The following is a 144,179-nucleotide window of genomic DNA, read 5'->3' on the forward strand; positions in this document are numbered from 1 at the left end:
ATCCTCCTCCTATTTGAATCCTGGGAGGGTGGGCCAACCGGAGAGCCACACACAAAAGCCAGAAAACAACTAAAGACAAACACTCCCACCTTCGGGCTCCCATGTGGTGAGACTGCCCACATCAAAACCGAAATTCATTCAGATTGCCACTTAGATTCTTCCAGCTGCTGATAACACTGCTCTACAGCCAAAATGCTTCTGAAATAAATGTAGTCAAACTTTACTAATTCTGGGTCACAGAACGAAAATGATGCTTAAAAAATTGTTGATTGGCTCTAGTTTTCAAGATATGCTATTGGGTCAGTATATACGACCCTTGACTTGGGAATGGCGGAGGATAAGTGAGTTATAAAGGGAAGGGATCTCAATTTAAACCAGAAATGACTAAAATACATCTTTGACTGGATCTATGAATAAATCTATGACTGGGTTTGGACAGTACTTGCTTTTTAGGCAAAACAATGAATGATGCAATCTGAAGCTGGTATTGTGTCATACATGATATGAATTGCATCATGTTATTCCTAGAAGTCATGGATGAGCGAAGCTTACATCACTCTGCTGAACAAATTGCCCTATCTCAGCTCTAGAAATCATACAGTGTCGTGCTCTCTTATTTGTCAGTGTTTGATTTTGCAAAGGGACACATTTCTGTTTAGCCAAAGTGAGCAGAGATGCCTCGTACAGTGCAAATAACTTCTGCTATGTTTGTGGTGAAGTGACTTTTGCGTCACAAAAGCGCAGTATAACCACTATGGTTAAGAAAGCCTATCACCTTTATTTTGGCTGCAAAATTGGAGATCAGGACAAGAGGTGGGCCCCACACATATGCTGCAACACTTGTGCAACAAATCTTCGCCAGTGGTTGAACAGGAAAAGGAAATCTATGCCTTTTGCAGTGCCAATGATTTGGAGAGAGCCAACAGATCATACCAGCAATTGTTACTTCTGCATGGTGCCTCCAGTTGGGAAAGGTGTGTCAAAGAAGAAAAAGTGGACTGTGCATTATCCAAACATTCCATCAGCTATACGCCCAGTACCCCACGGAGAAGGACTGCCGGTTCCTGATGCACCAGAATTATTCTCACTTGAGTCAGACGAGGAAGAGGAAGAGGATGAAACTTCTGGTCCTGAACCATCAATGTCACAGGACCCACATTTTCTCCCATCCTCCTCCTCTGAACCACACCTCATAACACAAGGTGAACTGAATGACCTTGTCAGGGATTTGGAACTACCCAAGAGTAAGGCAGAGCTGTTGGGCTCCAGACTACAGCAGTGGAATCTCCTGGCAGGTGATGTTAGGGTTTCCATGTTCCGTGACCGTCAAAAGGATCTTGTCCCATTCTTCTTCATGGAAGGTGATCTTGTAGCCTGCAACAACATCGATGGTGTGATGGCAGCCCTCAACATCGTTCACGATCCAGATGAGTGGAGACTGTTCATTGATTCACCGAAGACGAGTCTTAAAGCTGTTTTACTGCATAATGGCAATGTTTTGCCATCAATTCCAGTTGGTCATGCAGTCCATATGAAGGAAACCTATGACAACATGAAACAGCTTTTGAGGTGCATAAACTATGACCAACATCAGTGGCAGCTTTGTGGCGATTTGAAGGTTGTTGCTCTCTTGCTTGGTCTGCAGACTGGATACACAAAGTACTGCTGTTTTCTCTGCGAATGGGATAGTCGTGCAAGAGATTCCCACTACATCAAGAAAGATTGGCCACTCTGACAGTCATTGGAGCCTGGGAGGAAAAGTGTTCAGCATCCACCACTTGTTGAATCAAGGAAGATTTTGTTACCACCCTTACACATCAAGCTGGGTCTGATGAAGAACTTTGTCAAGGCCATTGACAAAACACAAGCAGCTTTCAAGTACCTCCGTGGAAAATGTCCAAGGTTAAGTGAAGCTAAGATAAAGGAAGGTGTCTTTGTTGGTCCTCAGATTCGTGAACTTCTTCGAGATGATGCATTTGACCATGCACTGCGTGGCAAGGAAAAGACGGCATGGAAAGCCTTCCAGTTAGTGGCAATACATTTTCTCGGAAACCAACAAGGCAGACAACTACAGGTTGTTGGTGGAAAACCTCCTCAAGGCATACAAAAGCCTTGGTTGCAACATGTCACTAAAGATACATTTTTTGCACTCTCATCTAGATTTTTTTCCACCAAACTGCGGAGCAGTGAGCGACAAGCACGGCGAGCGATTTCACCAGGACATTGCAACAATGGAGAAACGCTATCAGGGCAAATGGAGCCCATCAATGCTTGCAGACTATTGCTAGACAGTGACAAGAGATGCTCCATTTAATGAATACAAGAGACAAGCCAAGAAGCGCCGAGTAGACACTGAATAGGACTAAACTATGTACATAATAGTTTTTTGCCTTTTGTTTCATAATAAATTTTATTTATATAACCCTTTTGCTGATTTTTAAAGTGTTACATAAATAGGACAGGTGAAATATTATCATGTAAAGCAACCATAAACACATGAAAAGACCTAGGTTTACAATTTATGATTAAAACTCTACTATCTACACAATATACATAGACATAAAATGTAAAAACTTAAATATCTTAGAAAAGTAGCCAATCAGTTGTTTTAATTGACATATTTGAATTCAGCACATCAAAATACATAATAAATAGCACATTTTATCTCTGAAGCAGACGACTTCTCAAAAATTGTAGACCAGTGTAATGGGCACTTCACTGTATTCACTGTACGCGTTCTCCAGAACTTCTCCCTCGGCCAGGTCTGACTCTCGCCTCACCCTGTGCATAGCCAGGCTCCCGGCAGGGTGACACTCTGCCCCAGGGTGCAGCTTTCAGACTCGCTCCTGCGCACCGCCAGCGCGTTTCTTGGGGCTGCGGGAAGGGCGAAGCAGTAACGCCTCCCGCCTTGTTCCCGCTCCTGCCCAGAGACTCGGGGTGTCTCCCGCTCGCAGCCCTCCCCAGAGCCAAACCGACCCAGCTCTGGCTAGTCCCAACAGCACCGCAGGGAGGGCGCATACAGCATACACCGGACTCTGCCGCAGGGGCCGGGTCCTAGGAAGAGGCAGCGGGGCCGCACCCGCCGCCCGCGTTCGGCATGGAGTACGGCGCCACTCCCTCCGCCTGAGGCCGCGGTTCGGTTCGCGCCACCCTCCAGGGCCGGCTCCTAATCAACCCCGCCCTCCCTCCAGCCCCGCCCCTGGCCTTAGACACGCCCCAACCCCACCTCTCGAGCAGCTTCCTTCCGGTTCCTCAGCCGTTGCTTCCGGTCGAAGTCGGGATCGGAATGCGACTGTCGCTGGCTGCCGCGATCTCCCATGGCCGCGTGCACCGGCGGTTCGGGCTCGGGCCGCGCTCGCGCCTCGACATGCTGCGGAACCTGGTGACGGCGCTGGTGCGGCACGAGCGCATCGAGACGCCCTGGTCGCGCGCGGACGAGATGCGGTTCTACGCGGAGCGGGTAAGCCGGCGCGAGGCGCGGGGCCGGCAGTAGGCCGGCGGATCTGTCTGGGGCCGAGGCTCTGCCGTGCGCCTCATGAGCCCTCGGGGCCGGGCGGGGCTGTTCCCGGCGGCGGCCTAGTCACAGGCTGACGATCCCCGTTTCTCCCCAGTTGATCGACTACGCCAAGCGGGGAGACACGGACGAGAAGGCCATGCGCATGGCTGACTTCTGGCTGACGGTGAGTAGTCCGGCGCCGCCGAGTAGCTCAGCCTGAACGGGAAACGGCGCGGACCCCCGGGGGAGGGAGGGAGGGGTGCAGACTTGGTGCCCTGGGGGGGAAGGCTGCTCTTGGGGGAGTCAGGACATGTCCTCAGGGACGGAGAGCAGCTGATTGGGTGCCTGCCCCTCAGCAGTCTAGGTGCCTAGGGAAGGGTTTGCAGACCTGTAGAGGATAGAGGGGCAGCAGGCCTGGCAGTTGTGTAAGGTGCCAGTTGAGACCTAGTACTTGGAGCTGGAAGAGAGTAAGTGCTGAGATGAGACTGTGGGAATGGCTCATGATAAAACATGTATGGTCTCCCAGGGGGGTTGGATACTGCATGCTGAGGCTCTAACGTGGGCATGTTCCCTCTGCATTCTGTCCTTTTCTAGGAGAAAGATCTCATCCATAAGCTGTTTAAACTGTTGGCTCCACGTTTCGAGTCTCATTCTGGGAACTATACACGACTGCTTCAGATCCCCAATCGAGAGAACCTGGATCGGGCCAAGATGGCTGTGATTGAATACAAGGGGAATCCTTTCCCACCACTCATAGTTCTACACAGGGCCAATGAAAAGACCTTACTCAATCAGCTTCTGAAAGGCTACCGTGAAGACATATTAAAGACCAGAGCTACCCAGGTCCCAGAGGGGGCTGCAGCCTCACTGCACTCAGGGACTGCAGTGTAGTGCAGCATTCTCTTCCCTCTTTAATCGTAGAGGGTGAATGGGGAATCTATACATTGGGACACAGAGGAGATTCCACTGAAGAAAGGAATCAGATCCTCAAACTTAAATACTTGCCTCACGTGAGAGCAATGGGTTCAGTTCCCAGACTTACTTTGCAGGTGTCCTGGTTTCTATTCACAGTTCCTGAGGCCTGGGTTTGATTCTTGGTCTTATTCTGTAGGATTATGCAGGAAGCATGCTGTGGTATAAGTAGAAGTCCAGTTGGAGGGGTAAATGATGCTGTGTAACCTAACCCTTGATAGTCTCTGTAAATAAATGCAGAAAAGGAAGTTTCTTTGTTTTCACTGTGTGACAGCAAGTATTGTACCAGACTGCTTGTTGCAGAGGTAAAGTTTCTTGACACCATAAATGACTGCTTCTTGGAGCAACTAGTCCTGGAACCCAGATGAGAGGCACTTCTTGATTTAGTCCTAAGTGGAGCACAGGATCTGGGCTAAGAGCTTGGTAATAGCGACCATAATATTATTAAGAAGCCCATCAAAGTAGCATTTAACTTCAGAATGGGGAACTTCACAAAAATGAAAAGCTAGTTAAGCAGAAATTAAAAGATACAGTCACAAAAATGAAATGCCCGCATGCTGCATGGAAACTTTTTAAAAACACCATAATAGAGGCTCAAATTAAATGTATACCTTAAATTAAAAAAACATAAGTCTAAAAAAGTGCCACCATGGCTAAACAAAATAAAAAGTGGTTAGAGGCAAAAAGTCATCCTTTAAAAATTGGAGGTCAAATCCTGTTGAGGATAATAGAAAGGAGTATAAACTCTGGCTAGTCAAGTGTAAAAGTATAATTGGGCAGGACAAAAAAGAATTCAAAGATCAACTAGCAAAAGACTCAAAAACTAACAAAAAAAAATTTGTAACTCCTCAGAAGCAGAAAACCTGCCAAACAATCAGTGGGGCCACTGGACACTGAAGGTGCTTAAAGGAGCACTCCAGAAAAGCTAAGGACATTGTGGAGAAGCTAAATGAATTCTTTGCATCAGTCTTCACTGTAGAGGATGTGAGGGACATTCCAACACCTGAACCATTCTTTTTAGGTGAGAAATCTGAGGAACTGTCCCAGATTGAGGTGTCAGTAGAGGTGGTTTTGGAACAAATTGATAAATTTAACAGTAAGATGTCACCAGGACCAGATGGAGTTCACCCAAGAGTTCTGAACTCAAATATGAAATTGCAAAACTAAAAACTGAGGTATGTAACTTATCATTTAAATCCATTTCTGTACCAGATGACTCTAGGTGGATCGCTCGATGATTGCCTGTTTTGTTCATTCTCTCTGAAGCATATGGTATTGGCCACTTTGGAAGACAGGATATTGGGCTAGATGGACCATTGGTCTGACCCAGTATGGCTGTTACATTGCAATTTGTTGTTGGGTGCTGTGTGGATTCCCCCCCGCCCCCCCAGTTCTCTGATGCATGTTTCTGTTCCCTGCTGTGACTGCTCAGTGCTCAATTCTGTAGTCTTTTAGGCAGCTGTGTAACAGGTGATTAGCTTTTCATACACAAGGTATTATTACACTTCGTTGGGAATTGCAGTACCCAGCCTCTTAGTTCTGTAAACTCCTGTGATCTTTTTAGTCTGTTACCCTTTAGGCTAGTTTCAGTTTTAGAAAATTTGACAAACCTAAGTGTCAAATAAATTTGCGTTTGCATTCATGTTCCAAACAAAAAGTCTAGACAAGTGCACTTTGAGCACACTGATTGCTTAGAGCAGTGATACTCAGATCTTGGTGGTTCAGAAGCCAAATTAACAATCAACATTACCCAAAAGAGCCACAGTAGTGTGAATTCATCATTTCATTTACTATAGTACTATTCATATTTAAACAGTATGACAGGAAATATTTAGTGATTATTATTCTCACAGCAAATAAGTTATTTAACTTAGTGCAAGTTGATAACTTAATTGGTTGATAACATAGTAAAAGCATTCTGATTTATTAATCATAGGATTAGAAGGCACCGCAAGGGTTATTTGGTCTGCTGAGATGCAGGATTTGTTGTATCTAAAGCAGGGGTCGGCAACCTTTCAGAAGTGGTGTGCTCATTTATTCACTCTAATTTAAAGGTTTCGCATGCCAGTAATACATTAACGTTTTTAGAAGGTCTCTTTCCATAAGTCTATAATATAGAACTAAACTATTGTTGTATGTAAAGTAAATAAGGTTTTTAAAATGTTTAAGAAGCTTCATTTAAAATTAAATTAAAATGCAGAGCCCCCCGGATCGGTGGCCAGGACCCAGGCAGTGTGAGTGCCACATGCATGACATAGGTTGCCTACCCCTGGTCTAAACCATCCAAGACAGATGGCTATCCAGCCTCCTTTTGAAAACCTCCAGTGAAGAAGCTTCCACAAGCTCCCAAGGCAGTTTATTCCATTGTCCTACTGTTAGGAAGTTTTTACAGTAACTCCTCGCTTAACATTGTAGTTATGTTCCTGAAAAATGCTACTTTAAGTGAAACTATATTAAGCGAATCCAATTTCCCCATAAGAATTAATGTAAAGGGGGGGTGGGGGTTAGGTTCCAGGGAAATTTTTTTTGCCAGACAAAAGACTATGCATACACACACGTCGTATAAGTTTTAAACAAACAATTTAATACTGTACACAGCAATGATGATTGTGAAGCTTGGCTGAGATGGTGGAGTCAGAGATAAGGCACAGGAGCGGGATGACACTCTGACATTAGCCCCCCCTTCCACCCAGCACAGCAAGCAGGAGGCTCCCAGGAGCAGCTCCAAGGCAGAGGGCAGGAGCAGCACACAGCAGTGGGGGGAGGGACAGCAATTGATAGCCCGCTGGGCAGCTGCCACTCAGGGGAGCGGGGAGCTGCCAGTCCATCCTGGTTCCAAGCCCCCACCAGCAAGCTCCAATGGGCTGCTTTCTGCAAGCAATGGACAAAGCAGGTGGCTGCCAAACAATGTTATAAGGGAGCATTGTGCAATTTTAAATGAGCATGTTCTCTAATTGATCAGCAACATAACAATTAAACGTTAACTGGGATGACTTTAAGTGAGGAGTTACTGTACTGAGATTTAATCTAAATTTGCTATCCTGTAGTTTGAACCCATTGCCTCTTGTCCTGCCCTCTGTGGCAAGAGAACAACTTTTCTCCATCTTTTTTTATGGCAGCCTTTCAAGTATTTGAAGACCGCTATCATATCCCCCCTTAATCTCCTTCTTTTCCAAACTAAACATACCCAGTTCCTTCACCTTTGCTCATATGGTTTCCATTCCATCCCTTTGATCATCTTCATGACTCGCCTCTGGATCCTTTCCAGTTTCTTTACATCTTTTCTATACATTGTTGACCAAAATTGGACATGGTACTCCAGCCTAACAACCGCCGAATAGAGCAGTACTATCACCTCTCATGAATGTCATGTTATGCCTCTATTAATGCAACCTAAAATTGCATTTGCTTTTTTTGCAACAGCATTGCATTGGTGACTCATGTGGAGGTTGTGATCCACCACAACTCCCAAAGCTTTCCCAGCAGTGCTGCTAGCAAACAAGTTATCTCCATTCTGTATTTATGCATTTGATTTTTCTTCCCTTAGTGTAGCACCTTACATTTATCTTTGTTGAATTTCATTTTGTTGTCTATAGCCCACTTCTCCAATTTATCAAGATCCCTCTGAATTTTAGCTCTATCTTCCAAAGTGTTAGCTCCCCCCCGCCAGCTTTGTGGTATCTGCAGATTTGATCAGTATGCTCTCTATTACTACATCCAAGTAATTAACAAAGATGTTAAACACCGGACCCAGAACAGATCCCTGTGGAACTCCACTTGGGATCTCCTTCCAATCTGACACCATTCCATTAATAGTGACTCTTTAAGAATAATAAACTAACAACTTTAATATCCCATGTGCTGCAAAGAGCTGCTGGAGACATATTAAAGAGCCACTTGCAGCTCATGAGCCTCAGTCTGAGGATCACTGGTTTACAGGAATAGATCAGTTGGTAGGTATCTAGGATAGCCACAGCCTTACTAATAGCAGATGTGGGAGCAGCCTCCATGAACCCTCCAGTGACTGTTAACTTCAATTAACATGAAACGGACCTAACTAGTGCCTTCAGAACTACCAAAAGTGTTATTTACTCCTCATAACACTAGAACTAAGGGTCACCAAATGAAATGAATAGGCAGCAGGTTTAAAACAAACAAAGGAAGTATTTTGTCACACAATGCACAGTCAACTTATGGAACTCTTTGCCAGAGGATGTTGTGAAGGCCAATACTATAAAGGGTTCAAAAAAGAACTAGATAAGTTCATGGAGCATAGGTCCAACAATGGCTATTAGCCAGGAAGGGCAGGGATGCAAAACCATGCTCTGAAGTGTCCCTAGCCTCCTTTTGCCAGAATCTGGAAATGGGCGACGGGATGGATCACTTGATGATTACCTGTTCTGTTCATTCTCTCTGAAGCACCTGGCATTGGCAATGGGGGCTAGATAGACCATTTGTCTGACCCAGTATGGCTATTCTTACATTCTTAATAGACTGTATGATCATCCCTGGCCACTTGGATCACTCTTGCCTTCTTCATTATTAATCATAAGTGTTCCTTTCCTAGATAAATATAGTGAAGAGGAACATCTTATAACCTAATTCTGACTTTGACTGTAAACAGATGAGTTTTTTTAATGTACAGTTTATGCTAATGAAGCATTTCTTCCAGCAGCACACGTGCTGTTATTTATGTTGTATATTTATGCTGATCTAAGGCTACAGTTTAAAAATGAGTTCTGGGCAAGGACACACTCTCTTTACTGAATACTGCACCATCAAGTCCATTTCTCACTGGTGCCTGTAGATGCTACTGCAGTACAAATCACATGCACTAACCTAATAAAGAGAACTTGACATGCTGGTGTATGAAGGGGGGCGGGGGGGGGGAATTTAAGCATTTGTCTACATGGAAAATGCTAGTGCTTGTTCAACATAAGGGTGTCTGTAAAACTGTCCTTGTGGCTACAGTGCTGTGCTTGTTTTTAACTTAGTGACACAAACACTTTAATAGAATCATAGAATATCAGGGTTGGAAGGGACCTCAGGAGGTCATCTAGTCCAACCCCCTGCTCAAAGCAGGACCAATCCCCAACTAAATCATCCCAGCCAGGGCTTTGTCAAGCCTGACCTTAAAAACCTCTAAGGAAGGAGATTCCACCGCTTCACCACCCTCCTAGTGAAAAAGTTTTTCCTAATATCCAACCTAAACCTCCCCCACTGCCTCCATGAACCCTTTCACAAGAACCTTCTGAGATTTAGATTAAATCTCAGGAAGGTTTTCAAAAGGAGGTTGGAGAGCCATCTGTCTTAGACACAACAAATCCTGCATCTTGGCAGGGGTTAGACTAGATGACCAGTGTGGTCCCTTCTAACCCATCCTTATCACTAAGGTCACACTTTGAGAGAACAGCAACTATTAGACAAGCCAAGATGCTGCTATTACAGAACATGGGAATTGACAGATCAGTTCAGACTTCTGGTCCACCTGAATTACTACCAAATGCTTCAGAAAAAGGAGTTGGCTGAAGTAGTGAACTATGACATAACTTTTGTATAAGGGAAGTATCCTTAACCCATGTCTGAGATTAGCTTGTGATCTGAATGCTAATGTAACTCTGACTGTTCTTTTTATCCTTCTAAGTATACATTTTCCTTTTAAATTCCAACTAAGCTCTTGGCTACTATGGTAGTGAGTTTGAAAGGTTATGCATGCATTCTATAAGAACATAAGAGTGGCCATACTGGGTCAGACCGAAGGCCCATCTAGGCCTAGTATCTTGTCTTCCAACAGTGGCCAATGCCAGGTGGTCCAGAGGGAATGACCAGTACAGGTAATCATCCCATGAGCCATCCAATCGCCCATTCCCAGCTTCTGGCAAAGAGAGGCTAGGGACACCATCCCTGCCCATCCTGGTGAATAGCCATTGACAGACCTATCCTCCATGAACTTATCTGGTTCTGTTTTTAACCCTGTTACATTCTTGGCCTTCACAACATCCTCTGGCAAAGAGTTCCACAAGTTGACTGTGCGTTGTGATGAAATACTTCCTTTTGTTTGTTTTAAACCTGCTGCCTCTGTTCCCCTTACGTCTTGGTGAGAGGGCCAAAAGCTCCGTTAACATTGTAAATAGACTACAGTAACTCCTCGCTTAACGTTGTAGTTATGTTTCTGAAAAATGCGACTTTAAGCGAAACTGTGTTAAGTGAACCAATTTCCCCATAAGAATTAATGTAAATGGGGGGGTTGGGTTCCAGGGATTTTTTTTTCCCCAGACAAAAGACTATATAAAAAAAATATAGACAATATAACAATTTAATACTGTACACAGCAATGATGATTGTGAAGCTTGGTTGAGGTGGTGGAGTTAGAGGGTGGGATATTTCCCAGGGAATGCCTTACTGCTAAATGATGAACTAGCACTCGGCTGAGCCCTCAAGGGGTAACACGTCGTTAATGTAGCCTCACACTCTACAAGGCAGAATGGAGGGAGGGGAGACAGCATGACAGAGGGAGACACGCATTGCCCCTTTAAATATGCTGACACCACTCTAAGTACATTGCCTTTTTAACAGGTTTCAGAGTAGCAGCAGTGTTAGTCTGTATCCGCAAAAAGAACAGGAGTACTTGTGGCACCTGTTGCCAGCAAGCTCCCTCAGTCCTGAGCCCTGTCGTGTGCCCCCCCCCCCCACCTCTGTGGAGAGGAACACCCTGACATTAGCACCTCTCTTACCCCTCACACAGCAAGCAGGAGGCTCCCGGGAGCAGCTCCAAGGCAGAGGGCAGGAGCAGCACAGGGCAGTGAGGGGAGGGAGGGACAGCTGAACTGCCCAGCAATTGATAGGCGGCTGCCTCACAGGGAACTTAGGGGAGCTGATGGGGGGCTGCCTCTCCATGCTGGTTCTAAGCCCCCACCAGCTGGCTCCAATGGGCTGCTCTTTCTGCAAGCAGTGGACAAAGCAGGTGGCTGCCAAACAACGTTATAAGGGAGCACTGCGCAACTTTAAATGAGCATGTTCTCTAATTGATCAGCAACGAAACAACGTTAACCAGGATGACGTTAAGTGAGGAGTTACTGTATTTCACAGGGACTGTGGTGGGAACTAGAAATAAAAGGTCACTGAGTGCACAGCTGGTGGAGCTTGTGTAGTTTCTGCAGGGAAGACGACAGGGGTACAGTGGGCCTGTTACAGTCTTATACTGCCCAGTATATTCCTTTCAGGGAATAATGTCAGTTTATTATTTTAAATAGTTATCCAAGCATTTCAACAAACCACAGTGGATTAGATAAAACAATAAAACAAGTTTATTAACTACAAAGATGGATTTTGAGTATGAGTAATGAGCCATAAAAGTCAGAAATGGTTACAAGAAAAATAAAACAATCACTGGTGCCTAACAATAGATTATATTCAAAACAAAGATTTCTCACCACATGCTTTCAGCAGTCTTGCTGACCAAACTCTACATAAGGACCCCTTCCCCAGAGTCCAACGGCTGCTTCCTTTGTTTTGTCAGATGCAGAAAATGTGATGGGAAGGGAGAGAGAGTCTTCTGCCCCCTTTGGGAGCATTTCCAGCTGGGAGCAAGGTGACAGGCCATTTGTGTGGAAGGAACTCCATGCTATTTTTTTGCTAAGATACAGATTTTTGCCCGTCCCCTTTCCTGCCAAAGAATGACCATTTAGCAGGTAATGTCCATCAGCCTTGTTTACACCTGGCTGAGGTATCAGCTTGCCCTCTGTCTCTGACGAACTGCTTTGGCCACTCCCCAGACTTATCTGGAAAATATACTTTTATAGTCACAATCTCAGCTTATGCTTGTAACGTCACATATAATGCTGCTACGTGCATTTTGCCATGATACTACTGATAAATTACAAGTTTTTAAATATCTTAAAAGGCATACTTGTACAAACATTATTACAGTAGGATGTAGGGTGTGAACACAAGGGTATCATCTGTCACATAGGTCCACTCTTTGTGTATCCCCACAATACACACACCTAAGTTCCCTCTAAGCTGCGTGACTGTGCAGCAGAAGCGCCCTGCCGGAGCCACCACGACTGGGGAGAGGCACCTCTCCCCAGCCCCGAGCTGCTGTGCTGAGAGAGGGCTGGGGGGAGTCCTCTCTCCCTGCTGCAGTCCCAGGGCAGCGTACACCCCAAACCCCCCCACCCCAGAGCCCGCAACCCCAGCCGGAGCCCGCACCCCAACTCTCTGCCCCAGCCCTGAGCCCCATCCCGCACCCCAAACCCCTCATCCCTGGCCACGCTCCAGAGCCCTCACCCACCCACACTCTAACCCTCTTCCCCAGCCCTGAGCCCCATCCCACACTCCAAACCCCTCAGCCCCACCCCTGCCACACATCACCTCCATTTTGGTGCACTTAAAATTAATTCCGTACATGGACGTAAAAAATTAAAGGGAACATTGACACACACCTTTGCTCTCAAAAATCCTGGCATGTTTCCTGGACTGTGTGGGCCTCTCTTGAGCTGACAGGTTGTTCTGTCAGGTATTCCTTCTGGTGTACAAAGGTGGGCCTGGCTTTCAGCTGCCTAGGGAAAAGAACAAACGAGGAAAAACCCACTCTAACGTTTTGTTCACCCACACCATGAGATTATTCCTTCTAAGGCTTGCCTTCGGAGTCAAAGCCTGGTACTATAGCCACTCATCTTGTGGATACACTTCCAGAAGCCCACATGATCACTTTGGTGCACTGTCCCACCTCCTACACCACAAGTACACATTAAGAGAAAAAAATGTCACCTATTGAACAACAGAAAGCAGAGGAGACCTACCTGATAGCAGTTGTCAGATTCAGATACCAGTTGTTAATATCCTCCTGGTTGCTCGACATCAGCAGCAGTGTCTTGTGGGGAAAGGAGAGCTGAAAGAAGAGAACATAAGAATAGCTACACTTGGTCAGACCAATGATCCCTCTAGCCTAGTATATCTTCCAGCAGCAGCCAGGGCCAGATGTTTCAGAGGGAAGGAACAGAACAGAAGGAGAAAGGCGTTGAGTCCAACACCCATCTTTAACGTTTCCTTTGCCCCAGACAGCAGCCCTGCCACAGAAACAACCAGCACCTCATTCCATCCTACACATTTCTGTAATCTTCCTTTTGCAATAGAAAAGCAACAGGGCTGTCCAGCTCCAGGCTACACTGGCACAGGAACAGACCTGCCCTTCTCTGTTCCGTTCCAGCCAGGGCCGGCTCCAGGCACCAGCTTAACAAGCAGGTGCTTGGGGCAGCCAAGGGAGAGGGGCGGCACCTGCGGCAATTCGGGGGTGGCAGGTCCCTCACTCCGTCTAGGAGCGAATGACCTGCCGCTGAACTGCTGCCGCCGATGGCGGCTTTTTTTTTTTTTTTTTTTTTTTTGTTTGGGGCGGCAGAAATGCTGGAGCCGGCCCTGGTTCCAGCTGCAGATCTCAAAATACTTCACACAATTAAATATTCCTCCCAGCACCCTATGGAGGTAGTAAGTCAATGCCACCCTTGATACTCTCTCTGTTCATACTCCAGTATCTGTCCCTTAGTCCACGCTGCCCCACTGAATAGAACATCCTTGTTATCCAATCTATCACCTGCCCCAAGTTCAAGTTGCAGTCAGACTCTACTTCCCCCATACAGCTCATAAGGAGTGATCCAAAAGAAACCCTCTCTAAAGGTAGTCCCTCTTCTGGCCTTCCCACCATGTCCCATCTTGCCTGCCTTTGCCACAGAGCTCTCCATAGAGCAGGGATTTTCACAATGGTGTCTTATAAACAGAGTGCAGTCACTGCTTAAATATAATCCCTTGTAATGGGGCTGGCTGCATGCCATGTGCCCCGTCATGGCCTTAGGGCTACACTACGGGCAGCCTCTCTCAGAGTCCCCCTCAAATGGTTTCTTGAACTCCACATAGGCTTTTCTTGTCCATTCACCACCCCTTCTGGGGACACGTGTCTATTATGCGAACAAACTTGAAGTTCAAAAAAGCCCCTGCAAGTTCCAAAACAGTCCATTGGTTTTACCTTCTTGTTGGGTCCCCAGGCTTTTCCTGGCTATAGTCTCAGCAGGGAAACCCCACATATCCCAGATCTTTTGGCTAGAGCCTACTCACTCTCAGCAGTCTCCAATTTACCCTGTGCCCAGGCCTGCATGCCTGGGGCCTTTCCTAAATTGGCAGGCCACATGCAGGCCCTATGTGGCTGGAGCCTCAGGTTTCTAGCTTTGGCTTCCAAACCCCCTGGTGTCAAGGTCTTCTCTGTAGGAGCCTCTTTCTTCTTTCAGTTTATTGAGCTTCACCCTTCACTGCAGCCACTTGTACTTTATATAAGGGATTACCTGATCTAATCCAGGTGTGCCGCTGTACTAATAAGGGCTGGCTAGCCCCAGGCCCTCCAGCTCTTACGGAGCAATCCCTGCTGTTACAGCGCTATGTCAACAGGAGAGCTTCTCCGGCTGACATAATTCACCTCCCCAAGAAGCGGTAGCTAACTGTTGTGGAAGCAGAGAAAGAACTGACAGGAAGGAGATGCTGACAGGAAAAGCTCTCCTCTCGGCATAGGGGCATCTTCATTTACAGATTTACTTTATACGTTGAGAAACTAGCCCAGAAAGGAAGCCTCTTGCTCAATGTCACAGAGCAAGTCTGTGGTGAATCCAGTAGAGCCCAGAAGACCTCACTCCCTGTACTTCATTTTAATAGCAACAGAGGGTCCAAGACTAGCCCAGGCACTGCTTCCTCTGTGCACTCCTAAGGGGGCAAGGGGCCATGCCCCTACCCTGAGCAAACCAAGTACAGCAGTGGGAGCAGGCTGCACACCAGGGAGGTCAGAGAGGAACTGTGCCTCCCACAGAGGTGATGTGGGCTCTTCACTCCCTCACTCTTCCATCTGCAGTGAAGCCTACCTAGCACAATCTAGCTCTTTATATTTATCATTGCCACTATTTTACCTTCTCTAGTCTGCTGCTCCTGCAGCAATTAAGACACTCACCTTGGCTCTCCCCATCACTGCCTCAGCCACAGGGGTCAGTTACACCCACTATCCTCTCTCACATTAATTCTATTTTAGATCAGGATGTGTTTGTGGGCAGGGGCAGAAATGAGGGCTGTAGGAGGTGCAGCCAGAAACGGAGAGAAACTTACACTGAGCAGCCCTCCTTGGCTCTGGGTATGGCCAAACACTTTATCCACTGTGCACTGGCTAAGTGGATAGACTGCCTGGCAAGAAAACTTGTCCGAGTTCAGGGGATGCAGTGGGTGGCAGGGCTTTGTCGCAACCAAGATATCGGAGAAGAGGAAGAACATCTTACGCTTCGCTTCTTCACCCTTTGTGGGCACCACCATGAGCCAGCCTTCTTGGATATACCAGCGCCCTGGTTGTGTGGGGGGAAAAGCACAACTGTGAGATGGGACTCAATCGTGACACAGGCAATATCAATTGAAGGAATAAAGTAAACTACTCATACAGATTACTGGGTTTTAAATAAACTATTAATCACTCAGGAAACAGCCCTCGATGTGACTTAGGGCAGTGTGATGAAACCTCTGCTCAATGTGCAGAAAGTGCTCAGAAAAAGCATGCAGGCATGAATAAAAAATGTTCTATGCATGTGGAATGATACTGAATTATAATGTCATTATAAAAGTAATGGGACACCCCACCTGGCGTATTGTGTTCAGATCTGCTCACCCTACTTCAAAATGAATGTAACAGAAATAGAAGGGTTGAGAGATTGACTGTTTACCTTAAAGAAAAGAGGACTAAGGGGTTCTTCTTCAAGTGCTTGTTCATGTCGATTCCAATCAGGTGTGTGCGCGCGCACATGCACGTTGGCTGGAAGATTTTTCCCTTAGCAGCATCCATCGGGTCGGCCTGGGCACCCTCTGGAGTCGCGCCCTCATGGCGCCTAATATATAGCCCTGCCGACCCGCCACCCCTTCAGTTCCTTCTTACCGCCAGTGACGGTGGCTGGAACTTCCCTTGGCTCTTGCTCAGCAAGTTCTCTTCGTTATTCTGTGTGTATAGTTAGATAATACCAGTTAAAAGTTTAGTATAGTGTAGTAGTTGAGGAGTTCCTCCCCCACCCTGGCCCCAGCGCCGTGGCATGCCGCGGTCCCTGGGATTTAAGAACTGTGTGGCTTGCGCCAAGCGCATGCCTAAGAGTGATCCACACTCATCGTGTCTTAGGTGCCTGGGGGAGACCCATCAGAAAGATTGTTGCAAGATCTGCCGCGAGTTCCGCCTGAGAATACTTAAAGAATGGGAACAGCGGCTGAAGGTGATCCTCATTGAGGCAGCTTTGTGCCCCCACTCCGACCTGGGCTCAAGAGACCCGACCCTGACAACGTTGTCCTTGACACGGAGTGCCCCCGGCACCGTTGGCGACTTCGGTGCCGAGGAAGGACTCCTCCAGGGATGTTCGGCACCGCCACGGCTCCTCACAGGGCCCATCTGATAGTAGGCACCGCTCCCACTCGCCAGTGCTGCAAAAGAAGAAAAAGCCGGACGACCGTTCTCCTCCGGCTAAGCCTCGAGAAGTGCGACCCCAGGCGGGCCACTCCTCGGCGTCTCCTTCCAGGGCCATGTCGACTCCTGCCCAGGTGAGGCAGTCGAGTCCGGCCCCACCTCGATCTCCAGCGCCTACGCAGTAGCTTCAGCTCCCTCCATGCCAGAAGCATACCAGGCCACCAGAGATCTCCTCCACCTGACGGCACCGTTCTCACCTGCCAGGGAGGAACCCTCAGCGCCGATGGAGCCCCATCCTCTGGTGCATTCCAAGGGAAAGCCAGCTATGATGTCGAGGCACTCCCCTTCGCCTTGTCTGTCGGCACCTACATGCTCCGACAGAGAGCCTTCCTGCTCCCCGAGCTCTCGACTTTCGAGGCACCAAGGATCAGCTCCTCCGTGGTCTTCAGTGTCTAAGACCTTGGAGTTGGAGCCCGACTCCTACCGCTCAAGTATGAGCAGAAGCCGTAGAGCGAGGTCGGGCAGAGACGGAAGGGAGCAGCAGGAGTGGCCTCCGCAGTGGCAGAATCCGCCTCAGTGGCCCTTCTGGATTCCCTGGGCTTATCACCAGGGTCAGGGAGGAACCCAGGGCCCACGCTCAGCAACGTCTTCAGTCGCCTCTACTACTATCGTGCTGCCTTCTGCCGCGCATCCACACCCGGCGCCTACGGTCCTGACGCCTTTCCCTCGGACGCCATCGTTGACTCCGGCACCGTGCTCAGCTCCGACTTCGGCACCAGCCTTTACGACATCGACACACCCGTCTCCCACGCCTGCACCCTTGTCGACGTTGACCTCAATGCAGGCACCTCCGGCCCTGGCGCTGATGTCGGCACCGGGCCCCCCGACCCCGGCGGCTCCTGTGAGCGTGCCGATGCAGATCCCTCCTGTGAGGCTGATGCCGACACTGTCTGTGATGCCTTCAGCCCCATCACTGTCATTGGCACCACCTCCTCCAACGGTGCCCTGGGAGTCACATGACCCATCCAGGGCAGGGAGCTTCCACCACCGGCACACGCTTCCTCCTCGTCGTCGCTGGACGAGGCTCTGGCTGGGTCGTCCATAGCTCCTGCGTTAGAGGACAACAGAGTTCTACAGCAGTTGCTCTGCAGGGCTGCCCAAGGCTTGGGCATCAAGGCTAAGGAGGTGGTTGAGGACACGTATCCTATGGTGGACATCCTAGCACCCTCGGGGCCCTCACGGATAGCGTTACCCCTCATAAAGATGGTGGTGGACACCACCAAAACTCTATGGCAGACACCGGCATCTCTGCTACCCACTGCCAAACGCAATGAGCGCCGCTATTTCGTCCCTTCCAGAGGCTTTGAGCATCTCTACTCCCATCCGCCTCTGGACTCATTGGTCGTTGACGCGGCTAACCAGCGGGAGAGACAAGGTTTCCAAGGTTCTTCCCCAAAGAACAGGGACAGTAAACGCTTGGACCTCGTGGGTAGGAAAATGTACTCCACCGGTGGTTTACAACTCTGTATTGCTAACCCGCAAGCCATCGTGAGTAGGTACTGTTATAACACTTGTGCTTCCATGGCTAAGTTCATGGAGCTCGTCCCTTCGGACTCTCGGTCTGAGTTCACCACCTTGGTGGAAGAAGGGAAATTAGTCTCCCACGCTTCACTGCTGGCAGCCTTAGACGCTGCAGACGCTGCCACAAGAGTCATGGCGACAGGGGTGGCTATGTGACGGGGGGCCTGGTTGCAAGTCTCAGGGCTACCCTACGAAGTCCAAACAAACGATTCAGGACCTCCCGTTTGAGGGCGACACTGTTTTCCCTGTTTTCAGAGGAGATGGACAAACGGCTCCACAGCCTAAAAGATTCCCGAGCCTCCCTCAGATCCCTGGGCTTGCATACCCCTGCCACTCAGCGGAGACACTTCTGTCCAAAACCTCCTCAAAGGTTCCAGCAGCAGAACAGCCAGGACAACTCTAGGAGGAGGAACCGGAGCGGTAGGAGAAGACAACATCCCTCCGCTAATCAGGGTCAGCCCAAACCGCCCTCTGGCCCTAAACCGGCATTTTGAAGATGCGGTCAAGGACGGTGCACCAGTCCAGAGACTGAATTCACCCCACCTTACCTTTTCCTCCTGACTATCCCCTTTCTACCGTGCATGGTCCCATACAACTTCGGACCGCTGGGTGCTTCGCACGGTGGAGGAGATACTCCATCCAATTCTGTGCCCTCCCGCCCTTCCACCCCCCTTCCCCGTCCCTCTTCAGGGACCCTTCTCATGAGCAACTTCTCAATCAGGAGGTGCAGTCGCTTCTAGCACTAGGGGCGGTGGAGGAGGTTCCACTGGAGCACAGGGACGAAGGTTTCTATTCTCGCTATTTCCTAATACCGAAGGCCAAAGACGGCCTAAGGCCTATCCTGGACCTCCGCGACCTCAACAAGTTTGTGAGGAAACTCAGATTCCGCATGGTCTCCTTGACCTCCGTTATCCCTTCACTCCCAGCAGACTAGTATGCCACCCTCGACTTGAAGGACGCGTATTTTCACATAGCAATAGCGCAAAACAACAGAAAGTACTTCAGGTTTGTGATCAACGGTTCCCATTACCAATTTGCTGTCCTCCCTTTCGGCCTGTCAGCAGCACCTCAAGTCTTTGCCAAGTGCATGGCAGTCGTCGCCGCCTTTCTGCGGAAACATCAGGTACAGGTGTTCCCATACCTCGACGACTGGCTGATCAAAGGCCGATCCAGGGCTCAGGTGGAATTCATCAGAGCCACCTTCGAGAATCTGGGCCTCCAGCTCAACGAGGTGAAATCGACTCTGTCCCCGGTCCAGAGCATAGAGTTCATAGGGGCAGTTCTAGACTCAACCCAAGCCAGAGCATTCCTCCCACAGGCAAGATTCCAGGCTCTCGACGCCATGATCCAGGGACTCAGGCAGTTCCCCACCACCACCACCGCGAGAAATTGTCTCAAACTGCTCGGCCATATGGCGGCCGATAGGTACGTGGTTCGGAACGCCAGACTCAGGCTTCGGCCGCTTCAGTCGTGGCTTGCGTCAGTGTACAGACCTGCCAGGGACAGCTTGGACAGGATTATGACCCTGCCTCACCCCATCCTCGACTGACTCCTGTGGTGGACGGATGCTCACCAGGTGTGCTTGGGAGTCCCCTTCACTGCCCCACAGCCATCCCTGACGCTAGTGACAGACCTGTCGGATTTGGGGTGGGGAGCTCATCTGGAGGACCACAGGACTCAGGGCCTCTGGTCACAGACAGATCTCTGTCTTCATATCAATGTCAGGGAGCTCAGGGCGGTACGCCTAGCGGGTCAGTCATTCCGCTCATATCTAGCAGGTCGATGTCTATCGGTCATGATGGACAGTATGACTGCAATGTTCTATATCAACAAACGGGGGTGCACGCTCCTCTCCCCTGTGCCAGGAAGCCTTCAGGTTATGGGACTTTTGTATAGAGCACTCAGTCAACAGGCGTCGTACCTTCCAGGGATCCAAAATGAGCTGGCAGACAGCCTAAGCAAGTCTTTTCACAGCCACGAGTGGTCCCTTCACCCGGACGTTGCATCTTCGCTCTTCCAGATGTGGGGCTGTCCCCTGATCAACCTCTTCACCACACGACACAACAGGAAGCGTCAGCAGTTCTGCTCCTTCCAGAATTACAGTCCAGGCTCCACAGCGGACGTGTTTCTCCTCCATTGGGGCGGGGGGACGCTTCTATACGCCTTCCCACCCATACCGCTCATCCACAAGGTCCTGCTCAAGATTCGCAGAGACTGGGCTCAGGTAATTCTCATAGCACCAGCTTGGCCCCACCAGCATTGGTACACGTCTCTCCTAGACTTGTCAGTGGGAGCCCCGATTACCCTGCCGCTTTTCCCGGACCTTCTCACACAGGATCACGGGCGGCTCCAGCACCCGAACCTGCAGTCACTGCACCTCACAGCCTGGAAGCTCCATGGCTGAATACATTTGAGCTCTCCTGTTCAGAACAAGTCAGACACCTGATTGGAATGGACATGAACAACACATCTCGAAGAACAACAGTTACGAGAAGGTGAGTAACCATTTTAAAATTAGAGGGATAGAAAACAATAAAGGGGATAGAAAAAGTAAATCAATCAAGTACTTCTATTCATCCTCTCTCATATAATACAAGGGAAAAGGCAGCAAATTAACATCTATTTCATGCACTGCATCATTAGCCTGGCACTCACTGCCACAAGGCGAAGAGTTTACCAGGGTATTTTAAAAAAAAGATTGGGTCTCTGTAAGTACAGTGAGAACATGCACAGCTTTCTTATATTTAACATAAGATAAAAAGGGACATGTTCCCTCCTGGTTCAGGACAAACTAACCTTAAATTGATGGGAATTAGGAAGAAACTTGCCCATGGGTAGGTTATTCATAGATTTTTAAGGCCAAAAGATCCACTGTGATTATCTAGTCTGACCTGCATAACACAGGCCAGAGAATTTCAGCAGCATTTTGTACATCAAGCCTGTAACTTCTGGGTTGAACTAGAACATGGCATCCAGTCTTGATGTAAAAACTTCAAATTATGAAGAATCCACCAATGTCCCTTGGCATAGTGTTTTAATTGCTAATTACCCTCACTTAAAAGTTTTCCTTATTTCCACTTGGAATTCGTTTTGTTTCACATTCCAGCCATCAGATCTCACTGTGCCTCTGTTTGCTAGATTCAAGAGCTCCCTGTGACAAAGTGGGAATTTTCTATATTTTTATATTAAAAAACAAAAAACAAAAAAAACAACAACAACGAGTACTTGTGGCACCTTAGAGACTAACAAATTTATTTGGGCATAAGCTTTCGTGGGCTAGAACACACTTCATCAGATGCATGGAGTGGAAAATACAGTAGGAAGATAGATAGATAGATAGATACACACACACAGTACATGAAAAGATGGGGGTTGCCTTACCAATTCTAACGAGACAATTCAATTAAAGTGGGCTATTCTCAACAGGAGGAAGAATCACTTTTGTAGTGGTAATCAGGGTGGCCCATTTCAAACAGTTGACAAGAAGGTGTGAGTAACAGTAGGGGAAAATTAGCATGGGGAAATTAGGTTTTTTGATATATGTGATATATGCCATCATATGCCAGCAATGCCCCTCTGCCATGTACATTGGCCAAACCGGACAGTCTCTACGCAAAAGAATAAATGGACACAAATCAGACGTCAAGAATTATAACATTCAAAAACCAGTCGGAGAACACTTCAACCTCCCTGGACACTCAATAACAGACCTAAAAGTAGCAATTCTTCAACAAAAAAACTTCAAAAACAGACTCCAACGAGAAACTGCAGAACTGGAATTAATTTGCAAACTGGACACCATCAAATTAGGCCTGAATGAAGACTGGGAGTGGATGGGTCATTACAAGAACTAAAAACTAATTTCCCCATGCTATTTTTCCCCTACTGTTACTCACACCTTCTTGTAACTGTTTGAAATGGGCCACCCTGATTACCACTACAAAAGTGATTCTTCCTCCTGTTGATAATAGCCCACTTTAATTGAATTGTCTCGTTAGGATTGGTAAGGCAATCCCCATCTTTTCATGTACTATCTATATAGATATCTATCTTCCTACTATATTTTCCACTCCATGCATCTGATGAAGTGGGTTCTAGCCCACGAAAGCTTATGCCCAAATAAATTTGTTAGTCGCTAAGGTGCCACAAGGACTCCTTGTTGTTTTTGCTGACACAGACTAACACGGCTACCACTCTGAAACCTATATTTTTATGAATCCCATGTGTGCCTTAGTTTCTCCTATATAGTACATTGTTACCCAGGGGGCAGAAAAGGACTGTTTGCTCTCAGGGCAGGCTAGGAGACATGGGTATGGATGTTGCCTATGAATGGAGCATCTGAAAAGACAATGGAAAATCCAAATCACTAGCATATTGACACCTAGCAACCAAATGACCCAGCAGGAGATGCATTTCCTCGCCTCTTTGCAGGGAAGCTGCAGCTCAAGAACAAAGGTGTGAAGTGGGGAGATTGGATGGCTGCTGGAAAGAGTCTGGACTCTCCTCTGGAGGCTGAGCAAGGAGGTGAGACTGAGGCCAGGTCTATAATACAGACCTAGATCAGTATAACTACATTGCTCAAGGGTGTGAAAAATCCACCTAACCTAATCCCTCCAACCTAACCCCACCAGTTTCTCGTTTCATCTGACATCAGGAATAACATTCAAAAACCAGTAGGAGAACACTTTAACCTGTCTGGTCATTCAATGACAGACCCACGGGTGGCAATTTTGCAACAGAAAAGCTTCAAAAACAAACAGACTCCAACGAGAAACTGCTGAGCTTGAATTGATATGCAAACTAGATACAATCAATTTAGGCTTGAATAGAGACTGGGAATGGCTGAGCCATTACAAACATTGAATCTATCTTCCCATGTAAGTATTCTCACACTTCTTATCAAACTGTCTGTACTGGGCTATCTTGATCATCACTTCAAAAGTTTTTTTTCCTCTTACTTAATTGGTCTCTCAGAGTTGGTAAGACAACTCCCATCTTTTCATGCTCTCTGTATGTGTATATATATCTCCTCAATAGATGTTCCATTCTGTGCATCCGAAGAAGTGGGCTGTAGCTTATGCTCAAATAAATTTGTTAGTCTCTAAGGTGCCACAAGTACTCCTGTTCTTTTTGCGGATACAGACTAACACGGCTGCTACTCTGAAACCTGTCATCACGGTCTGTTATTGTCCAGTTTATAAGTTCTCAGCCATTTTGACTTTATGAATTACACCAATGCAGTATACAGCTATGCTAAGGCTGTAGCTATGCCAAAAGTCCTAGACCACTGTGATATCAAATGTAACTCAACCAATCACCACCCTTAGTCTACAGCTAATTTGCATGCAACAGTTTTATTGGTTATATGAGGGAGACTGCACAGATGGTGGATTACTTAGCCCAGCTGCCACATCCAAGTGCTCAACCACCATCTACACAAATCCACAAAATCTCCCAATACAACACCCACCAGACAAATCAATACAACCATCCATACATTGACGCAACCAGCACACACAATAACCCCCATGTAGGATTTATTTTAAATTGACTGGATCGTCTTGTGTTAAACTATAGTGTCTCTAGAGAGTAAGCTCAGCCCCTGTTTTACTAGTTTTCAGATCAATAGGGAGAAAGTTACCCTTTAGGATTCTTTTAGATTGGGAGAGTGAGGAGCACATGAAGAATGAATACAGTGACCACAAACACATATACAAGCAAAAAGATTTTGTTCGTATTATAAATTACACTCACATGCACATCTACACAACGTGAGAGAGCCCAAGCAATAGCCAATGCCATATTCATACTCACATGCCGGATCTCTCATTGACAGGTGGTCATTGATAGAGGGTAGTTCCTGCTGGGGTCATCCCAATGACGTCCACCCTTTGAGTCTTCCCACATTAGCCCATCCAGGGCACCTCTGTCTTGTTCTGATGACACCTAACACCTTATGCATATGCATAAAGGTTCCAACCCTCCTTTTCCTTATCTATTCTTCCCTACCCCATAAATTTTGAAGTGTCCCACTTTTCATAGGGTATTCTCTTAGTTCCCTTTATTATTATTAGCATCTTATTAACATTTATGTACATATGTTCCTGTGTTCTGTTCTGTGGTCAGAACAGAACTTCCCATGATCTCCCAATCAGGTACCTTGCAGTCTAGATGGATACATTGTTTTCTATTTTTTCATAACATCACCTATTGGCACATCCTTTATAGTAATCTTGTAGTTTTATTGGCATAGGATCAATCTTAAGTCACCCACTCAAGACAAGTATCCTTAAGCCTGAAGCCTAGAGTGGCAAAGCTGAAATCATGCAGGCCTTACCTAGTAGGCCTTGCATTACAGCCTTGTTTTACTTGTACCTAATACACATCCATCACTCCTAAATACTTTTCAATCTTATACTCCCATAGTCCTATCCTACTTATAACTATTCGTCACACATTGATTACATAGGAGTTAACCATGACAATAATACAATCAAATGATAAAAAGCAACTGATTGGCTACACCAAATATCACTCCAAAGCCTCAAATGTCTGTTGAGTCACTGTGAAGCGATGGATACAGCTACAAACAATGGGGGAGAACTCTCTGTTCAAAATAGCAGCAGATTGAATCACGACTGGCATTCATGATCTGTTACCCTCCAATTTTTAAATTCTCAGTCATTTTTGGTGGGTTTATTTAAACCACATGACTTTAGGAATTACACCCATGTGACAGCATAGGCTTGCAGTTACTAGTAATGAAATATGCATTGGAGAAGGGGACTGAACCTGGATCTGCCTGCTGCATGGGGACTGCCCTGACCACTGGACTACAGAGACAGCCATTCTAATTCTCTGGCCCAATGTGTAGTTGATTATTTTACACACAGTGGAACAGGTTCAACAGGAGAGCCAGAGAGCCCTGCCCCAGAATACCCCATAACTGAGTGGTTAGGGTACTCTCCTGGGAGGTGGGAAGCCACAGTTAAAATCTCTTCTCCACAGCTGGCAGCGGTGGGAATTGAACCTCTCTCTCCCCCACATCCTGAGTGAGTGCCTTAACCACTAGGTTAAGTTATAGCTGTTCCCCCGACTTGTGCCATTTTGTGTAGGTTTAGGGGTACTCCAAGCATGGCTAGTGAATCAGACCCCAAAAGCAAGATAGGAAGGAGAACACCAGTCTGGAGAACACCACTGTGGTTTAGGTGCAAGTTATGGACCAAACTGGTCATCAGTGTCAGGACTGAGGTAGCTTTGTGCACACACAGCCACTTTAATGGCAGAAATTCAGGTGCCTAGGGACTTTAGGCACCTTCAGGGTTAGGAGACAGCCAAGCAAGGGTTTTGCATACACTAGTGGTGCCTAACTGCCACTTTAGGCACCAAGTCCCCCTTCTGAATCCAACTCTAAGTGCTTTCCAGAGTCTCTGGTTTTCAGATTATTAACCTCCGTTTCTAATGTACGAGTTTGTACTTGGCTATACACCTCTACCCCGATATAACGCTGTCCTCGGTAGCCAAAAAATCTTACCGCGTTATAGGTGAAACCGTATTATATCGAACTTGCTTTGATCCGCCGGAGTGCGCAGCCCCCCCCCCCCCCCCGAGCGCTGCTTTACTGCGTTATATCCGAATTCATGTTATATCGGGCCGCGTTATATCAGGGTAGAGGTGTACTGAAAAGCCTGTATTTTTGTTTGATTTTGCCTAGCTTATCTAGCTACACTGATCACTCATTATTTTCCACCCCACCAGTGTAATTTAGAAACTTATCAGCTGCTGTGGCATAGCTAGGAGTGGAAATTTGGGTGGGCCCCGACTTTCGGGTGGACGAACAATGACAGACTGTGCTAGCTCAGCTTCTCCCCTGATGCCACACCCTCTTCCTAGGGCTTTCCCTGCTGAGCTGGGCATGTGTATGGGGTAGCTCAAAAAATGGCAGAGCTGTTGGAGCGTAGCTTTCTGAAGGGCAGACACATAGCGCCGTCCTGGATTTCAGGTGCCCAGGGTGTGCGCAGGGATTTAAATTACTTACTTTTGGGGGGCACTTTAAACGCCAGCCCCTCACCCAATGCCCCTGGGCCCTGCTGCTTCCCCCACCCCCCTGGCTCCCACCCCGTTCCCTCCCCCTCCTCCCCATTGTCCTGGGCTCCAAACACTTACTGGAGGTTGCGGGTGAGAAAGGGACAGAACTCAGCAGGCTTCCCAGGCCCCATCTCGCAGAACTCTTCTGCCAGCCCAGTTTCCCTGCTCTTGGCGCCATCTAGCAGGGCTCAGTGGGAGCGCTAGCTGCGGTGCCTTTCCTAGGCACGTCTCCAGCCACGCTCAGCCTGACTTCCACCATGGCAGAAAGGGGGGAGGAGGGGCTGGGGAAGGGAATCCCAGGGCAGGGGCCGAGGCAGAAACTGCAGGCGGTGGCAGAGATGATTAATGGGGTGGGGGGGAGGGAACATGCCCCTGCTCCCCCCCCACCGGCCCACGTTGCTGTGCCCGAGTGATGCTCCGGCCTGCTGTGGCAGCGCAACACCCCTGCTCAGATTTGGGTGGGCCTGGATGCTAAATGAGTGGGCCAGCACACCCGTGGCTATGGCCCTGATCAGTAGTTATGTTCTCTTACAAATCATTAACAACATTAGTCTGCACAGGCACAGAACCCATGCCTTCCTCTAAAGACATTATACTGGCCACGCTTAGAAACAGAAGACTTGACTAGATGGACCATTAGGTTGATCTGGTGTGGCAATTATTGTCAACCAACATTCCTCGATTTTGCCAGTGCACTGCAGAGGCAAAACACCAGTTCCCATGCCACCAGAACATATTCGAGTCTTGCCTTTTTTGGGGGGGGGGGGGGGGGAAGAGAAGAGGTGAGCACGCATGAGGGATGAAAACACGACTGTCAGCTTTCTCTACTTATTAAAAGATGAGGTGGAGACAGTAGCTACATTTTCCCAAACTAATGTCCATGAGCTACTTTGGATCATTTTCCTGTCCTCACTGCAAGTCATGAATTCCTCCCAATTGAGTGACACCTGCAAGTGCCATTAACCTGCTACTTACCTCCACTTCCAGGTCATTAAATGAAGATTGTGAATCCAGCCAGGCAGTCCCATTCCCTGGGGGCCCACTAGTCACCTCTCCCCATAATTTGCCATTTATCATACCACAGTACAAATAAGTGATGGTCACGTTAACACCACCCTGTACCGAAAACCCACCGACCGCTATGCTTACCTTCATGCCTCCAGCTTCCAACCCAGACACACCACACAATCTATCGTCTACAGCCAAGCGCTGAAGTACAACCGCATCTGCTCCAACCCCTCAGACAGAGACCAACACCTACAAGATCTTCACCAAGCATTCTCAAAACTACGATATCCGCACAAGAAAATAAGGAAACAAATCAACAGAGCCAGACGTGTACCCAGAAGCCTCCTGCTACAAGACAAACCCAAGAAAGAAACCAACAGAACTCCACTGGCCATCACCTACAGTCCTCAGCTTAAACCTCTCCAACGCATCATCAGTGATCTACAACCCATCCTGGACAATGATCCCTCGCTTTCACAGACCTTGGGAGGCAGGCCAGTCCTCGCCCACAGACAACCTGCCAACCTTAAGCATATTCTCACCAGCAACCGCACACTGCACCATAACAACTCTAACTCAGGAACCAATCCATGCAACAAACCTCGATGCCAACTCTGCCCACATATCTACACCAGCATCATCATCACAGGTCCTAACCAGATCAGCTACAACATCACCGGTTCATTCACCTGCACGTCCACCAATGTTATATATGCCATCATGTGCCAGCAATGCCCCTCTGCTATGTACATTGGCCAAACTGGACAGTCACTACGTAAAAGGATAAATGGACACAAGTCAGATAGCCTGCACAACATGCGGCCCGCGTGGGCTCACTGTGCGGCCCGCGGGGGTTGAGTAAGTGGGCTCACTGTGCTGCCTGCAGGGGGGGAGGGGTGAGTAGGCAAGCGGCGGGTGAAGGAGGGGGGCTGAGTAGGCGAGCGAGCGGGCGGGCAGTGGCGGGGAGTGAGTAGGCGAGCCGGGGGAGGGTGGCTGAGGAGGCGAGCCGGCTGAAGAGGTGAGCGGCGAATCGGTGGCTGACCTGTTCTACTGATCTGGTCTGGTTCCCATCCCCTCTCCCAGGGCCAGCTCCAGGCACCAGCAAAACAAGCAGGTGCTTGGGGCGGCACATTTCTAGGGGCAGCATTCTGGCGCCGGCCATCATAGGTGCCGACTCCGGGCATGGGGGAAAAAGTGCCCCTGTCGCCCCAGCTCGCCTCCGCCTGCTCCCCTGAGCACGCCGCTACCACTCTGCTTCTCCCCCCTCCCTCCCAGGCTTGCCGCGCGCGAAACAGCTGTTTCACGCAGCAAGGCTGGGAGGGAGGAGAAGCCAAGCGGCGGGCACTCAGGGGAGGCGGCGGTGGTGGAGCGGAGGTGAGCTGGAGCGGGGAGTGGTTCCTCTACCCCCCCGTTACTTCCTGCGCCCCCCCACCCTAGCTCACCTCTGCTCCGCCTGCATGCGCCGCCGCTCCGCTTCTCCCCCCTCCCTCCCAGGCTTGCCGCGCGCAAAACCGCTATTTCGCGCAGCAAGGCTGAGAGGGAGGAGAAGTCAAGCGGCGGGCACTCGGGGGAGGCGGCGGTGGTGGAGCAGAGGTGAGCTGGAGCGGGGAGTGGTTCCTCTACCCCCCCGTTACTTCCTGCACCCCCCGACCCTAGCTCACCTCCGCTCTGCCTACTCCCCTGAACGCGCTGCTGCTCCGCTTCTCCCCCCTCCCTCGCCTGAGAGGGAGGGGGGAGAAGCGGAGCAGCAGCGCGTTCAGGGGGAGCAGGCGGAGCGGAGGTGAGCTAGGGTGGGAGGTCACGGGGGGCCCGCAGGAAGCAATGGTGGGGGGGGAAATGCGGCACGCCGGGGGAGGAGGCGGGGCTGGGGATTTGGGGAAGCGGTTCAGAAGGGGTGGAGTTGGGGCGGGGCCGGGGGCAGAGGGGCATGAAAAAAAAAGGGGGGGGCGGCCAAAATTTTTTTTGCTTGGGGCGGCAAAAATCCTAGAGCCGGCCCTGCCCTCTCCAAGGGTTGCAGCTGTCTGGAGGTGCCTGCCTTCCACGCCTTCCTCATTCACACCTCATTCATTCAACATGGCAATTGATTACAAAGTGGGGGGGGAAGATCTTATTCTACTTCTAGCAAAAAGACATTTTTCTTTTACCTTAATTATACTACCTTAGGGGCCTGCTATAACAAATTACCGAGGTTCAATACTGCTGTTTCGGAGGGGTGGCGCTGGGGAAGGAGGGTTTGTTTCCACGGGGCAGGTGGCGCTGGCGGGGGGGTGTTTCGGCAGCGCTGGGGGGGTTGTTTCCGTGGGGCGGGTGGCGCGGGGGGGGGGGGGCTCGGTGGCGCTGGGGGGGGGTTGGTGGCGCTCGGGGGGTTTCAGCCCTCAGCTGTTTTCTTTGGAGTAATATGGCCCTCGCCACTTTATGAGTTGTGCAGGCCTGTAGGAGAACACGTCAGCCTCCCTGGCCACACAATAGCAGATGTAAAGGTAGTCATCTTACAGCAAAAAATCTTCAGGACCAGACTCCAAAGAAAAACTGCCGAGCTTCAGTTCATTTGCAAATTTGACACCATCAGATCAGAATTAAACAAAGACTGAATGGCTAGCCAACTACAAAAGCAGTTTCTCCTCCCTTGGTGTTCACACCTCAACTTCTAGCAGAGGACCTCACCCTCCCTGATTGAACTAACCTCGTTATCTCCAGACTGATCCTTGCCTGCATATTTATACCTGCCTCTGGAAATTTCCATTACATGCGTCTGACGAAGTGGGTATTCACCCACGAAAGCTTATGCTCCAATACATCTGTTCGTCTTAAAGGTGCCACAGGACTCTCTGTTGCTTTTTACAGATTCAGACTAACACGGCTACCCCTCTGATACTTCATACCCTGTTTGTGAGACATTAGCCAATTTTCCTCTCCAAGTCTATTTGAATTGAATCAGAAGTGATCACAAAGCTGTCTCCAATTCACTTTGTCTGGCTGATGAGTAGGACCCACCTGGAGTCAGCACCTTGGTCTTCTGTCCTTTGAGCAGTTTCTGGACCCGAAGCAGTTGCATTGAGTTCTCATGGCTGCGAATTGTGCTATGGACCCACTGAGACACCTCAGAAACAGATTTCACAGCTTCTGAAATTAGCATAGCACATCAATAAAAAACAAAACAAAACACTTCACTGCAAGTGACCTACATCAGGTTGGGAAATAGACAAAATTGCCAGAACTGGAGAAGAGCATGTAGATGGCTCTACCCAATCCTATCGCTGAAATCTGGGAGTTGAGCAGGTTACTTACCTGTAACTGGAGGTTCTTCGAGATCACAGAATCATAGAATCTCAGGGTTGGAAGGGACCTCAGGAGGTCATCTAGTCCAACCCCCTCCTCAAAGCAGGACCAATATCCAACTAAATCATCCCAGCCAGAGATGTGCGGTCCCTCTCTGTATTCCAAAACTGGGCGTGCTTGCCCGCCACAGCTGAAAGTTTTTAGTAGCAGGGTCAGTTGACCTGCACCTGAGTCATACATTGCCTCATGCTACAAACAAGGTTATAGGAGGCCATGCGGGGCAATGCCCCTTCAGTCACTCTCTCACCACTAAATAGCGCAGTCTGCAGTAGAGGGGATGGTGGGTGGGTGTGACCAGGTGTCTGGATGTGCCACACTGACAATGCCACACTCAGGGCAGACTGCAAGAAATAGGGCCCATAATCCCCAAAACTGGTGGTTTATTCTGTAATTAGATTCACCAATCCAGAATCGAGAGCTATCTGTAGTGCCACACTGGTTAATAAGAAACCAAACCCAATCCCCTTTAGGTATTCCAGCTCTTGGCTCCCATCTAGACAACCAAGTCTAATATATTGAGGGGTTACTGAAAACCCTATTCACCATACTTAAAGTTCTACCAATCCCAAAGATATTGGACACTTACCCGTAGGTCCATATGAATCTCAGATCTTACCCAAATACATGCTTACAGCCAATCCTTAATAACTAAGTCTAAGATTTACTATTAAAAGGAAAAAGAAAGAAGAGAGTTATAAATGGCTAAGGAATCATATACATACAATTGATTGCAAAGTCCTTATATCAGGTTTGTAGCAGTGATGGAATAAACTGCTAGCTTGCAAAAGTCTCTCTGGAAATTACCCAGACAGATTAAGGGTTATCAGTCCTTGTTTAGAGCTTCCTTGTTAGTAATCCAGTCCAGAAACATGAAGCAGGAAATGAAGACAAAATGGAGATGTCTCAGGTGCCTTTTTAGATCCTGTCCCAAACAAAGCCCACAGCTCCTCTTTGTGGAAAGTTACTAGCCCAAGATGGAGCCACGGTCATATGAGCATATCACGTCCTTACATGGTTTGCTGACTCACAGGGGTTGGCTATTGGCCCCTTGGTGTCTAAGGCGTCCTTTGGGAGAGTTATCTGGGAAGGATGAGTTTCTTCTATGGCCCACTGATAGAGTGAAGTGTCCTTAATGGGCCATCTACACATAGATGTCTAGTCTTGATGTTAATTTATTTGAGAGGTGTCACCCAGAAACAAACATTTATCTTCTTCAAGTGATAGTCCCTATATGTATTCCAAATGTGGGTGAGTACCAAGTAGTGATCAGCTTGGAGACAGGGGTGAGGACACAAGAAGTATCGTCATCTGCAGGATGGCATGGCTGATGGCTGTATCTTCTACTGCTCCCCTGTGTGATGGCATAGTGGGTGGGGAAGGTATGCACGGAGCGCCAGGTCGCTGCCAGGTCACGTGTCCATGTGGAGTGGGCTGTAATCCTGCCAGGCAGCGGGGTATTAGCCTGCCTGCAGCATTCTGTGATGCATGTAGAGACCCACTTTGATATGTGCTGTGAAGAGGGGGCTTGTCCTCACGACCTCACCGCAATGCCTACAAAAAGGTACGAAAGGCATGGGTCCTGTCAAGGTAGAACGCAAGTGCATGGCAGACGTCCAATGAGTGTAGGGTCCTGTCCCCTGTAGAGACATGCGGCTTAGGATGGAAGAAGGTGAATGGACTGATTGAGATGGAACTCTGAGACCACTTTCAGAAGAAACTTATGGTGAAGGCGTAATGAAACGCTGTATTTATGGAATACTGTATATGGTAGGTTGGCCATTGTGGCCGCCAATTTGCTGACCCACTTAGTGGAAATGATGGCAATGAGAAAGATGACCTTCATGGATTTGTATGAGAGGGAGCACGTGGCCAGGGACTCAAAGGGAGGTCTGAGGAGGGCAGAAAGTACGAGATTGAGGTCCCAGGGTGGGGATAGTAGGTTTAAGGACCGATGGGAAGTTATTTGTCAGCCCTTTCAGAAAGGGGGGGTAAACATTGAGTGGCTGTCAACCAGTGGGAGGAAGGCATTAAGTGTTGCCAAGTGGACTCAGATGGAGCTAATGGCGAGGCCTGAGGTCGTAAGTTCCAGGAGGTAGTCCAGGACGGTAGGAATGAAAGACATCACTGAGGGGGAAGACAGTAGTGTTGCACTCAGAAGGTGAAATGCATCCATTTCACTGCGTAGAATGCCCATGTGGAAGCTCATCTGCTGTGCTTAAGTATGTGCTACACTGGTGTCAAGCAGACAATGTCTACATGCAAGCACCATCCAAAAGCCAGGCGAGGAGGCAATGCAGGCCTGGGCAGGGATGTCTGACTCTGCCTCAGTCCTGGGTGAAGAGATCCAGCAGTGTGGGGAGGTGGATTAGGGGATGGGTGGAGAGTCTGAGCAGGTCTGGAAACCAGAATTGTTGGGACCAAAATGGGGCTATTAACAGGACCATGGCCCAATCGTGTTGGATCTTGCGCAGTACCCGGGGAATTGGGGTGGGGGGGAGAAGGTGTAGTGGAGGCCACCTTGCCACAGAAAGAGGAGAGCATTGACCTAGGAATCATGCCCGTTGCCCCCCCGGGAGCAGTAGAGGGGGAACTTGTAGTTTTGCAAGTGGCAAAAAGGTCCCAGTGACGGGTGTCCTAGGCATGGCAGCGGCAGCAGAGAGTGGGGTTGTGTAGCTTCCACTTGTGATTGAGGTACCAGATCCGGCTGAATGTGTCCACCATAGAGTTCTGCATTCCCAGGAGGTATGTCACATGGAGTGTGACATTGTGGCAGATATACCAGTTCCAGAGGCAGATGGTCTCCACACCGGGTGACCAGGACTTGGTGCCCTCCGCCTGTTTATGTATGCTGCTGCGGTGGTATTGTCGAAGAGGAGATGAACCTGGCATGCTCAGATAAGAGGCAGGAACACAAGGCAGGTTGCCCACACCTTCAAGATATTGATGCGCATGTGGACCTTGTGCTGAATCCCAGGCCCTGGGACGGCATGGCCATCCAGGGTGAGCACCCCAACCAGATAGGGAGGTGTCCGAGGTGAGGGTGGTGGTTGGGATGGGAGTGGGGCAGGGGGTGCCTATCATCTCTTTCGAAGGGTTGGTCCACCAGATGAGAGGCCTGGACTAGACTTGGGACAATCAGTGTGGCATCCAGGTGGTCGATGTGGAGCCTGCAGACCAATAGGAGCCACAACTGTAGACAGCGCATATACAAGCGGGCATGCAGTGTCACATGGATTCAGGCTGCCATGTGGCCAATGAGGCAGAGACAGCGACACACCGTGGTGTGTGGGTTGTGACATAGGACTGCTCTCTGGGTGGCGGAATGGCCTGCCGGGAGAAAGGCCTGAGCCACTATGGAATCCAGGCATGCCCCGATGAAGTGGATTGTCTGTGCTGGGACGAGCATGGATTTTTCCTTGTGGATTCAGATACCAAGAGTGGCGAGGAGAGAACAAAGAGCGCAGATGGCTGACGTTGTCTCAGTGAGTACCTCAGCCACCTTAGTTGAGCTGCGAAGACTTTGGTGAAGACCCTTGGGGCCATTGCAATGCCGAAGGGGAGGACTCTGAACTGGTAGTCGTTGCCGCCCATGCAGAAGCAAAGAAACTTGCAGTGGGCTGGGCAGATGTCAGTGTGGAAATATGCATCCTTCAAGTTGAGAGCTGTGAACCATGACCCCTGGGGAAGGTAGGGGATGATGGAAGTGAGCGTCACCATATAGAACTCGGTTTTCATGATGAATGTGTTGAGTAGTCAGATCAAGAAGGGGATGAAAAAGTATGGGGAGTAGAAGCTTTTGCTGACTAAGGGATTAGACACCAGTTCTATTGTGCCTTTCTCAAGGAGGGTGTCTGCCTCATGTTGTAGGAGGTTGCAATAAGAGACTCCCAATAGGCATCTGGGAGGGGCAGGAGGCACGCAGCGGGAGGGGAAAGCAATTTGATTGAATAACCGTGCTGCATGATCTCTAATACCCAACAATCCGTGATGATCTTGTCTCAATCATGGACAAATAGGGCAAATGGCCCCCAAAGGTTGGAGGGCTGGGGATGGTGATGTGGGGGGCTCGCAGGTCTCAACATGTACATCAAAACTGTCACTTCGGTGGATGCCGTGGTGCTGCAGAGGTGGCGGCGGTGGCTGAGTATCACGGACACCGTGACTGAGAGCACCGTTGTGCGGGCTCCTGATACTGGGGGTAGGTGGCCTGGTATGGTGCATAGGAGCATAACTGGATTGCTTTTGATGGGGTGCCAGGATGCATTTCCCAAGAGATCAGAGTGTTGCTCTAAAGTCCTTCAGAGAGTGGAAGGACTTGTCTGTCTTCACTGAGAACAAACTGTCCTCGTCAAAGTGTGAGGTCCTGGATGATGGTCTGGATCTCCCTGGGGAAGCCAGAGGACTGCAGCTAGGACTCATTGTATGATGATGGCTGTGGCAAGGGAGTAGATGGATGTATTTGCTGCATCCACCGCAGCTTGAGGCTGACCTTGGCCATCAGGCGACCTTCCTCCACCAGGGCCTGGAAGTGCTGCTGTTTGTCCAATGGTAGATCTATAGCTTGCATAGTTATGAAAGTAATACTTCGCTAGCGGAGTACAGTAATTAAGAGATGTGGAACTGCAGGGCTGTGGAGGAGTATACCTTACGGCCCAGGAAGTCGAGCATTTCGCCACCCTAGGGGTTAGAAGCTCCTCACTCGTTCAGTCACTGTGTGCACCACTAGCAAAGTGTGGGGGCGGGGATGAGAAAAAAGAAAGTTACCCCCTTAGATGGGACAAAGTATCAGTGTTCCGCCCTCTTAGGCATGGGGGTACATGAAGCTGGTGTGTGCCGAACTGCTCACGCAGGCTTGAAAATAGTGTGACGTGAGATGGAACTCTGGGCTGGAGGATGTCCAACAGCTGATGGTGTTAGTCCTGGACTTCCTCCAGAGATATGCCCAAGTCTAGATCCACCTGCTGCAGCACCTCTTGGTACCGGCAATTATCATCAGTACGGCTCCATGTTTGTAACGGAAGTCACGGAGTCCATGACTTTCTGTGACCTCCATAACTTCTGCGGTGGCCAATGTGGCTGACCCCAGGCCTGCCCAAGCAGCTGATACAGGAGTGGCTCTGCAGCCAGCTTGGATGGCCCCGCAGCCAGCTGCACCGGCCACTGCTAGAGCAGCCCCAGGCAGCAGGCCCCGGGGACCACCCAAGCAGCAGCTGGTGCGACTGGCCCTGGGGACTGCCTGAGAAGTGATCCCGGGGGTGGCTGGAGCAGCTACTGTCGGCAGACCCTGGCAGCGGTCCCTGGGAGCGGTCCCTGGGAGCAGCCACTATTGGCGGACCCCGGCAATGGTTCCTGGGCGGCCGGAGCAGCCGCTGATGAGCAGCCTCTGGCAGCTGGAGTCGCTGTCCCTGTCCACCCCAGCGGTGGCCCCCACTTTACACCAGCAGCAGGCCCCTCTCAGCAGCGGGCCCCAGCTCCCCCTGGAGCACCCCCCTCCAGCATGCCGCCCCCCAAGATTTAGTCAGGAATATTTATAGTATCAGTCATGGACAGGTCACAGGCCGTGAATTTTTAATTGCCCGTGACCTGTCCATGACTTTTACTAAAAATACCCGTGACAAACCATAGCCTTAATCATCAGGAGGCAAGAGGGCTGGGGAAATCAGGGCTTCATCGGGAGAGGATGAGACAACCGTTGATATTGGCTCCCACTCAGTCTCTGTTTCTGGTCGGAACTGGGCAGTTCCAGCACAGGAGCCCAGACAAAAGCATGCGAGACCTGGGAAGGCGGATACGGGCAGTGTTATGGGTCCCAGGGGTACAGAGGCCCCAAAGGTAGCTATACCAGGGCGGTGGTGCCCAAGCTTACCCTGCCTGGTGCAGCGGTGACGCCTGGGAGTCTGAACTGTGCCGGGACACAGGGGAAAATGATGGTTCCTCTGCAGAACAGCCATCTGAGTCCAAAGAGACCTCAGGTAGTGGTGGAGCCCTCAGTGCAGGTGGCCCAAGTGCAACTGACAGGTGTGGTCTCTGGCCCAAGCGAAGCCAGAGAAGCAGTGTGTCCACTGGAGTAGGAGGCTGCGGTACCAAGAGCAGCAGAGATAGCAGGTCTGGGTGCACCATTGGGAACAGAGGCTTTATGCGCCCAGGTGTCTAGGAGACATTTCTCCGACTGCTGGAGTGTGGAGGCATGTGCAGTGTGGGAACTCTGGTTGCGATGAAGGTGCATGCCATGGAGGGCTGTCTCTTCACACAGCTGGCGTGGCAGTCAGGGGTACCGGTACCTTTTGCCTCTTAGCTTTACCCCTGGAATGGGGGAGCTTAGGTGGGGTCCACATGCAACATCTCACCCGACATGCCATGACTCGGGGACCAAATGCTGTGCTCAGCGGCAGTCTGCAACAGGGACTTCCCGCGATGCCCATGAGAGAGCTTATGACCCTCATGCTTGGACTTGTCCTGTGCCAGTGATCCCATCGGATCCTGACAGGAAGTAGTGGGTGGGGCACTCACCACCGGTGAAGGACAGTGCACCGTTGGTTCCACTGGACCCGGATCGGATTCCGTATGTGGAGAGCCTCCTCTTCCATAAGGAATTTCCGGAATCACAAAAGGTGGGTCCACAAGGGAAAAGACTTGCAGATCTCACAGTGTGCAGCAAGATGTGCATCCCCCAAGCAGTACAAGCTGCAGCAGTGCTCCTCACTCATTAAGAACGAGCGAGGGCACAACATACAGTTTTTGAACCCAGAACATGAGGCACGGTCCCTCAACAAAGTTGGGACGGGCCCCGAGCGGGGCAAAATCAACTACACTAATTAACTATGAACTATCTACACAAGAAGACTAAACTATCTAACAGTATACACGGACAAAGCATTCTCATAGCAGACTACAAGCATGGAGGAAAGAAGATTCCGACTCCAACCATGCGGCGGTGAGAGGAAACGGAAGGAGCATTGTCCCACATAGCCTCTTATAACCTCACCTGGAGCACGAGGCAACGTACGACACACGTGCGGGTCAACAGACACTGCTACTGAAAACTTCTGGCTCCGGAGCATGGCATGCATGCGCACCTGCGTTTCAAATACCTATAGGACTATCACTTGAAGAAAAAATCAGATTCTCAGACCAGAAGGGACCACTGTGATCAGATCACCGTAGTCTGACTTCCTGTGTAGCACAGGCCATAAAACTTCCCCAAAATAATTCCTAGAGCTGATCTTTTATAAAAACATCTGATCTTGAGTTTAAAATGGTTAATGACGGAGAATCCACTATGACCCTTGGTAAATTGTTTCTATGATTAATTACTCACTTTTAAAAACGTACGCCTCATTTCCAGTCTGAATTCATCTAGCTTCAACTTCCAGCCACTGGATCATTTTGTCAATGAGGCTGAAAAGCCCATTATTAAATATTTGTTCCCCATGTAGGTACTTAGACTGATCAAGTCACCCCTCAATCGACTCTTTGTTAAGCTAAACAAATTGAGTTCCTTGTGTCTGTCTCCATAAGGCAAGTTTTCTAATCCTTCAATCATTTCTTGTGGCACTTCTCTGAACCCTCTCCAATTTATCAACATCCTTCTTGAATTGGACACAGTATTCCAGCAGCGGTCACACCATTGCCAAATATAAAGGTAAAATAGCCTCTCTACTCCTCCTCAAGATCCCAGTTTATGGATCCCAGGGTTGCATTAGCTCTTTTGGCCACTGTGTCACACTGGGAACTCATGTTCAGCTGATTATCCACCAAGACCTGCAAATCTTTTTTAGAGTCACTGCTTCCCAGGATAGAGTCCCCCATCCTGTAAGTATACACTATATTCTTTGTTCCTACATGTATACATTTACATGTAGCCATATTGTTTGCTTGCGGACAGTTTACCAAGTGTAGATCACTCTGTCCTCTTGATTATTTACCACTCCCCAAATTTGTGTGCCATCTGCAAACTTTCTCAGGGTTGATTTTGTTTTCTTACACGTCATTGATAATTATGTTAAATAGCATAGGGTCAAGAACTGAGGCCTGCAGGACCCCACTGGAAACAATAATGATTACCCATTTACAGTTACATTTTAAGACCTATCAGTCAGTTTTTAATTAATTTAATGTGTGCAATGTTAATTTTTTACCATTCTGGTTTTTTAATCAAAATGTCATATGGTACCAACTCAAACACCTTACAGATATCTAAGTAGATTATGTCAACACTATTCTCTTTATCAACCAAACTTGTAATCTGATAAAAAAGACATCAAGTTAGTTTGACAGGATCTATTTTCTATAAACCCATGTTGATTTACATTTATTATATTACCTTCCTTTAGTTCTTTATTTTTTGAGTCCCATATCAGCCGTTCCATTATCTTGCCAGGGATCAATGTCCGGCTGGCCATCCCGTTTTTTACCCTTTTTAAAACCTGGCACGACATTCACTTTCTTCCAGTCTTCTGGAACTTCTCCGGTGTTCCAAGATTTATTGAAAACCAACATTAATGGTCCAGCAAGCTCCTCAGCCAACTCTTTTACAACTCTTGGACATAAATTATCTGGACCTACTAATTTAAAAATAATATCTAACTTTAGTAGCTTCAGTTTAACATCCTCCAGATATACTAGTGAAATGGAAAGAGTTTTATCACCATACGGTGAAACTAGATCATCTGTTTTTCCCCAAATACAGAACAGAAATATGTATTGATCCCTCTACCTTTTCTGTGTTATTATTGATAATTCTACCATTTCCATCTGATAATGGACCAATACCATTGTCAGGATTCTTTTTGTCCCCAATATATTTTAAAACTCCTTATTGTCCTTCACTTTGCTAGCCATAGATTTCTCCTTGTGTCCTTTGGTGCCATTATCAATTTTTTACTAACTTCTGATTTATATTTCTTACTATCAACTTCTCTGTTCTTCCATTTGTTATATATAACTTTTTTGTAGCTGCCTTCAATGCCTCTCTAAACTATGTTTGTTTTTTAACCAGCATAGCTTTCTTCCTCAATTGTGTTTTTTTGGGCATCTAATAAGATGTTATTAAATGATTCCCAATGAGCATTCACATTTTTCTGATTAAATTCTTCATCACAGATAATTTGGCTCATGACTGTTTTCAGTTTTTTTAAATTGGTCCTATTAAAGAACTGAGAGAGAGAGAGGGAGTGTGTGTATATGTATAGAAACTGGTCTGGACTTTATTCAGCTTGCATATTATAAACACCATTAAATCATGATCTCTTGCATCTAAGATACATTAATTTTTAGTTCTGTGATCGGTTCTTTATCTGAAGGACAAGACCTAATATAGAATTCGCTTGTGTTGGTTGCAACACTTTTTGAATTAGGAAATCATCATCTATAATGTTTAGAAATCCCAAGGGTGTTTTAAGACTAGCAGCATGAGACCCCCAGCATGTTACTCAAATTGAAGTCCCCCATTATATCAGGTTTTTTCCTCTACATATTGTAAATTGGTGCATAAGGAGGTGGTCATACTGTTCCCTCATGTGACTGGTGGTCTGTAGCAGATATCAGCTAATACCCTAGTCTTGTGCTTTATCTGTTAGGACATTGATCCATAAGCATTCAAGATTATTTTCTTCTTAGTTATCAGTGACTTGGAAACAGGTAATGCCATTTTTGACAGAGTGCCACTCACCTTCCCCTTTTGCCCACTCAATCCTTCCTAAATAGGTTATAACCACTGATTTTAACATTCCAATTGTGCTAATAATCCCATCAGGTTTCAGGAAGTTGGGGTGTTTGGTCGGGGGGGGGGGGGGAAAGAGAGAGAAGAAGGAAAGAAATAGTAATCTACTAGAGCTCATCACCGAAAAGGGTTTGAGGTCAGAGAGATTATTAAATTGTTAGCAAAGGAAATAATCCTGAACAAGGTTTGGGATCTACATCATACTTGCAAGGTACTGGAACTCCACACTATCCGGGCTGGTGTTCTCCATCAGGTCTCTGAACAAGTGCTTGTATCTAAGACAGATGGGGTAAAGTCACATTTCACGTACAATCACCATCAGCAGAATCTCCTACTGTGGATAGTACAAGGGATGAGAAAGATCCAGCCTTTGGAAAAGGGAGGACTAATCAGTCAGAGTGTTGAAGCACTTCCCCTCTCTCAAAACAGTCAGTTCCCCCTTCTTCTCCCCACATATACCATTGTTCTCCTGACCCATGTAGACCAGGAACTTGGGAATATTCAAAAAGGGATTTGACACATATGCATAACAAAAATATCAATTATCCTAATAATAATTACAGTAACTCCTCACCTAAAGTCGTCCCGGTTAATGTTGTTACGTCGCTGATCAGTTAGGGAACATGCTCATTGAAAGTTGCGCAATGCTCCCTTATAATGTCATTTGGCAGCTGCCTGCTTTGACCACTGCTTGCAGGATTCTCTGGAAGAGCAGCCCCTCCTTGTGGGGCTTAGAACCGGAGGGGCCAGCAGCCCCCCCCATCACCTCCCCTAAATTCCCTGTAAGGTATGTGGTTCAGCAGCTGCCCAGCAGAAGTTCAGCTGTCCCTCTGCCTTGGAGCTGCTCCCAGGAGCTTCCTGCTTGCTGGGAGAAAGGTAAGAGGGGTGCTGATATCAGGATGTTCCCCTACTCCTGCCCCCTCACTCTGTACCCCCTCTCCACAAAGCAGAGGAGGGGGACAGGGCTCAGGGACAGAAAGGAGGGAGCTTGCTGGAAGCTGTTGCTTCCTGTCTGAACTGGCTGATCTGCTTAAAAGTGCAACGTACTTGAAGTGGGCTCAGTGTACTTAAAGGGGCAATGCACATCTCTCTCTCTCTCTCTCTCTCTCTCTCTCTCTCTCTCTCTCACTCATGCACGCACCCCCCCAGCACTTTGGAAAGTCAGCACCTGTACAGCCGTGCATGTGCTGTCAGAAGGAGGGAGTGGTGCGCTCCAGCTGGATAGCGTGGGCTCATCATCTTGTTCAATTTTTGCAGGGAAGTGTTTGCAGCTACTGCCCTGCATCTATTGTGTTTCCTCCCTCCTGCCTCAATCCATGCTGCTTTGTAGAGCGTGAAGCTACATTAACAACAGTGTATTAACCCTTGAGGGCTCAGCCGAGTACTAATTCATCATTTAGCAGCAAGGCATTCCCTGGGAAATATTCCACCCTCTTACTCCACCATCTCAACCAAGCTTCACAATCATTCATTGCTGTGTACAATATTAAACCGTTTGTTTAAAATTGTTTAAAACTTACACTGTATATGTATATAATGTCTTTGTCTGGGAAAAAAAATTCCCTGGAACCTAACCCCCCCACCATTTACATTCATTCTTATGGGGAAACTGGATTCGCTTAGCATCGTTTCGCATAAAGTCGCATTTTTCAGGAACATAACTACAACATTAAGTGAGGAGTTACTGTACTGATAAACATTTAAAAAGGAATAATAATCATCACACTTCAGGTCTTAAACCAATCTCCAACTAGTAGAGGACAAGACCCAATGTGGTGGGCAAATTATCCAGCCTCTGCATACTACAGATGAAGTATCTGACTGTGGCCTCTGTCGAAAACAAGTTACTGGACTAGATGGACCTCAGATCTGACCCAGACTGTCAATTCCTATGTTCCTACATCTCATGTCTACAGCCACCACCATGGTCCAGGAGACTAAAGTGTTATGGAGTCCCTCTCCCTGACTGAGGGATGCCCTGGACAAGTGAAATGCCCTCCCCATCAGATGTTTTGTTTACCTATCAGCATCAAAGGAACTATAAATGTACTTCTCAAACTGGAGTCTCAGCAAAGACCCTACATCTGGACCTCCCCATGGCTCCCCCAAGCTAAATTAGCCTCCAAACCGCCACATGCAGACAACCTTCTTCCTACCCATCAGGATGGCTGCTCTTAAAGGAAAGCCCTAAGCAGAATAGACCTGGATTACTGTGGCAGATATCAAAAAAGAGGAAAGGGTACAGCCTCTGATCAACCACAGAAGGTTCTATGGCTCTCTGGTGCCTCCATCTCCTCCTAAAACCATGCAGGTGCAAAAAGGGAGATACAGAATGTCCGAGAGACAGCAACCCATATAAAGAGTGGGCAGACACAGAACCTATCAAACGGCACCACTTCTGCCAGTGTGAACCAACTTGGTGTGAACCAACTTCAGCCAATTTTTTCTTGTCCAGTTGTCAAGTCTCAGTCAGATGCTGGAAAGACAGAGACCCTACCCACTCAAATCTGGATTTAATGAGATTAGAGCCAGCACTCACAGCAACCAATAATGCCCCATTATCTCCCCTAGCAATTTGGCATACTCAGTGAAGGAGTCCTGCAGCATCCACATGGGAGACCCTGTGGCAAGGCACCACCACAATCTGGGAATTGCTCAGGGGGCAAGAGCTTATGCCACTGAATGTCTTTCCACAATCTGGAGAGACCTCAGACAGCTGCCTACCTCCCTGTATCCCCACCACACACACACACCTTGGAATCTGTGTGGACTGCAATGGAATGTTCTGACCTGGGGTCACTACTGCCACTCTACCTCTGTCCACCAGCAACAGACTACAGTTCCATGGGGTCCCCTCTCTTCACCTCTGATTCCTAGCACCTAGTGCTAATCTTGGTGCTAAAATGACATCTGAAGGCTCAAGGCTGCTTCCTTACTGATGGAGCCTCTGCAGTGGCAGAGGGAGCAGATCCTCCAGCTGCCATCCCAGGAACTCAGGTCGAGACTCTTGAAGCTTCTTAAACCGGCAAAATGCCTTATTCTTCTTCACCTGCTCCTGTGTGTGACCAAGCAAAGATGAAACATAGGTTTGGGGGTTACTTGCTGTGTGCTGAGCTTGTGTTTGTCAGTCTGTTTGTTTGTTTGGTTGTTTGAAGGACCGTGTGCTGTGGCTGGCAGTTGGAAGCTGTGAGCTTCAAAGGAAGGTCTGAAGGCTAGAAGCCTCTGGTAATTGGCTGAGCCTTAATCAGTAACGCCAATATTTAAAAAGGGCTCTAGGGGTGATCCCGGCAATTACAGACCGGTAAGTCTAACGTCGGTACCGGGCAAATTAGTTGAAACAATAGTAAAGAACAAAATTGTCAGACACATAGAAAAACATAAACTCTTGAGCAATAGTCAACATGGTTTCTGTAAAGGGAAATCGTGTCTTACTAATCTATTAGAGTTCTTTGAAGGGGTCAACAAACATGTGGACAAGGGGGATCCGGTGGACATAGTGTACTTAGATTTCCAGAAAGCCTTTGACAAGGTCCCTCACCAAAGGCTCTTACGTAAATTAAGCTGTCATGGGATAAAAGGGAAGGTCCTTTCATGGATTGAGAACTGGTTAAAGGACAGGGAACAAAGGGTAGGAATTAATGGTAAATTCTCAGAATGGAGAGGGGTAACTAGTGGTGTTCCCCAAGGGTCAGTCCTAGGACCAATCCTATTCAATTTATTCATAAATGATCTGGAGAAAGGGGTAAACAGTGAGGTGGCAAAGTTTGCAGAGGATACTAAACTGCTAAAGATAGTTAAGTCCAAAGCAGACTGTGAAGAACTTCAAAAAGATCTCACAAAACTAAGTGATTGGGCAACAAAATGGCAAATGAAATTTAATGTGGATAAATGTAAAGTAATGCACATTGGAAAAAATAACCCCAACTATACATACAATATGATGGGGGCTAATTTAGCTACAACAAGTCAGGAAAAAGATCTTGGAGTCATCGTGGATAGTTCTCTGAAAATGTCCACGCAGTGTGCAGAGGCGGTCAAAAAAGCAAACAGGATGTTAGGAATCATTAAAAAGGGGATAGAGAATAAGACGGAGAATATATTATTGCCCTTATATAAATCGATGGTACGCCCTCATCTCGAATACTGCGTACAGATGTGGTCTCCTCATCTCAAAAAAGATATACTGGCACTAGAAAAGGTTCAGAAAAGGGCAACTAAAATGATTAAGGGTTTGGAATGGGTCCCATATGAGGAGAGATTAAAGAGGCTAGGACTCTTCAGCTTGGAAAAGAGGAGACTAAGGGGGGATATGATAGAGGTATATAAAATCATGAGTGATGTGGAGAAAGTGGATAAGGAAAAGTTATTTACTTATTCCCATAATACAAGAACTAGGGGTCATCAAATGAAATTAATAGGCAGCAGGTTTAAAACAAATAAAAGGAAGTTCTTCTTCACGCAGCGCACAGTCAACTTGTGGAACTCCTTACCTGAGGAGGTTGTGAAGGCTAGGACTATAACAGAGTTTAAAAGAGAACTGGATAAATTCATGGTGGTTAAGTCCATTAATGGCTATTAGCCAGGACGGGTAAGGAATGGTGTCCCTAGCCTCTGTCTGTCAGAGGGTGGAGATGGATGGCAGGAGAGAGATCACTTGATCATTGCCTGTTAGGTTCACTCCCTCTGGGGCACCTGGCATTGGCCACTGTCGGTAGACAGGATACTGGGCTAGATGGACCTTAGCCCATCTACGGCCTTTCTTATGTCCTTATGTTTGAAGTACCAGAAAGAAGCAGTATATTTTAGTAGTTTGAGCAGGGGGCCTAGAAAAGAACATTTACTTACCCTACAGTAACTGGGTTCTTCAAGCTGTTGGGAGCCACAGACTACATTACAGGTGTGCATGGACCTTACGCATGTGAGACAATTTGTTGCAGCTAGCAGTGTCCATCGGGATGGCACATGCCCCCTTATGCCCCCTCCCATATGAAGGCGGAAAGAGTAGGGTTCCCATGACCCTCCCTTGCAATCCAACGCCTTGATTTCTGAGTGATCTATCCTGAGTTTGGGTCTATTCAATATCATCATAAATGAGTTAGCCAATGGGATACAGAGTATACTTGTAAAGCTTGTGGATGATACTAAGCTTGTGGAGGAGGTTTGCAAACACTTTGGAGGACAGGATTAAAATTCAAAATGCTCTAGACAAACTGGAGAAATGATCTGAAATAAACAGGATAAAATTCAATACGGATTAAGTATGATAGAGGCCTATAAAATCATGACTGGTGTAGAGAAAGTAGATAAGGAAGTGTTATTTACTCCTTCTCATAACACAAAAACCAAGGGTCACCAAATGAAATTAATAGGCAGCAGGTTTAAACAAATAAAAGGAAGTATTTCTTCACACAACTCAGAGTCAACCTGTGGAACTCTTTGCCAGAGGATGTTGTGAAGGCCAAGACTATCACAGAGTTCAAAAAAGAACTAAATAAATTCATGGACGATAGGTCCATCAGTGGCTATTAGCCAGGAGGGCGGGATGGTGTCCCTAGCCTCTGTTTGCCAGAAGCTGGGAATGGGCGACGGGATGGATCACTTGATTACCTGTTCTGTTCATTCCCTCTGGGGCACTTGGCATTGGCCACTGTCGGAAGACAGGATACTGGACTAGATGGACCTTTGGTCTGACCCAATATGGCCATTCATATGTTCTAAGGAAAAGTGCACAGTACTACATTTAGGAAGGAATAATCAACTGCACAAATACAAAATGGGAACTACCTACCTAGGAAGGAGTACTGCAGATAAAGATCTGGGATTATAGTGGATCACAAACTAAATATGAGTCAACAATGTAAAAATATTGCCCCCCCCCCTCAAAAAAAAGTATATATCATTGTGGGACATATTAGCAGGAGCGTTGTAAGCAAGACACAAAGTTATTCTTCCACTCTACTTAGCACTGATAAGGTCTCAATCGGGAGTACTGTGTCCAGTTCTGGGCACTACACTTCAGAAAAGATGTGGATAAATTGGAGAAAGTCTAGAGAGCAACAAAGGTCTAGAAAATATGACTGATGAGGAAAGATTGAAAAAAAAATGGGTTTATTTAGTTTGGAGAAGAGAAGACTCAGGAGGGAAATGATTATAGTAGTCAAGTACATGAAAGTCTGTTGTTAGGAAGAGCATGATAAAATTGTTCTCTTTAACCACTGAGGACTGGACGAGAAGTAATGGATTTAAATTGGAGCAAGGGAGATTTAGGTTAGAAATTAGGAAAAACTTCCTAAAGGTAAGGATAGTTAAGCACTAGAACAAATTACCTAGGAAGGTTGTGGAATCTCTGTCATTGTCTAATCTGTTCTTAAAAACCTCCAAACAACTGTCAGGTATGGTGTAGATAATATTTTGTCCTGCCTCAGTGCAGGGGACTGGATAGATGATCTGTCGCAGTCTCTTCCAGTCCTACAGTTCTATGTTATCACCACGCTGATACCCTGCAGCGCAGCTGATTTCAGGATCAAGTGGAAAGTCTAGAGTGAGAGATAGGAGGCAGAAAGGATCACACAAGGGAGGGGAAGACAGAGCAGGATCTCAAACATATTAGGTTGGGACCTCACTGGCGCAGCGATGATATTTCAGTGGTGATACTTGACCATTAAGGTCTGGTGTCATGGCAACAATCCTTCTGCCGCAGACATGATGATGGTAAAAAGTTCTTTTCTCTCCTCTCCCCGAAGTCTTTTTAAGGACCCCCAAAAGGCAATGAGTAGAATATGTCATCCTCATTATTCTTACAACTAATTAGGCCATATTTCCAACACACCAATTTTAGTTAATTGATTCCTGCTCTTCTTTTACACCAGTCATAATCTTAACACAGTACTTGAGCATTATCAGTAGACTCTTCGTTTAAATTAATTCAGTCTGTCTCCTTCTCATATCTTTTCTTAAAGAGTTTTATACAACAGATCATTATGACAATTCATAAACCTTTACCCACTTTTCATTGGTTAGGCTAACAATTAATGTAGGCCTGCTAGGCCTCAATTATAACAAATGGGACACCTTTCACTAGAATGGAGGGGTGAGGATTCCCAAGGAGTGCAAAATTGCTTTAGGCAATTTCAAGTGAATGTAGGTAGATCAGTCAGTCCTCTTGTGCAATAATTCCAAGCTCTCAAAGGGCACGTTCTCATTTGTGGCTTGTACCTCTTGGGGGATACCCAAATCCTGAAGCCACAATTCTCTCTGCATGGTCACTGCAGTGGTTGTGGACCCAGCCATGATATCCGAGGCATCCACTGTTGTCTGCAAGACCATTTTGGGCAGCAGTTGCCCTTCCTGTGTTATGTGTTTTAGTTCCTCTCTGCTCTCATGAGCAAGCTTAGCCACAAAGGGTGTCATGCTGTCCCTAGTCAAATCATATTTGCCCAGTAAGGCCTGGTAGTTGGCCACCCTCAACTGAAGTAAAGCCAATGAGTACAGTTCTCTTGCAAACAGATCTAAATGTTTGGGATATTTGTGTTTTGGTATGCTCTTGATAGAACTTGACTTCTCTTGAATAGTCAAGACAACTAGGCGCCAGGGTTGGCATGGGTATAAAAGTACTCAAACCTCAAGGGGGTAACTGGTAGGTACCATTTCTCAATTAGTTTCGATGTTGGTATTATAATGACTGTGTCTACCACAGAGTTCTCACTGGATCTAGGAGTCCTTCATTTACGGGAAGGGCAGGCAGGGCCAACAGAAAATGTCAAATAACTTGTGGGATTTTTCAGAGATGACTGCAGTCTCTATCGCCAAGGTGTCAAAAATCTGCACAAGGAACTCCTGAAAAGCCTTGAAATCATCCAGTGCCAGGTCTACCGTGTCATTCAGCAAAGATGAAGATAGATCCTTAGGAAGTGACAAAGGATATTGGCACACTTCTGAATCTTGCTCCTTTTGGTGCTCCAGTGACAGATCTTGCTAGGAAAGCCTCTTGAGTAAGTGGATTTTCTCCTCCTCCATAATGGCAGGCACCAGCTCCTTCACGCTTGTGAAGGTGGGCCCCAATAGGGCCATGGTGGCATCCTGTATGTGTATCAGTGGCCAATGGGTTGTTGGCTGGATCAGTGGTTGAGCTCTGCAGAAGCTTCTCAGTGGCAGCCCTCATGGAACTTAGAGGGGAGCTAAGTTCCCTCTAAGCCCCATGCATCACACATCACCTCCATATTGGTGCACACAACAAAATTAATTCTGCACATGGATGTAAAAAATTAAAGGGAACACTGGAGGAGAAACGAGAAAAAAAGTGTGCTCTGGGGATGGAGAGGAATGGTACACCTCCTCCATAGGCGATGCTGTTGGTAGAGTGCTGTCAGTACCAAGATCTGTGTCAGTATTTGTGCATTCGGAGTCTGTTCTGCCAGAGTCGACATTGGCAGGGACACTGCTGGTAGTGGACCCAGCGGAGCCTGCTGCATCACAGTCTGCTTCTTCTTGCCAGTCCTCAACATCATGCAGGACCTGGCCAGCTTGTTTCCCTAACATTTTCTTGTGCCTCTGAGAGGACACCAACCTCCTTCTCAAGCTCCCACTCCAGTGCTCAGAGAAGCTGATTGTTGCACTCTGCTTCGACTTCTGAGGTATCAGCTTTAGTGTCGAGACTGTTAGTCGTTTCAGTACTAGAGGGAATGCCAGTACCAATGTCAATGCCGGCACCAGGTATTGTCTCAGCATCATTTTTCTCTGAGGAGGTCTTCAGAGTTCCCTGCCTCCTTGATTGATTGCTGGACAACGTGGGCTTGAGCATTAGAAGGGTCTTTGCTCCAGAAAAAAACAGGCTCTATCTGATCCAGGAGGTGTATCTTAGGACTTGACAGTCCTTGCGGAGAAAGATAGGCAGACCAAGCACCTGCTTAGGATATCAATTCTCCTAAGCAGAACACACACCTGCTGTGCCTATTGTTTAGAGGAATTAGTCCAGAGGATGGGCAAGGCTAAAAACATCTGCGTTTAGAGTCCCACATTTTTAGTTCCTGTGTGTGTGTGTGTGTTGGCGGGGGGGGGGGGGGGGGGAGGGAGAACAGGGAATGTACAGGGTGGTCTGAGCAGCAACATTTGATTCAAACAAGTAATAGAACAGATTACGGTGATAGGTTGTTCTGAGGATACTCAGAAGATTTCGAGGTGTTCAAGCCCGAGCTAAGGTGTAGTGGGTGAGACACCAGCTGGATTCCATCTCGCTGCCACGGTGTAAAGAAGGAACTGAGAGAGGATCATAGAATCAAAGAAGATTGGGGTTGGAAGAGACCTCAGGAGGTCATCCAGTGCAACCCCCTGCTCAAAGCAGGACCAACACCAACTAAATCATCCCATCCAGGGCTTTGTCAAGCCGGGCCTTAAAAACCTCTAAGGATGGAGATTCCACCACCTCCCTAGGTAACCCATTCCAGTGCTTCACCACCCTCCTAGTGAAATTGTGTTTCCTAATATCCAACCTAGACCTCTCTCACTGCAACTTGAGACCACTGCTTCTTGTTGTCATCTGCCACCACTGAGAACAGCCTAGTTCCATCCTCTTTGGAACCCCCCTTCAGGTAGTTGAAGGCTGCTATCAAATCCCCCCTCACTCTTCTCTTCTGCAGACTAAATAACCCCAGTTCCCTTAGCCTCTCCTCGTAAGTCATGTGCCCCAGCCCCCTAATCATTTTTGTTACCCTCTGTTGGACTCTCTCCAATTTATCCACATCCTTTCTATAGTGGGGGGCCCAAAACTGGACGCAATACTCCAGATGTGGCCTCACCAGTGCCAAATAGAGGGGAATAATCACTTCACTCGAACTGCTGGCAATGTTCCTACTAATGCAGCCCAAATATGCCATTAGCCTTCTTCGCAACAAGGGCACACTGCTGACTCATATCCAGCTTCTCATCCACTGTAATCCCCAGGTCTTTTTCTGCAGAATTGCTGCTTAGCTAGTCGGTCCCCAGCCTGCAGCAGTGCATGGGATTCTTTCATCCTAAGTGCAGGACTCTTCACTTGTCCCTGTTGAACCTCATCAGATTTCTTTTGGCCTAATCCTCCAATTTGTCTAGGTCACTCTAGACCCTATCCCTACCCTCCAGCTCATCTACCTCTCCCACAGCTTAGTGTCATTTGCGAACTTGCTGAGGGTGCAATCCATCCCATCATCCAGATCATTAATGAAGATGTTGAACAAAACTGGCCCCAGGACAGACCCCTGGGGCACTCCATTTGATTCCAGCTGCCAACTAGACATTGAGTCATTGATCACTACCCATTGAGCCGGACGATGTAGCCAGCTTTCGATCCACCTTATAGTCCATTCATCCAATCCATACTTTTTTAACTTGCCGGCAAGAATACCGTGGGAGACCATATCGAAAGCTTTGCTAAAGTCAAGGTACATCATGTCCATGCTTTCCCCATATGCACAGAGCCAGTTATCTCATCATAGAAGGCAATCAGGTTGGTTAGGCATGACTTGCCCTTGGTGAATCCATGTTGACTGTTCCTGATCACCTTCCTCGCCTCCAAGTGCTTCAAAATGGATTCTTTGAGGACCTGCTCCATGATTTTTTCCAGGGACTGAGGTGAGGCTGATCGGTCTGTAGTTCCCCAGATTCTCCTCCTTTCCTTTTTAAAAGATGGGCACTATATTTGCCTTTTTCCAATCGTCCGGGACCTCCCTCCGATCGCCACGAGTTTTCAAAGATAATGGCCAATGGCTCTGCAATCACATCAGCCAACTCCCTCAGCACCCTTGGATGCATTAGATCCAGCCCCATGGACTTGTGCATGTCCAGCTTTTCTAAAGAGTCCTTAACCTGTTCTTTCACGACTGAGGGCTGGTCACCTCCTCCCCATACTGTGCTGCCCAGTGCAGCAGTCTGGGAGCTGACCTTGCCTGTGATGACCAAGGCAAAAAAAGCATTTAGTACTTCAGCTTTTTCCAAATTATGTGTCACTAGGTTGCCTCCCCTATTCAGTAAGAGTCCAGCACCCCCTTTTATGCCCTGTAAAAGAGCACGAAGAGTCACTGGGAACATCCACCACCCTGATGGACACTGCTAGTCAAAAAATATCCGGTCCTGTGCATGAGACACATGTACACCTAGAGTGGGATCCAGACTGACACATACCTGAAGAAGAACCAGAACTCCCAAGTCCTATCTAAACCCATCTGACACCAACTGATTTTATGACATTCGGCGAGCCACTTCTCCCTCTCCAAGCCACTATTTCCCAGTTTCAGAGAGGATAACTGTACTGACTCACCTCATAAATGTATGTGTGTGCATAAGAAAGATAAACTAGTTCTTATAAACACTTATAAAACAGTGTCTAAAGTAGATATAGGAGTGAAGGAGCTCACTAATTTTGGTGGCACTTATCACCAGCTTAATATGATGTGGACATGCAGCCTTGCATCATCTTATGGTGACAAGACTAAAGACAAGTGTATCTGAGAGATATTCCTATCCTCCAAGGAGGCCAACAGAGTGCATGTATGCATGCACCCAGAGGTGGGCAAAAGCACATCCTTAGTGCTTCCCACCTCAATGTCTCCAGGAGTTGGGAAATCTGCATTGATTTTAAAACTTTAAAAAGTCAGAGGGAAAAGGGGGTCCTTCTGAGGAAGACTTTTATCCTTCATGCAATTTACCTAACTTTAGAATACAAGTAATTTAAAAGAGGATTTTATGTAAGACATACTACGTGTTTTGAGAGGGACCTGGCAAGAATGGAAGGGAGGTCTCTTTCCCCTCTCCTATAGGAGAAGGTAGATTTGAGGAGGTGGCAAAGGAAAGATATTCTAGCTGGGAGTCCCCCTGTCAGGGTTCTCTTGGTGCTTTACCCAGTAATGGGAAAGGCTAGGAGCTCTGGTAATTCTCCAGCCAAACACCAGCTCCTCCTTCCTAATGATCCCTTTTCAAATTCCCTTGCCTAGTGAGTTCGCACTGAGCCTACGCTCCTCCTTCCTAATGATCCCTTTTCAAATTCCCTTGCCTGGTGAGTTCGCACTGAGCCTACCAGAGGAGGAGCAGGAGCCAAATTCCCCCAAACCAGAAGGGAAACTCTTGATTTTAGAAGAGGAAAAGCTGTACTCCCTCATGATCCCCCTTTATTTAAATCTCTAGTTTTGGAAGCGTGAAGTGCTAAATAAGTATTGAATATTTCATCATGGGCTGGGGGTGTGTGTAGGGGGGCAACAATTTGGAACAGGAAACAATTGGTCCCTCACTGCTATCTCTGGAATGAAAGAGGGGATATAGCTATGCCAGAAGAGTGGCATGACACAAGAAGAAGAGCAGAGGGGGCACTCACCTGCAGGGTTTTCTTAGCTTGCTCCAAGTTTTCAGCATAGTGGCCATAGAGCTCCAGCTTCTGACAGAAACCCTCCAATCCTAGCTCCAAGTGCCCTCTCTCCAAGTGAAGCAGCAGAATCCTGTGTGCAAGGACAGCAGCTCACTGAGAGGGCTACATGATAACCAAAATTGCCTTGGCTCCCTCTAGTTCAAGCCCTGTTCTAGCCATCATTTTGGGGTCTGTCACCCCCCTCACACCCAGAAATTAAATCCAGGATACATACTCAAGGGATCCAGTGGGAACTAAACAGAATATTCTCTAAAACATTGGAAAGCTCACTTTCTAGGGTTAAAAAAAACTCTACCCAGCAAGTGATCAGCATGTGGGTAGGCATATTAATAGTTTAGTTTAATAATATAGTACCTTATATGTGCAATAGCTTATGGCTAATATTAAAAAAAAAAAAATTTAGAATCAACAACTCCAAAAACAGAAACAAATTTTAAACACACAAATTAAAATACAAAATTAGCCCTTCTCTAGAATTAGTTACACCTGTAAAATCACCACCCGTAAAATGATATACGAAAATAAGAAAAAAAAAGTATGAGGAGTACATGATTTCACTGAGGTCAAAAGTAGCCTCTCTTTCACATACTTTTTTTCTTATTTTTATGGCAGATCAGGTAAATAGGGGAACAGCCCAAATAAACGTTTTCAGGACATAGCAAATGTTCTAATTTCTGAGCTGACGTGGTAAAAAAGCATCTGGGCCAGGAATGGAGACAAACTATATATTTCTCAGGTGGCAGTACAGGTTACAAGACAATAAACAGCATGATTAGTTTTCAACCTGTCTAGACTGAGATGGATAAAGAATTATGTCTCTCAATACCAGCTTACCTCCCTTCCAAATAGGCCATCTGTGTAGTATGGAAATGGAGGCCTATAAAGGCCCTCCCCTTAACAGACTGTTGTTTAAAATCCGCGACCAGTCCCCAGTGAAGTGATCAGCTCCCTGGGCACTTCTCCAAGCCCCACCAAGATTAGTTATCTCCCACCCACCCACTCTCCCACCCATGTGTGGTACTCCCTCAAGTTGGTCACTTACTGGCTGGTGCAATGTATGGATTCCAGGAGCCCAAAGATGGCTTCCCGCACAGCTGGCTGCAGTGTCCCTTTGGCCTTCAGAATTGTCACAAAATACTAACCAGGAAAGAGAAGTACACAGAAGGGTTATACCCCACAGTCTACACAGGGAAGCAGCTACACTCAGCCTGCAGCAACACCAAGAAACCGCAGACACCTCCCTCCCCCGCCCTCAACAGCAGTGAGAGCAAGCATAAGACAGCTCCTACCCTACTGGCATCAAGAAGGTAAGGCTATTCCTCAGTGACTGTCTTTCCCCATCACCGTACACAGGTGATAAGCACCCAAGGCAGCCCCACCACTACCCCCAGGAAAAGGTCAGCAACCCTTAGGGCTTTATAGTCTCTTATTTTGTTTCACAGCAACAAATGAGATTATTATCACCTTCCTTATAAACTTAGTTTATTCCTCACCGGACCATCAAACTTTCTGGGCCAACCCCCTCATACCAGCAACCGTGCCACTGCACTGGAGGACCCTGGCCAGCACAAATTTATTTGAAAAGTCACAGGTCTCAGAGCCATGGACAGAGGTAGACTGCACACAGCTGGAGGGGTTTTTTTTTTTTGGTTTAAGTATGTTAGGATTCTTTTTGTTCCTAAGTGGTAGAATTTTCAATAATAATGCAGAAAAGGAAGTGTTCAATAAGTACTCCTGTTTATTTGGAAAAAAGCCAGATGATATAGTCTCATCATTATCTTTCTAGTCCAACAGTAAGTCAAGAGGATGTTAAACAGTAACAGCTACTAAAGTCAGATATTTTTAAAATCAGCAGGTCCAGATAATTTACATCAAAGAGTCCCAAAAGAACTGGTGGAGGAGCTATGTGGACCATTAATGTCAATTTTCTATAAGTCTTAGAATACTGGGGAAGTTACAGAGGGCTGGCAGAAAGCTAATGTTGAACCAATTTAAAAAAGGGTAAAGGGATGACCTGGGCAATTATAGGCGTGTCAGCCCAACATAGATTCCAGGAAAAGAAAAGCAATGGGTGATACAGGATTCGATTGATAAAGAATTAAAGGAATATAATTAATACTGGATTTAGGGACACTGGTTTAAGTTTGGCTGATAAAGGTAAGGCAATCATAAAATCATAGACACATAGGACTAGAAGGGATCTCGATGGGTCATTTACTCCAGTCCCCTGCACTGAAGCCGGATTATCTAGACTGTCCAGATGGTGTTTGTTTAATTTGTTCTTAAAAACCTTTAATGACAACTCTAGTTAATTTGTTCCACTAATTAACTACCCTTACAGTTAGGAAGTTTTTCCTAATATCTAATCTAAACTCCCTTATTGCAATTTAAGCCCATTATTTTATGTCCTGTCCTCAATGGATAAGGAGAAAAATTTTATCACGCTCCACTTTATAACAGCCTTTCATGTACTTAAAGACTGTTATGTTCCCCTTTAGTCTTCTCTTCTCCAGACTAAACAAATTTTTCCCCCCCCCCCCCCAATCTTTCCTCATCAGTCATATTTTCTAGACCTTTGTTCCTCTCCTCTGGACTTTCTCCAATCTGTACACATCTTTCCTGAAGTATGCTGTCCAGAACTGGACACAGTACTCCCAGTTAAGATCTTATCAGTGCTGAGTTGAGTGGGAGAATTACTTCTCATGTCTTGCTCGCAACATTCCTGCTAATACATCTCAGGATGATATTCCCCCCCCGCAACAGTATTACATTGTTGACTCATATTTAATTTGTGATTCACTATGACCCCAGATCCTTTTTGTACTACTCCTTCCTATATAGTGATTTCCCATTTTGTATTTGTGCAATTGATTATTTCTTCCTAAATGTAGTACTGTGCACATAAGAATGGCCATATTAGGTCAGACCAAAGGTCCATCCAGCCCAATATCCTGTCTACCGACAGTGAACAATGCCTGGTGTCCCAGAGGGAGTGAACCTAACAGTTCAAGTGATCTCTCTCCTGCCACCCATCTCCACCCTCTGACAGAGGCTGGGGACACCACTCCTTACCCATCCTGGCTAATAGCTGTTCATGGACTTAACCTCCATAAATTTATCTAGCTCTCTTTTAAACCCTGTTATAGTCCTAGTCTTCACAACCTCATCAGGCAAGGAGTTCCACAGGTTGACTGTGCAATGGGTGAAGAAGAACTTCCTTTTATTTGTTTTAAACCTGCTGCCCATTAATTTCATTTGGTGGCCCCTAGTTCTTATATTATAGGAACAAGTAAATAACTTTTCCTTATTCACTTTCTCCACACTACTCATGATTTTATATACTTCTATCATATCCCTCCTTAGTCTCCTCTTTTCCAAGCTGAAAAGTCCTAGCTTCTTTAATCTCTCCTCATATGGGATCCGTTCCAAACCCCTAATCATTTTAGTTGCCCTTCTCTGAACCTTTTCTAATGCCAGTATATCTTTTTTGAGATGAGGAGACCACATCTGTACGCAGTATTCAAGATGTGGGTGTACCATGGATTTATATAAGGGCAATAAGCTATTCTCCGTCTTATTCTCTATCCCCTTTTTAATGATTCCTAACATCATGTTTGCTTTTCTGCCTGCTGCTGCACACTGCGTGGACGTCTTCAGAGAACTATCCACGATGACTCCAAGATCTCTTTCCTGATTAGTTGTAGCTACATTAGCCCCCATCCTATTGTATGTATAGTTGGGGTTATTTTTTCCAACATGCATTACTTTACATTTATCCACATTAAATTTCATTTGCCATTTTGTTGCCCAATCACTGAGTTTTGTGAGATCTTTTTGAAGTTCTTCACGGTCTGCTTTGGTCTTAACTATCTTGAGCAGTTTAGTATCATCTGCAAAACTTTGCCACCTCACTGTTTACCCCTTTCTCCAGATCATTTATGAATAAGTTGAATAGGATTGGTCCGAGGACACCACCACCAGTTACCCCTCTCCATTCTGAAAATTTACCATTTATTCCTACCCTTTGTTCCCTGTCTTTTAACCAGTTCTCAATCCATGAAAGGATCTTTCCTCTTATCCTTTGACAACTTAATTTACGTAAGAGCCTTTGGTGAAGGACCTTGTCAAAGGCTTTCTGGAAGTCTAAGTACACTATGTCCACTGGATCCCCCTTGTCCATATGGTTGTTGACTCCTTCAAAAGAACTCTAATAGATTAGTAAGACATGATTTCCCTTTACAGAAACCATGTTGACTTTTGCCCAACAATCTATGTTCTTCTATGTGTCTGACAATTTTATTCTTTACTATTGTTTCAACTAATTTGCCCAGTACTGACGTTAGTCTTACCGGTCTGTAATTACCGAGATCACCTTAGAGCCCTTTTTAAATATTGGCATTACATTAGCTATCTTCCAGTCATTGGGTATAGAAGCTGATTTAAAGGACAGGGTACAAACCATAGTTAATAGTTCTGCAATTTCACATTTGAGTTCTTTGAGAACTCTTGGGTGAATGCCAGCTGGTCCCGGTGACTTGTTACTGTTAAGTTTACCAATTAATTCCAAAACCTCCTCTAGTGACACTTCAATCTGTAACAATTCCTCAGATTTGTCACGTACAAAGGACAGCTCAGGTTTAGGAATCTCCCTAACATCTTCAGCCGTGAAGACTGAAGCAAAGAATTCATTTAGTTTCTCCGCAATGACTTTATTGTCTTTAAGTGCTCCTTTTGTATCTCGATCGTCCAGGGGCCCCACTGGTTGTTTAGCAGGCTTCCTGCTTCTGATGTACTTAAAAAATGTTTGTTATTATTATTACCTTTTGAGTTTTGGGCACTTTTCCTCACTGAATTTCATCCTATTTATTTCAGATCATTTCCCCAGTTTGTCAAGGTCATTATTCTATTCCTGTCCTCCAAAATTATTGTAACCCTCCCCTCTGCCGCCCTCAGCTTGGTATTGTCTGTAAGTATTATAAGTGTAATCTTTATGCCATTATCCAACTTATTTATGAAAATATTGAATAGAAGCAAACCCAGGACAGACCCCTGCGGGACCCCACTTGATATGCCCTTTCAGTTTGACTGCGAATCATTGATAACTTCTGCGTACGGTTTTCCAACCAGTTGTGCACCCAGCTTATAGAAGGATTGTCTAGACCAGTGGCTTTCAGCCTTTCCAGACTACTGTACCCCTTTCAGGAGTCTGATTTGTCTTGCATACCCCAAGTTTCAACTCACTTAAAAACTACTTGTTTAAAAAATCAGGCATAAAAATACAAAAGTGTCATAGCACACTATTACTGAAAAATTGCTTACTGTCTCATTTTTACCATATAATTATAAAATAAATCAATTGGAATATAAATATTGTATTTATATTTCAGTGTATAGTATATAGAGCCGTATAAACAGGTCATTGTCTGTGTGAAATTTTAGTTTGTACTGACTTTGCTAGCGCTTTTTATGTAGCCTGTTGTAAAACTAAGCAAATATCTAGATGAGTTGATGTACCTCCTGGAAGACCTCTGCGTACCCCCAGGGGTATGCATATTCCCAGTTGAGAACCACTGGTCTAGGCTATATGTCCCTAGTTTGCTTATGATAAGGTCATGTGAAACAATATCAAAAGCCTTACTGAAGTCGAGATATTTCATATCTACTGCTTCCCCCTATCTTCAAGGCTTGTTACTCTGTCAAAGGAGGACATTAGGTTGATTTTACATGGTTTGTTCTTGACAATGTAATGTAATAGACCTAGATTTCTGTAGGGCATTTGACTTGATACCACACAATATTCTGATTAAGAAGCTAGAATGATATACAAATATACATGGCACATGTTAAATAGATTAAAAAAAACTAACTAAATGACAACAAAGAGTCCTGTGGCACCTTATAGACTAACAGACGTCAGATGCAGGGCCCCCTGTCACCCACGAAAGCTTATGCTCCAATACGTCTGTTAGTCTATAAGGTGCCACAGGACTCTTTGTTGCTTTTTACAGATCCAGACTAACACGGCTACCCCTCTGATAGCTAAATGACAAGTCTCAAAATGCAATCGTAAATGGGGAATCATCATTGAGTAGCTATGTTTCCAGTTAGGTCATGCAGGTATTAGTTCTTGGCCCTTAACTATTTAACATTTTTAATAATGAACTAGAAGAAAACAAAATCATCACTGATAAAGTTCGCAAATAGCACAAAGATTGGAGGCGTGGTAAATAATGAGGAGGGCAGGTCACTGATACAGAGCTATCTGGATCACTTGGCAGACTGGTTGCAAGCAAACAATGTGTTTCAATGTGGCTAAATGTAAAGTTATCCATTTAGGAACAAAGAGTCCAGGCCATGGTTACAGGATAGGGGATTTCATCCTTGGAAGCAGTGACTCTGAAGAGGATTTGGGGGCCATGGTGGATAATCAGCTGAGCACGAGCTCCCATTGCAATGCTGAGGCCGAAAGAGCAAATATGATCCTTGTATTATATAAACAAGAGGAATCTCAAGTTGGTATAAGAAGCATTTTTAATCTTTGTATTTGGCACTGGTGTGGCCACTGCTGGAATATCATGTCCAGTTCTGGTGCCCACAATTGAAAGAGGATGTTGATAGACTGCAGAAGGTCCAGAGTAGAGTCACAAGAATGTTTAAAGGATTAGAAGACATGCCTTACAGCAAAAGACTCAAGGAGCTCAACCTTTTTAACTTCAAGAGAAGATTAAATGGCAACTTTTTAACAGTTTGAAGTCTCCTGATACCCCTAGTGGCAGGTATGCATCTCTGCAACTTTCACAAATCACTACAGAAAGCACTCTAGGTCCTTTATTGGTTTACAGCAGTGTTTCTGCTGTAAACACTGGGTTTACAGTGGGTTTGGGGGAGGGGGGGTCACAAGTGTAGGGCCGGCGTTAGGGGGTGACAAGCAGAGCAATTGCCCAGGGCCCCATGTGACAGGGGGCCCTGCAAAGCTAAGTTACATGCTTCAGCCCCCTGTTGCCCAGGGCTTAAGCATGTAACTTAGCTTTGCGGGGCCCCCTTGGCGTAGAGCCCCAGGCAATTGCCCTGCTTGCCACCCCCTAACGCCAGCCCAAGTATTATTAATAATTTACTTACTGATATTTAAAGTTGGGGGAGGGTTGCAATTTTTTCAAGTGTTAATGGGGGTGGTGGTCACAATTCATTTATTTTTAAGTCCAAAGGGGGTTGCCAGCACAAAAAGGTTGAGAAACACTGGTTTACAGAGTTCTAGTCCCACCCCAAGCCATAATCTTAACAAAAAACTCAAAAAGGTACAACTTCAAATGATCTCAGGTGACTTCTCATCACTGGTCGTTCATCCAGACCCTTCTTAAGCCTTTTGGCACTCTGGCTGCCAATGGAGGAATGCCAGATTCTCCCCTTCATGGTGTCCCCTGACAAATGCAGTACTTAAACAGTCATTGTTATCCTGCGTTTAAACCATTGTCCCAAACCGCTACAACCCACCCTGTGTGGGCTTCTGTCTCCTCTGGGAGATTCTGGGAACCCTTTCCAGCTGCCCCTGCCTGAGCTTTTGCTCCAAACAGTTCTGCCTCTCTAACCCCAGAGAGGGGTCTTCTCCAGCCTTCTCTTCCTATTTCCTCTTTATAGAACGTGCTCCTGGCCCTCCCCAGCTGGAACTGATAACTTCAATTTAATTAGCCCAAGGTGTACTCAAATAGCTAAACTGGACCCACAGAAGTATCTACTTAGCCACAGGGGACGGATCCCATTTCCTCCTAAATGAATCAGGCACACTATGACAGGCTTGATCATAGTCTATAAGTACCTACATGGGGAACAGAAATTTGGTAATAGAAGACTCTTCAATGTAGTAGACAAAAGGTAAAACAACGGCTGGAAGTTGAAGCTAGACAAATTCAGACTGGGAGTAAGGGGCACATTTTTAGCAGTGGATGTAACCAACTATTGGAACAAATTACCAAGGATTGTGGTGGATTCTCTACCGTTGGCATTTAAAACAAACAAACAAAAAATCAAGATTTGATTTTCTAGATTTATTTTTTAAAAGAACTGCTCTAGTTTAAACAGAACTTAGTTCAGGGAAGTCCTATGGCCTGTGTTACAGAGGAAATCAGAGATCATCAGGGTCCCTTCTGGCTTTATAATCTATCACTCTAGCCACACAGAAATCATACAAACCTCAGGAAATTAAGCAAACACTTCTCAATCCCAAAGAAAGCGTACAGCAAGAGTTTGCCTCCTACTCTATGAAAAAGGCAGTCAGAATGCTGCTGTGTGATCTCCAGTATGACCCTACCAAGACAGAAGAATGGGGGTATGACTCTACACCCCATATTCAACATAATATTATTACGATATGATTATGGCATAATTATGATGCATTTTGTACAAGATGAGTTATGTAAGGGGTCATTGAAAAAGTTATGATTTGCTGAATATGATTATTCTATCTGTATGAATGTATCATTTTTCTATCTGAAGTTATGAATATTGACAATGTGTCTGTATTTCACATGCAGTCACACCTGGGTGACACTCACTAGGCAAAATGCTTCCAGTCTACATAGCTGGTTGTGAAGGGCCTATTCTAGGTAATGGGCCATTAAGAAGAACAATAGGCCTTAGGAGAAGCTTATCTCCACCAGGTGAGCCTTCCTGAGAATGCTCCAGACAGCCTGTAAATAATGGCTGCTATGATTCAACAAGGTATGCAAGGGCATGTGACCAGGCCACATGACATGGAACTCCATCACGTATACCAATGTTTTTTCCCCAAAAGGTTCTGGCCATATGCTAAAGCTATATAAGGTAGGGAGTGACATCATCGGTTGTTCTTCACTCCCACACAACTGAACACCTAAGAGAAGCCTCCAAAAGAAAAGGACTTGGAACCAGGGGTGGGGATCCCAAGCTGCAAAACAAGTGCAGCTTGTGCCTTGAGAATCTGCAAGCCTGCTTGTATCATCAGTCAGGGTAAGAGATTGTTAATTCAAATCCTAGCCTTCTAGTATGTTAAACAAAAATGCAAACTAAGCTTATTTACCAGGTAATCTACTTTGATCTGTTTGCTATCACTTATAATCACTTAAAATCTATCTTTTTGTAGTTAATAAACTTATTTTATGTTTTAATCTAAACCAGTAAGTTTGGAGTGAAGTGCTTGGGAATCTTAGCTCAAGAGGCAGGAGGTGGTGTATTTCCTCTCCACATTGAGGGAGGGGCGAACTGTAGGAGGTTACGCTGTACAGTTCCATGTGCAGCGCAAGACGGTATAATTTATACTCCAGAAGGGGGTGCATGCCTGGGGAGCTGGAGGTTATCTTGGCTGTAGCCTCTCTATTGTTGATTCATGCAGTGGCTGGTCAGAAAGCCTGCATGGAACTGCAGCTGGGTCTGTCTCTACCTGTGTTAATGCTGGTGATAGGAACGGGAGTGGGTCTGCAGCTTGTCACAGCAGCAGTGTGAGAGGGAGCCCAGGCTGGAGAGTCAGAGGGCTCAGTGATACCCCAGTACCAGGTGGCACCCAGGGGGGAACCCCTCACAAGAGGGATGGCAAAAAGGGACCTACTAGCCCTTGGACACCCACACATCAGGGTGTCACTACATCATGAGGAAACCCTGATACTCACTGTGGTCACCAAGTCCAGCTGCTCCAGGTATTTCTGCTCCGTTTCCACCAGTTCCTTGGCTGTCCGGCTACGTTTCCTCTCCCAGCGGGCCCTCTGCTCTTCAACAGTGTTTACTGCAGCCACAGCCTGCAGTAGCATGATGCTTATGATTGATTCAAGGGTGGGGATGACAGCTGATATCTTTCCCTGAAGTAATAAAAACCGCAAATACCTGTGATAAAAGTGCACCCTAGATAGTGGGATTTTGTGCACTGCTACTGTTTACCCTTTATTATGTAGGGCAGGGGTCAGCAACCTTTCAGAAGTGATGTGCCGAGTCTTCATTTATTCACTCTAATTTAAGATTTCACGTGCCAGTAATACATTTTAATGTTTTTAGAAGGTCTCTTTCTATAAGTCTATAATACATAACTAAACTATTGTTGTATGTAAAGTAAGTAAGGTTTTTAAAATGTTTAAGAAGCTTCATTTAAAATTAAATTAAAATGCAGAGCCCCCCGGACCGGTGGCCAGGACCCGGGCAGTGTGAGTGCCACTGAAAATCAGCTCGTGTGCCGCCTTCGGCACGCGTGCCATAGGTTGCCTACCCCTGATGTAGGGAAAGGAAACAGAAAGGTTACTAACCAGTAACTGTTATTCTTTGAGAAATGCCTGTGTGAATTTATACTTGTGGGCTGTGACACCCCCCATGTCAAATTGTAGAACTGTGTTGAAAATGTGATATAAGCAGGAAAAAAAAGAGGTTACAAAAGGCAAAAAAATGCAATAATGGGGAATTTCAACTATCCTCATACTGACTGGGTACGTCACCTCATGAAGGGATGCAGAGATAAAATTTCTAAACTCAGCTTGTTGGGGCAGTTTGTCCTGGAACCCACAAGGGGACACAGGATCTGGTCCACAAGGCGACTATAGCTAAATTGCTCCATAGCAACCATAAGGTAATTACATTTAACATCCTTGTAGAGGGGAGAAATGCCAAAGAAACCCACCACAGTAGCATTTAACTTCTAAATGGGAAACTACACTAAAATGAGGATGCTAGTTAAATGGAAATGAAAAGGAACAGTCACAAGAGTGAAATGCCTGCAAACTGCATGGAAACTATTTTAAAACACCATAATAGGGAGGCAACCTAGTGACTGAGGATGTGGAAAAAGCTAATGTACTCAATGATTTTTTTGCCTCTGTCTTCACAAACAAGGTCAGCTCCCAGACTGCTACACTGGGCAGCACAATATGGGGAGAAGGTGACCAGCCCTCTGTGGAGAAAGAAGTGGTTCAGGACTATTTAGAAAAACTGGACGTGCACAAGTCCATGGGGCCGGATGCGCTGCATCCGAGGGTGCTAAAGGAGTTGGCGGATGAGATTGCAGAGCCATTAGCCATTATTTTTGAAAACTCATGGCGATCGGGGGAGGTCCCGGGTGACTGGAAAAAGGCTAATGTAGTGCCCATCTTTAAAAAAGGGAAGAAGGAGGATCCGGGGAACTACAGGCCAGTCAGCCTCACCTCAGTCCCTGGAAAAATCATGGAGCAGGTCCTCAAGGAATCAATTATGAAACACTTAGAGGAGAGGAAAGTGATCAGGAACAGTCAGCATGGATTCACCAAGGGGAAGTCGTGCCTGACTAACCTAATTGCCTTCTATGATGAGATAACTGGCTCTGTGGATGAGGGAAAAGCAGTGGATGTGTTATTCCTTGACTTTAGCAAAGCTTTTGATACGGTCTCCCACAGTATTCTTGCTGCCAAGTTAAAGAAGTATGGGCTGGATGAATGGACTGTAAGGTGGATAGAAAGCTGGCTAGATCGTCGGGCTCAACGGGTAGTGATCAATGGCTCCATGTCTAGTTGGCAGCCGGTTTCAAGCGGAGTGCCCCAAGGGTCGGTCCTGGGGCCGGTTTTGTTTAATATTTTTATTAATGATCTGGAGGATGGAGTGGACTGCACTCTCAGCAAGTTTGCCGATGACACTAAACTAGGAGGCGTGGTAGATACACTGGAGGGTAGGGATCGGATACAGAGGGACCTAGACAAATTAGAGGATTGGGCCAAAAGAAACCTGATGAGGTTCAACAAGGACAAGTGCAGAGTCCTGCACTTAGGACGGAAGAATCCCATGCACAGCTACAGACTAGGGACCGAACGGCTAGGCAGCAGTTCCGCAGAAAAGGACCTAGGGGTTACAGTGGACGAGAAGCTGGATATGAGTCAACAGTGTGCTCTTGTTGCCAAGAAGGCTAACGGCATTTTGGGCTGTATAAGTAGGGGCATTGCCAGCAGATCGAGGGACGTGATCGTTCCCCTTTATTCGACGTTGGTGAGGCCTCATCTGGAGTACTGTGTCCAGTTTTGGGCCCCACACTACAAGAAGGATGTGGAAAAATTGGAAAGAGTCCAGCGGAGGGCAACAAAAATTATTAGGGGTCTGGAGCGCATGACTTATGAGGAGAGGCTGAGGGAACTGGGATTGTTTAGTCTCCAGAAGAGAAGAATGAGGGGGGATTTGATAGCAGCCTACAACTACCTAAAGGGGGTTCCAAAGAGGATGGAACTCGGCTGTTCTCAATGGTGGCAGATGACAGAACAAGGAGCAATGGTCTCAAGTTGCAGTGGGGGAGGTCTAGGTTGGATATTAGGAAACACTATTTCACTAGGAGGGTGGTGAAGCACTGGAACGCGTTACCTAGGGAGGTGGTGGAGTCTCCTTCCTTGGAGGTTTTTAAGGCCCGGCTTGACAAAGCCCTGGCTGGGATGATTTAGTTGGGAATTGGTCCTGCTTTGAGCAGGGGGTTGGACTAGATGACCTCCTGAGGTCCCTTCCAACCCTGATATTCTATGATTCTATGATTCTATAATAGAGGCTCAAACTAAATGTATACCCCAAAAAAAAAAAAAAAAAAAAATAGTAAGAGGACCAAAAAAATCCCACCATAGTTAAACAGCAGAGTAAAAGAGGTGGTTAGAGGCAAAAAGGTATCCTTTTAAAAGTAGAAATTAAATCCTAGTGAGAAAAATACATTCTAGCAAATCAAGTGTAAAAGTATAAGGTGGCAGACCAAGTAAGAATCAGAAAAGCAACTAGATAAGGGGACACAAACTAACAGCAAAAATTTTTAAGTCCATCAGAAGTAGGAAGCCTTCCAAACAATCACTAGGGCCCCTAGATGATCAAGGTGCTAAAGGAGCACTCAAGAAAGCCAAGGCATTGCAGAGAAGATGAATGAATTCTTTACATCAGTCTTCACTGGAGAGCACGTAGGGGAGATTCCCACACTGAGCCATTCTTTTTAGGTGACAAATATAAGCAACTGTCCCAGACTGAAGTGTCAATAGAGGTGGTTTTGCAACTAAATGATAAATTTAACAGTAATAAGTTACCAGGACCAGATAGTGTTCACCAAAGAGTTCTGAAGGAACTCAAATATGAAACTGCAGAACTACTAACTGTGGTACGTAACCTATTGCTTAAATCAACCTCTGTACCAGATGACTGGAGAATAACTAATGCAATCCCAATTTTTTAAAAAAGCTCCAGAGGTGATCCTGGCAGTTACAGGCCTGTAAATTTAACTTCAGTACCAGCAAATTGGTTGAAACTAGAGTAAAGAACAGAATTTTCAGACATATAGATGAACATAATTTATTGGGAACAGTCAACATGGCTTTTGTAAAGGAAAATTATGTCTCACCAATCTATCAGAATTCTATGAGGGTGTCAATAAGCATGTGGACAAGGGTGATCCAGTTGATGTAGCATACTCAGACTTTCAAAAAGCCTTTAACAAAGTCCCACACCAAAGGCTCTTAAGGAAAGTAAGCATTTATGGGATAAGAGGGAAGGTCCTCATGGATCAGTCACCAGATAAAATATAGTAAACAAAGGGTAGGAATAAATGGTCAGTTTTCACAATGGAGAGAGGTAAGTAACATGGTCCCCCAAGGATCTGGACTGTGCTGTTCAATATATTCATAAATGATCTGGAAAAAGGGGTAAATAGTGAGATGGCAAAATTTGCAGACCATTCTAAATTACTCAGGATAGTTAAGTCCCAAGCTGACTGTGAAAGTTATAAAGGGACCTCACAAAAATGGGTGTCTGAGTAGCAAAATGGAAGAATAAATTTGGTGTTGATAAGTGCAAAGTAATGAACATTGCACAAAATAATTCCAACTATCCATACAAAATGATGGAGTCTAAATTACCAGTTATCACTCAAGAAAGAGATCTTGGAGTCTTTGTGGATAGTTCTCTGAAAACATCCACTCAATATGCAGCGGCAGTCAAAAAATGGTTGGGGAGGGATAGCTCAGTGGTTTGAGCATTGGTCTGCTAAACCCAGGGTTGTGAGTTCAATTCTTGAAGGGGCCACTTGGGGATCTGGGGCAAAATCAGTACTTGGTCCTGCTAGTGAAGGCAGGGGGCTGGACTCGATGACCTTTCAAGGTCCCTTCCAGTTCTAGGAGATGGGATATCTCCATTAATTATTTATTATTATAAAAAAGCTAACAGAATGTTAGGAACCATTAGAAAACAGATAGATAATAGGACAGAAAATAGCATATGAACGGCTTTCATACAATGATAGGTTAAAAAGACTGGGACTGTTCAGTTTATAAAAGACACGACACAATATAGGTCTATAAAAATCACGGATAATGTGGAGAAAGTGTTATTTACCTCTTCACATAACACAAGAGCCAGAAGGGTCATCCAGTGAAATTAATATAAGAACATAAGAACATAAGAAAGGCCGTACTGGGTCAGACCAAAGGTCCATCTAGCCCAGTATCTGTCTACCGACAGTGGCCAATGCCAGGTGCCCCAGAGGGAGTGAACCTAACAGGCAATGATCAAGTGATCTCTCTCCTGCCATCCATCTCCATCCTCTGACGAACAGAGGCTAGGGACACCATTCTTACCCATCCTGGCTAATAGCCATTTATGGACTTAGCCACCATGAATTTATCCAGTCCCCTTTTAAACATTGTTATAGTCCTAGCCTTCACAACCTCCTCAGGTAAGGAGTTCCACAAGTTGACTGTGCGCTGCGTGAAGAAGAACTTCCTTTTATTTGTTTTAAACCTGCTGCCTATTAATTTCTTTTGGTGACCCCTAGTTCTTGTATTATGGGAATAAGTAAATAACTTTTCCTTATCCACTTTCTCAACATCACTCATGATTTTATACACCTCTATCATGTCCCCCCTTAGTCTTCTCTTTTCCAAACTGAAGAGTCCTAGCCTCTTTAATCTTTCCTCATATGGGACCCTCTCTAAACCCTTAATCATTTTAGTTGCTCTTTTCTGAACCTTTTCTAGTGCTAGAATATCTTTTTTGAGGTGAGGAGACCACATCTGTACACAGTATTCGAGATGTGGGCGAACCATGGATTTATATAAGGGCAATAATATATTCTCAGTCTTATTCCCTATCCCCTTTTTAATGATTCCTAACATCCTGTTTGCTTTTTTGACCGCCTCTGCACACTGCGTGGACATCTTTAGAGAACTATCCACGATGACGCCAAGATCTTTTTCCTGACTCGTTGTAGCTAAATTAGCCCCCATCATGTTGTATGTATAGTTGGGGTTATTTTTTCCAATGTGCATTACTTTACATTTATCCACATTAAATTTCATTTGCCATTTTGTTGCCCAATCACTTAGTTTTGTGAGATCTTTTTGAAGTTCTTCACAATCTGCTTTGGTCTTAACTATCTTGAGTAGTTTAGTATCATCTGCAAACTTTGCCACCTCACTGTTTACCCCTTTCTCCAGATCATTTATGAATAAATTGAATAGGATAGGTCCTAGGACTGACCCTTGGGGAACACCACTAGTTACCCCTCTCCATTCTGAGAATTTACCATTAATTCCTACCCTTTGTTCCCTGTCCTTTAACCAGTTCTCAATCCATGAAAGGACCTTCCCTTTTATCCCATGACAGCTTAATTTACGTAAGAGCCTTTGGTGAGGGACCTTGTCAAAGGCTTTCTGGAAATCTAAGTACACTATGTCCACCGGATCCCCCTTGTCCACATGTTTGTTGACCCCTTCAAAGAACTCTAATAGATTAGTAAGACACGATTTCCCTTTACAGAAACCATGTTGACTATTGCTCAAGAGTTTATGTTTTTCTATGTGTCTGACAATTTTGTTCTTTACTATTGTTTCAACTAATTTGCCCGGTACCGACGTTAGACTTACCGGTCTGTAATTGCCGGGATCACCCCTAGAGCCCTTTTTAAATATTGGCGTTACATTAGCTAACTTCCAGTCATTGGGTACCGAAGCCGATTTAAAGGACAGGTTACAAACCTTAGTTAATAGTTCCGCAACTTCACATTTGAGTTCTTTCAGAACTCTTGGGTGAATGCCATCTGGTCCCGGTGACTTGTTAATGTTGAGTTTATCAATTAATTCCAAAACCTCCTCTAGTGATACTTCAATCTGTGACAGTTCCTCAGATTTGTCACCTACAAAAGCCAGCTCAGGTTTGGGAATCTCCCTAACATCCTCAGCCGTGAAGACTGAAGCAAAGAATCCATTTAGTTTCTCCGCAATGACTTTATCATCTTTAAGCGCTCCTTTTGTATTTTCATCGTCAAGGGGCCCCACTGGTTGTTTAGCAGGCTTCCTGCTTCTGATGTACTTAAAAAACATTTTGTTATTACCTTTGGAGTTTTTGGCTAGCCGTTCTTCAAACTCCTCTTTGGCTTTTCTTATTACACTCTTGCACTTAAGTTGGCAGTGTTTGTGCTCCTTTCTATTTGCCTCACTAGGATTTGACTTCCACTTTTTAAAGGAAGTCTTTTTATCTCTCACTGCTTCTTTTACATGGTTGTTAAGCCACGGTGGCTCTTTTTTAGTTCTTTTACTGTTTTTCTTAATTTGGGGTATACATTGAAGTTGAGCCTCTATTATGGTGTCTTTAAAAAGGGCCCACGCAACTTGCAGGGATTTCACTTTAGTCACTGAACCTTTTAACTTTTGTCTAACTAACCCCCTCATTTTTGTATAGTTCCCCCTTTTGAAATTAAAGGCCACAGTGTTGGGCAGTTGAGGTGTTCTTCCCACCACAGGCATGTTGAATGCTATTGTATTATGGTCACTATTTCCAAGCGGTCCCGCTATAGTTACCTCTTGGACCAGCTCCTGCGCTCCACTCAGGATTAAATCTAGAGTCACCTCTCCCCTTGTGGGTTCCCGTACCAGCTGCTCCATGAAGCAGTCATTTAAAGTATCGAGAAATTTTATCTCTGCATTTCGTCCTGAAGTGAAATGTTCCCAGTCAATATGGGGATAATTGAAATCCCCCACTATTATTGGGTTCTTAATTTTGATAGCCTCTCTAATTTCCCTTAGCATTTCATCATCACTATTACTGTCCTGGTCAGGTGGTCGATAATAGATCCCTAATGTTATATTTTTACTAGAGCATGAAATTTCTATCCATAGAGACTCTATGGAACCTGTGGATTCGCTTAAGATTTTTACTTCATTTGAATCTACACTTTCTTTAACATATAGTGCCACTCCTCCCCCTGCACGGCCTGTTCTGTCCTTCCGATATATTTTGTACCCCGGAATGATTGTGTCCCATTGATTGCTCTCAGTCCACCAGGTTTCTGTGATGCCTATTATATCTATATCCTCCTTTATCACAAGGCACTCTAGTTCACCCATCTTATTATTTAGACTTCTGGCATTTGTGTACAAGCACTTTAAAAACTTGTCCCTGTTTATTAGCCTGCCTTTTTCTGATGTGCCAGATTCTTTTTTATGTGGCTGTTTATCATCTGATCCGGCCCTTACATTATACTTTTCAGTCCTCTGCTCCTGACTATAACCTGGAGATTCTCTATCATCAGACTCTCCCCTAAGAGAAGTCTGTGTCCGATCCACACGCTCCTCTGCAGCAGTCGGCTTTCCCCCATCTCCTAGTTTAAAAACTGCTCTACAACCTTTTTAATGTTTAGTGCCAGCAGTCTGGTTCCACTTTGGTTTAGGTGGAGCCCATCTCTCCTGTATAGGCTCCCCCCATCCCAGAAGTTTCCCCAGTTCCTAATGAACGTGAACCCCTCCTCTCTACACCATCGTCTCATCCACGCATTGAGACTCTGAAGCTCTGCCTGCCTACTTGGCCCTGCGCGTGGAACTGGGAGCATTTCTGAAAATGCCACCATAGAGGTCCTGGATTTCAGTCTCTTCCCTAGCAGCCTAAATTTGGCTTCCAGGACATCTCTCCCACCCTTCCCTACGTCATTGGTACCTACATGTACCACGACCACCGGCTCCTCCCCAGCACTACACATAAGTCTATCTAGATGCCTCGAGAGATCCGCAACCTTCGCACCAGGCAGGCAAGTCACCATACGGTTCTCCCGGTCATCACAGACCCAGCTATCTACATTTCTAATAATCGAATCTCCCATTACTAACACCTGCCTTTTCCTAGAAACTGGAGTTCCCTCCCCCGGAGAGGCAACCTCAGTGCGAGAGGCAACCCCAGAACCATCTGGAAGGAGGGTCCCAACTACGGGAAAGTTTCCCTCTGCTCCCATTGACTGCTCTACTTCCCTGGGCCCTTCTTCCTCCTTAACAGCACAGGTGCTGTCTAAGCGGAGGTGGGACAATTCTACAGTGTCCCGGAAAGCCTCATCAACATACCTCTCTGCCTCTCTCAGCTCCTCCAGTTCCGCCACCCTGGCCTCCAAAGTCCGTACATGGTCTCTGAGGGCCAGGAGCTCCTTGCACCGACTGCACACATACGCCACCCGCCCACAGGGCAGGTAATCATACATGCAACAGTCGGTGCAATAAACTGGATAGCCCCCACTCTGCTGCTGGGCTTCTGCCTGCATTGTATCCTAGTTAGTGAAAGGGTGGTTTACAGAAGGGAGTTTTGGAATGTGGTTTGGTTTATAGGTTTTAGGGGGGGGCCACGGGGATGGGGTTACGGCTGGCGAGGGACTCCCACTCCCTTCCCACTCCCCTTCTAAACTCCCTTGCGAAACTCCCTGTTAGCAGCCCCTGGTCGCTTGTGCGCGGCTTTATAAAGCCCTGGCCTGAGTGAATGCCCCGCCCACTGATTAAGGCTCAGCCAATTACCAGAGGCTTCGAGCTTTCAAACCTGCCTCCAACTGCCAGCCAGAGCACACGGTCCCTCAAACAACCAAACAAACAAACACAAGCTCAGCACACAGCAAGTAACCCCCAAACACAAACAAACACACACTACAGACAGTCACTTACCCCACAGATGCTGTATTAGCTCCTCCTTCACCTGGAGAACTCCCTTGCGAAACTCCCTGTTAGCAGCCCCTGTTCGCAAAAGCGAACATATTTTAGTCACAAATTTCCAGCACATCTGTGTAATTCTTTGCAGGTTAACCATCCATCCATCATACAAGAATATTAATGATCTTTGAGTTACTAGTTCTCCAATGATGTATTACAACACACTGTTGCCATGTTATTTATTTAGAAGGTGCCTAGGAAGCAGTGAGCTGGTCAGGCCTGCTGAGACTGCTACATACCAGGTGGTACCTTGCCCTCTGGCATTGGAGTGCTCTTAGGGTCACAGATGACTTGATGACCGTGTACAAGTACCTTCAATGGAAGAAAATACTGGATATAAAAGTTTTTCAGCCTGGTGGAGAAAGGCATAATAAGAACCACTAGCTGAAAGCTGAAGCCAGATGGATTCAGATCAGAAATAAGGCAAAAAAATTTAAGTGAACTACTAGAACAAACAGCTACCACAGGAAGTGCTGGATTTTCCATCTCTTGAAGTCTTCAGATCAAGAATTGGATGTCTTTCAGGAAAATATGCTTTAGTCAAACACAAATTATTGGGTTCAGTACAGGGGTAGCTGGGTAAAATTCCATGGTCTGTGTTAAACAGAAGGTCAAACTAGGTGATCTAATGGTCCCTCTGGCCTCAAAATCTGTGATTCCCAGCTTACAACTACTTCCTGAGATCTGTCAGTGAACCAGTTCTTAATACAATTAATATGGGCTAAATTGACTTTTTGTATAATGTTAATTAACTTTTTTTATCAGAATGTCATGCAGGACTAAATCAAATGCCTCATAGAATTCTAAGTATATTATGTCAGCACAGTTATCCTTTATCAGCCAAATTTGTGATCTCAGAAAAAATATCAGGTTTCTTTGACAAGTCCCCTTTTCCATAACACCTTGATTAGGTATGAATTATGCTACTGAGCACTCAGAGGTTTAGGGACACTGGAAGCATGGGGTTTTGACTATCATGGCTAATAGCTGTTGATGGACCTATCCTCCATGAACTTACCTAATTCTTTTTTGAACCAGTTATACTTTTGGCCTTGACAACATCCCCTGGCAATGAGTTCCACAAGTTGACTGTATGCGTTCTTTGAAGAAGTACTTCCTTATGTTTGTTTTAAAGAAAGTGTAGATTCAAATGAAGTAAAAATCTTAAGCGAATCCACAGGTTCCATAGAGTCTCTATGGATAGAAATTTCATGCTCTAGTAAAAATATAACATTAGGGATCTATTATCGACCACCTGACCAGGACAGTAATAGTGATGATGAAATGCTAAGGGAAATTAGAGAGGCTATCAAAATTAAGAACCCAATAATAGTGGGGGATTTCAATTATCCCCATATTGACTGGGAACATTTCACTTCAGGACGAAATGCAGAGATAAAATTTCTCGATACTTTAAATGACTGCTTCATGGAGCAGCTGGTACGGGAACCCACAAGGGGAGAGGTGACTCTAGATTTAATCCTGAGTGGAGCGCAGGAGCTGGTCCAAGAGGTAACTATAGCGGGACCGCTTGGAAATAGTGACCATAATACAATAGCATTCAACATGCCTGTGGTGGGAAGAACACCTCAACTGCCCAACACTGTGGCCTTTAATTTCAAAAGGGGGAACTATACAAAAATGAGGGGGTTAGTTAGACAAAAGTTAAAAGGTTCAGTGACTAAAGTGAAATCCCTGCAAGTTGCGTGGGCCCTTTTTAAAGACACCATAATAGAGGCTCAACTTCAATGTATACCCCAAATTAAGAAAAACAGTAAAAGAACTAAAAAAGAGCCACCGTGGCTTAACAACCATGTAAAAGAAGCAGTGAGAGATAAAAAGACTTCCTTTAAAAAGTGGAAGTCAAATCCTAGTGAGGCAAATAGAAAGGAGCACAAACACTGCCAACTTAAGTGCAAGAGTGTAATAAGAAAAGCCAAAGAGGAGTTTGAAGAACGGCTAGCCAAAAACTCCAAAGGTAATAACAAAATGTTTTTTAAGTACATCAGAAGCAGGAAGCCTGCTAAACAACCAGTGGGGCCCCTTGACGATGAAAATACAAAAGGAGCGCTTAAAGATGATAAAGTCATTGCGGAGAAACTAAATGGATTCTTTGCTTCAGTCTTCACGGCTGAGGATGTTAGGGAGATTCCCAAACCTGAGCTGGCTTTTGTAGGTGACAAATCTGAGGAACTGTCACAGATTGAAGTATCACTAGAGGAGGTTTTGGAATTAATTGATAAACTCAACATTAACAAGTCACCGGGACCAGATGGCATTCACCCAAGAGTTCTGAAAGAACTCAAATGTGAAGTTGCGGAACTATTAACTAAGGTTTGTAACCTGTCCTTTAAATCGGCTTCGGTACCCAATGACTGGAAGTTAGCTAATGTAACGCCAATATTTAAAAAGGGCTCTAGGGGTGATCCCGGCAATTACAGACCGGTAAGTCTAACGTCGGTACCGGGCAAATTAGTTGAAACAATAGTAAAGAACAAAATTGTCAGACACATAGAAAAACATAAACTCTTGAGCAATAGTCAACATGGTTTCTGTAAAGGGAAATCGTGTCTTACTAATCTATTAGAGTTCTTTGAAGGGGTCAACAAACATGTGGACAAGGGGGATCCGGTGGACATAGTGTACTTAGATTTCCAGAAAGCCTTTGACAAGGTCCCTCACCAAAGGCTCTTACGTAAATTAAGCTGTCATGGGATAAAAGGGAAGGTCCTTTCATGGATTGAGAACTGGTTAAAGGACAGGGAACAAAGGGTAGGAATTAATGGTAAATTCTCAGAATGGAGAGGGGTAACTAGTGGTGTTCCCCAAGGGTCAGTCCTAGGACCTATCCTATTCAATTTATTCATAAATGATCTGGAGAAAGGGGTAAACAGTGAGGTGGCAAAGTTTGCAGATGATACTAAACTACTCAAGATAGTTAAGACCAAAGCAGATTGTGAAGAACTTCAAAAAGATCTCACAAAACTAAGTGATTGGGCAACAAAATGGCAAATGAAATTTAATGTGGATAAATGTAAAGTAATGCACATTGGAAAAAATAACCCCAACTATACATACAACATGATGGGGGCTAATTTAGCTACAACGAGTCAGGAAAAAGATCTTGGCGTCATCGTGGATAGTTCTCTAAAGATGTCCACGCAGTGTGCAGAGGCGGTCAAAAAAGCAAACAGGATGTTAGGAATCATTAAAAAGGGGATAGAGAATAAGACTGAGAATATATTATTGCCCTTATATAAATCCATGGTTCGCCCACATCTCGAATACTGTGTACAGATGTGGTCTCCTCATCTCAAAAAAGATATTCTAGCACTAGAAAAGGTTCAGAAAAGAGCAACTAAAATGATTAAGGGTTTAGAGAGGGTCCCATATGAGGAAAGATTAAAGAGGCTAGGACTCTTCAGTTTGGAAAAGAGAAGACTAAGGGGGGACATGATAGAGGTGTATAAAATCATGAGTGATGTTGAGAAAGTGGATAAGGAAAAGTTATTTACTTATTCCCATAATACAAGAACTAGGGGTCACCAAAAGAAATTAATAGGCAGCAGGTTTAAAACAAATAAAAGGAAGTTCTTCTTCACGCAGCGCACAGTCAACTTGTGGAACTCCTTACCTGAGGAGGTTGTGAAGGCTAGGACTATAACAATGTTTAAAAGGGGACTGGATAAATTCATGGTGGCTAAGTCCATAAATGGCTATTAGCCAGGATGGGTAAGAATGGTGTCCCTAGCCTCTGTTAGTCAGAGGATGGAGATGGATGGCAGGAGAGAGATCACTTGATCATTGCCTGTTAGGTTCACTCCCTCTGGGGCACCTGGCATTGGCCACTGTCGGTAGACAGATACTGGGCTAGATGGACCTTTGGTCTGACCCAGTACGGCCTTTCTTATGTTCTTATGTTCTTATGTCTAAATCAGGCATATCAGGAAAAGCTGATCACAACCTTTTGTCTAAGAAAAAAAATGTGTAATTCCCCATCTGCTGAGCAAGCCCTGGACAATTGAGATACATCAGCATGTAAACAAAGCAGTCAGTTCACAGGTAGGGGGAAAGATTTCACTTGCACTGTAAAATTGCAACAAGGAACATCACATGGGAACTCATGGGGGCGGGGGGGAGAGCAGAAACCTTGATCAAGATGGCATTGCCCCCCTGGAGGACAGAAGAGACAAACCTCAGGGGACCTTCCAGGCTCTTGACATCAGGACACTGAAATTTGGGGACTATATGTAACTGGGAAAGAGGCTTTGGGTTATCCTTCACCTGAGGCAAAGAAATGAAGTGCTTTGAGCTCTCTGTTCAGGGATCCTGGCTAAAGCCTGGCCAGTCTGCTGGAAGAATGACTGTGGTGAGAAAATGACTTTCAACAAAAGACTTTAGTTTATTAAGTCTATTTTTTCTTTTGTTTGTAACCATTTCTATACTTATTCCCCTTCTACATGGTATCAGGTAAATCTGTGTTCTGTTAAACTCATTTTACTTTTACTATAAACCAACTCAGAGCCGTGTACTGAAGTGGACGGTGTGTCAATTGGAGTTAAGCTAACCAGCTGCAAATTTGATAAGGTTTTGAGAGTGTTACAGTGTTAAGTAAAGCGTTTGATACTGTGCCGCACGAGGAATTACTGGTTAAATTAGAAAAGATGGGGATCGATATGAAAATCCAGAGGTGGATAAAGAACTGGTTAAAGGGGAGACTGCAGCGGGTAGTACTGAAAGGGGAACTGTCGGGTTGGAGGGAGGTCACCAGTGGGGTTCCTCAAGGTTCGGTTTTGGGTCCGATTTTATTTAATCTATTCGTTACTGACCTCGGAACCGAATGTAGGAGTGGGCTGATAAAGTTTGCGGATGACACAAAGTTGGGAGGTATTGCCAATTCGGAGAAGGATCGGGATATTTTGCAGGGAGACTTGGATGACCTTGTAAATTGGAGTAACAATAATAGGATGAGATTTAATAGTGGGAAGTGTAAGGTGATGCATTTAGGGATGACTAACAAGAATTTTAGTTATAAGTTAGGGACGCATAGGTTGGAAGTGACGGAGGAGGAGAAGGACCTCGGAGTCCTGGTTGATCGCAGGATGACTATGAGTCGGCAATGTGACGTGGCTGTGAAAAAAGCTAATGCGATCTTGGGATGCGTTAGGAGAGGTATTTCTAGTAGGGACAGGGAGGTGCTGCTTCCGTTATACAAGGCGCTGGTGAGACCTCATTTGGAGTACTGTGTGCAGTTCTGGTCTCCTATGTTTAAAAAGGATGAACTCAAACTGGAACGGGTACAGAGAAGGGCCACTAGGATGATCCGAGGAATGGAAAACCTTTCCTATGAAAGGAGACTCGAGGAGCTCGGTTTGTTTAGCCTAACCAAAAGAAGGCTGAGGGGGGATATGATTGCTCTCTTTAAATATATCAGAGGGATTAATACCAAGGAGGGAGAGGAATTATTTCAGCTTAGTAGTAATGTGGATACGAGAACGAATGGATATAAACTGGCCGTGGGGAAGTTTAGGCTTGAAATTAGACGAAGGTTTCTGACCGTCAGAGGGGTAAAATTTTGGAACAGCCTTCCGAGGGAAACGGTGGGGGCGAAGGACCTCTCTGGCTTCAAGATTAGGCTTGATAAGTTTATGGAGGGAATGGTTTGATGGGATAATGTGATTTTAGTCAATTAGGCATTAACGGGCCATCGCGGGTAAAATGAGGGTCCGGCTGTAGAATCTTGCCTGTATGCTCGGGGTTCTGCTGATCGCCATATTTGGGGTCGGGAAGGAATTTTCCTCCAGGGTAGATTGGCAGAGGCCCTGGAGGTTTTTCGCCTTCCTCCGCAGCATAGGGCAGGGGTCGCAGGCTGGAAGATTCTGTTGTGGGTGGGTCAGCTTTTGTGGCCTGCATCATGCGGGAGGTCAGACTAGATGACCATATTGGTCCCTTCTGACCTTAAAGTCTATGAGTCTATGAGTCTATGAGTTTTGAGAGGTTGAACACTGCAGAAAAATGTTTTTGGGAAGAACATGGAGTTAGAAGGGTTATTGAGGGCCCCCGGCAGTGCAAGCCAGAGTGAGACCTTCATCCTTGTATGCTAGCTGTTGGTGTCACAGTTGTGAGCCACAGCAGCATAGCATACAAGGCACCTGAAGTTGCTAGGCAGGTGTTGAATGAACCCCTTTCTGGCATGGATTGCTCCCAAAAGCATCACATCGTCTCTCAGTTTTCTTTTGGGTAAGTTAAACAGATAGAGCTTGTTAAGTCTTGCACTGTAAGGCATTTTTTCCAGCCCTCAAGTCATTTTTGTGGCTCTTCTCTACATTCTCTTCTGGTGGCAACTCTCTAAAAAGTATGCTGGAAAAAGTTAACTGTATGCAGTATTCTCGTATCAGTCTCGCCAATACCATACACAGAGATGATTTTTATCTCTCTATTCACTGTTTATATATCAATGATTGCATTAAGCCACTTTGCCACTGCATTGCACTGGGAGCTCATGTTGAGTTGTTTTTCCACTATGACCCCTAAAATCCTTTTCAGTCACTGCTTTCCAGGATACAGTCCCACATTCTGTAGGTATGGTGTGCATTCATCGTTACTAGGTGGAGGACCTTGCATTTGGCTGTATTAAAATTCATTTTGTTTGAATGGACCCAGATTGATAAGCAATCCAGATGACTCCTATATGACTGTCTTGTCCTCATTTGTCACTGTCAATCTTTGTGTCAATTTTTCTTTAAATCACTAATGAGTTTTTATTTACTTCTAGACTCTTTATAAAAATACTGAATAGCATGAAGCCTTGAACTCCCTGTGGAATCCCACTAGAAACACAGACATTCAGTGATGATTCAACTTTCACAACTACTTTGAGATTTGTCAGTTCTTAATCCATTTAACATGTGCTTTATTGATATTGGATAGTGCTAATTTGGGGAATAGACTATGGCAGGGGTGGCTAAATGCGGCTCTTTTACAGTTAGAGTGTGGCTTGCGGAGCCCCCCACGGTGCACGGGGAAGGGGGGGGGAGAAGAGACTCGGTACTTCTGCCCCACAGTAGGATGGTGGCACTAGGGGCCTCTGCCCAGCCGGGAGAGGGGTCTAGGGGCTTCAACCCCACAGGAGGCTCCTGCTGGGGCTCAGGGCTTCAGCCCTGCTCTTGCTGAAGCCCCAAGCCCCAGCAGATGCCTCCTGTGGGGCTGAAGCCCCTAGCGCCCCCACCGTGCTGCAGGCAGAAGCTCCAAGCCCTGGCAGGTGCGCCTGGCTCTCGAACTTCTGAAGATTATCGTATGCGGCTCGGAGGGTCAGTAAGTTTGACCACCCCTGGACTATGGGGTCCCACAGGGATGTGTTTTTGGCCCAATACTATTCAATGTCTATCTGTGATTTTGTATTTTCTCCAAGAACATTACTGGTAAAGTTTGCAGAGGACACAAAAAAATTGATGGAATGGAAAAATAATGATGGGGACACATCAGTTATGTAGGCCGAACTGGATCACTTGGTAAGGTGGGCTCATTTGAGCAACGTGACTTAACTATGGGCTGGTCTACACTGGGGGGGAGGGGAGAAATCAATCTAAGATATGCAACTTCAGCTACATGAATAGCGTAGCTGAAGTCGAAGTATCTTAGATCGATTTACCTCGGGTCCTCACGGCGCAGGATCGACGGCCGCGGCTCCCCCGTCGACTCCGCTACCGCCTCTCGCTCTGGTGGAGTTCCGGAATCGACGGGAAGCGCGTTCGGGGATCGATATATCGCATCTAGACGAGACGTGATATATCGATCCCCGATAGATCGATTACTACCCGCCGATTCGGCGGGTAGTCTGGACGTACCCTATGTAGCTGACATCTTGAACAAATTTGAGACCCTGCTAGAGTACACTGATGCTGAATCCACCTGGACAGACTTCAGACTGCACATAACTGATGCTTCTACGACCATCTGTCACCGTGCCTCAGTGGGTCACAGCTGAGAATGCCAGATTCAGGACAAACTGCTGAAAAATAGGGCAGACTCAGCCAAAACTGGTGGTTATTCTCTCACTAGATTATACCAAGTCAGTAACAAAAGTAAACCAGTGTCGTGAAACAGAAGTTAACGGGAAGTCAAAAATGCTGTCTCCTTAGGCATTCCAGCCATTGTCTCACCACCCAGACATTGGACTCTATGATGAGTGGTTACTGAAAACCAATTTCATCAAATATAGGGTCCATCTAATCCAGGGGTGGCCAAACCTACTGAACCTCTGAGCTACATATGACAATCTTCAGAAGTTTGAGAGCCGGGATACACCTGCCGGGGCTCGGGGCTTCAGTCCCATGGGAGGTGCCTGACAGGGCTTAGAGCTTCAGCCCCACTCCTGCTGAAGCCCTGAGCCCTGGCAGGTGTGCCCCATGGGGTGAAGCCCCAAGACTCTCCTCCCCTCTGGGCAGAATCCCCTACCCCACCACCCTGCTTCAAGGCATAGATCCTGAGCTCCCCCTCAATCTGGTAGGTGGATAATGGGGGGAGTGTGTGAGGGGACCCCTTGAACTGCACTTCAGTGGTAAAAGAGCTGCATGTGGCTCATGAGCCACAGTTTGGCTACCCCGGTCTAATCTCAAGAGATCAGCCATTTAGCCAGGTCGATATATAACTCAGATCTTAAAAATAACCATGCTAATTCCAATCCTTCAGTGACTAAAAACTAAAGGTTTAATAATAAAAGAAAGAAAAATAGAGTTAATAATGGTTAACAGATCATACACATACAAAAAATTGCAAAGGCCTTATATCAGGTTTGTAGCAATGATAGTATAGATTGCTGGCTTGTAAAGTCTCTCTGGTAACTTCCAAAAGATTGGGAGGGCCCCATTCCATATTTCAGTATGCTCCTTTTTGTTGTCAATCTATAGTCCAGAGAATCAGGGCAGGAAAGAGGCAAAATGGAGATATCTCAGAGGTCTTTTATATCCTCCGCTATATGCCTAGAAATGTCATGTCTCAAACAAAGCTCACAGCCCAGTTTGTGGAAAGTTACTGGCTCAAGATGGAGTCCAGGATCACATGAGCATATCACATGTCCTTAAATGGCTTAATGATTCCCAGAGGCAGCCATTATCCATATTCGTGCTGAGGCATCCACAGGAAGGCTACTGGGTGGGATGTTTCTTCCACTGTGGCTGGATGGTGTCAGACACATGTCCCTCATAGGCAGCCTATCCTGTAACATGCCAGATTTGGCTCAGGACATATCATGGAGGCACATGCTCACCCCGTCCAAAAGACAGAATGAGAACTAACCAACATGTCTTAGCACAACCAAATGCAAGATGGTCTATCTAGAAACAAAGAATGTAGGTTATACTTAAGTGACCCTTCTGTCAGATAGCAGCAGCAACAAGGATCAGGTTCAAATATGATGGGGTTCCTCTTTAAATTAACACACATCCACACACCAGCTTGAGGCCTAATCCAGAATCTGGGAAAACTATCCACTTCCCGTGCCCTTCACAGGCAATACTTCCCTTCTCACAAGCATTGAGTGTACATAAAGTAGAATAAACTTTAAGGGGAACAACACAGTATTAATTTGGGAAAACACAACAACAATAAATTAGAGCATAGGTGTTTGGTAGAAGTTCATGCAGTGGAGTTCACTCAGCTCTGTTGCTGCCCTCTACAACTTCAATGGAAAGCTACAAACAACTCTAACCAGATTACCGGCTCCAGGATTTCAGCTCTATCATTAGACTGTGGAGAGGGTCCAAATACATTTGTAACCCTTGAGCAGAACCCATGCCTCCAGGGATTCAGTCTTTCCTGTATATGTAGATCTCTATCTTCCTTGTTTGTGTCCCAGTGTCAGTGCCAAGCCATTCAGGATTGAGGTTCTGGTTACAACTCATTGAGGACATCTTCAATATAGTTCTGTTGGCCTATTGTCACACAACAAGGATAATATTTAATTATTCCTACACCCAAAACTTAAATCAATTTTAACCCAAAACTAGCCAAATATTTTCACCGTGGCATAGTAGGGGTTATTTGTGCAAGTGAGATGTGTTCACACTCTGTCTTCCTTTGGTTCACCACTAGATGGCACAGAGGGCTCCTTCTCGCTAGAAATGTAGCCACAGGCTTATACTTGTAAAACAGAGGACTGAATCATGAAAAGCAGCGAGGCTGCCAAGAACTGGGATCACAGAAGATAGTCAGTTAAACATTAACAAATTAAGTGGGTTGTAGCCCACGAAAGCTTATGCTCTAATAAATTTGTTAGTCTCTAAGGTGCCACAAGTACTCCTGTTATTTTTGTGGATACAGACTAACACGGCTGCTACTCTGAAATCAGTTAAACATGAGCTCCAAGTGCAATGCTGTAGTTAAAAGGGCAAACATGATCCTTGGATTCAGGGGACTGTCAAGTAGGACCAGGGAGGTGGTATTACCTCTGTATATAGCATTAATTAGAGTGCCATTATTGGAATACTGCATCCAGTTCTAGGGTCCAATAGAGACTGGAAATGGCTGAGCCATTACACACATTGAATCTATTTCCCCATGTTAAGTATTCTCACACCTCTTGTCAAACTGTCTGTAATGGGCTATCTTGATTATCACTACAAAATTCTTCTCTCTTAATTAGCCTCTTAGAGTTGGTAGGACAATTCCCACCTTTTCATGTTCTCTGTATGTGTGTGTGTGTGTGTGTGTGTGTGTGTGTGTGTGTGTGTGTGTGTGTGTGTGTGTATATATATATCCTTACTATATGTGACATTCTATGCATCCGATGAAGTGGGCTGTAGCATACGAAAGCTTATGCTCAAATAAATTTGTTAGTCTCTAAGGTGCCACAAGTACTCCTGTTCTTTTTACTTCCAAAAAGGATGCTGACAAATTGGGAAGTGTTCAGAAAAGAGCTACAAGAATGATTCAAGGTTTGGAAAGTATGCCTTAATTGTGAGAGACTCAAACTCAATCTACGTAATTTATCCAAGAGAAGGTAAATAAATGTAGACAATGATCAAGTCACCTATCTCCATGGGGAAGAGATTTCTGATAGAAGAGTTCTCTTCAATCTAGCAAACAAAGGCCTAATGAGATCCAGTGTCTGGAAGCTGACAAATTCAGATTAGAAATAAAGAAGCATTTAAAAAAAATACAGTGAGGATAATTTACCATTGGGACTTACACAGGGATCACTTGGAAATCTTTAAGTCAAGACTGAGTCTCATTTTGAAAAAGACATGTTTTGTTTTAACCAGAAATTATCAGCTTGATGCAGAAATTAAGTGAGGTTCTATGGTCTGTTATACAGGAGGTCAGACTAGTTGATCATAATGATCCTTTCTGATCCTAATCTATTAATGTACCCATGGTTTTTGGTTAGACCAAAGAGCCAGGTAAAGTTTAAGATGTGTCTATGTTCAGAGAACTGCATGCTGACCTGACAGACAGAGAATCTCCAGATTTTTGAATCTCTGCACTAGATTAGGATCACAAGGTGAGGCTAAGTGTGGGAGGGTGTGAATTTGCAGAACCCTCATCTCTGGGCTTCATTATTTTTTTCACCTCTTCAACACCACATCCCTCCCACCTATGCCCTATCTCCCATCCATTCAAAACACAACCACTAAAATGATCAGCCTCTCCCACTTTAACTATATCAGGTTCAAGATTTTTGTCCTATTCTTCAAAACCCTTCCCTTCATCACATCACCTAGGGACCATTGCCAGCTGAAGATGCCAGATAGCTCCAGCCACTCCTTTCTACCCTCCACACACCTCCTGCCCCAGTGGGTGGAGTGGCTCAAGAGCATGAGTACCAACCTCAGAGCAGACTGTTACAAACCAGCACACAAATGGCAAACTGATTGTGAAATCTATACTTAGATCTCACCAACCCAGCATCAAGTGTGAACTCCTTAAGCACTATAAAGGCCTTAACATGGAGTCACAGACAGTCCCCTTGGATACTCTGTCTATCTTACCACCTAGGCAAGCCTGCCTTTGTGATAGATGGTCCCTTACACCAAAAATCCCAACAATATTCAGGTTACTCTCAGTTTCAAAGGACCAGTCACTTACCCCAGGTCAATTGTACCTCAGATCTATCACCACACACAACACTTGTAGCCAATCCTATATTAAACATTGTAGTTATGTTCCTGAAAAATGCTCCTTTAAGCAAACGATGTTAAATGAATCCAATTTCCCCCATAAGAATTAATGTAAATGGGGGGGGGGGTTAGGTTCCAGGGAAATTTTTTTCACCAGACAAAAGACTGTATCATATATATTATACACACACACACACACACTACAAGTTTTAAACAAACAATTTAATACTGTACACTGCAATGATGATTGTGAAGCTTGGTTGAGGTGGTGGAGTTAGAGGGTGGGATATTTCCCAGGGAATACCTTACTGCTAAATGATGAACTAGCACTCGGCTGAACCCTCAAGAGTTAACACATTGTTATTAATGTAGCCTCACACGCTACAAGGCAGCAGGAATGGAGGGAGGAGACACAGCATGGCAGAGAGAGACAGAGACATAGAGTGAGTGTGTGTGAGAGAGAGACACACACACACACACCGTGTGTGTGAGAGAGATGCACATTGCCCCTTTAAGTACGCTGACACCACTCTAAGTACATTGCCTTTTTAAGTAGATCAGCAAGTTGAGACAGCAGCTACTGCCAGCAAGCTCCCTTCATCCTGAGCCATGTTGTCCCCGTCCGTCCCCCACACACACACACACACTCTGTGGAGGGGCGGGGGACACCCTGACATTAGCACCCCTCTTCCCAGCAAGCAGGAGGCTCCCGGGAGCAGCTCCAAGGCAGAGGGCTGGAGCAGCACACAGCAGTGGGGGGAGGGGCAGCTGAACTGCCTGGCAATTGATAGCCTGCTGGGCAGCTGCCGCACAGGGAACTTAGGGGAGCTGCCAGGCCACCCTGGTTCCAAGCCCCCACCAGCTAGCTCCAACGGGCTGCTCTTTCTGCAAGCAGTGGACAAAGCAGGCGGCTTCCAAACAAAGTTATAAGGAAGCATTGTGCACCTTTAAACAAGCATGTTCCCTAATTGATCAGCAACGTAACAATGAAACAACCTTAACTGGGTTGACTTTAAGTGAGGAGTTACTGTAACTAAGGATTTATTAACTAAGAAAAAGAAATGAGAGTTATTTACTAGGTTAAAACAGATAAACATACACATACAAATAAAAGTAGTTAAGGGCATAACACTTGCATCTAACTGGGATAAATACAACATGGTTTTACAAAAGGTAGATCATGCCAGACCAATCTGATCTCCTTCTTTGAGAAGATTATTGATTTTTTTGACCAAGGAAATGCAGTAGGTCTAATCTACCTGGATTTCAGTAAGGCATTTGATACAGTTCCACACAGGAAATTATTAGTTAAATTGGAGAAGATGGAGATTTATATGAGAATTGAAAGGTGGATAGGGAACTGGCTAAAGGGGAGACTACAACAGGTCATACTGAAAAGTATTGTCCTATTCTTCAAAACCCTTCCCTTCATCACATCACCTAGGGACCATTGCCAGCTGAAGATGCCAGATAGCTCCAGCCACTCCTTTCTACCCTCCACACACCTTCTGCCCCAGTGGAGGGAGGTTACTAATGGAGTTCCTCAGTGATCGGTTTTGGGGCCAATCTTATTTAAAATTTGTATTAATGACCTTGGCACAAAAAATGGGAGTGTACTAATAAAATCTGAAGATAACACAAAATTGGGAACAAGTATCAGGGGGTAGCCATGTCAGTCTGTATCCACAAAAACAACAAGGAGTCCGGTGGCACCTTAAAGACTAACATTTATTTGGGCATAAGCTTTCGTGGGTAAAAAAACTTCACTGCATCTGAAGAAGTAAGGTTTTTTACCTACAAAAGCTTATGCCCAAATAAATCTGTTAGTCTTTAAGGTGCCACCGGACTCCTTGTACAAAGTTGGGAGGGATTGCCAATATGGAGGAGGACTGGAATATCATACAAGAAGATCTGGATGACCTTGAAAAGTGGAGTAATATAAATGGGATGGAATTTGATAGTACAAAGTGCAAGGTCATGCAGTTAAGGACTAACAGGAATTTTTACTATAAGATGGGGACTTATCAGTTGTGACAGAGGAGGAGAAAGACCTGGTGTATTGGCTGCGGGATAACTATGAGCTGCCAATATGATGCTACCGTGAAAAAGGCTAATGCCAGTGGGAGATTCATAGATTCCAAGGCTAGATGGGACCCCTGTGATCATCTAGTCTGACCACCTATAAAACACAGGCCGTAGAACTTCCTGCAAAATAACTTCTTTTGAACCAGAGCAGATCTTTTAAAAAACATCCAACCCAAATATTGCTGGTGACTGAGAATCCATCACAACCCTTGGTAAATTGTTTCAATAGTTAATCACTCTCACTGTAAACAATTTATGCCTTCTTTCCATTTTGAGTTTATCTAGAATTGCCTTCCACCCACTTGATCTTGTTCTGCCTTCCCTCTACTACAAGAGATCCCATTCCCTTGATAGGCACTTCTAGACTGTGATCAAGTCACCTCTTATCCATCTTTGTTAAGCTAACTAGGTTGAGCTTTTTTATCTTCAATTGTAAAGCACATTAATAATTATTGTAACCATTCCCTAAACCCTCTACAATTTTTCAACCCGCTTTTTAGAGCATTGACATCAGAACTGGACACAGTATTCCAGTAATGGGAACACCAATGCTGCATACAGAGGTAACAGCACCTCCCTGCTCCATATTCCCTTGTCAATCCCTCCTAATATCATGTTAGCCCACTAGGCGCTCATGTTCAGTTGCTTATATACAATAACTAAGTTAAATGCTTTAAAGAAGTAGAGTAAATTATATCAGTAGTTACTTTTATTAGAGTTGATATTCTTGGAAAAGATTACAAGTTCACTTGACGAAGAAATATTTTCTTCAATACTATATTATTAGCATTACATTATATTATATTTCCATCCTTTAACTCCATATATTGAGTTTTGCTTCAGCCATGCCATAATTTTGTCTGAGATCAATATCATGCAAACCATCCTATAGTTACCTGGCTTATCCTGTTTATTCTTTTTAAATATTAGTACAATGGCTGTCTTCCAGCCCTCTGAAACTTCCTCACTGTTCCAAGACTTAATCATAGATTTTAAAGCTATTTCAAGGCCAAGAAGGGAGCATTACAATTTCAAGTTTGACCTCCTGAAAAAGGTCAAACATCCAGCAACCTCTTCAGCCAGTTCCTTATAGAATCCTAAAAATATAGCACAGGAAGAGACCTCGAGAGGTCATTAAGTCCAGCCCCTTGCACTGAGGTAGAACCATGTAAACCAAGGCCATCCCTGACAGGGGTTTGTCCAAGCTGTTCTTAAAAACCTTAAAAATGACAGGGATTCCACAGCCTCCCTTGGAAGCCTGTTCCAGATTTTAACTACCCTTATCATTAGAAAGCTTTTCCTAATATCTAACCTAAACCTCCCTTGCTGCCGATTAAACCCATTGCTTCTTTTCCTACCTTCAGTGGACACAGAGAACAACTGATCACAGTCCTCTTTATATAACAGACCTTTACATATTTGAAGGCTGTTATTGGATTCCCCCCTCAGTCTTCTTTTCTCAGAACTAAACATATCCAGTTTTTTTTACCCTTTCCTCAGGTTGGGTTTTCTAAACCTTTTATCATTTTTGTTGCTCTCCTCTGGATTCTCTCCAATTTGTCCACATCTTTCCTAAAATGTGACATCCAAAACTGGACACAGTACTCCAGCTGAGGCCTCAACAGTGCTGAGTAAAGTGAGAAAAGTACCTCCCGTGTCTTACACATGACACTCTTGTTAATATCTCCAGAAGGATTAGCCTTTTTCGCAACTGCATCACATTGTTGATTCATACAGTAACTCCTCACTTAAGGTTGTAGTTATGTTCCTGAAAAATGCAACTTTATGCGAAACGATGTTAAGTGAATCCAATTTCGCCATAAGAATTAATATAAATGAGGGGGGTGTTAGGTTCCAGGGAAAAAATTTTCGCCAGACAAAAGACATTATGTACATATACAGTATAAGTTTTAAACAATTTTAAACAAACAGTTTAATATCGTACACAGCAATGAATGATTGTGAAGCTTGGTTGACGTGGTGGAGTAAGAGGGTGGAATATTTCCCAGGGAAAGCCTTGCAGCTAAATGACGAACTAGCACTCACCTGAGCCCTCAAGAGTTAATATGCTGTTGTTAATGTAGCCTCACACTCTACAAGGCAGCATGGACTGAGGCAGGAGGGAGGAAACACAATAGATGCACTTCCCTGCAAAAACTGAGCATGATGATGAGCCCACTCTATCCAGCTGGAGCGCACCTCTCCCTCCTCCTGACAGCACATGCATAGCTTCACAGGAGCTGACTTTCCAAAGTGCTTGGGGGGTGCAGGCATGAGTGAAAGAGAGAGAGAGAGAGAGAGAGAGATGTGCATTGCCCCTTAAGTACACTGACCTCACTTCAAGTAAGTTGCCCTTTTAAGCAGATCAGCCAGTTCAGATAGGAAGCAACAGCTTCCAGCAAGCTCCCTCCTTTCTGTCCCTGAGCCCTGTCCCCCTACTCCGCTTTGTGGAGAGGGGGTATGGAGCAGGGGGACATCCAGATATCAGCACCCCTCTGCCCTCCCCCAGCAAGCAGGAAGCTCCCAGGAGCAGCTCCAAGGCAGAGGGCAGGTGAGGAACAGCACGGCAATGGGGAGAGGGCCACTTGAACTGCTGCTTGGCAGCTGCCGAGCCACATACCTTACAGGGAATTTAGGGGAGCTGATGGGGGGTGCTGCCAGCCCCCCCCCCCCCCCGGTTCTAATCCCCACAAGGAGGGGCTGCTCTTCTAGAGAATCCTCCAAACAGTGGACAAAGCAGGCAGCTGCCAAACAATGTTATAAGGGAGCATTGCGCAACTTTAAATGAGCTTGTTCCCTAATAGATCAGCAACGTAACAACGAAACAATGTTAACCGGGACAACGTTAAGTGAGGAGTTACTGTATTCAATTTGTGGTGAAAACAGAGGTAAAGAGGTGAAAATAATGAAGCCCAGAGATGTGGGTTCTGCAAATTCACACCCTCCCCTACGACCTTCAGATCCTGTTCAGCAGTACTGCCACTTAGCCAATTTTGTAGCTATGCATTTGTTTTTTCCTTCTTAAGTGAGGTACTTAGCACTTGTTTTTATTGATTTTTGTCTTGGTGAATTCAGACCAATTCTCCAACTTGTCAAGGTCATTTTGAATTCTAATTCTGTCCTCCAAACTGCTAACAATCCCTCCCAGCTTGGTGTCTGTGACACTCTGTACCTCAACAATAGCACCCTGGCACCCCCATATTCATCACTGTGATATGATTATGAATCTGTTGAACATTACTATCCTGTTGAATTATGTATTTTACCATTGTATCTGAAGTTATGATGAAGTTTTGCTAGCCCACAGCTAGCCTTTCAGTAGCCAGAAAGAAGCAACACATACTGGCCAGACAGGCGTTGATGGCCCATCAAGAAGAATCCACTCTCCCAGAGATTCCTCAGTGAGAGCATGTACTCAATGGGGGCTAACACCGTCACAGCAAGGATCTTTCTAGCAGCTGGAGAGAAAGTATAAATAAGGGTCAATGGCATCACCACAGGGCCTCTCTCCTCCCCCATCTTAACACCTGGAAGATGATTTGGAAGACAAAGACTGAACTGGGGAGATTGGTACCAGGCTGAGAAGGAAATTCTGCCTGTGTAATAAGAATTGTCAACTAACTGCCTGAAACATCCAGTGGGATGAGAAACTGCTTGATTCAAATCTTGCTTAATCGGTAGAATTTAGACTGTGATTTTATTTTTATTTCTTATGTAACCAACTTTGATCTCTATGCCTACTACTTATAAACAGTTAAAATCTATCTTTGTGTAGTTAATAAATCTGTTTTATATTTTACCTAAAACAGTGTGTTTCTGGTTGAAGTTCTTAGAGAATCTCAGCTCAGGTTAACAAGGGTTGTTGCCAGTCCAACAAAGGGTAGGGAAGTGCAAACTAATTAATAAGCTTGCACTGTCCAAGGGAGTCTTGAGCAGTGTAAGATGGTATATTTCTGGGGTGCAAGGCTGGGGTGATTTTCAGGGCTTTGGAGCGGAGCCCGGAGCTGGAGCGCGGAGCAGCTCTGTAGCAGTGGCCCATTTGCTCCAAAATCATTTGCTAGTGCCTTTCTTTGTATAATTCACGAGTGGCTTAGACAGCATTCATGCAATTTAGCTGGCTGTGGGTCTCCATATGCTGATGGATGAGTGATCACAGCGCCTGGAGGAGTTTGCTGTTTGTCACTGGCATAGCATTGTGAGAGACAGCCCAGGCTCGAGAGTTAAGGTAGCACTGCGGTCCCACAGTCCCAGGTTGTACTCTGGAGACATATCACAGTGTCATCTGCAGATTTTATAAGCATGTTCTCCATTTCCTTATACAAGTCATTAATGAAAATATTGACTAGTACTGGACCCAGGACTGACCCCTGTGGGATCCCACTAGATACACCCTCCAGTTTGACAACAAACCATTGATACCTACTCTTTGAGTGAAATCTTCAACCAGTTGTACACCCACCTTACAGTAATTTCATCTAGACACTGCTTGTCCCTAGTTTGCTTATGAGAATATCATGTGGGACTGCATCAAAAGTCTTACTAAAATCAAAATATATAGAATCATAGATGATTAGTATTGGAAGAGACCTCAGGAGATCATCTAGTCCAACCCCCTGCTCAAAGCAGGACCAACCCCAACTAAATCACGCCTGCCAGGGCTTTGTCAAGCCAGACCTTAAAAACCTCTAAGGATGGAGATTCCACCACCTCCCTAGGTAACCCATTCCAGTGTTTCACCACCCTCCTAGTGAAATAGTTTTTCCTTATCACATCCTTATAATCATAATGCCATAAAAAAACGGACTCAAGCAGCTTACTAAAGTCTAAATAGCGCTCAAAAATATGTTGATGTAATATAAAGTTATTGCAATGGAAAACTGAGGGATTACATTGTATGTAAGAGAGCAGTATTTGCATTGTACGTAAGAGAGCAGTATGACTGCTCAGAGCTCCGGTATGAAACTGCAGAAAAACCTGAGTCTCTCTGGATTAAGTTTCAGAGTAGCAGCCATGTTAGTCTGTATCTGCAAAAACAACAGGAGTACTTGTGGCACCTTGGAGATTAACAAATTTATTTCAGCATAAGCTTTCGTGGGCTACAGCCCACTTCATCGGATGCATAGAATGTCACATATAGTGAGGAGATCTATATACACATACAGAGAACATGAAAAGGTGGGAGTTGTCCTACCAACTCTAAGAGGCTAATTAATTAAGAGAAAAAACTTTTGTAGTGATAATCAAGATAGCCCATTACAGACAATTTGACAAGAGGTGTGAGAATACTTAGGCCTGGTCTACAGTATGAGTTTAATTCGAATTTAGCAGCGTTAAATCGAATATACCCTGCACCCGTCCACACAACGAAGCCATTTATTTCGAAATAAAGGGCTCTTAAAATCGATTTCTGTACTCCTCCCCGACGAGCGGAGTAGCGCCAAAATCGATATTGTCATTTCGAATTAGGGTTAGTGTGGCCGCAATTCGATGGTATTGGCCTCCGGGAGCTATCCCACAGTGCACCATTGCTGTCCAGAGCGGTCACAATCTGAACTCGGATGCACTGGCCAGGTAGACAGGAAAAGCCCCGCGAACATTTGAATTTCATTTCCTGTTTGCCCAGCACAGGAGAGCACAGGTGACCACAGAGAGCTCATCAGCACAGGTAACCATGCAGGCCGATAATCGAAAAAGAGCACCAGCATGGACCGTACGGGAGGTACTGGATCTGATCGCTATATGGGGAGAGGATTCAGTGCTAGCAGAACTTCGTTCGAAAAGACGAAATGCCAAAACTTTTGAAAAAATCTCCAAGGGCATGATGGAGAGAGGCCACAATAAGGACTCAGAGCAGTGTTGCGTGAAAGTCAAGGAGCTCAGACAAGCCTATCAGAAAACAAAGGAAGCAAACGGTCGCTCCGGGTCAGAGCCGCAGACATGCCGCTTGTACGCTGAGCTGCATGCAATTCTAGGGGGGGGGCCGCCACCAGTACCCCACCTCTGAACGTGGATTCCGAGGCGGGGGTAATCTCATCAGCCACACCTGAGGATTCTGCGGACAGGGAAGAGGAGGAGGAGCTTGCGGAGAGTACACAGCACTCCGTTCTCCCCAACAGCCAGGATCTTTTTCTCAGCCTGACTGAAGTACCCTCCCAAGCCAGTACCCAAGACCATGACCCCATGGAAGGGACCTCAGGTGAGTTTACCTTTTAAAATATAAGACATGGTTTAAAAGCAAGCGTTTTTTAATGATTAATTTGCCCTGAGGACTTGGGATGCATTTGCGGCCAGTACAGCTACTGGAAAAGTCTGTTAACGTGTCTGGGGATGGAGCGGAAATCCTCCAGGGACATCTCCATGAAGTTCTCCTGGAGGTACTCCAAAAGCCTTTGCAGAAGGTTTCTGGGTAATGCAGCCTTATTCCGTCCTCCATGGTAGGACACTTGACCACGCCATGCTAGTAGCAAGTAATCTGGTATCATTGCATGACAAAGTCTGGCAGCATATGGTCCCGGTGTTTGCTGGCATTCAAGCAACATCCGTTCTTTATCTCGCTGTGTAATCCTCAGGAGAGTGATATCGCTCATGGTAACCTGGTTGAAATACGGGAATTTAATTAAGGGGACAGAGGTGGCCGTTCCTACTGGGCTATTTGCCTGTGGCTGAAAAGAAATCCTTCCCTGCAGGTTGCGGAGGGGGAATTGGTACCAGCCACGCGGTGGGGGGAGGGATAAAGCGATCATCCCAGAGAATTGGATGCGGGGGGGTTAGTTTGTTTTCTGCTGCTGAAGGTTAACAGGAAAACCGCAGCAGTCAACGGGCTTTGCTTGGTATGTGGGAAAGGAGGGCGCAGAAGCCGAAAGACAATGGCTTACCATGGCCGCATGCAAGCCGAATTCTATTGCCCAGACCTGCGTCTGTGATCTCTAACACCAAAGCCACAGGCACTCAATATTAAGATGCAAAATGTGACCTTGTACTGAAATCACATGTGCTATGTAATGTGTATAGTGTTGTTCACCGTGAAAGAGTATAAGCATTGTTCTGTAAAATGTATCTTTTTAAAAACTTCTCTCCTTTTTTCCATCCCTCCAGCAGCTGCAAATTTTTCAAGCCTCCCTCCTCCGTCCCAAAGGCTATCTCAGATAAGGCGGCGGAGAAAGAGGACGTGAGACGAGATGTTCTCGGAAATAATGGAATGCACCCGCAATGAAAGAGCTCATTTGAATGAGTGGAAGGACACGGTATCTAAGTACAGGAAAGATGCCAGTGAACGTGAGGTCATGAGGGACGCTCGAGATGAGAGGTGGCAGGCTGCAACGCTGGGGCTGTTGCGTGATCAAACGGACATGCTCCGGCGTCTGGTGGAGCTTCAGGAACGGCAGCAGGATAACAGAGTGCCGCTGCAGCCGCTGTATAACCTCCCTCCCCCCTCACCATGTTCCATAGCCTCCTCACCCAGACGTGTAAGAACGCGGGGGGGAGGCTCCGTGCACCCTCCCAGTCCACCCCAGTGGACAGCCCAACTAAAAGGCTGTCATTATATTGAATTTTTTCAGTGGCCTTTTACTTTCCTCCTATCCTCCTCCCAAACCCCACCCGCGCTATCTTGTCGGTTCTCTCCCTATGTTTATAATCAATTAATAAAGAATACATGATTTTTAAACGATAGTGACTTTATTTCCTTTAAAAGCAAGCTGTGATTTAAGGGGGGAGGGTGGTTTGCTTACAAGGAATGAGTCAATCAAGGGGGCGGGTTTTCAAAAAACAGAACTTTCACACCGTAGCCTGGCCAGTCATGAAACTGGTTTTCAAAGCTTCTCTGATGCACAGCGCTTCCTGGTGTGATATTCTAATCGCCCTGGTGTCTGGCTGCGCATAATCAGCAGCCAGGCGATTTGCCTCAGCCTCCCACCCCGCCATAAAGGTCTCCCCCTTACTCTCACAGAGATTGTGGAGCACACAGCAAGCAGCAATAACAATGGGGATATTGGTTTGGCTGAGGTCTGACCGAGTCAGTAACGAGCGCCAGCGACCTGTTAAACGTCCAAATGCACATTCTACCACCATTCTGCACTTGCTCAGCCTGTAGTTGAACAGCTCCTGACTCCTGTCCAGGCTGCCTGTGTATGGCTTCATGAGCCATGGCATTAAGGGGTAGGCTGGGTCCCCAAGGATAACTATAGGCATTTCAACATCCCCAACGGTTATTTTCTGGTCCGGGAAGTAAGTCCCTTGCTGCAGCCATTTAAACAGAGTAGTGTTCCTGAAGACGCGAGCATCATGAACCCTTCCCGGCCAGCCCACGTTGATGTTGGTGAAACGTCCCTTGTGATCCACAAGTGCTTGCAGCACCATTGAAAAATACCCCTTGCGGTTTATGTACTGGGTACCCTGGTGCTCCGGTGCCAAGATAGGGATATGGGTTCCATCTATCGCCCCACCACAGTTAGGGAATCCCATTGCAGCAAAGCCATCCACTAAGACCTGCACATTTCCCAGAGTCACTACCTTTCGTAGCAGCAGCTCAGTGATTGCTTTGGCTACTTGCATCACAGCAGCCCCCACAGTAGATTTGCCCACTCCAAATTGATTCCGGAGCTACTGACCGGTAGCTGTCTGGCGTTGCAAGCTTCCACAGGGCTATCGCCACTCGCTTCTCAACTGTGAGGGCTGCTCTCATCTTGGTATTCTGGCGCTTCAGGGCAGGGGAAAGCAAATCACAAAGTTCCATGAAAGTGCCCTTACGCATGCGAAAGTTTCGCAGCCACTGGGAATCGTCCCACACCTGCAACACTATGCGGTCCCACCAGTCTGTGCTTGTTTCCCGGGCCCAGAATCGGCGTTCCACGGCTATAACCTGCCCCATTAACAGCATGATCTCCAAAGCACCGGGGCCCGCGGTTTGATAGAATTCCATGTCCATGTCCTCATCACTCTCGCCGCCGCGCTGCCATAGCCTACTCCTCGCCGCCTGGTTTTGCAGGTTCTGGTTCAGCATAAACTGCACGATAACGCGCGAGGTGTTTACAATGTTCATGACTGCTGTCTTGAGCTGAGCGGGCTCCATGCTTGCCATGGTATGGCGTCTGCACTGTTCACCCAGGAAAAAGGCGCGAAACGGTTGTCTGCCGTTGCTTCCCTGGAGGGGGGGCGGGGGGGGATGTACCCAGAACCACCCGCGACAATGTTTTTGGCCCCATCAGGCATTGGAATCTCAACCCAGAATTCCAATGGGCGGAGGAGACTGCGGGAACTATGGGATAGCTACCCACAGTGCAACACTCCGGAAATCGAAGCTAGCCCCAGTACATGGACGCACACCGCCGAATTAATGTGCTTAGTGTGGCCGCATACATTCGACTTTATACAATCTGTTTCCAAAATTCGAATTCTGTAAATTCTGATTAATCCCGTAGCGTAGACATACCCATAACATGGGGAAGTAGATTCAATGTGATGGCAATACAGCGGTGCACAGACAATCCAGGAATTTTTTGGAAAATGTAGGGGGGGCAATTTCCTGGTGCAAGTGCTGGAGGAACCAACTAGGGGCAGAGCTCTTCTTGACCTGCTGCTCACAAACCGGGAAGAATTAGTAGGGGGAAGCAAAAGTGGATGGGAACCTGGGAGGCAGTGACCATGAAATGGTCAAGTTCAGGATCCTGACACAAGGAAGAAAGGAGAGCAGCAGCATATGGACCCTGGACTTCAGAAAAGCAGACTGACTCCCTCAGGGAACTGATGGGCGGGATCCGCTGGGAGAATAACATGAGGGGGAAAGGAGTTCAGGAGAGTTGGCTGTATTTTAAAGAATCCTTATTGAGGTTGCAGGAACAAACCATCCCGATGTGTAGAAAGAATAGTAAATATGGCAGGCGACCAGCTTGGCTTAACAGAGAAATCCTTGCTGATATTAAACAAAAAAGAAACTTACAAGAAGTGGAAGATTGGACAAATGACCAGGGAGGAGTATAAAAATATTGCTCAGGCATGCAGGAGTGAAATCAGGAAGGCCATATCACACTTGGAGTTGCAGCTAGCAAGAGATGTTAAGAGTAACAAGAAGGATTTCTTCAGGTATGTTAGCAACAAGAAGAAAGTCAAGGAAAGTGTGGGCCCCTTATTGAATGAGGGAGGCAACCTAGTGACAGAGGATGTGGAAAAAGCTAATGTACTCAATGCTTTTTTTGCCTCTGTCTTCACAAACAAGGTCAGCTCCCAAATTGCTGCACTGGGCAGCACAGCATGGGGAGGAGGTGACCAGCCCTCTGTGGAGAAAGAAGTGGTTCGGGACTATTTAGAAAAGCTGGATGAGCACTAATCCATGGGGCCAGATGCGCTGCATCCGAGGGTGCTAAAGGAGTTGGCGGATGTGATTGCAGAGCCATTGGCCATTATCTTTAAAAACTCATGGTGATCGGGGGAGGTCCCGGACGACTGGAAAAAGGCTAATGTAGTGCCCATCTTTAAAAAAGGGAAGGAGGAGGATCCGGGGAAGTACAGGCCAGTCAGCCTCACCTCAATTCTTGGAAAAATCATGGAGCAGGTCCTCAAGGAATCAATTCTGAAGCACTTAGGAGGAAAGTTCCTAAAAGTTCCTAACTGTCAGGGTGGTTAAACACTGGAATAAATTGCCTAGGGAGGTTGTGGAATCTCCATCTCTGGAGATATTTAAGAGTAGGTTAGATAAATGTCTGTCTATCAGGGATGGTCTAGACAGTATTTGGTCCTGCCATGCGGGCAGGGGACTGGACTCGATGACCTCTCGAGGTCCCTTCCAGTCCTAGAATCTATGAATCTATAAGTGATCAGGAATAGTCAGCATGGATTCACCAAGGGCAAGTCATGCCTGACTAAACTAATTGCCTTCTATGAGGAGATAACTGGGTCCGTGGATGAGGGGAAAGCAGTGGACGTGTTATTCCTTGACTTTAGCAAAGCTTTTGATACGGTCTCCCACAGTATTCTTGCCAACAAGTTAAAGAAGTATGGATTGGGTGAATGGACTACAAGGTGGATAAAAAGCTGGCTAGATCGTTGGGCTCAACGGGTAGTGATCAATGGCTCCATGTCTAGTTGGCAGCCGGTATCAAGCGGAGTGCCCCAAAAGTCAGTCCTGGGGCCAGTTTTGTTCAATAGCTTCATTAATGATCTGGAGGATGGCGTGGACTGCACTCTCAGGAGGTTTGCAGATGACACCTAACTGGGACAAGTGGTAGATACACTGGAGGGTAGGGATAGGATACAGAGGGACCTAGACAAATTAGAGGATTGGGAGAAAAGAAACCTCTTGAGGTTCAACAAGGACAAGTGCAGAGTCCTGCACTTAGGACGGAAGAATCCCATGCACAGCTACAGACTAGGGACCGAACGGCTAGGCAGCAGTTCCGCAGAAAAGGACCTAGGGGTTACAGTGGACGAGAAACTGGATATGAGTCAACAGTGTGCCCTTGTTGCCAAGAAGTCTAATGGCATTTTGGGCTGTATAAGTAGGGAATTGCCAGCAGATCGAGGGACGTGATCTTTCCCCTCTATTCGACATTGGTGAGGCCTCATCTGGAGTACTGTGTCCAGTTTTGGGGCCCACCCTACAAGGAGGATGTGGAAAAATTGGAAAGAGTCCAGCGGAGGGCAACAAAAATGATTAGGGGGCTGGAGCATATGACTTATGAGGAGAGGCTGAGGGAACTGGGATTGTTTAGTCTGCAGAAGAGAAGAATGAGGGGGGATTTGATAGCTGCTTTCAACTACCTGAAAGGGGGTTCCAAAGAGGATTGATCTAGAATGTTCTCAGTGGTACCAGATGACAGAACAAGGAGTAATTGCAGTGAGGGAAGTTTAGGTTGGATATTAGGAAAAAAAATTCCACTAGGTGGGTGGTGAAGCACTGGAATGGGTTACCTAGGGAGGTGGTGGAATCTCCTTCCTTAGAAGTTTTTAAGGTCAGGCTTGACAAAGCCCTGGCTGGGATGATTTAGTTGGGGATTGGTCCTGCTTTGAGCAGGGGGTTGGACTAGATGACCTCCTGAGGTCCCTTCCAACCCTGATATTCTATGATTTTAAGTTGAAAATGAAGAGGCAGAGAGAGGGATATGATGGAGAAAGATGACACCTTAGAGAGGAATATGAGATGTTACAGAGATGGAAGTTTGGGATGTTAGGGAGAAAGGATGAAAAGTTGGGCTGGATAGAGAACAGAAATGTATAGGGGTGCAGTACCAATCCTGCACACAAGCCTCACAGGGTCTCCCTCAATACTGCTGATGCAGGGAAGGGATGAGGGTAGGGGAAGCAAGTGTAATAAATAGCAAGTGTAATAAATAGCAAGAATGATATCAAGATCTCTGATTGAGGGAATATGGCTGCCATCTGTGAATAATATTCATAATTTAGAAGGCTGGAGAGACCTCTGGCTGATGCTGCATGTGCAGGTAGCAGCTGTAGCCAAGGGCAATCCTTTCCATCTGCATGCAGTAAGATAAATGTGGACATTTCTCTGAAATACTAGAGCCATACTCCATTTAACCATGTTTTTTGTCATCTTGATATTGGACTCTTACAGCATGCTGGGCGGCACAAGTAGTGATTAGGGCGCAGATTCACAAGGATATCAGGTGGGTCCCTTTCAAATCCAGGAGTAGGACGTGGTGGTAGTTCCCATATAACTTTTTGTCTAGTGGTTAGAGCACTCACCTGATATGTGGGAGCCCCAGCTACCAGAAAGGGATAAATGATTTGAATAGGGCATCTCCCTCTCAGGAGAATCCTCTGACTACTGACCTATGGGATACTCTGATGTGGGGCTCCCTCCATCTCTCCAGTTGAAGCTGTTCCATTGTGGATAAATAATGAAAGAGCAATTGGAGCAGGAGGACTGGACCACAGAGTCAATCCTTCCCACTGTGACCCAATGATTGTGACTGTGGATAAACGCCTATAGTCATTTCTCCCAGTCCTCCCCCCAACACAGCTCTCCCTCTCCCCCCACAACAAAGTACAACAGCAGAGCACATGGTCCTCCTGCCCCTCCACACACACACACACAATACAGCAGAACAAAGCCTCTGTCCCCCACCCCACAGGACAGCGCATGACTCTGGCTCCCTCCCCCGACACCCACACACAGAATGGGGGGAGCACAGCCGTGTCCCCCACGTACAACGGGACAGCACACGGCCCTGCCGCCCCCGTACAACGGGGGAGCGCACCTACCCTCGGCCCACACAGGCTCTCACACACCGACGGGACAACGGCACAGCCCCCGCGTGTTGTCCTGGCACAGTTACATCACCCTCGGGCCCTCAGGAGGGCGCGGCTCCGAGGGAGTGAAGCCGACCCCTGGGGAACCCCGGCGCCCCATTACCTGCGCTCGCTGGGCCTCAGTCAGTAACACGAGTCCCGGCCAGAGCCGCCCCGCCCAGCATTCAAACGGCAGCTGCCGCGCGAGCCCAGGGGGCGTGGCCACGGCGGGCAGAGCACCTCCTCCCTGCCGCCCCTGGCCTGCGCGGGGAAAGCGCAACGCCCAGCCGGCTCGCGACCAGGTCGGGCTGTTTGGCGCTTCCCAGCTAGAACTCGGCTCGGGCTCGCGAACGCCGGGCCTGGGGTGACTTGGGGGGCCAGGTCAGAGAGGGACGGGCGGCAAATGGAGCGGAGGGCGGAGATAACGGGGACGGGGTCTGAGGCAAGAGGAGACCTTGGGGCGGGTCTGAGGACCCATTTTGCGCTAAGGGGGCTGGGGAGCCCCCGTGGTTTGTCACTTGCAGTATTTGTTCTCTCTGCCCCTCCGTCCCACAGAAAGGTTAGGAAGGACCCAGCCTCCTGAGAGGCGCAGAGGCGGGGAAAGGGCAGGGTCGGACGAAGGGGAGCAGTAGGGGAATAGGGTGGTTAGGAAGCCGAGGGCGGGAAAGGAGGTCTGAGAGAGTCGCTGGGGAAAAAAACAGGGGGAAGAAGGGTGTAGACATACCCTAAGAAATCGTTCAGGCGTAAGAGAGAGAGATCAGCGTCAAGATGAAAGAATACATGAAAGATTTAAAAAAATGAGTCTGAGGGAAAGTGAAGAAAGGAAAGCAGCAGCCGGCCCAAGAGGACAATGGATGGTGCCTGGAAAGTACAATTGAAACAATTAGTTTAGGATAAGCTATAGCTATACAGGTGTAAGCACTTCCATACTGGCATAAATGCGTCCACAGGAGGGAAGAGAGTGGTATTATTTATAGGGCTGTCGATTAATCGCAGTTTTAATCACACTGTTAAACAATAGAATACCAATTGAAATGTATTAAATATTTTGGATGTTTTTCTACATTTTCATATATATTGTATTCTGTGTTGTAATTGAAATCAGTGTATATTATTGATTACAAGTACTTGCACTGTAAAAGAAACAATAGAAATAGAGACTAACAAATTTATTAGAGCATAAGCTTTCGTGGGCTACAACCCACTTCTTTGGATGCATATAGAGTGAACCATATATTGAGTGGGTTGTAGCCCACGAAAGCTTATGCTCTAATAAATTTGTTAGTCTCTAAGGTGCCACAAGTACTCCTGTTATTTTTGCGGATACAGACTAACACGGCTGCTACTCTGAAATAGAAATAGTATTTTTCAATTCACCTCATACAAGTACTGTAGTGCAATCTCTGTGTGGTGAAAGTGCAATTTACAAAAGTAGATTTTTTTTTGGTTACATAATCACTCAAAAACAAAACAATGTAAAACTTCAGCGCTTACAACTCCAGTCAGTCCTACAACCCAAGCGCTAAGACAAACAAGTTTGTTTACATTTACAGGATATAATGCTGCCTTCTTCTTATTTACAATGTCACCAGAAAGTGAGAATAGGTATTTGCATGGCACTTTGTAGCTGGCATTCATAGAATCATAGAATATCAGGGTTGGAAGGGACCTCAGGAGGTCATCTAGTCCAACCCCCTGCTCAAAGCAGGACCAATTCCCAACTAAATCATCCCAGCCAGGGCTTTGTCAAGCCTGACCTTAAAAACCTCTAAGGAAGGAGATTCTACCACCTCCCTAGGTAACCCATTCCAGTGCTTCACCACCCTCCTAGTGAAAAAGTTTTTCCTAATATCCAACCTAAACCTCCCCCGTGGCGACTTGAGACCATTACTCCTTGTTCTGTCATCTGCCACCGCTGAGAACAGCTGAGCTCCATCCTCTTTGGAACCCCCTTTCAGGTAGTTGAAGGCTGCTATCAAATCCCCCCCCTCACTCTTCTTTTCTGCAGACTAAACAAGCCCAGTTTCCCTCAGCCTCTCCTCATAAGTCATGTGCCTCAGCCCCCTGACCATTTTCGTTGCCCTCCGCTGGACTCCCTCCAATTTGTCCACATCCTTTTTGTAGTGGGGGGCCCAAAACTGGACACAATACTCCAGATATGGCCTCACCAGTGCTGAATAGAGGGGAATAATCACTTCCCTCAATCTGCTAGCAATGCTCCTACTAATGCAGCCCAATATGCCGTTTGCCGACTCATATCCAGCTTCTCATCCACTGTAAACCCCAGGTCCTTTTCTGCAGAACTGCTGCTTAGCCAGCAAGGGGGAAGACTAGCGTGTGAAAAGGCAAGTGATTGTGACTGTAACATCACTGTCTCATTCCTTTGCCCTAGGGCAGTGCTCCCCAGATTTTTTAAAGCTATGAGCTTATCTACACAGTTTTTGTACTGCTTTAACTATATTGGTTTAGAAACTGATAATTAAGCAGTCTAACGCTTTAGTGTGGGGCACAATTGTAGTGGCATAAAGTGTATAGAACAGTCTTAACCCCAACTTCAAGAAAATTAAACAAATCACCCCCCCCCCCCCTTCAATTCTCTCGTATGTTAAAAGCCTATCCAAAATGAGTGGTCACATGAAGTTCCTGCACATTTAAAAAAAACCTTGAAAAAGGCTAGGCTGCTGGTGTGCTGATACCACAGCTTATCACAATGTTGACTAACATTGTGTCATTGTTTCCTTGTACTATCCTATCAGTCCGTCTGTATTGGTCTGTTGTTGCTTGTAGGCTCTTTGTGCCTTTGTGTTCTGTGTTTGTACAGTGCCTAGAACAACAGGACTCTGGCCATAACTGGGGCTCTCCTAGGTGCTCCAACACAAATAATAAATAAATAAATCAGGGCTGTCAAGCGATTAAAAAAATTGTGATTAATCGCACTGTTAAACAATAATAGAATACCATTTATTTAAATATTTTTGGATGTCTTCTACATTTTCAAATATATTGATTTAAATTACAGCACAGAATACAAAGTATACAGTGCTCACTTTATATTTATTTTTTATGACAAGTACTTGCACTGTAAAAAAACCAAAATAAATAGTATTTTTCAATTCATCTAATACAAGTACTGTAGTGCAATCTCTTTATCATGAAAGTTGAATTTAAAAAGTAGAATTATGTACAAAAAAAACCTGCATTCAAAAATAAAACAAAGTAAAGCTTTAGAGCCTGCAAGTCCACTCAGTCCTACTTCTTGTTCAGCCAATCGCTCAGACAAACAAGTTTGTTCACTTTTGCAGGAGATAATGCTGCCTGCTTCTTGTTTACAATGTCACCTGAAAATGAGAACAGGCATTCTCATGGCACTGTTGTAGCCAGCATCACAAGATATTTATGTGCCAGATGCGCTAAAGATTCATATGTCCCTTCATGCTTCAACCCCATTCCAGGGGATATGCGTCCATACTGATGACAGCTTCTGCTTGATAACAATCCAAAGCAGTTTGGACCAATGCATGTTCATTTTCATTATCTGAGTCAGATGCCATCAGCAGAAGGTTGATTTTCTTTTTTGGTGGTTCGGGTTCTGTAGTTTCCTCATCAGAGTGTTGCTCTTTTAAGACTTTTGAAAGCATGCTCTACACCTCGTCCCTCTCAGATTTTGGAAGGCACTTCAGATTCTTAAACCTTGGGTCGAGTGCTTTAGCTATCTTTCGAAATCTCACATTGATACCTTATTTGTGTTTTGTCAAATCTGCAGTGAAAGTGTTCTTAAAATGAACATGTGCTGGGTCATCAACCGAGACTGCTATAACATGAAATATATGGCAGAATGCGGGTAAAACAGAGCAGGGGACATACAATTGCCTTCTTGGCAACAAGGGCACACTGGCGACTCATATCCAGCTTCTTGTCCACTGTAACCCCTAGGTCCTTTTCTGCAGAATTGCTTCCTAGCATTCGGTCCCTAGTCTGTAACAGTGAATGGGATTCTTCCATCCTAAGTGCAGGACTCTGCACTTGTCCTTGTTGAACCTCATCAGGTTTCTTTTCACCCAATCCTCTAATTTGTCTAGGTCCCTCTGTATCCTGTCCCTACCCTCCAGCGTATCTACCACTCCTCCAGCGTATCTACCACTCCTCCCAGTTTAATGTCATCTGCAAACTTGCAGGATGTGGAAAAAGCTAATGTACTCAATGCTTTTTTTGCCTCTGTCTTCACAAATAAGGTCAGCTCCCAGACTGCTGCACTGGGCAGCACAGTATGGGGAGGAGGTGACCAGCCCTCTGTGGAGAAAGAAGTGGTTCGGGACTATAAGGTATCAATGTGAGATTTCGAAAGAGTTTTGGGACCCCCACTACAAAAAGGATGTGGACAAATTGGAGGGAGTCCAGCGGAGGGCAACGAAAATGGTCAGGGGGCTGAGGCACATGACTTATGAGGAGAGGCTGAGGGAACTGGGCTTGTTTAGTCTGCAGAAAAGAAGAGTGAGGGGGGGATTTGATAGCAGCCTTCAACTACCTGAAGGGGGGTTCCAAAGAGGATGGAGCTAGGCTGTTCTCAGTGGTGGCAGATGACGGAACAAGGAGCAATGGTCTCAAGTTCCAGTGGGGGAGGTCTAGGTTGGATATTAGGAAACACTATTTCACTGGGAGGGTGGTGAAGCACTGGAATGGGTTACCTAGGGAGAGGTTTCTAAGACCTGGCCTCCCCAACTAAATTGGTCCTGCTTTGAGCAGGGGGTTGGACTAGATGACCTCCTGGCCTCTCTTCCAACCCAAATCTTCTATGATTATGTCCTGCATATGTAGAAATTAACATTCTTGCACTCTGGCACAAGGTGTTTTGTGTTTCCTTGTGTGAGTGTAGACACAAAGCCATCCTTTCTCTGTGAGGATGGCTCACGAAGAAATATAAAATATACCTCCAAGGCAGAGGGTGACCCATCTGTCAAGGGTAGAGAGTTTTTTTTAAACTAGTTTTACCTGCAGCTCCGCTGGTGGTGCTGTGTCTGGGGATCATTGGCTCAGGTAGCACCATGAGTTGCTTAACTTCTCTGTATCTTTATGAACAAAGGGAATTGCCCTGGTTATGCCGTGTGCTGGGATCCCTCCTATGAGGGCAGAGTGGCTGTAGTGGGGATACTCTAGGGGTTCAGCCCCATTATGTGAAAGTCGTGGTTAGAGCTGGACCCCAGACTTCACTGCCCTGTGGCCAGGTGGTTGGGAGTCACTCCTCAGACAAAAATGAGGAGTCCTTGTGACACCTTAGAGACTAACAAATTTATTTGAGCATAAGCTTTCGTGGGCTAGAACCCAATTCACCCGATGCATGGAGTGGAAAATACAAGCTGGAGTCTGTAGGCTCCTAGAGACTTTTTAGTGAGAAAACCATGTTGTCAAGCAGAGCTTGGCTGTCGGGAAGGCGGAAGGGAGCGCGCAGGGGGAGTGGGCTGAGGTGGAACTGCCTGACCCAGGGCGGGGCTGGGGGCCAGAAAGGGGGGAGAGGGGGAGGGGCCGATTGACACGCTGAGTGGGGGCGAGTCTCGAAGGCTCCTGGGCGGAAGCTCGCTTGCGGCTGCCGCTTCTCGGTGCCGGGTCGGGCTCGGAGCCAAGCTTTGCTGGGATGGTGCCTCCCGGGGAGCCGGGGCTGCTGGCCTGCGGCGGGGCAGATGACCTGGCTGCCCTGGAGGAGCTGGACGAGGCGAGGTTGCTGCAGAATCTGAGCAGCCGCTTCCTGCAGCAGCGAGTCTATGTGAGGGGGGGGGGGGGGGCCGGGGCCGTCGGGGGGGGGCCGGGGGCGTCGTGGGGGGGGGCCGAGGGGGTCTGCTGTCGGGTCTCCCCTCGTTGGGAAATGACTGGAGGGTGGGAGAAGGGACCTCCGCGGGACACCAGGCGGAGGTGGGGGGCGGGCGACTGACCCCACGGGACTCTGGAAGTGTGTAAGGGGGCTGAGGGACACCGGGGCGGGGGGGCAGGAGACCCCGCAGGACATCGTGTGACACTGTGTGTGTGAGGGAGGGACTCCAGGGATGGGGGAGTAGGTGACCCCGCGGGTCACTGGGGGTGTGTCGGGACACCAGGAGCGTGTGGGCAGTGCTTAATTTGTGCTGCCAGGGCTGAGCCCCAGCACCCCTATGCTTGCAGCCTCAATTATACAAATAAAAAAAATGCTTGAGCCCTGGGGTACCTCTTTCATTACAAATTAAGTACTGTATCTGGTGTTGGAGGGAGACCCCGTGGGACACTGGGGAAGTTGGGGAGGGAGACTCCATGGGACATGGTTTCCTCGCCACTCCTCAGTAGTGTAGTGCAAGGGGTCCATGGGGCACTGTGCAATGTTTGCTTACCTGGTTGGTGGGAATTTTCCTTTTACATCAGACATATATTGGGGACATTCTGATTGCGGTGAACCCGTTCCAGAGTCTTCCGCTCTACGAGAAACCAGTAAGTGTCCCCTCATTCCAGTGTATGGTGTGAGTAGCATGAGTGTGTGGTGTCTCCTGCTGGTGTAGGCCTGGTGGGGGGAGGTGCAGGTGGCCTTCCGCGGGGGGCGGGCCAGACAAGGGAACAGAGTTGTGCACCCTTTGCTCTTGATGTTTGAATCACATTACTTCCCTGTGAAGTTACATTGTTACCCATAAGGAATATGACTAGTTGGGCTTTTGTAGGAGGCTTTTCCATGTACTTTTGAGTTCCTATTTTTTTCAAAATGTAGTAAGTATCATATGGATTTTGTCAGCTGTGTTTTGATTTCTCTATGTCACCCATGGCTCTAGGTGCTTCATCCTATTTGAAACAAACAAAATATTGTAGACAGTTTTAAATCTACAATGTACTCATTGAACTGACCATCCAGTAGTACAAAACAATGCTGCTTGCAGCAACCCTCACGTCATACCTACTGTTTACACCCTACCCTTGCCCTCCTCCCCACAAATGCTCAAGAACAGAGATAACCTTCTGGCTCATTGCAAAGGTCCTAAGCCGGGCAGTGGCATGGGGTTCCGGGGCGCGTTATGTTTCTGGAAATCTTCATCTGACATATGGTGTATTGTTTGATCTGCTCTATCAAACCCTGGAAAATGTAATCTAAACTACATATTAAAAAAAAGAAACCAACAACTCTGATGGCTTCTCCCTCCCTTGTCTCAGTGGCTAGCCGAAGTGAGGAGGGGAGAATTTACCCTCTGTCCCCTAACTGTTCTGGTATTTCACTTTAATTGAATTCTCCCCCTGCTCCTAGGTATCCGAGAAATATCAGAACCATGACAAGGGCACCCTACCCCCCCACATCTTTGCTATTGCTGACAGAGCATACCAGGCCATGCTGGGGCATCTGGCAACAGGACCTCAGAACCAGTGTATCGTCATCAGGTAAGAGAAAACAATTCAAAATATTCGTAGGTCTCCATATCGTGGGACAGTATGGTCTTGTCAGACCAGCATCACTGACAGGGAAAGCAGACAAGATAGAACTATCAACTTTGCACCTTCTAGTCTGTGGCCAGTGCCCTTATTAAACTGGTGTTTAAAGAAGGGGGAATGAAGACCAAAGGCCTCTTGCTGGAATCCATTGAAGTGCTTATTATGGTGGTTGAAACAGAAGCTGTAAGGTGTCTTCCCACATACCCACCCTTTGCCCTTCCCATTCCTTTCTTAAGAGTTGACTACAGGGGCAGTGAGTTCGGAGTCATAGAATCATAGAAGACAGAGGCGTAGCGAGCGCCCTCCGACCGGAGGGGGCCCCGCAAGGAAGGGGGCCCCTAAAAGTGGCAAAATAAATACCGCATTCCAGTTTCTGCATTGTAAGGGGCCCCGCCCGGACATATGTTCGGAGGGGGCCACGTTCGGAGGGGGCCACGTTCTTTGTTGCTACGGCCCTGATAGAAGTTTAGGGTTGGAAGAGACCTCAGGACGTCATCTCGTCCAACCCCCAGCTCAAAGCAGGACCAAACCCAACTAAATCATCCCAGCCAGGGCTTTGTCAAGCCAGGCCTTAAAAACCTGCCTTAATGATCTGGAGGATGGCGTGGACTGCACCCTCAGCAAGTTTGCAGATGACACTAAACTGGGAGGAGTGGTAGATACGCTGGAGGGTAGGGATAGGATACAGAGGGACCTAGACAAATTAGAGGATTGGACCAAAAGAAATCTGATGAGGTTCAACAAGGACAAGTGCAGAGTCCTGCACTTAGGAAGGAAGAATCCCATGCACTGCTACAAACTAGGGACCGAGTGGCTAGGCAGCAGTTCCGCAGAAAAGGACCTAGGGGGTTACAGTGGACGAGAAGCTGGATATGAGTCGCCAGTGTGCCCTTGTTGCCAAGAAGGCTAACGGCATTTTGGGCTGTATAAGTAGGGGCATTGCCAGCAGATCGAGGGACGTGATCATTCCCCTCTATTCGACATTGGTGAGGCCTCATCTGGAGTACTGTGTCCAGTTCTGGGCCCCAAACTACAAGAAGGATGTGGAAAAATTGGAAAGAGTCCAGCGGAGGGCAACAAAAATGATTAGGGGGCTGGAGCACATGAGTTATGAGGAGAGGCTGAGGGAACTGGGATTGTTTAGTCTGCAGAAGAGAAGAATGAGGGGGGATTTGATAGCTGCTTTCAGTTATCTGAAGGGGGGTTCCAAAGAGGATGGATCTAGACTGTTTTCAGTGGTGACAGATGACAGAACAAGGAACAATGGTCTCAAGTTGCAGTGGGGGAGGTCTATGTTGTATATTGGGGGGGGGGGGGGAATTCACTAGGAGGGTGGTGAAGCACTGGAATGGGTTACCTAGGGAGATGGTGGAATCTCCTTCCTTAGAGGCTTTTAAGGTCAGGCTTGACAAAGCCCTGGTTGGGATGATTTAGTTGGGGATTGGTCCTGTTTTGAGCAGAGGGTTGGACTAGATGACCTCCTGCAGACCCTTCCAACCCTGATATTCTATGATTCTATGAACCTCTAAGGATGGAGATTCCACCACCTCCCTAGGTAACCCATTCCAGTGCTTCACCACCCTCCTAGTGAAATAGATTTTCCTAATATCCAGTATTAAATTCTGCAAAAATTGAAGGGAGCCCCAGTATGATGATGGCCTGGGGTTTTGGCCAGATGTGTCTTATTGAACAATGCTCGCAGGGAGAAGAAATGACAGAGAAAGAATATATGTGTCTGGGGCAGACGTGCTTTGGGATCACAGATCACTTGGGTAATAAATATTATCAGGCTCCGAGTTAGAGAATGGATGGCAGCTCTTGGAGTTTGTGCCTGGACAATTAAGTACATCAGTGGTGAGAAATACTAATAGGAAACTCACCCTTTCTTTCCAGACAAGGACCTGGCTACAGTGATTTGCTTGTTGTCACCTTCAGATTGGATAACTGTAACTCGCTGTATCTGTAGAAGCAATGCAGAGATAGAAGTGATGTGCAAAATCCATCTCCCTGCCTTCTCAAGGGGATGGGCTGCTGCAAATACTTTACACCTGTGCTCTGATCCCTCAGCTGTTTCCCAGTCTTCTTCCATTGCTTGTTTGAGGTTCTGATATTCAGTGTCCTCAGTGGTTCAGGACCAAGCTTAATTTGCAAATGCATCTCCATCCACAACCTATTTGAGGGCACTGTTTTTCTGGAGCAATACAGCTGCCAAAGCCCATTGTGAAGTGCATGAGAGATGGAAGTAAATATTTTTGGGTGAGGCAGTTCAGTGTGGAGATTGAGCTAATTGGGAGTCTGACCCACTTTGAAGTTTTCTGTAGGTGCCTCCTCTTTGGGAAAAGCAGCTCCTACTGTAACTAGTATAATGAGGATTAAAAAAACAAAATAAAACCTTATTCCCAAAGTTGTGGCTCCTATAACCACAGAGTCAAGGAAGGAAGAAGAGCAGAAACCACCCCCTCATCCCCACCCCCGAGCCCTTTAGAGACCTGGCTATGGAGATCTAATTGACCTGGGGTGCTCTAGACACTACAGCAATGGGCAGTATAACATAGATACTTATAAAGGGAGTGAATTTGCTGTGGAACCCTGATATGATAAACAGGGAACCCCATGATGTCATCATTAGACTTAGTGGAACTGTACAGTTCCACTGAGGGAACCAGCTGGAGGCAAAAGTCCCTTAGTCAGCAGCTGTGTTCCCTCAGTTGTGCCCGAGGGCCCAGCTCTTCAGTCAGCAGCGCAGAAGTAAGGCTGGCAATACCATATCATGCCATCCTTACTTCTGTGCTGGTGCTGGCGGTGACTCTGCCTTCAGAGCAGGGCTCCTGGCCAGCAGCCGCCACTCTCCATCTGCCCAGCTCTGAAGGCAGCGCTGCCACCAGCTGCGGTGCAGAAGTAAGGTTAGCAGTATTGCAGTCCCCCGCACAAAACTTTGTGATTTTTCCCCACCCCCACCCCTCCAACTTTTTTGGGTCAGGACCCCTACAATTTACAACACCATGAAATTTCAGATTTAAATGGCTGAAATAATGAAATGTACGATTTTAAAAATCCTATGACCGTGAAATTGACCAAAATGGATGGTGAATTTGGTAGGGCCTTAATCATATCATATATATATCAGGTTATTAACTAGCTTCTCCAGTGCTACAACAGGAAGTTCATGGTTTGCGTTATCTGCAAACAGCAAAGGCAATAACTGAGAACACTTAGTGTGAATAAAGATCTGGGGAAGGGGGAAGGGAAGGCACCCTTATTACACATAGCTAAGGCTACGTTTTAGTCATGGGTATTTTTAGTAAAAGTCATGGACAGGTCACAGGCAATAAAGAAAAAGTCACGGCCCCGTGACCTGTCCATGACTTTTACTAAAAATACCTGTGACTAAATCTTACCTGCTGGGAGGGGGGTGTTCCAGAAGACTGCTGCGGGGGGGTGGCCCGGCCTGGCCCAGGGCCCCCAGCCGCTGCTGCAGGGGGTGGCCCCGGGTCCCCCTGCCACCGCCACCAGTACGCGCGGGGGATAGCCTGGGGCCCCACCGCCTCCACTGCTGGTCTGGGCAGGGGAGGGCCCGGGGCCCTGCCAATGCTGGTCTGGGCGGAGGATGGCCTGGGGCCCTGGGGCCCCACTGCCTCTTGTCCTGGACCGTTGCTCCAGGGCAGCTGTTATACCAATAAAAACTAGCAGGATCTTATTAAGGGGACAAGATAAAGATGCCACATTTATTATTAATCTGTAACTATTAGCAAATACCTTAATGCTTATACACATACACTCACACACACACACACACACCAAAATGTTCTGCAGCTGCTGGATAGTTACCGGTCCTGATTGTAGTTTGAGTTCGCAGCTTGGGATCCGAGCTCGTGGCAGCTAACTGGCCAGGAAAGCTGAGCACGAGGAGGAGCCGGGTCTCTGTCGGGCGCGCACCGATGCTCCTTGATGTTGATAGCAGAACGTTACCCAAAGTCTCTCATCTCACCCTTCCTTTTTTATAGGCTTTTAGTTTGGATTCAAAGTCTCTAGGTCTTGCTGTGTCACGCTGCCTCTGGGTTTGGTGCTTGATCACCTGTCAATTGCAGGTGTGACTGTCAGCCTGGCTTTGATCTTCCTTCTGTTGTTTTTTTCTTTTTAGGGTGGATGCTTCTTGCTTGAGTTAGGCCTGTTGTCTAGTTCTTCAGCCGTTGGTATTTGAACTTTATCTCATCAGGACGGGCTGGTGCTGGAGGTTGATTCTATCACCCATACATACTTCATTCACACATCTCAACTAGACTAATAAAATTACAGTATGGCTTGCAAAAATGGAGGCTGCAGCACAAGCCTTCTACAAAATGGAGTCAGCATTTTAAAATGGGTTTTGAATTACAATATTGCACAGAAGTTACAATGTTACAATGTAGGCAAAATGGCAAGTGTAATGAAAGTTACAATGTAGGCAAAATGGCAAGTGTAATGAAATGGTGAACAGAAGTTACAATGGTACAGTGAATAACTAAAAACAATTTCATTCACATTGGTTCTACACAGCGCTGGGGACCAGCTGCCTGGGGCTGCCAGAGCAGTGGCTGGTGCGGCTGGCCCCGGGGCCTCCCCAGCTGCCGGGGTGGTCCTGGGGTCAGCTGCACCAGCACTGCAAAATTCACAGAGGTCACGGAAAGTAACAGAAGCCGTGACTTCCATGACCTCCGTGAATGATTCGCAGCCTTACACATTGCCCCAATACTAGCTGCTACTTCGACAGGCTATGTTTTATTCCATTGCTTCTGGGCACACAGATTGTCACACAGATGAGAGTTCCCATCTTTAACTGACCAGGAAATAGCATGGCCTCTGTGATCTGTACATTCCTCACTACCCAGATTAGTCACTGCAACTCACTCTGCTGGGTCCGAATGCAAATGTGACTCAGAGACTTCAGCTGGCGCATTGCGTAACAGCCATCTCCTAAGTAACAAAGGTAGATATGATCACATTGCCCTGTTCTCTGAATTCCACTGTCTCCATTCCTGCTGGTGTCAAAGCTAAATTAAGTCCTCGCCTTAATATGCTTTGCTCTAGGACCTGGCCAACTGGGAGATAGGCTCAGGTAGCTGTATTCAGCGTGCACAATACAGGGGACAGAGTTATCTCAGCAGCAGGATCTGGTGGTGGAACTCCCTGTCAGAGGGCAGTGTTGAGACCTATAGAGCCTTTCCTCAGCTGTGGCTCCCATTAAAACTAGCCAGCTGCCCCAACCCTGCGACCTGGGGGAGGGCAGGCATTACATAGTTCCTGACTCCAAGAGCTTACATTCTGTCTTTTTATTCTATATTTGTGTGATACCCAGCACATTGGGGGCCCTTATCCATGACTGGGGTTCCTAGATAATGCCACAATATAAATAATAACGGGACACTAAATGCCCTAAGTTTCTTTGTAGCTGTTCAGTGCTTAAGTGCATAGATGATGAGTGCCCTAGAAATACCATAAAGAGAAGGTGGTTTTAGTGATTACTGTGTAGGGCCATGAGCATCCAGTGGAAGTCTGGGTGGGTCACAACCCCCTTTTGGAAACTGGTGTGTCTCTGTAACCCAATAACAGAAGCCTGGGACTTTCCCTCCTTGCTGAGTGCCAAACTGGCACACTATACCCCTCCCCCACATACCAGAGCAATACCCAACCACCTGGCTGTGTGTTGACCCTAGATTCCTGTCCAGCCTGGTGCATGTCAAATCAAGATGGTCTCCCTTTCTCCTTTGCTGCTGTCCTATGTCTTGTTTAGAGAGAGGAGTTCAGGTCACCAGCCCCCCGCCACCTGAATCCCAGGAGTCTGCTTGTCCCAGCACTCCAGTAGACTGTACATCTCCCCTCCACTACACCCTGTAGCCACAGAGAGCTGCAGAGCAGAAGCCACACCTGGGACACAAAGTGCAATGCCCAGGTGTGTAAACAGTCCTGCCCTTTGGAGTATGTGCGCTATTTCCTGCTTCTGCTCTGTGACTGACAGATCTTCACACAGGATGAAGTCTTAGTGCACATGTGCTGTCACGGGACCACAGCCCAATTAAGGACATGGAAGCAGTGGGACGAGTTCTGCTTGTAAGGGTGGGGAGGGGAGGAAATGCCTAGTATATGTGAAGGATTCAGTGAGACAGGTGCCTTTCAAGGTCATTCCTCCCTCTTTGCCAAGAGCTGGGGACACTAAGAAATTCCTTTTGGCTCCACTGCTTAAGGGGCTGCCCAGTGGGTCAAGTTCACAGATAGGTGGGAGACAATGTCAGTGTGGATAAGACCCCTCCATCCCTAGGGTCAGGGAAGAATCTCAAGTGGAGGGTGTTAAATTGCTACACTGTGTGTGGAGGCTTACTAGGGGATCAGTGCCCTATAGAACCTGTTGCCGGGGGGGATGGGTCAAGGTAGTGCTAATGTGGGCACTGCCAGTAGGAGGCACCTGGAGCTGTGCAGTAGTGTTGGTACATGGGGGGGGGGGGGTTGGTTCAGAGAAAGGGGAGATGCACTGAGGCATAAGGGGAACAGCAGCTGCATCCTAGTGGTGGTAGAGTTTCCTGTCCTCACCCTCTGCTCTTTTTTGACAGCGGAGAGAGTGGTGCAGGGAAAACCGAGAGTGTAAAGCTACTGCTGCAACACATCATGCACCTGTGCAAGGGCAACTCACAGCTGGAGCAGCAGATACTACAGGTGAGTCGCTGAAATAGAATGTGGGGGGACAGACGGAGGGGTGGTCACAGAGCAACTCACAGTTGGCTCAGGGGGTTCTACAGATGAGTCACTGGGAGTGGCAAAAGCACAGGGTAAATGAAATCTTAGCAATGGTATAAATCCAATACTAGATTGTCAGACATGATGTAGACAAGACACATGGGTTCATTAAATATTTGGCAAGAAGCAGGATGATATACTGATTACTGAAATAATTTCTATTCCGTCAGTAATTAGGGAGGATGTTAAACAGCATCTTTTCAAGTTAAAGATTTCTAAATCAGCAGGACCAGATAAGTTGTATCTAAGAATGTTAAAAGAATCAGCTAAGGAGTTCTCTGAACCATTAATGTTTTTTATTAAATCTTGGAACACTGGGGAAGAGTCTAGTCCAGTGGACTAGAAAATATCCAATGTTGTGCCAATATTTAAAAAGAATAAACAGTATGTCCCCGGTCATAGGCTGGTTAGCCTGATGTTGATCCCAGTCAAAATCATGGAAAGGCTGGTATGGGATGCAGTCAGTAAAGATGCTGTAGCTAAGAGGGCAAATATGATCATTGAATGTATGTGGAGGGGAGTATCAAGTAGAAACAGGGAGGTGGCATTGCTTCTATATACAGCATTAATGAAACCATTATTGGAATAGTGTGTTCAGTTCTGGTGTCCACTCCTCCAAAAGGATGCTGACAAATTGGAAAGGGTTCAGAAGAGAGCTATAAAAATGATTCAAGGTCAGGAAAACCTGCCTTACGGTGAGAGACTAAAGAAACTCTTTAGGTTGGGGATTGACTGGCTAAGCAGCAGTTTGCAGAAAAGGACCTGGGGATTACAATGGGCGAGAAGCTGGATATGAGTCAGTAGTGTGCCCTTGTTACCAAGAAGGCCAACGGCATATTGGGCTGTATTAGTAGGAGCATTGCCAACCGATCAAGGGAAGTGATTATTCCCCTCTATTTGGCACTGGTGAGGCCACATCTGGAGTATTGCGTCCAGTTTTGGTTCCCCCACTACAGAAGGGATGTGGACAAATTGGAGAGAGTCCAGCGGAGGGCAACAAAAATGATTAGGGGGCTGGGGCACATGACTTGCAAGGAGAGGCTGAGGGAACTGGGGTTATTTAGTCTGCAGAAGAGAAGAGTGAGGGAGGATGGAGCTAGGCTGTCCTCAGTGGTGGCAGATGATAGAACATGAAGCAATGGTCTCAAGTTGTAGTGAGAGAGGTCTAGGTTGGATATTAGGAAACACTTTTTCACTAGGAGGCTGGTGAAGCACTGGAATGGGTTACCTAGGGAGGTGATGGAATCTCCATCCTTAGAGACTTGACAAAGCCCTGGCTGGGATGATTTAGTTGGTGTTGGTCCTGCTTTGAGCAGGGGGATGGACTAGATGACCTCCTGAGGTCTCTTCCAACCTTATTATTCTATGATAGCTCAGTCTATTTAGTTTATCCAAGAGAAGGTAAATGGGTAACTTGATCATTGCCTACGTTTACCTACCTGAGGGGAAAGAGATTTCAGATAGCAGAGGTCTCTTTAATCTAACAAACAAAGGCATAACAAGATCCAGTTTCTGGACGCTGAAGCTAGACAAATTCAGACTGGAAATAAAGTACACATATTTAACAAAAAGAACAAGGAGTACTTGTGGGACCTTAGGGTGCCACAAGTACTCCTCGTTCTTTCTGCTGATACAGACTAACACGGCTACCACTCTGAAACATATTTAACAGTGAGGGCAATTAACCATTGGAACAACTGACATAAGGATGTGATGTATTCTTCATCACTTGAAGTACAGTTTTTTAATTCAAGACTAGATATCTTTTTAAAGGACGTGCTATAGCTCAACCAGAAGTTAGGTGCTTGATGGAGTGATTACTGGGGGAGTTTCTCTGGCCTCTTATGCAGGAGGCCAAATTAGAGGATCATAATGGTCCCTTCTGGCTTTAAAATCTATGAATTGCAGCTGGAGTATTGGAACCTGCAGGTGAGTCACTGCAGGAGGTTGGGCGCATAGGGCAACCTGTAGTGGAGCAGTGGAGCTTTCTCATATTTGCAGATTATCATGTGGCAGGGCCCTTCCATCCCCAGTCATTATTAGCCAAGCTTCACAGATTCTTTTCTGAGTCCTATAACTCAGTCCTTCTGCCCCATATTAATTTCTCTATGAACTTCCCCCAGTGCGTCTATCTTTCTGTCATTGAGTTCCCTAGACCTGCACACAGTATCCCATGTGGGGCCATCCATGAGAGGGACCCCTCCTCACCCTCACTGATTGGTGGGAGTGGGAGGCTTCTGGGATTGAGGGGCTGAGGGCAGAATCCCAAGGGTTCTCTCCAGGACCTGACAGACTGTCCTCTCCTTGCTCCAGGATGTGGTGCCTTTGCTTATACAGTCCATGGTTGCATTGGATTATTTTGCTGCCGTATGCATTTCCAGCTGCATTTGAGCGACTCAAATCTTATTTTTTTCTCTCTGGCTCCTCAAGAGGCCATGAAACATAAACATAAGAACGGCCGTACTGGGTCAGACCAAAGGTCAATCTAGCCCAGTATCCTGTCTACCGACAGTGGCCAGTGCCAGGTGCCCCAGAGGGAGTGATCCTAACAGGTAATGATCAAGTGATCTCTCTCCTGCCATCCATCTCCACCCTCTGACAAACAGAGGCTAGGGACACCATTCCTTACCCATCCTGGCTAATAGCCATTAATGGATTTAACCTCCATGAATTTATCTAGTTCTCTTTTAAACCCTGTGATAGTCCTAGCCTTCACAACCTCCTCAGGCAAGGAGTTCCACAGATTGACTGTGCACTGTGTGAAGAAGAACTTCCTTTTTTTTTTTGTTTTAAACCTGCTGCCCATTAATTTCATTTGGTGGCCCCTAGTGCTTGTATTATGGGAATAAGTAAATAACTTTTCCTTATCTACTTTCTCCACATCACTCATGATTTTATATACCTCTATCATATCCCCCTTTAGTCTCCTTTTTTCCAAAATGAAAATTCCTAGCCTCTTTAATCTCTCCTCATATGGGACCCATTCCAAACCCCTAATCATTTTAGTTGCCCTTCTCTGAACCTTTTCTAGTGCCTGTATATCTTTTTTGAGGTGAGGAAACCACATCTGTACACAGTATTCAAGATGTGGGCGTACCATCGATTTATATAAGGGCAATAATATATTCTCCATCTTATTCTCTATCTCCTTTTTAATGATTCCTAACATCCTGTTTGCTTTTTTGACCGCCTCTGCACACTGCGTGGATGTCTTCAGAGAACTATCCATGATGACTCCAAGATCTCTTTCCTGATTTGTTGTAGCTACATTAGCCCCCATCCTATTGTATGTATAGTTGGGGTTATTTTTTCCAATGTGCATTACTTTACATTTATCCACATTAAATTTCATTTGCCATTTTGTTGCCCAATCACTTAGTTTTGTGAGATCTTTTTGAAGTTCTTCACAGTCTGCTTTGGACTTAACTATCTTTAGCAGTTTAGTATCATCTGCAAACTTTGCCACCTCACTGTTTACCCCTTTCTCCAGATCATTTATGAATAAGTTGAATAGGATTGGTCCTAGGACAGACCCTTGGGGAACACCACTAGTTACCCCTCTCCATTCTGAGAATTTACCATTTATTCCTACCCTTTGTTCCCTGTCTTTTAACCAGTTCTCAATCCATGAAGGGACCTTCCCTCTTATCCCATGACAACTTAATTTACGTAAGAGCCTTTGGTGAGGGACCTTGTCAAAGGCTTTTTGGAAATCCAAGTACACTATGTCCACTGGATCCCCCTTGTCCACATGTTTGTTGACCCCTTCAAAGTATTCCAATAGATTAGTAAGAAACGATTTCCCTTTACAGAAACCATGTTGATTTTTGCCCAACAATTTGTTGTTCTAGGTGTCTGACAATTTTATTCTTTACTATTGTTTCAACTAATTTGCCCGGTACTGATGTTAGACTTACTGGTCTGTAATTGCTGGGATCACCTCTAGAGCCCTTTTTAAATATTGGTGTTACATTAGCTATCTTCTAGTCATTGGGTACAGAAGCCGATTTAAAGGACAGGTTACAAACCCTAGTTATGAGGCTGTTTCACATGATACCTTCTGCAACCTCGTTGGGCCATTGTAGATGGGAGGGGACATTATGGGTTCCATGTTGCTTAGACCTCCCCATCAGCTCTGTGCATTTCCCTTCCAGGTGAACCCATTGCTCGAAGCCTTTGGCAATGCACAAACAGTGATGAATGACAACAGCAGCCGCTTTGGAAAATACATGCAGCTGAGGTTCCAAAGGAGTACAGGTGAGACCCAGGACTAGGTCTCTGGGTGTGTGGAACCTGCCATCTGTGTGCTGATTTCTTTCCTTCTGCCCCCTCCCCATGTAGTGAGGGGTGCCAAGCTGAGTGAGTATCTGCTAGAGAAGTCTCGTGTGGTGCAACAAGATGCTGGAGAGAGGAATTTCCATGTCTTCTACTATATGTTTGCTGGGCTCACTGCAGAGGAAAAGGAGATGTATGGGCTGCTAGATCCCTCGTTGTACAGGTATGTGAGTGGCAGGCCCTGCTCTGGCTTCTCAGTGGAGTGGAGGTCAGAATAATGGGCTCCTACAGCCCCATATGGGAGAGAGTGGGGAAAAGGATTTGACTTGGTGGACGGAAACCCCAAGCTGTTACTTTTTAAGATGTAGATTTTTTGCTCATGTGGCTTTTCCTGCCAATGTATAGCCATTTAGCGGGTGATGGCCCATTTGGCCTGTTTACACCTGGCTGAGGCGCCAGTTTGTCCTGTCATAGAATCATAGGACTGGAAGGGACCTCGAGAGGCAGGACTAAGTATTTGGTCTCTGAGGAACTGGTTTGGCTGCTTCCCAGATCGGAATACATCTTAGTAATACCATACAGTGGAATCTTATAACTTTATGAGCACAATATTGACCAGTGAGTTATGAGTTTTCAAATGATACCTCACAAGGCATATTCGGACAAAGATTATTATAATAGCGTGCATGGGGTGAATACAGGGGTACAGAGCATCACAGTATGTAGACTGTACCCTAATAGAAATAATATCAGGTTGACTCACTTGTCTCCCCAGATACATAAGTGGATGGTTTAGGACAGAGGATGTGGCTGAGTGCTGGAAGCACAAGTACTGGGAGATGCGTAATGCCCTAGACATGGTGGGCTTCCAGGAACAGGTGAGTACAGTGTGCACTCTGTCACCATCTCCACCCTCTCTGCTCAGTCAGTCCATTTGCTCCACTTCTACTTCCCTCCTTCAGTTTGCTGTGCTGCTTGCAGGCTGGCAGATTCAGTGTAGATTTCCTTTCCCCCCCGCCACATACCTGACCTTCCTCTCCCTCCACCACTGCAGGAAGTTTGAAGTTCCACTGGAAGGGGGCTGCTTGCTCATCATGTGTATGTACATGCCCACACACATCTGTGGGTGTCAGCCCCAAGCCATCTCTGTTGTGTATTTTAGGAGCAGGTGGACATGCAGGCAATCCTGGCCGGAGTCCTGTCTCTGGGCAATGTGACCTTCCAGTCCCAAGAGAACAGTGGGGCCCTGAGAGTGAGTGAAGCCTCCAAGGGGTGGCTGAAGGCTTCAGCGGTGAGTCGAGTGAGAGGCTCAGAGGAGTGAGACAAGATTGTGCTCCCACTGGGGACCCGTGTGAGGTTTGGGGAATATTTATATTAGGAATGCTCTTTAAATCCATGTATGAAGGGTAGATGAGGTCCACTGCTTGGGTCCTCCCATTCTTTGGGTGCCTCTTATGCTACACCTGACTGATGCAGCAGAGGGGACTCCTATCCCTGATTCTAAAGACGCTACAGAAGAATTAGGAGTTCTCCCAGGAATGCACCAGATTGCCCCAGTGACTGGTATCTTCAAGCCCTCTTCTCTTCCACCATGCTCCTTATGTGGGTTTTAATCAACAGCAGGTTACTCAGTTCAAAGCCAGGTTCAAAATTGGAGCAGAAGATGGGCTGGGGCTACAGACCAATACTTTTCTCTCTCAACCACTCACATCCTGGCAGCATCCAAATCCTGCTTTCTCCATATTGTATTGAAAATCTGATCCGTCTTCTCTCCTCAAAGCTAAAACACTTGGTCAGACTCTCCTGTTTCAATTACTACAACCTTTTTCTCTCTAGCCTGACACCCACATCACTCTTCACCCCAGTTTGTCAAAACACAGGTACTAGACTTATTTTTCTCACCTGTTGATCTGACAGCACCACTCCTCCCACAGGCCCGCTTGCACACTGCATCAGATCTGGCCTTGGTGGGGGTCAGTATATTATCATAGAATATCAGGGTTGGAAGGGACCTCAGGATGTCATCTAGTCCAACCCCCTGCTCAGAGCAGGACCCAATCCCCAACTAAATCATCCCAGCCAGGGCTTTGTCAAGCCTGACCTTAAAACCTCTAAGGATTCCACTACCTCCCTAGGTAACCCATTCCAGTGCTTCACCACCCTCCCAGTGAAAAAGTTTTTCCTAATAGCCAACCTAAACCTCCCTCACTGCAACTTGAGACCATTACTCCTTGTTCTGTCATCTGGTACTACTGAGAACAGTCTAGATCCATCCTCTTTGGAATCCCCTTTCAGGTAGTTGAAAGCAGCTATCAAATCCCCCTTCATTCTTCTCTTTTCCAGACTAAATAATCCCAGTTCCCTCAGCCACTCCTCATAAGTCATGTGCTTCAGCCCCCTAATCATTTTTGTTTCCCTCTGCTGGACTCTTTCCAATTTTTCCACATCCTCCTTGTAGTGTGGGGCCCCAAACAGGACACAGTACAGAGGCCCCCCCAGGTTACGCAAACTCAACTTACGCAAATCCACACTTATGGAAAAAGTTCCGTAAGCTAGAAATAGGAGGTTTTTTTTCCCTTTTTTTTTTTTTTTTGGCGTAATGGTCGGGTATATGTTTCTGACTTGCGCAAAATTCGAGTTACGCAAGGCGTAACGGAGCACTTACATAAGTCGGGGAGCATCTGTACTCCAGATGAGGCCTCACCAATGCTGAATAGAGGGGAATGATCACATCCCTCGATTTGCTTGCAATGCTCCTACTTATACAGCCCAAAATACCATTAGCCTTCTTGGCAACAAGGGCACACTGTTGACTCATATCCAGCTACTCATCCACTGTAACCCCAGTCCTTTTCTGCAGAACTGCTGCCTAGCCACTCGGTCCCTAGTTTGTAGCAGTGCATGGGATTCTTCCTTCCTAAGTGCAGGACTCTGCACTTGTCCTTGTTGAACCTCATCAGATTTCTTTTGACCCAATCCTCTAATTTGTCTAGGTTCCTCTGTATCCTGTCCCTACCCTCCAGCCTATCTACCACTTGTCCCAGTTTAGTGTCATCTGCAAACTTGCTGAAGGTGCAGTCCACACCATCTTCCAGATCATTAATGAAGATATTGAACAAAACTGGCCCCAGGACCGACCCTTGGGGCACTCCGCTTGATACCAGCTGCCAACTAGACATGGAGCCATTGATCACTACCTGTTGAGCCCAGTAATCTAGCCAGTATTCTATCCACCTTATAGTCCATTCATCCAATCCATACTTCTTTAACTTGTTGGCAAGAAAACTGTGGGAGACCGTATCAAAAGCTTTGCTAAAGTGAAGGAATAACACATCCACTGCTTTTCCCTCATCCACAAAGCCTCATCCTCATCTCATCATAGAAGGCAATTAGGTTAGTCAAGCATGACTTGCCCTTGGTGAATCCATGCTGACTGTTCCTGATCACTTTCCTCTCCTCTAAGTGCTTCAGAATTGATTCCTTGAGGACCTGCTCCATGATTTTTCCAGGGACTGAGGTGAGGCTGACTGGCCTGTACTTCCCCGGATCCTCCTCCTTCCCTTTTTTAAAGATGGGCACTACATTAGCCTTTTTCCAGTCATCCAGGACCTCCCCCCGATCGCCATGAGTTTCCAAAGATAATGGCCAATGGCTCTGCAATCACATCCGCCAACTCCTTTAGCACCCTTGGATGCCGTGCATCCGGCCCCATGGACTTGTGCTCATCCAGCTTTTCTAAATAGTCCTGAACCACTTCTTTCTCCACAGAGGGCTGGTCACCTTTTCTCTATGCTGTGCTGCCCAGTGCAGTAGTCTGGAAGCTGACCTTGTTCGTGAAGACAGAGGCAAAAAGATCATTGAGTACATTAGCTTTTTTCACATCCTCTGTCACTAGTTTGCCGCCCCCATTCAGTAAAGGGCCCACACTTTCCCTGACCACCTTCTTGTTGCTAACATACCTGTAGAAATCCTTCTTGTTACTCTTAACATCCCTTGCTAGCTGCAACTCCAGTTGTGTTTTGGCCTTCCTGATTTCACTCCTGCATGCCTGAGCAATATTTTCATATTCCTTCCTGGTCATTTGTCCAATCTTCCACTTCTTGTAAGCTTCTTTTTTGTGTTTAATATCAGCAAGGATTTCACTGTTAAGCCAAGCTGGTCGCCTGCCATATTTACTATTCTTTCTGCATATTGGAATGGTTGTTTCCTGCAACCTCAATAAGCATTCTTTTAAAATACAGCCAGTTTCCTGTAATCTGGGCTTGACTATTGCAGTTCTCACTAAGAATAATGCTCCCTGATTTGAAAAAGCTCCAGCTCATCCAAAATGCAGCAGCTCATCTGCTTAACAGACTGATGTGTGCCACCCCCTCGTCAGTGCCACTCTCGCAACAGTGGCTTCCCATTGAGTAAATCTAATTCTAGGTCTCTGTCTTGATTTCAAAGCACCACCATGGGATGGGCCCCAGCTCCTTGACATGTAGCCTTTCCTTTTTAGTTAAAGTAATTTTAGTGACATTAGATGGATTCAGCTTTGGCTACAGTCTCGAGTTCAACAGTTACCTCTGCCACTTGTTTCAGATCTAGAGCTCATAAGAACACATGAAAACCAAGGAAAGTAGCACATGCAATTACAGAGTAAGGTCTAATATATTTTATCAATGTTATTCAAGTTACCAGCACAGTTATGAATATCACTGCATGTATAAATTATAGATGCAGTCATACTCACATCCTCCTAGATAGTGTTAGGGTCTGATGGGTCTCTTATGGAGTGATCATCAGTAAAGGGATGGTTTCTGGTGGAGTTTTTCTATAGGAAGCTCAATTTTTCCAATCTGGGCTCCTTCTTTTTATAATGTGATTTTTGCCTATACCTACATTCTGTGCATGTGCATGAAAGTGTCAACCCTCTTTTCCTTTTGGTTTGGTGTTCCAAAAATCTTGAGGTACCCTGTTTTCTATAGGTTATGTATAGTTCCTTTTATTCTCATTAGCATTGATGCACAACATGCCTGCGGTTAAGGCACGCGTTAAACAAAAATGTGATTCTAGAGCATTTTTGCGATTTTAAAATTAAACTTTTGGCTAATTTTTTTCAATTTCTTCACCTCTTGGTACATCTTTTCCCATAATCTTATGGCATTGGGTTATTTTTTGGTTACTTACTGATGTCAGCATTTTTTATTTCTAAGGCCTAAAATAGCTAAACTAAAATTTTACAGGCCTCCGCCTATAGGCTTTGCGTTTCAGCCTTCCTTACTTAGATACCTAATACATATTTATCCCTTCTAACTACTAATCAATCTTATACTTTTATAATCCTATCACTTACCTTTAGTTAGCATACAATAATTATATATAACATGACATGTTAGTTAATCATAACATCACAAAATAAATAATAAAATCAAATCATTGGCTATAGAGAGATGCCCTTTCTCCTCAACTTTCCACAATGGCTGCATGCCACTGGAACCATGAAGCTGCCCCTCTGTAGGGGAGGCTTGTGAGTGCGGGAGATGGAATCGTCACAGGAGCTGGGTTCTGACTGTGGAATTCTCTGCCTGGTGAAATCAGAATGAGCACTAACCTCGTTGTATTTTGACCGAAGTAAAAGGCACACCTCTGCACCCAGGCTCGTGCTTTGTATTTTAAATAAATAAATAAACTAAACTCCACCTCAGTCCGCTCTTGCCAGTAGCACAGGAATAGAAATTTCAGTGCTGTATCTTTCTACCTTTGGAGAGCACTCTGGTTCTATGGTAACCAGGAGCCATAGGATCATATTTTAAACTTCTCTTCCTCCCCTTCAAGGCTGGGCAGAACTCTGACACAGCTTTCATCTCAGGCAATTAATAATGTATTATGTAAATAATTGGAGATAAGTGCTGGGAAGGTGTATGGGGTGGGGGGCGGGGAGGCTGTGGCAGTGTCACAGGATGGCCCAAGGGGGGGGGGGGGGGGGCTGTGTGTGCATGAGAGCGAGTGAGCAAGCTGGTCTTGAGGAGAGTAGTGACTTCAGAGTTTGTGGCTTGATTCCCGCAATGTCGTCGTCTTATTTACATTACAATAGTGTCCAGAGGCCCCAGCCAGGATCATGGCCCCATTGTACTGGGCGGTGCACAAAGGCAGGGAGACATGGCCACTGCACTGTGGAACCAGGGATTGAAGCTGACTATTCTCTTTGGTACCTTCTCTCCCAGGGTCAATTTGGAGTCCAGGAAGAGGAGCTATTGAAATGCCTCATTTGTAAAGTGTCCGTAACCCGGGGAGAGCAGATTCAGCGTTTCCACACCCAGCAGCAGGCTGAGGGTAAGGGGCAGAGGAGGTCAATCAGAAAAATTGTCTGGAAGAGCCCTTCCAGACAAATGTCTTATCTGTGACCCTAGAGCCTGGTGTGGTATTGTCCCAACAGTGTATGTAAACTCTCTGGAGCAGGGATTATGTCTCCCAATGTGTTTGTGCAGCCCCCCTTGTAATGGGCCCTAATCCTGAGAGGGGCTTGTGACGGATTCCCCCTGGGGTGCCACCTGGAATTTGGATACCACTGAGCCCCCTTGACCCACCAGCCTGGGCTCCCTCTTGCACTGTACTGCTGTGACAAGCTGCAAAGCTCTCCAGGCTTCAGCCTGCACTTTCACCAGCATACATACAGGTAGGGACACACCCAGCTGCAGTTTCATGCAGGTGCTTTGACCAGCCCCTGCATAGGAAGGCGACAGCTAGGGTAACAACCAGCTTCTCAGGCATGCACCCCTTCTGGAGTATAAACCCAAAATTATACCGTCTTGCGCTGCACAGGGAACTACAGTGTAAGCTAATAAAATTCACCCCATCCCTCAGTGTGGAGAGGAATATGCAATAGCCGCCTGCCCCTGAGTTATGATTCCCACACACTGGTTTAGTTAAAGCAAAAATAAGTTTAACTACTACAAAAGATAGATTTTAAGTGATTATAAGTGATAGCAAACAGATCAAAGCAGATTACCTAGCAAATAAACAAAAAATGCAAACTAAACTTAATACAGGCAGTCCTCGACTTTACGATGTTCAAGTTACAATGAACGGCACTTACGACGTTTATAAATTGTCGTGTTTCGACTTTACGATGCTCGATCTGACATTGTTCCTATGGGAAATTCAAGTTACGATGTTTTCAACTTAAGATGTGATTTTTCAGGAACCAATTGTGTTGTAAGTCTGAGGACTGCCTATATACTAAATAGATTGGATATGAATAGCAAATTCTCACCCTAAGTGATAATACAAGCAGGCTGCAGATTCTTAAGGGGTAAGCTGCACTTGCCTACAGCTTGGAATCCCCAGGTTTTCCATTCACAGGCTAAAACTCCCTTTAGCTTGGGTTCAGCACTTCCCCCAGTTCAGTCTTTGTTCCTCAGGTGTTTCCAGGGGTCTCTATGTGGGGAGCGAAGAATCCCTGGTGATGTCACTCCCCGCCTTACATAGCTTTTGCATATGGTGGGAACACTTTGTTTCAAAGCTTAGTTCCCAGACTGGTCAGTGGAAAAACATTGACATCCCAAAATGGAGTCTAGAGACGTGGTCACATCACATGTCTTTGTAGAGTCATAGTAGCCATTGCTCGGAGGCTGTCCGTAGTGTCCTCAGGAAAGCTCCCCAGGTGGGAGATAAACTTCTTCTAAGGCCTATTGTTTTCCTAATGGCCCATTCCTCACCCACTTTCTAGAATGAAAACATCTTGTCTAGTGGGCATTACCCAGGTGTGACTTCATGTGAAATACAGATACATAGTTGATATTCATAACTTCAGATTAAAAAAAATGAATATGATGTGACAAAGTTCCTCCTCTACCTTGGTGGGTCCTGCGCTTATTGGCGGATTTGCTCACTTCACAGATCCACCCTGTGGGTCAGGAAACAGTCCAGAGACCTTCCCCTCTGGTAGAAGCTATAGTCCAGGTCAATTCCTCTTGTGTTTGATCAGGAGTTGGGAGGTATGGGGGGAACCCAGGTCCGCCCTCTACTCCGGGTTCTAGCCCAGGGCCCTGTGGACTGCAGCTGTCTATAGTGCCTCCTGTAACAGCTGCATGACAGCTACAACTCCCTGGGCTACTTCCCCATGGCCTCCTCCCAACACCTTCTTTGTCCTCACCACCGGACCTTCCTCCTGATGTCTGATAACGCTTGTGCTCCTCAGTCCTCCAGCAGCACACCCTCTCACTCTCAGCTCCTTGTGCCTCTTGCTCCCAGCTCCTCACACTCACTTCCACTCCCCCTGGCTTGACTGGAGTGAGCCCTTTTGTAGCATCAGAGGGGCCTTAATTAGAGTCAGGTGCTTAACTGCCTCACCTGACTCTTAGCAGGTTAATTGGAGTCAGGTGGTCTATTAGCCTGGAGCAGCCCCTGCTCTGGTCACTCAGGGAACAGAAAACTACTTATCCAGTGACCAGTATATCTCCCTTCTGCTACTCTGCTGTTCCCAACTGGTCTGGGTCTATCACATATCCCTCCCCCTGCTCAACACCAAGGGGTTGGGCAGCTTGGGATGCCAGACAGTGTACACGTGATAAGCCATCGGCATTGCCATGGTGACTCCCTGCTCTGTGCTGTATGCGGAACTGGAAAGGTTGGAGGGATAAGAACCACCTGGTTACCCGTGTGTTCTTTTCCTTGTTCCGTTGCATCCATTGAAGAGGGGCATGGTCGGTCATGAGGACAAATCTGTGCCCCAGCAGGTAGTAACGCAGCGTTTCCATGGCCCATTTTACAGCGAGGCATTCTCTCTCTCCCACTGCGTATTTTTGTTCCCTCGGAAGGAGTTTCCTGCTGAGGTAGAGAATTGGGTGTTCCGCTTCCCCAGCCATCTGCGACAGGACAGCCCCTAGCCCCAGCTCGGATGCATCTGTCTGAAGGATGAATTCCTTGGTGAAATCCGGGGCTATCAATACGGGGTTACTGCAGAGGGCAGTCCGGAGGTCTGCAAATGCCCTCTCTGCTGCGTCGGACCATCTGACTGGATCCGGACCACGGGCCTTCACTAAGTCCGTTAGGGGACTTGCCCTTGTGGCAAAATGGGGAATGAAATGCCGGTAATACCCCACCACCCCTAGGAATGCTCGGACCTGCTTCTTACTACTTGGTCGTGGCCAATTTTGGATGGCCTCTAACTTGTTCAGTTGAGGTTTCACCAGACCGTTTCCTACCACGTAGCCAAGATATTTGGCCTCTGTGAACCCCACAGCACACTTAACAGGGTTTGCCGTAAGGCCAGCTCGCCTGAAGGTATCAAGGACCGCCCCCACCTTCTTTAAGTGGGTTTCCCAGTCTGGGGTATGAATCACCACGTCATCCAAGTAGGCCGCAGCATCGCTGGCATGGGGGCGTAATAACCTGTCCATGAGGCGCTGAAAGGTAGCTGGGGCCCCATGTAGTCCAAAAGGAAGGACCGTATACTGGAAAAGACCCTCTGGTGTAGAGAACGCCGTCCTCTCCTTTGCATCTTCAGCTAGGGAAATCTGCCAGTACCCCTTTGTCAAGTCTAGGGTCGTTAAGTACCGGGCATTCCCCAGACGGTCTACTAATTCATCTATGCGGGGTATAGGGTAGGCATCAAACTGGGATATCTCATTTAGTCGCCGGAAGTCATTGCAGAACCTCGTGGTGCCATCAGGTTTGGGCACCAACACTATTGGGCTGGACCACTGACTGTGAGATTCTTCAATGATCCCCATCTCCAGCATTTTCCTGACTTCTGCTTTTATTTCCTCCCTTTTGGCTGCTGGCACCCGGTAGAGCCTCATTGTTACTCTGGCCCCAGGGTTCGTGACGATGTGATGATATGTTCCAGTTGTGCGACCCGGCTTTGTCGAGAATACATCTTGATATTGGGCAATCATCTCAGTTACCTCTTTCTTCTGGGCTGTCGTTAGATCGGGAGACACCCTCACCTGTCCAGGGTTTTTGTTCCCTGGGTGTAGGTCTTCCTGAACCACTGTGCATGCCTCTCGGGTATGCCAGGGTTTCAGAAGGTTGACATGATATCTGTTCTAGTTTTCGACGTCCCGGTTGTCGCACCTTGTAATTTACTTCCCCTACGGGTTCAACTATTTCGTAGGGCCCTTGCCACTGGGCCAACAGCTTACTTTCAGCCATGGGTACCAGTACTATTACTCGGTCACCAGGCTGAAACTGACGAACCTTGGCTTGACGATTGTAGTAGGTTTGCTGGGCCTCTTGGGCCTTTTCTAGGTGCTCCCTCACTATGGGAATGACCCGGGCTATCCGGTCTCTCATCTGTAGCACATGCTCTATTATGTTCTTCCCCTCACTGGGTTCCTCCTCCCAAATTTCCATGGCTATGTCCAGGATGCCTTGAGGGTTGCGCCCATATAACAGCTCAAAGGGGGAGAATCCAGTTGAGGCCTGAGGTACCTCCCGGATAGCGAACATAAGGTAAGGTAGTAGGGTGTCCCAGTCCTTCCCGTCCCGACTTACCACCTTCCTTATCATAGCTTTGAGGGTTCGGTTAAACCTTTCTACCGAACCATCAGTCTGCGGATGATAGACTGAAGTTCTCAGGGTATGTATATAGAGCAGCGTACAGAGGTCCTTCATTAGCTTTGACATAAATGGGGTTCCTTGGTCTGTTAATATCTCCTTTGGTAGCCCCACTCGGGCAAAGATCCCCACCAACTCCTTAGCTATCGTTTTAGAGGCAGTGTTTCGCAGGGGGACGGCTTCTGGGTAGCGAGTAGCATAATCCAGAATGACAAGTATATATTGGTGGACCCGGGCTGTCTTCTCCAGGGGTCCCACTAGGTCCATGGCTATTCGCTCGAAGGGGACCTCTATGATGGGAAGGGGTACTAAAGGTGCCCTCAAGTGGGGACGGGGACTGTGCAGCTGACACTCCGGGCAGGACGCACAGTACCTCCGCACTTCTTCATGTACTCCGGGCCAGAAGAACTGTCGTAGGACCCTGGCCAGGGTCTTCTCTACCCCCAAATGTCCCTCAAAAAGGTGACTATGGGCAAGACTTAATACAGCATTCTGGTGTTTTTGAGGTACTAGGATCTGCTGTACCTTCTGCCCCTGTACTGGTGCAACCCGGTATAAGAGATCCTTCTTCATTATGAAGTAGGGTCCTGGTCCCTGGGTTTTCCCTTCCACGGGGACCCCATCTATTTCAGTCACCTCCTTCCTAATGTTGTCGTACCTTGGGTCTTCTGCCTGGTCCCGTCCAAAATTTCCGCTCCCGGGGCTAATCTGCCCGACATCTAGGGGGCCAGTCTCTGTTGCCTCTACTGGTTCAGAAGTGTTAGGGTGGGGGTCAGACTCGGGTGCTTCTCCCTCCTGGGTGGCCTCCTTTTCAGCTGCTTGGGTCCGCCTACCTACAAGAGCGACCCTCTGGCGTTGGGTCAGTATTCGGGTTCCCAAGGCCTTAGCTGCCCTCCTTTCCCTTTTTGTCTTTCTACCCTGTCTGGGAGTGGAGAACAAATCTGGGGATATTTCAGAGAAGACTGGGGGTTGACAGTCTACTGTGGATGCCTCACTAACTTCAGGGTTTCCCCCTTTTCCAATCCCCTTAACGGGAGTAGGTCTCCAAACCCTGGGAAGTCCCTCCCTATGAGCACCGGGTATGGGAGTTTAGGGACTACACCTGCTGCTACCTCAGTAGTGTTCCCCTGAATCTCTATTTTTACTGGGATGGTAGGGTAATAACCAACTGTCCCATGGACACAGGTTATCCCCGTATGCTTAGCCCACAGCAGCTGACTACGCTTCACAAGCTTCCCCGAGACAAGCGTGATAGCACTCCCCGAATCAACCAGTGCTGTGGTCTCTTCCCCATTTAGTTTCACTGGTCTGGTATACATATGTGGGGTTAGTGAGACCCCCACAAGGTGGATTAGGGAGCATGGGTCTGCCCAGTTCCCCAGGTTACACTGCATAGGTTCCTCAGCATTGGGACACTGTGCAGCTATGTGTCCCCACTCCCCGCAGGCATAACATCTGTATGGAGCCCTAGGCATTCCCAGGTCTCTTGGTTTGGGCAGTCTAACATCCCGATCCTCTTCTCCCTCAGTGTTCTGACTCTTTGTGGCCTCTAGTGGGCCTTCAGCCCCTCTCTTTTTCCACCTGGGCCCTCTTGGTGGCCCAGTCACCCGAGCTTTGGGGCTTGGTGCTGCTAATTTAACCCAGGGTGCCTCTTCCTTAACTGGTCGGGTCAGCTCCCTCGCCGTCCTTCACCTCTCTACCAATGCGACGACCTCGTCGTAGGTGCAGGGTTCGTTCTGGCTTACCCAGGTGTGAAGGTCTGGCGGTAGTCCCCTCATGTATTGGTCAATGACCAGAACCTCTAGTATCTCTTCCGGATTCCGGGACTCAGTTCGCAACCACTTTCATGCGAGATGGATGAGGTCATACAATTGGGACCGCAGGGTTTTGTTTTCCTGGTACCTCCACTCATGATACCGCTGGGCCCGCACTGCAGTCGTTACCCCAGATCTGGCCAGGATCTCTGCTTTCAGCTGGGGGTAGTCTGCTGCAGCCTCTTCATAGTAGGCCGTCTGGGCCTCCCAAACAGGAATGGGGCAAGGATGCCAGACCACTGATCTCGAGGCCAGGCCTCCCATAGGGCTGTCCTCTCAAAGGCCAGAAGGTATGCCTCTACATCATCCTCCCGCGTCATTTTCTGCAGCCAATGGCTGGCCCGTATGAGCCGCATCCCATCATGGCCACGGTTCAGCTCTGTAAGGGTCTTTACCTGGCTGACCAGTTCTTGCAACATAGCTCAGTCTTGAGCAGCCTGGTCCATCAGCAGGTGATTAGTCTCTTGCTGCAGCCGCACTGCCTCCTGTTGGGCGGCTGCCTGGATAAGGGTAGCCACCTGCTGGGCCGCCGTAGCTTGTATCAGTGCGCGCACTACGTCATCCATTGTGGTGGAAAAAATAAATAAACCCTCTTTTTTTTTTTTTTTTTTTTAAATCACGCTCCTTCTTCCGCCGTGCTGTGCACCCCAAATCCCACTCCTGACACCAGTTGTGACAAAGTTCCTCCTCTACCTTGGTGGGTCCTGCGCTTATTGGCGGATTTGCTCGCTTCACAGATCCACCCTGTGGGTCAGGAAACAGTCCAGAGACCTTCCCCTCTAGTAGAAGCTATAGTCCAGGTCAATTCCTCCTGTGTTTGATCAGGAGTTGGGAGGTATGGGGGGGAACCCGAGCCTGCCCTCTACTCCGGGTTCCAGCCCAGGGCCCTGTGGACTGCAGCTGTCTATAGTGCCTCCTGTAACAGCTGCATGACAGCTACAACTCCCTGGGCTACTTCCCCATGGCCTCCTCCCAACACCTTCTTTGTCCTCACCACCGGACCTTCCTCCTGATGTCTGATAACGCTTGTGCTCCTCAGTCCTCCAGCAGCATTCACTCTCAGCTCCTTGTGCCTCTTGCTCCCAGCTCCTCACACTCACTTCCACTCCCCCTGGCTTGACTGGAGTGAGCCCTTTTGTAGCATCAGAGAACTGCCTCACCTGACTCTTAGCAGGTTAATTGGAGTCAGGTGGTCTATTAGCCTGGAGCAGCCCCTGCTCTGGTCACTCAGGGAACAGAAAACTACTTATCCAGTGACCAGTATATCTCCCTTCTGCTACTCTGCTGTTCCCAACTGGTCTGGGTCTATCACAATGATTATCCTATTTATATGCAGCAAATCATAACCTTTCCAATGACATCTCACATGACTTGCATAAAATACATCATAACTATGTTAGAATCATATCATAATATCACTGAAGAATATGGGGTGCAGTGTCACAGGGCCTTTAGGTATTAGTGCCATACATACCAGGCCTGATTTGTCAGAAGTGCTGTGGATCCACAAATCCCTTTGAAGTGGATGAGAGCTGCATGTGCTGAGCACTCTTGAAAATCAATCCAATAATAGAATAATACTCCTGTGCTCTTTCCCATCTGGTTTTCAATGCAGTGAAAGGGCTTTTTAGTGTCTGCATTGTGGGGATGACAGATGTGGGGATGACCAATGCAGCAGACATCTTGCTTTGGCTCTGATGTTTGAACAGGGTCATTTTCTTCCTGTTATGGGCTTTTTTTTTGCTGTCCACAAGTCTGGCCTGCATCCTGAAGCTGGAAGTGGTTATAAAACACGAGCCACCTCCAGCTTTGTCAGACCACTTCCACATCCAGGCAGAAACAAGAGTTTTCCCAAGTGTGAAGAAAAAAGAAACTATCTGTATAGCACTCCTTGAAAACTTGGATCTCACCAAACTACTACCCTGACAGAAAACTCCACTTAACTGAAATACCAAGGGGTAGAGAGATCAGTGAGGTGCTACTGCGGCCATAGATATCCCAGCACCAAAGCCATCTCCCCACCACCCACATGGATCACTGTGGCTTTCCAAGAACCTGCAACAGGAAAAGTAGTAAGGAAGGAAACTTGAGCATCGGTGCTGGAAGCAGTGTGATAGAAGCAGGCTGAGACACAAGAAAGGGATCCTACAAACCAATGCTGGTGCAATGAAGGGGCAGAAAGAGACTGCCTCTCCTCTGCCATAGGGGCAGCAAAGTCACACCACACAGAACCCTTCTGGACTTGAAATTACTTTAACTTAAACAGACCTACAGCCCATCACTTCGCACTGTGGAGAATTCTCATTCCATAGAGATTACGTGCCCCAGGGATGGCTTCACAGGCCTCAGCTAAGAGCAGCTAAGAAATTCATGCTCCCAGCCCACTCCTATATTGTCATGGAGGCACTAATGGCATCAGGGCCACCCCTGGGACTCTGCCTCTCCCCTCCCCTGCAGTGGTGAGAGACTAGAGAGCACCTGGGACACTGACTAGTAGAGACTGTCAGTTGTCACCTTCTAGTGAGAGGAACCTAGTGCCCCCCCCCCCCCCAACACCTAGCAGTCTGGCCTGCATCAAGAAACAGTCATTCAGCCCAAGAGACTTCCCTGTCCAGTGTCTGACCTCCCTTTGGTAAGCCAGCTGAGAGAGAAAATAGCAAAATCTAGTCTCCAATACCACCTGCCTGTGTCCTGGGTCTCTTTCAGTCAGGATTGAGGCCAGGACCCGGCACAGACCCAGCACTTGTTGCTCCCCATGGATGCCCTCCTCTTGCCTTTATTCAAGGGGAGCCCATCCACATTCGTCCTGCTGGGTGGTCTCTGTCTTCCCTTTCCTTTCATCCCTGCAGCCCCTTGAAGGCAAGACCTGAAATGCCTCAGATCCAGCCCAGGAGGTTGTCCTGGACAACTGTCCCCCACAAAGCACTCAGCTCTGGGCAGGGCCGGCTCTAGGATTTTTGCCGCCCAAAGCAAAAACAATTTTGGCCGCCCCCCCCCCCCCCGTTTTTTAATTACCCCACCCCCGGCCCCGCCTCAACTCCGCCCCTTCCCTGCCCCCTCCCCCCAGGCTCTCAAGCCTGGGAGGGAGGGAGGGGGAGAAGCGGCACCCGCGCCGCGGCCACTCAGAGTCTCCCCCTCCCTCCCAGGCTTGAGAGCCTGGGAGAGAGGGGGAGTAGTGGCGCGCGAGCGGCAGCAGCAGCAGCAGCGGAGGTGAGCTAGGGCGGCCGGGGCACATTTTTAGGGGCGGCATTCTGGCGCCAGCCATGCCGCCCCTAAAAATGTGCCGCCCCAAGCACCAGCTTGTTTTGCTGGTGCCTAGAGCCGGCCCTGGCTCTGGGGCATCATATTCAGCTCTGCCATGATATTAAAGATTGGTATGATGTTTTAGGGAGAGCTGAGGAGACAATCAAAACTACAGTATCAGCAGCACATGGACAGCACCCAGCTCTCCAGCTCCCTGTGTCTTGACTAAGATCAGCAGCTACATGATGGGGAACCCAGAACATAAAAACAGCCATACTGGGTCAGACCAATGGTACCTGTCCAGTCTTCTCACTCTGACTATGGCCTGTGCCAAGTGCTTCAGAGGGAATGAACAGAACAGAGCAATCATCGAATGATCCATCCCTTGTTGTCCAGTCCCAGCTTCTGGCAGTCAGAGGCTAGGGACACCCAGAGTATGGGTTTGCATCCCTGGTGTTTGATTTAGCAGGTCTGGGGAAGACACGCTAAGTTGATGGGAGAGTGCTCTCCCATTGATGTCTCTACTCCACCTCTCTGAGTGGCAGAAGCTATGTCGGCAGGAGAGTGTCTCCCATCGGTATAGTGTAGTGTAGACACCATTGTAAGACAACCTAAGTTACATTGACTTCAGTTAAGTAAATTACATAACTGAAGTAGCATAACTTAGATCAACTTACAGCGTTAGTGTAGATCAGCCCTGAAAGTCCAAGTACACTGTATCCATTGGCACACCCTCGTCCACATGTTTGTTTGACCCCCTCAAACAATTCTAAATGATTGGTGAGGTATAATTTCCCTTTTCAAAAGCTGTGTTGACTCTTCCCCAACAAATTGTGTTCACCTGTGTGTCTGATAATTCTGTTTACTATATTTTCAACCAATTTGCCTGGTACTGAAATTTGGTTTACTTGCCTGTAATTGCCAGGATCACTTCTGGAGCCTTTAAAAAAAAAATAGTGTCACATTAGCTTTCCTCCAGTCATCCTATACAGAAACTGAGTTAAGCGATAGGTTACTTACTACACTGCAATTTCATATTTGAGTTCCTTCAGAACTCTTGGGTGAATACCATTTGGTTCTGGTGACTTATTACTGTTTAATTTATCAATTTGTTCTAAAACCTCCTCTACTGACACCTCAATCTGGGACAATTCCTCAGATTTGTTCCCTGAAAAGAATAGCTCAGGTGTGGGATTCTCTCTGTCTCTTTGCAGTAAAGACTGATGCAAAGAATTCATTTAGCATCTCTGCAATGGCCTTATCTTCCTTGAGTGCTTTTTTTTAGTACATTAGTCGTTGGCAGGCTTCCTGCTTCTGGGTATACTTAAAAACCAACAGCAATTTTTTTTTTTTTTAGTCTTTTGCTAGTTGCTCTTCAAAAAAATTTTTTTTTGGCCTGCTTAATTATACTTACTTGACTTGCCAGAGTGTATGCTCCTTTCTATTGTCCTCAGTAGGATTTGACTTCCAATTTCTAAAGGGCGCCCTTTTGCCTCTAGCATATTCTTGTACTTTATTGTTTAACAACAAAGTGGTAATACTTTTTTGGTCCTCTTGCTATATTTTTTTTAAATTGGGGTATACATTTAATTTGAGCCTCTATTAAAGTGTTTTTAAAAAGTTTCTATGCAGCTTGCAGGCATTTCACTTTTGAGACTCTTCCTTTTAATTTCCATTTAACTAGCTTACTTATTTTTATGTAGTTCTACTTTCTGAAGCTAAATGTTATAGTGGTGGGCTTCTTTGATATTTCTTCCCCCCTCCCCCCGATGTTAAATTTAATTATATTATGGTCGCTATTACTGAGCGGTTCAAGTATATTCACCTCGTGGGCCAAATTCTGTGCTCCACTTAGGACTAAATCAAGAATTTCCTCTCCCCTTGTGGGTTCCAGGACTAGCTGCTCCAAGAAACACTCATTTATGGTGTCTAGAAACTTTATCTCAGCCTGAGGTGACATATACTCCGTTGATATGGGGATAATTAATAATGGAGATATCCTATCTCCTAGAACTGGAAGGGACCTTGAAAGGTCATTGAGTCCAGCCCCCTGCCTTCACTAGCAGGACCAAGTACTGATTTTGCCCCAGCTCCCTAAGTGGCCCCCTCAAGGATTGAACTCACAACCCTGGGTTTAGCAGGCCAATGCTCAAACCACTGAGCTATCCCCCCCTAGTTGAAATCCCCTATTATTATTATTATTTTATTATTGAGTTTTCTACTTTTACAGTCTCTCTCATCTCCTGGAACGTTTCACAGTTCTCATCACCATTCTGGTCAGGTGGTCAGTAGTGTATTCTTACCCAGGCAAGAATTGAGGTGATGTAGGTGGGAAGGGGGATGTGCTTCAAAGAACTTGTGCCATCTGTAACTTCATTCACTATCCAGCATGTCTGCCCTCAGACTAAGCCCCAGCCTAAGGGTGATAAACTCACTTCCATCTGCAACTGCTACAGAGCTTTATCACATGCAGGTTCAGATGTTGCAGTTCATTATACACCTCTACCCGGATATAACACGACCCAATATGCCACAAATTCGGATAGACCGTGGTAAAGCAATGCTCCGGGGGGGCAGGGCTGCGCACTCCGGCGGATCAAAGCAAGTTCAATATAATGCGGTTCACCTGTAACGCGGTAAGATTTTTTGGCTCCCGAGGACAGCGTTATATCGGGGTAGAGGTGTATCTTAAGACACATCAGTCCCCGAGGGAGCTCCAATTGGTACAAAACTTGACATGAACACATCACCTCTATCTCTGTACCGGCTCCCCGCATAAGCCCTCCATGGGATCAGCCCTGGTTCCCTGAGAGACATCCCTGCTTTTGCAGCCAGGACCTCCCATAGCTGTGGTCTGCAAACACAGTTAACCCACCTCAGTAGGGAAGGGCTTGTGAATGCAGGAGACAGAGCTGCCAAAGGTCCCAGACCTAGAATATGAAACTCTGCAATAGGAGAGGAGATCATCGGCCTCATCATATTTTGAACTAAAACTCATCACATTGACATAACTTCCCCAATGTGTGACATGCACACAGAGCACAACCATCCCCCTTGCTCATTCCCATATACACAAACCATTTGTTGTTTTGTTTAAGTCCCAGGAAAAGATTAAGGCTGTCTGCACTCCTAACTCCCCTTGGTCTTTGGGTTGCCCCTTAGTGCCTACTTTCAGCTCTTGCAACTTGCTCTGCCCTGCATGGAATCCATTATCCATGCCCTTCTAGACCAAAAGCAGGGTAGATACCTAGGTTCACAATCCATGTGTTGCAGATACTCCTCTACATTGAGTGCTTGCTCAACTGTCTCTCCAGAAATGGGAATTTGCTCGATGGCTTTTGCTTAAAAGCAATTTGTTTATTTAATAGAGTAAAAAGATGATTTACAAACAAAACAGATGTCTCTCCAGGCGAGGTTTAATCTTTTATATATGCTTACCACCCAGATGGTCTGTCTTCCGTTACCTTATAGATAGCATGTTTCTCTCTCTCTTTGTTAGCTTTTAGTCCATCATGCTTTGTGTGTGAGAGAGAGAGAGACAGTCAGTCAGCCCTTAAGAAGCTAGCCCCTGTTTTGTCTCTGGAATCATTAAAATATTCCCTGGGGATTGTATTCCCTCTCACCTAAACTAGTTTCCTTGGTCTGCTGGAGCTTCCAGGTGGGTCTTTGAGTGCTGTGTAATTGTTATTTGCACTCATAGGTGTGTTGCACCCTCACCAATGAGGAAGAAGTTAATTTTCCTCCTGCTGCTAATGAGCCCAGACACCCTGTGGAGCTTCAGAATACGCTTAGAACGGGATGGGCAAACTTTTTGGCCCAAAGGCCATGTCTGAGTATAGAAATTGTATGGTGGGCCATGAATGCTCACAAAATTGGGGTTGGGGTGCAGGAGGGGGTGCGGGCTCTGGCTGGGGGTGCAGGCTGTGGGGTGGGGCCAGAATGAGGAGTTCAGGGTGCAGGAGGGGGCATGGGAGGAGATCGGAGTGCAGGCTCCAGGTGGCGCTTACCAGAAGCAGCGGCATATCCCCCCTCTGGCTCCTACACGGAGGTGAGGCCAGCCGGCTCTGTGCACTGCCCCATCCACAGGTGCCACCCCTGCAGCTCCCATTGGCCGTGGTTCCCAGCAAGTGGGAGTTGCAGGGGCGGCGCTTGGGGCGGGGGCAGTGTGCAGAGCCCCCTGGCTGCCCCTAAACGTAGGAGCCAGAGGGGGGACATACTGCTGCTTCTGGGAGCTGCGGCACGCACACGCAGAGCAGCCCCCGACCTTGCTCCCTGGCTGGAGCGCGAGAGCTCGAGAGTTGGATTAAATCAGCTGGCAGGCCGGATGTGGCCCGTGGGCCGTAGTTTGCCACCCCATCTTAGAACATAAGACAGAAAAATCAGATTTCAGCTACAGATCAAAATATACAATTAATACAGGGATATGTGGTTATTGTCACAAACTCTGTAAACTTATCAATCCTTTTTCGTCTTGGGAAGAGGAAGAGAAATACTATTTCAGAGTAGCAGCCGTGTTAGTCTGTATCCGCAAAAAGAACAGGAGTACTTGTGGCACCTTAGAGACTAACAAATTTATTAGAGCATAAGCTTTCGTGGGCTACAACCCACTTCTTCGGGTTGTAGCCCACGAAAGCTTATGCTCTAATAAATTTGTTAGTCTCTAAGGTGCCACAAGTACTCCTGTTCTTTTTGAGAAATACTGTTATTATTTTGATTAATAACAGAATGTTCCATTGATGGGGCCCAGATAAATGCAGAGGGCTTGTCCACATGACTGTTTAGTGTGCGGCAAGCTGGAGTGTAAACCTACAGCACTGTAGCCTGCCATGCACCATCTGGCTGTGTGGACCCTGCTATGGCGCACCAGCTGGTCTGCAGTGTACTTTGACCTCCTGCTGTTTGAAACAGCAATAGCAAAAGCAGGTGAGAGGTCAAGTGGGGGGATAAGGTTTAAAAATTATCCTTTGAGCATGTGTATTCATTATTTAAATAAGGGTGTTTGATAAGGCTTTCTATTAGAATGGCACATGTGTGTCTATGGGAATTCAGACCTGACTAAATGTTTACATCTTTCAATGCACAGGCACATTTTGAATTGGGCAAACTTCTATAGGGAAGTCCATAGGACATCTGCAGGTGCTAGTCATAGAATCATAGAATCATAGAATATCAGGGTTGGAAGGGACCTCAAGAGGTCATCTAGTCCAACCCCCTGCTCAAAGCAGGACCAATTCCCAACTAAATCATCCCAGCCAGGGCTTTGTCAAGCCGGGCCTTAAAAACCTCCAAGGAAGGAGACTCCACCACCTCCCTAGGTAACGCATTCCAGTGCTTCACCACCCTCCTAGTGAAATAGTGTTTCCTAATATCCAACCTGGACCTCCCCCACTGCAACTTGAGACCATTGCTCCTTGTTCTGTCATCTGCCACCACTGAGAACAGCCGAGCTCCATCCTCTTTGGAACCCCCCTTCAGGTAGTTGAAGGCTGCTATCAAATCCCCCCTCATTCTTCTCTTCTGGAGACTAAACAATCCCAGTTCCCTCAGCCTCTCCTCATAAGTCATGTGCTCCAGACCCCTAATCATTTTTGTTGCCCTCCGCTGGACTCTTTCCAATTTTTCCACATCCTTCTTGTAGTGTGGGGCCCAAAATTGGACACAGTATTCCAGATGAGGCCTCACCAATGTCGAATAAAGGGGAACGATCACGTTCCTCGATCTGCTGGCAATGCCCCTACTTATACAGCCCAAAATGCCGTTAGCCTTCTTGGCAACAAGAGCACACTGTTGACTCATATCCAGCTTCTCGTCCACTGTGACCCCTAGGTCCTTTTCTGCAGAACTGCTACCTAGCCATTCGGTCCCTAGTCTGTAGCAGTGCATGGGATTCTTCCGTCCTAAGTGCAGGACTCTGCACTTATCCTTGTTGAACCTCATCAGGTTTTTTTTGGCCCAATCCTCTAATTTGTCTAGGTCCCTCTGTATCCGATCCCTACCCTCTAGTGTATCTACCACGCCTCCTAGTTTAGTGTCATCTGCAAACTTGCTGAGAGTGCAGTCCACACCATCCTCCAGATCATAGTCAAGTTCTCATGTGTTAAAAGTTAAGCATTTGTTTGTCAGTCATGAGCTAGTTTCTTTCAGGAGCAGACCGGTGGCTCAAGGCCTTGGAAGCTGGGGTAGGCACTGTCTGTTCAACTCCTTAGTGTTTTGGGGAACTTAAAAGAGAACTGACTCATATCTTGCACCAGTTTTTCTACTCCCCCTAATCCGTAACAGTCTTTGGAGTTTTATATGTAGTAAGTGTGCCTGAAGCATGCACAGTGCTGTTGGTGAAGCGAGGGTTCCTGGTGCAAAGCACTGACAATGTGCCCAATGCTTTGTAGCATGTAAGAGGGAAATTCTGAGAGGATTATCATAATAGCGCACCACCGAGGAATGAGTGTCAGAAGCAGAGGTAATAGTATCAAAATATAACCCATGTAAAGTGTTCTTTCCTTATACTCCCTCATAAGGAAAGAAATGAAACTCAGATACGTCTTTATTAAGAATAAATACATTAAAATAGATTGTTTTTAATAAACTTTTGAAATCCGAGAATTTCTAAATTACTGTTGCGTAAAAAAAAGAAACTTTGAGAGTTTGAAAGCTCCTTGTTCTGTCTACCAAACCTCCCTTCTCATGTCACTCCAGACAGTAAAATAGTTACTTTCTACCATGTAGGTTGATAGATGACATGGTGCTGACTTGCTCTCCTTCTCATTAGAATGACAGCAACGTTTCTAAGCATGCGCACTTGATATAGTCCTGCAGCCCAACCAGCGTGGGTCCTGCCATTGTTCTCTCGTTGAAGTCTGGAGTGCTGGTGGATGGTATGAATGCTGTGTGAGGGTTTCTACAGTTTAATCAAAAGTTCAGGAATCTGCGGAAGAACCATCCAAATTTCCAAATAATATTCAAAGGCCCTAGTGCTCAAGGACTACAGTGTCAGAAGTCATATGTACAAAGAGAACGCATCATCCTTGGTGACAGAAGGGTGAAGGGAGTTTCTATGCCAAAAATCTTGGGGGAATTATTCTAAAAAATGGAGAGACTCTTCAACAGATGAGATTTCCAATTTTACAGGATCTCCTAAACACATTTTCTCCAAGACTGCGCTCTGCAGGAGGGCGCATGAGCAATTTCAGAGTAGAGTGGAAGTGTCTTCCTAAGGAATCTTAAGGGTGGGTGGGGGTCAAAATCCATCTTGTAATGAATAGCTAGTTACAGTCTCAACAGAGCTTCATAATCTACTCCAGACAGAGCATTAATCACATGGGGTGTGTGTGTGCAGAGAAATAGCCCAGGCCCCACATTCCCTGCTTGGGCCTCCAGATGGAGGAGGGTCCCACCACAAGGGCCTCTTGGTGTCCTAGAAGGAAGCTTCGAAGCTCTTCGAGGGGAAGGAGCACCTGTGGCTAGGTGATCATCTTTCTTTACTGTCTGGCTGTGCAGATGCCCGGGACTCCATTGCTAAGGTGGCATATGGCCGCGTGTTTGGTTGGATTGTCCGCAAAATCAACGAACTGCTGGCTGAGAATGTGGATCCTGAGGTGGAGCTGAGGGAGATTGGTGAGTCCCAACTATTTTGCTCCTGTCAGCCCCCTGAATGCACATGCCACAGTCAGGGCCGGCTTAACTTTTTGTGGGCCCGGCGCCAAACATATTTGTGGGCCCCCCTGGGGAATGATTGTAAAAGGGGCCGGGGGTAAAAGGTCAGTGGGGCAGGAGCTAGGGTTGGTCTCTGGAGCAAGGGAGGGGTCAGGGGTAAACTGCAAGCGCAGCAGGGCTGGGGAGGGGGTAAACAGGATCCCCCCCGCCCCTGCCCACATAGAGCGGGTACCTACCTGGTTCTAGCCCATTCTCTTTGTCTCTGTCTGCATTGAGCTTCCCCTCCTCCCACAGCAGCAGGACAGGTTCTCTTCCAGCCCTCTGGGGTGGGTGTTGGGAGTGGGAGGAGCAGAGGCTAATGTGGTTACTCCTATAACCGGACATTTGGTTTCCAGTCAGCACTGCTAACTCAGGTCCTGTTTTCTACTGGAGTTTCCAGTCTAAAACTGGATACCTGGCAACAGGGCTGCCAGAAAAGCCTGAGGAGGGGAGAGGGGCAAGCACTCATTTTTAAAAGTAAGAGGGCTAAGCCTTAAGGGGGGGGGGGGAAGTGGTGGGGGGGCTAGGGAGTGGAGAGGAGCTAGTGGGCAGGGCCATGTCTGCTGTACTGCACAGGTAGGCTGGAGACTGGGGATCAGCTCAGTATCCCCAGCCCAGGTGACATGACAGCCAGTGGTGGATTTAGAGTTAGTGGGGCCCCCCAGCCCTGTGCTCAGCTTCATTTTTGGGGCTCCTTGGGACCCAGCCAAGAAAAAGAACATTCTCTCTTATCTCCCCCTGCCCCCGTTTTTCATTCTTTTCTTCATCCTCCTCCTATAAATAATAGCAAGTAAATGAAAATAAAGTGAGGTACCTTGATTGTTCTTGTCGTCTAACTTATTTTTCTACAGACCACTTGAAAATCACGGAGGGTCTCGACGGACCACTTAATGATCTTTCCAAATATTGTAAAAAAATGTTGGGTTGCGGGGTCTGGCCAGGATCTAGGGCGAGGGAGGTTGGGGTGTGGAGCGCTTACCTGGGGCAGCTCCTGTTTGGTTCTCAGGATGGGGGTGGGGATGTGGGGGGTGCAGGAGTCAGGGCAGGGGGCTGGAGGTGTGTGAGGGGGGTGCAGGAGTCAGGGCAGGGGGCTGGGGGGTGTGAGGGGGGATGCAGGAGTCAGGGCTGGGGAGGTGGGGGTGCAGGGGTCAGGGCTGGGTGTGTGTGAGGGGGGTGAGAGGGAGGTGCAGGGGGCTGAGGAGGTGTGAGGGGGGATGCAGGAGTCAGGGCAGGGGGCTGGGGAGGTGTGGGGGGTGCAGGGGTCAGGGCAGGGGGCTGGAGGTGTGTGAGGGGGTGCTGAGGAAGTGTGAGGGGAGTGCAGGGTCAGGGCTGGGGGGGCGTGAGGGGGGTGCAGGGGGCTGGCGGAGTGTGAGGGGGTGCAGGGGTCAGGGCAGGGGGCTGGGGGTGTATGGGGGGGCAGGGTGGGCAGAGGGCTGGGGTTGTGGGAGTGCTCATGCACGGGGCTGGAGGGGGTATTCCCCAATTCCAGCCCCTTCCCCAAGGCCTCGCCCCCGCCTCTTCTCCTCCCTGGAGCGTGCTGCTTCCCCCTCCCTCCTGCCAACAGCTGATCAGCGGCAGGGAGAGGGGGAGGGGAGGGGACCTAGCACGCTGGGGGAAGACACAGGGGCGGAGCTTGGCTGCCGGCAGACCCTGCCCTGCTGCAGCAGGAGCACCAGCAGCTGGCAGCATCAAGCTTCTGCCCCCACAGGAGAGAGCGGGGGGCGGAGAAGAGCGGGCCGGGGCCCCTTTCGACCGTGGGCCCGGCGCCATGGTAAATCTGGTACTTGCCACAGTCAAAAGGGCAAAGCACTATGGGGGAGGAGGTGTCTCTAGGACTGAATACAGGGTTGTAATTCCAGGGAGTTGGCGGCCTTGGGGAAGATTATTTTCACAGTGTCTCTGGGAGGCTCAGTCTGAAGAGGAAGCTGGCTGCACGGATGTAATTCTGGGGGAGAATGCAGTCTTTGCAATAGGGCAGGGCTTGTGCTGGGGTTTGGATTGTTGCTGGGGGTCTCTCTAGAGTTCACTGGGATTTAGTTCTAGTATTGTTCTCTGTGAGGTGGGTCTCTGTGGGGTGGAGGGAGATGGGGTGTATCTGGCTGCAGGGATGGGGTTGGTGTGAGGGGAATTAAATGCAGTGCAGGGGTGTCATGGCAGCCTGTGGAAGAGGCATAATGCAGGGGGGGTCCCACAAGGCCGAGTCTCTGAGGGGATGAGCGCTTGGTGTGAAGGCATGAGGCTCAGTGAGGGGGGTCTTTAGCTGCCAAAGTAGGGGGCTTAGTTCAAGGAGTATTGAGCCACCCCATAGGTGAGTCTGCAGGGGTCTATGTTGAGGCTCATCTCCCTCCTTCCAGGGATCCTGGATATCTTTGGGTTTGAGAACTTTGTGGTGAATCGTTTTGAGCAGCTCTGCATAAACTTGGCCAATGAGCAGCTACAGCACTTCTTCAATTATGTGAGTTCCAGGTGTGACGTTTTCTGGCCTGGCAGGGGGCTCCGCAGGGTGTTGGGAGAGCCATGGGAGGGCAGAATGGTGACCTCTCCTTGTACAGTAGGGCCCCCCCCCCCCCGGGCTGGGGGAGCCCAGAGTGGTGATCCAGCCATGGGAGCAGAGTGGAGACCAGGAGCAGGGGCCTCCTCATGCATGGGGGTTACCATTGGATGGTGGGCCTGGCACAGGGGGATTGCTCACAGCAGTGGTCTTGTCTTGGGGAGGTATACGAGTGCTGAGGCGGTTTGAAGCTGTGACTCTGCCTTCCACGTAGCGTGTCGAGGGGAAGGATGCATGACTTGCTTGGCTGAAGGCTGTTGGTGCTGCTGGGAGCTCCAATTTTACTCTCTTCTGTGTCTCAGCATATTTTCCAACTGGAGCAGGCTGCGTACCAGGAGGAAGGGCTGCCCTGGGAGGCAATTACATTCAACAATAACAAACCCATTTTGGTGAGTGACCTAGACCTGGGTGAGGGAGAGA

At 46.8% G+C, this 144,179-nt stretch overlaps 3 protein-coding genes across 3 annotated transcripts; 2 read left to right on the plus strand and 1 right to left on the minus strand.

Moving 5' to 3' along the window:
• Window positions 1-3,246: 3,246 nt before the first annotated feature.
• On the plus strand, window positions 3,247-4,716 carry MRPL17 (mitochondrial ribosomal protein L17). The gene is made up of 3 exons (XM_065406325.1): window positions 3,247-3,460; window positions 3,612-3,680; window positions 4,091-4,716. The coding sequence occupies exons 1-3, from the start codon at window positions 3,287-3,289 to the stop codon at window positions 4,385-4,387; spliced, it is 540 nt and encodes a 179-aa protein (XP_065262397.1). The 5' UTR covers window positions 3,247-3,286; the 3' UTR covers window positions 4,388-4,716.
• Window positions 4,717-12,920: 8,204 nt separating this feature from the next.
• Window positions 12,921-67,414, minus strand: ARHGEF39 (Rho guanine nucleotide exchange factor 39). Its single transcript, XM_065406948.1, has 10 exons — window positions 67,382-67,414; window positions 62,698-62,883; window positions 54,102-54,196; window positions 53,009-53,129; window positions 43,605-43,723; window positions 40,873-40,943; window positions 30,603-30,731; window positions 15,608-15,837; window positions 13,273-13,361; window positions 12,921-13,029 (listed from the first exon to the last, which is right to left on the minus strand). Exons 1-10 carry the CDS (start codon window positions 67,412-67,414, stop codon window positions 12,921-12,923), a joined length of 1,182 nt encoding a protein of 393 aa, XP_065263020.1.
• Window positions 67,415-105,075: 37,661 nt separating this feature from the next.
• Window positions 105,076-106,830, plus strand: LOC135880324 (unconventional myosin-IXb-like). Its single transcript, XM_065406588.1, has 3 exons — window positions 105,076-105,204; window positions 105,831-105,896; window positions 106,696-106,830. Exons 1-3 carry the CDS (start codon window positions 105,076-105,078, stop codon window positions 106,828-106,830), a joined length of 330 nt encoding a protein of 109 aa, XP_065262660.1.
• Window positions 106,831-144,179: the final 37,349 nt, after the last annotated feature.

Source organism: Emys orbicularis, chromosome 6 (genome assembly GCF_028017835.1).
Source record: "Emys orbicularis isolate rEmyOrb1 chromosome 6, rEmyOrb1.hap1, whole genome shotgun sequence".
Classification (NCBI taxonomy): Eukaryota; Metazoa; Chordata; order Testudines; family Emydidae; genus Emys; species Emys orbicularis.

Bases quoted from the DNA above. Each gene is read 5' to 3' on its own strand.
- MRPL17 (XM_065406325.1), top strand. From the start codon at position 3,287: ATGCGACTGTCGCTGGCTGCCGCGATCTCCCATGGCCGCGTGCACCGG. The intron at 3,461-3,611 runs GTAAGCCGGCGC...GTTTCTCCCCAG, and splicing joins TGCGGTTCTACGCGGAGCGG to TTGATCGACTACGCCAAGCG. The intron at 3,681-4,090 runs GTGAGTAGTCCG...GTCCTTTTCTAG, and splicing joins TGGCTGACTTCTGGCTGACG to GAGAAAGATCTCATCCATAA.
- ARHGEF39 (XM_065406948.1), bottom strand. From the start codon at position 67,414: ATGACCCTTCTGGCTCTTGTGTTATGTGAAGAG. The intron at 30,732-40,872 runs GTATGATGTAGA...TGCTAATTTCAG, and splicing joins GGAGTTCCAGTACCTTGCAA to AAGCTGTGAAATCTGTTTCT. The intron at 13,030-13,272 runs GTAGGTCTCCTC...TCTTTTCCCTAG, and splicing joins AATCTGACAACTGCTATCAG to GCAGCTGAAAGCCAGGCCCA.
- LOC135880324 (XM_065406588.1), top strand. From the start codon at position 105,076: ATGGTGCCTCCCGGGGAGCCGGGGCTGCTGGCCTGCGGCGGGGCAGAT. The intron at 105,205-105,830 runs GTGAGGGGGGGG...CTTTTACATCAG, and splicing joins TCCTGCAGCAGCGAGTCTAT to ACATATATTGGGGACATTCT. The intron at 105,897-106,695 runs GTAAGTGTCCCC...CCCTGCTCCTAG, and splicing joins TTCCGCTCTACGAGAAACCA to GTATCCGAGAAATATCAGAA.